The 144179-nt window shown below is 44.1% G+C and overlaps 1 long non-coding RNA gene across 1 annotated transcript; it reads right to left on the bottom strand.

Moving 5' to 3' along the window:
- Positions 1-18581: 18581 nt before the first annotated feature.
- LOC146344124 (uncharacterized) lies at positions 18582-41152 on the bottom strand. The gene is made up of 3 exons (XR_014792583.1): positions 41031-41152; positions 35168-35347; positions 18582-20534 (listed from the first exon to the last, which is right to left on the bottom strand). It is a non-coding gene; the product is annotated as an uncharacterized LOC146344124 (long non-coding RNA).
- Positions 41153-144179: the final 103027 nt, after the last annotated feature.

Consider the following 144179-nt stretch of genomic DNA (forward strand, 5'->3'; position numbering starts at 1 on the left):
TGGCAATTTCAGCAGCCCCTAGAAGAAATAACAACAACAACAACAACAACAACAATACCTCCATGCTACCTCCAGTATCCGAGGCAGTAAGCCTGTGTACACCAGTTGCTGTGGAACATGGGCGGGTGGGTGCTGTTGTAATCATGTCATGCTTGTGGGTTTCCTATGACCAGCTGGGCAGCCACTGTGTGAACAGAATGCTGGACTAGATGGACCCTTGGTCTGATCCAGCATGACTCTTCTTAATAATTATAATGCTGAACTAGATGGATCCTTGGTCTGATCCAGTATGGCTCTTCTTAATAATTATAATGCTGGACTAGATGGACCCTTGGTCGGATCCAGCATGGCTCTTCTTAATAATGATAATGCTGGACTAGATGGACCCTTGGTCGGATCCAGCATGGCTCTTCTTAATAATGATAATGCTGGACTAGATGGACCCTTGGTCGGATCCAGCATGGCTCTTCTTAATAATTATAATGCTGGACTAGATGGACCCTTGGTCGGATCAAGCATGACTCTTCTTAATAATTATAATGCTGGACTAGATGGACCCTTGGTCGGATCCAGCATGGCTCTTCTTAATAATGATAATGCTGGACTAGATGGACCCTTGGTCAGATCCAGCATGGCTCTTCTTAATAATTATAATGCTGGACTAGATGGACCCTTGGTCGGATCCAGCATGGCTCTTCTTAATAATGATAATGCTGGACTAGATGGACCCTTGGTCGGATCCAGCATGACTCTTCTTAATAATTATAATGATGATGATGATGATATGGAAAACATTTTAAATGGCATAAACCCTATTTTATTAAGATCCAGTTTGCACAAGAGCGTCCTTCCTTTCTTTAAGAAGACTTCACAATCTCATTCTGTATCTGTTAGGTCTGAATCCTTATTGTTCCCCTCTGGCACCACTAGGCAAACAACCCTCTGAGTACATATTGGTAATGTGAGGAGATAATTCAAGAAAGAAAGTAACTTCCGCCAATGATTTCCACTGTTGTTTCCAAGTATTCTGAAAACTGCCTTGTTAGTGTCTGAACTTTTAACATCACATTGAATCTTTTTATTGAGATATGACAAGAACAGTTTACATATATAATACTGTGAACATAGAAATGCTGCAAGTGTTTGAAAACAGAAGGCTTTATTCAGCATAGCCATCAACAAGCTTAACTGTCACTGTCTGGACTAAATCAGGAGGACTATACAGGAACCCAGAAAGGACAAACTAGAAAAATGCAGAGCAGAAGCTTCCTTAGTGGGTGGTTGTATAGCCTGCACTATGTTAGCAATTTGAATCTAATGAAGAGGTAATAAGGCACTTTGTAATTAAATAAGTCTTCACAGAGTTGCTTTCACTTATGGTTACTATGGAGGGAACACATAATTGGCTGACGATGAACAAAAAGAGCATATTTCTTGCAAAGATCACTGAAAAGGAATTGTCTCATTTTCTTGTCTAAGCTATATTCCTGAACCTTTTCCATTAAAGTGAACTTCAATTTGTATTCGTCTTTCCTATGAAAACCCTTTTTGTTTTCTACAAAAGCCTTTTGTTGTAAAGGCAGGGGATCACATAAAGACAATGTAATTCCAGAAGTACAACGGTGCACATTGATACAATTTTCCACAGTGCTAACAAGGACAATGCTCTCTCCCGCCATGAAAAATAATAATAATTGTAATCTCTCTATTAGGGCATCTCGCTTCCAAATTACAATATGTCACAAGGTTCTCACATGTTTTCAGCTGTTGCTCTGTAATTAAAGTTAGCAAAGAAACCAGTCAGAATGACAAAACATTCCAAGCAAGGGTAGAAAATATGATGCAAGGGTAGAAAATATGATGCAAGGGTCATATCCATTTTATTGAAGATTTTGCCACAACCTATGCTGTCCTATAGTGTCCACATGTGGATATTCAACATGAATCTGTCGCGTTAAGGAAAAATGCCTTTTCAACAGAAAATTCTTTGTGAGTAAAATGCAACCTATAGGAGTTATGCTCTTTACCCTGATGAAAGGCATTTACATTTAAGCATGCAACATTCAATCACTCTGCTTATTAGAAAAATTAATTACTCATATATGAGTGCACTGGGCACTAAAATGGGCCCAGGGAGGAGGAAAGAGCATACTAAGAAAATTCTCAAGGCATGCAATAAAATCTGAATTAGCTGGAAAAGACTCCTGGTTTCTCAACCCCTCCACCATCCAAAAATTTGGAGGGGTGTGTGTGTGAAGACTGCATATGTCTGCTACTCCCATTATATCTCTGCACAGTGGTGATGTCCCATTCTGTGGGCTCTTGCAGCTTGCAGGGGAAGCCAGTCGTGTCTGATGTAGTCAACTCAAGGCAGGACATGTCTGATCAAGGTAGGCAAAGTCAAGTGTTCAAGTCATGGCAGAGAAGATCAAATCATGATAGACAAAAGTCAAGTCACAGCAGGCAAAGTCAAGGAAAACAAAAGAAGTCAAGAAGTCAAGAAGACAAGAAGACAAAAACCAGACCTTGGACAGCTCCATCTGAGCCCTTCTAGTTGAAGTTCTCATCTACTAAGGAAGGTACAGGAAGATATTGTCTCAGCAAGGAGCAAAAAACATCTGAAGCCTTATGTAGGCTGACAATACCTGCCTTGGGGGTCAGCTGTGTCCCCTGGAAGAGCTGACTGGACTATTAAAGGTCTCTCGTCTCACCTGATTTTTCAGTCTTTGACTTCTTGTGAGGCTGAGATGAAGATTCTACCAGGGACTCATGCTCTGAATTGGAGGGTGGTGGCATAGCTCTGTCCTCCAGCTGTGAGAGTGATAAATAAGGTAATGATAGTCCTTCCTCTGAGGAAGTGGCCTGAACCTCGTAAAAGCCCTCTGATATGCACTTTAAGGTGCAAGGGCAACAGAGAGCAACATGCAGGTGGGCCTGGGAGTTAGGCTGAAGGGAAGCAAGCACCATCTCATCCCCCAAGTCTTCTTTAAACTGTGAAGGAAAGTGCTCCTTAGTTTAAAGGTTACACATTCATTCTCTGAGCCAAATTCTTCCTCTCCCCACCCATCTTACTTGCAATAGCTTCAGGGCCAAGGAGGAAAGAGAACTCACTTCCTCTAATCTTGAACCCTGATGCTATCACTCAGTATTGAGCACACTGAATTGAGGGGGCAAATATGTCTTGCCATGTTCATCCTCTCTGTCCAGCTTCCTGTGATGGCTTGTGGGCTGAAGGGGGTGAGGGGGGTGAGGGGGGGCAGGGAGAGAGAGAGAATAAGAGAGAGGAAGGGAGCTCATACCAACTTCTCCATCCCAGAAGCCAGGAACTTCTTATTCAAAGTGAAAGGTGGTGGTTCTGTGACAAAGCTGGTGCTGAGCCCAGAAGCCACTGGTCCTCTGTGAGGTATGAGATTGCTAGACATTCTGCATTTATCCTCAGTAGGGTTTTATTACCTGACTCTGTCATCTTAAATTATCTTGGGGAACACTAGCATAAATAAAGACATCACTGCAAATGTATCATTTCTTTAGGTGAACTCTACTATATAAATTACCCAGACCAGCTGTACCATATATAATCTTAAAATGAATACTTTAATTGCAGATCTGTCAGTGAGGATTGATATACTACTCCCAAATATTGTAAAAATATATGGTATCATACTGTTCAGATAACTAAATAACCCATATAAAACCAGACATCTCCCATTTGCTCCACATATTGTAGTGATGGCCAATTAATGGATATACAGAGGCAGGGGTGTATGGAATCCTCTAGCTCAGAAAATGGAGTGCAGCAGCCTGGAGTGCAGCCAAATACTGGAGTGCCGCCAAAAGGTCATAATGATAACAGAACAGAACTGGTCCTCTTCAGTTCTCCACGCTCATCATTTTACTTATTTATTACTACATTTATAGCCCACCTTTCTTCCATATTGGAACTTATTAAACAATTCACAATGTTAGTAATAACTTTAAAGATTTGGCATGGATCAAGTGAAGAAGATGTTATGCTAAACAGGCAGCTTTTGTGGTATAGTAGAGCTACACCAAGGCCTGCAGCACTGGGACTTTTTTATTAGCAGGGATGATGACATCAACTGCCACCTCTCCCTCAGGCTTCTCCAGTCCCTCTGAGCTTAGCTGCAATCCTCACAGAAGCTGGAGGGAAATGGGTTTTTCCAGCAACGATAGAGTGTTGTGAGCTTTCCCTGTTGTAATACTAGGGGCCTGTTCAGATGCGTGTGGGGAAGGAGGGTTTGTTAAAAAATCAGAGGGGGGTAGCGGAACCACTGTAAATGGTCCCATCTCATGATCATGGACATGTGGTTCTGCTAACTACTCCCCTCTATGATTATCTGCTGGGTTTTACAGCATTCCCCCCATCTCACATCCTGGTGTCTCCACAGATGAATCGGGCTCCTGGTGGCCACTCCATAGGTAAAAATGGGCACGCAACCATAGAAAATGTCAGTGGTGGCTAGAGCGTCAACCCATGGGGTGACTGCTCTAGCCTGTGGACACTATGGTTCTGGCCTGGGAATCCCCAAGGCCTATTTTTTCATCCATGGAGCCCACCACATGACACGGTAAGCCACATTGCGGCCCCTTAACTCTTTTGCAACCCGTGGTTCCCCAGGGTGGTTTAGAAACCAACAGAATCATGTAACCCCCGCCCCAATGGCACGCTAAGCAATGGTGGTTGGGGAAAAAGGCCCAGCCATTGTGGCTTAGCATGACATTTGAACAGGCCCAATGTATTTTGTGGTGGCTTGGTCTTGAATGGGTAATTAAGACCCATTAGCTTCACAAAAGGCATATATAATACACACAGAAAGATGGATCAACACAGGTGCCTGCATTTTGGGATTCTCATTGGGGGTGTGGCTACAGGGACTGTCATGATGAGCATCTGTACTTCAAAATTAACCCCTTCATCCCCAAACACCAGTGATGTAGCTAGCTCCCAGTCCCTAGCATCTAGTAGAATGAACATCCTGACATCACAGCAACCAACGTTTTCCTACCGCTGCAACACTTCATTGGCTGACGTGGGGATATATGGGACTTCAGGACATGGGTAATTTGTGGAGGGGAAGGGAAGAGCTGAGACACGACTACAGTTTTTGATGGTACCTGCATATTTAGCATAGTATCTACACTGGCCCTTTGACAGCCTCTCGTCCCATTATAATAACATCATAAGGCAAAAGGTATAGTGAAATACACTAGTAGATGCTGGATGATTTACAGTAGGCTGGCAAGGGTTTCTGACTCTCAATTGTTTCACACTAGCAACTGCAATACATTCATTTTTCCCTTTCAAAATTATGTTGTTAGAACCCCCAATCTCTAGTAACTCAGATGTAGATTTGTACTTGTATTTAACAGGTCATCCAAGCTCAATTGGCTCCACCCCTTGAGCCATTTTGCATCTCGCTTCATCCCCAGCCATTGTTTTAAACCTGGCTTTGATTAATAGTCCTTGGGTGTCTTCTACAAAAACAAAATAGACCCACAAACCTGAAGTCTGCCCATGTCTTCTGGTATAAGGTATACCAACATATATAGCTTTGTCTTAAATGACAAAAACAAAAAAGCAAAGGAAAAACAATAAACGGAGCTACAGGAAAAAAAAAATCAAGGTAACAAGCTGAATAGTCTGTCATATATTGGTATACTGCCTGGCAGCTGGATTCACAGACACTGCTCTACATTACTTGTTTCAATGGAAATATACAATGTTTTAAGATGTAGGCTATGATTTTGCCTCATCTATCTCCTTTTTACATACAGGTAGGACTGCCTAATACTATTTAGTCATGAATACTTTCCTATCTGATTTAAGGAAGGAAGAATACATATTTGTGAATACTCCTGGCTTTGCTACATCAGTCTTGTGGCATTCATGTTAGGCTGCCTAGATCTTGGCCCCTCTGCCCTTGTTTGTTTATATGTGCCTCCTTTTGTAGCCTAGGGTTAAACTCACACATTTGCACCCAATGGATTATGAAGGTGAAAGACAGTCTTAGGGTGCAAGAACTTGGAGGCGACCGCCTATCCAGTGCAGGGCAGGAGAAGCGTGGAGGGGATCATCCCCTCTGAACTTCAGCTGCCCTTCATTTATGGCTAGACAGCCATTTCAACTGTCTACCCATGGACCTCTGTATTGCCCCGGCCGTGGGCTGCTAAGGTTTGGAGGTGCCGAGATAATGATAAGCCAGATCCAGGTTTGCTTACAAGGAGCCTTTATTGAGAACTTACAGCACACAGGCATACCCAATGGTTGGATCAGACAACCATTCTGATGAACACAGAGCCATGGGGTAAAATGGGTTTTATACCATACATGTTAGCAGTGAGGCAGCATGACAGCAGCAAGTGTTATTTAGCATTCATTTGCAGCTTTCCTAGCATAGGCTAACTAGGGGTGGACAAAACTCAGTTACCTGTCCTCGAAGCATTTCGCGGTGGGGGGGAGGTGCTTCACTGCTCCCCCCGTGAAGTTCAGGCCGGGGGGGGAGGCTTCCCGCCTCGCCAGGCCGAAATTCAGGCTGGGGGGAGGCGCCTCGCCTCGCCCGGCCGCAAACTCAAAAGTTTTTTTTTTTTTTAAACGCCCCCGTGATAGGCTACGTGACGATTAACGTAGCCTATCACAGCTGACTTTGCAAATCTAGCCGTGATAGGCTATGTTAATCGTCACGTAGCCTATCACGGGGGCGTTTTTTCTTTTCTTTTCTTGGAATGGTGGCGGCGGCAGCCGGTCAAAAGACTGGCTGCTGCTCCCGCCCCACACAAACACCCACCGAACCGCCGGCCAGACCCGCTGCCGGGAGGGACATTCGGCAAAGGCAAGTCCCATCCCAGGGGGGGTGTGGGGTGCGGGTGTGTGTGGAGAATTTCTCTCCGAAATTTGTTCAGGGGGCTGAACACGTTGGCGCTCGGCCCCCCGAAGTTTCGGGGAGAAATTCTCCGCCATCCCTAAGGCTAACAGCACTTCATCAGAAGGGAAAATAATCAGAACTTTCCCAGCACAGCCACGTGTAACTCAGCATAAACATAGCTTCACTTCTCAGGCACATCCTAGGCCCCAATAAGATATTAGCCTTCGTTAGCATGGAATGCGCTGAGGCTGAGCTATCGACCTTTGAGCTATCTCACATGCTCAGAGGCCCACTAGCAAGGAAATTGCACTTATAATGAACCTAAAGAGAGCACTATGGATCTCTAGGCCCCTCTAAAACTACAGGTGACTTGGTTACACTCCTGGGGCCATTACACTCCACCCCCAGATGATCAAAGGACGATACCAGTCTGCGCGTCACAATCTCTTCTTACCCAGAGGGCTGGATCTTCTTTGCCCTGTTGTTTGCTCACCAGAGGATTGATAACTATTTTACTGTATGAACAAGCACACAAAGCTATAAAACGACTTATGATAGCTGCAGTTACTGCAGCCACTTGCTTCCACCCCCACCCCCCAATTCCTTGAAACCAGTCCAAAATTGGTCTGAAGAGGGAGTCCTCTTCTAGATGATGTATTTTCTCACTTTGTGCACACAAAGCCCTTACACTGTGATTTATCTCACTCCGCTTGTCAGGAATGTGCAAAATAGCAGGAATACCGTCCTGGGCCACTGTAATCATATCTAAAGCCAGGCGGTCCTGCAAAATAGCACTTCTCATGCTTGTCAGTTCTATTCTAATGGCTTCTAGTGCCTCAGAGGTGGTATTCAGTGCCATGTCCACTGCTCTTCCAAAAAATGTTCACTTTTTACATTATTGTGGCTACCCCACCCCCAGGTAGTAAGCTACAGGCATAATCAGCCTAACTGAAAATGTCTCGTTGCCATCTCACCTTTCAGGCCTCGTAATTCCCTACTGTAGGGCTCTCTAAGGTACCATATTCACAAACTTGTGGGAACCCCACAGCAGTCCCAGGGAGCACCTTCTAATCTACCCTGGCAGCAACCACGGCCATGCCTTTTCTCCACAGATAACTACCATTAGGGGCAGCCAAGTTAATGCCAGGATGCTCTTTCTAATTTGTGCATACTCATCTTCCCAACACACTACGGGCCATGGTGTGGCATAAACCTTTAATGGGGTAAGCCATCCTATCCCCTTATGTAATTGCTCAAATCCATCATTGATTCTCATGTTTGCCTTCTGTGTGTTAACTCTGAAGGCTCTGTCCCGGGTGGCACTAACATCAAACCATTGGGAACCACACTCAGTGTCATTCGGAGTTGTATCTGACATTCAAGGTGTTTGCAGGTATCACATAGTATTTAAGAAATCATAAAATGCACATAACAAACTTTCATTGAAATCTAACACCATGAGCAGAAAACCTCCTGCATGAGGTGAGGCATGATGGAGCAGATCCAGCAATCATACTGCTCCTCTAGGCTACATGGTCAGGGCCCATCAAGATCAAGGGAAGGGCATGCTCACACATGCAAAGAGTTCTAGGCCACCGCTTTCACATTGGCAACTCCATGCTGCATGAGTTCTGGCAGAGGGAAGTCCAAAAGTCGTAGATCACACTCAGCCTGCTGTACCTGAGCTGACTACAAGCATAGACACACAGTCCAACAACGAGAGTTCAAGTCTATGAAAAGCCTCACAGTACTTTCCCTGGCAAGTCTTTAACAATCCAGTCCATGTGCAGTCCATGTGCAGAGTGCCTCTTAAAGGCCCAGATGATGATGGATCCAAACAGAGAAGGTTTCGGGCAATAAAGATGAGATGTTCTTAGCAAAGGCTCCCTGACTCTGCCTCAGCAAAAAAGGGGAAGGTGTGACTGTACACCCCTTCCATATCTCCTTGTCAGACAAGGGCCTTTAGCCTTTCAGCAAGGCTTCTGTCTAAACAGAGCAACACTGCTCAGCTTTCTAGCAGTGACGCTTCAACCTGGGCAACCTTTCTGCAAATCCCACTCTGCCTCTGTCAAGTTCTCGCAGACATCTTTCAGCCTCCCTGCCTGCCAAGGCTAGACCAGCGGCGGACAGGGAGTTGGATGACTCCCCCTGGCTCCTCTCTGGGAACACTGACAGAGATAAACTTACACAGACTCTGACATTCTAAAAACTGAATAGGCCTAAAATCTTCTAGGCTACTACTTCTAACTAAATCTTGGCTATAACTTACAAGGCCTATTGCATTACTGAAGCATTACTTTACATCATTTTCGCTCTTATAACGCTTCTTCACTCTAAAAATTCATTCTCCTCCCCTCACACTTTCTCAGCTTGGTTGCTTGGAGATCGCTGAGGGGAAGTGACTGTCTAACTAGGGAGCTTGATATTGCCAGTGCTTCTGAGCTTTCAATGGGTCTAGTTGGAAATCTAAATCTAAGTTATTTCAAACACATTAAAAACAACAAAACCATCTCTTTTGCAAGGAGAAAAGGAGAGATAATCATTGGCTGTCATTCTTAAACCTGTTCACGTGGCTTTACACACTATAATTGGCTATGATCCCCTCCCCTTTGCAAAAGTAAACTTACAGTTAGAGGGCAGTTTTGAACTGCATGGCTCTTAACAGTGAGGGAACAACAACTGAACTTTTCAATGCTTCTCAAACAAGGACTAAGGAAACTGAGGCTTGCGTGTGTGTGTGTGTGGGGGGAACTCTTGGGGCTATCCATCACTAGGTAGGCTAGCCAAGGATTCACAACATGACCCCCCCTTCTTCTCCCTTACTTAGCACACAAACTTTTGGGTGAACAAAGTGCTGAAACTCAGGACGCTACAGGGAGATGGGGGTTGCTTTGTACTTGCATTCTGTACACAGCCATCAGTCTTCTTTGGGAGGTGGGTAGAGTGATTTGCAGGGCTTGAAAGTAAAGCTTCACAGTTTTTCTTTAAAAAAATGTAAATCCCAGGTTCGACACAAGACACGATGAGGTACAGGGCAACCAAATCTTTGCTTTGTCAGGGGCAACTAAGGACTCAGGTCAATCTTTTTCTGCTGGGGTTTCAAAAAGGAAAACAGTCTTAGTTTGCAGTTGTAACATAATTTACAGTGTCAGCTAGCCAGCTACACAGATCTCACTGTTTTTGAAGACAGCTACTTCGATATCTTCTTTTCTAAATCAGGTTGGATTACACAGATTGTTGCAGCTTGCAGGAGCATGGTAGTAGCATTTTTGGTTTGGCCAGGAACAAGTTGTCAGGTTTCTCAGTCTCTTCAGTGCACATGCTCAGGCAGTCCAACACTGGACACCCAAATCAGTGAGATTTCTTCATTGCAGGGAATCCCAAGGCAAAAGCTTATTGGTTACACTCTTCAGAAATCATATAGCTGATGGTCAGTAGCTATAGGCTGTATGAAATTCTAGAACAGTTCAAAGCTAAACACTATGACCATGACTGAGATCCTCAGCATGGTTGCTCTGCTTCATTCTGCTTTGGGACCATCCTCTGGCACGCTTTCTGCTCTAAGAGGTGTCTACCCCATGCCCTGGGTGCTGATTCTTCACCTTTACTCCATTCCTCATCTTCATCTTCTGGGTCTTCATCTTCAGTTTCCACTTCCTAGGGATTTCATCCCAATCAGGCGAGGTGATGATGTTATGCACCTCGGAACACTTTGGGCAATTCTTCTGAGTTCGGCGTATCAGTTTAACAGCTAATTCTTCAGCCTTATGCTTCCATGCCTCATTGGAGGCCAGGCTGTCTTGCAACATTTCTCTAATTAACAGCCTCAAATCTTGTTCTTTCTCCAGCATGTCCTTGAGCTTTTCCGCTGTCTCTCTCCATTCTAACTCCTTCTGCCTGACAGTTTCCAATGCTGTCAGCAAAAGCCGTGCCAGAGTTCCTGCACTCTGTGCCTCCTTAGCTGACCACTGTTCCAGCTGCAGAGATTCCAATGCAGTTTCCAGAGCCACTGGCATGCAGTCCTTCTTGGCCTCTGGGCATGTGCCCGGTCCACTGAGGACCGCCGATCGCTTTGTGACCGGACCCCACAGCTCCAACTGCAGACAGCCCGGGAGTCAGTTTTGCATGCTGACAGCCACATCCTCCTTCCCTTTGAATCTGAACATATCAGTTTCCTTGGCACCTGCTCACTGCACCAATTATATTGCCCTGGCCATGGGCTGCTAAGGTTTGGAGGTGTCGAGATAATGATAAGCCAGATCCAGGTTTGCTTACAAGGAGCCTTTATTGAGTACTTACAGCACACAGGCATACCCAATGGTTGGATCAGACAGCTTCTCTGAACACAGAGCCATGGGGTAAAATGGGTTTTATACCATACATGTTAGCAGTGAGGCAGCATGACAGCAGCAAGTGTTATTTAGCATTCATTTGCAGCTTTCCTAGCATAGGCTAACAGCACTTCATCAGAAGGGAAAACAATCAGAACTTTCCCAGCACAGCCACGTGTAACTTGATGTAAACATAGCCTCACTTCTCTGGCACATCGTAGGCCCTGATAAGATACTAGCCTTTGTTAGCATGGAATATGCTGAGGCTGCACTATCGAAATTGCACTTATAATGAACCTAAAGAGAGCACTATGGATCTCTAGGCCCCTCTAAAACTACAGGTGACTTGGTTCCACTCCTGGGGCCATTACGACCTCAGAGCATGGGAAGCTACAACTGGATGACAGATAGGATGGGTCATACCAGCATTTCTGACTTCCCCAGCACACCCCCAGGAATGCCCCATTTTTGCTGCTCCACACTCCTCTTCCAAGTGCGGAGTGCAGGGCCATTCCATGCTGCCCACAAGGCAGCACAGGAGGAGGTGGGGGTCAGTTCCCGGGAATTGACCTATCCTATGGCCTTCTAGCCATTGACTAGTGGCCATAGGATTGCACCCTAAATTGCCTTGTATGACTTTGGGGTTCATAACTAAAACAAGGTATTGGGTTTGTCCTGATATAAGCACAGTTTGTATAAAACTGTGTTGTATAAGTGATGCCTACAGGAGCTAAAGGATGAGAGTTTACAAGAAGAAAGCAGGACTGGTGAATGAAATGGGTGGAAGGACTCTGAAATAATGAAAGAAAACATGGCTAGCCAAAACCAGTACAAGATAGAAAAAATCCTGTTTGCTTTACTCTGTTTAAAATGGCTGACACGCCATGCTTTATCCCCCAGCATTTAATGCTAATCATGGATGATGGAAAAGACTCAAGTTTTCTCAACCATTTTTGATTTTTTAAAAATATTTGCTTTATCAATCTATTTATTAGAAGAACCTGTATCCCTCCTTCACATGACTGATATTCAAGGCAGCATGCACTGAAATCTCATTGATTTGGAACTACAAGTTATGGCTGACGTGAGACCAATACCAAAAGCACCTCCCCATTAAGTTAAAAAGAAAAAGAAAAGAAAAAGCATGGTATGATGTCATCATAATGGGACAGCCTTCCCCCACTGGTGTTGGACCAGAACTCTCAGCATCTCCCAGCCAGAGTTGTAGTCCAACACATCTGGAGGACACCAGGTTGAGAAAGGCTTCAATGGGATGTCTCCTGCGTCCACATGAGAATGAAATAGGGCGGAGGCGGGGAAAATTTGTATCACTTTGTCTAAATAAACCTTACAGGGAAGAGATAGAAGAGAAGCAGTGAGGCAGCCACACATCCATTGTAGTGTGTATTTCTGGCCTCAAGTCTGCATAAGTGTAATTCTGAAACCTGGCCTAGTGCAAGCAATAATTCATACATACAATATTTATCCTGCAGTCCCCCTCCCCAGGTAACCAGCTTTGAAATGGGACTTTTAAAAAGCATTTTTGAGAGTTCATTGAGGGGAGCTACAGATGAGGGATTGTGACCCAATTGTTTAAAAGAGTTTCTGGCTTTCAAAATCTAACAGTCACTTCAGTCTCTGAGTGTTTAGAGCAAAAGTAGAATAATAAGATGACAATGGATGTCTAAAAAAGGTAATGGGACACCTGCAGCAATCTGACAGCCATAGAGCATTGCTATCCAGTGGGGGCTACAATTTCAGTGGGGGCCGTAATTCCTTTCTGGGTTGTAATTAGAACCAGCAAGAAGTCTAAGGGAGCTATCCAAGGTGCTAGACTCATTTTGGGGATAAGGTTCAGCACCTTGGATAGCTCTTTTAGAGTTCTGGCTGGTTCTACCTCAAGCCCAGAATGAAATTACCACCCCACCGAAACTGGAGCTGCCAGCCTCCCCTGTCACTATCTGAATAGTTTCTGAGAACAGTAATGGGCTGGATGAGGATCAACAAACTGAAGCTTAATCCAGACAAGATGGAAATACTACTGATGGGGAATATCACTGATTCTGGGATGGTATACAACTTATGTGGGATGGTATTTCAGTTTTGCAGTTTGGATACAGTCCTGGATTCAGTCCTGCTCCTGGATGTCCAGGTGGTGGCAATGACCAGAAGTGCTTTTACCAGGTTAGGCTGGTTAGTCAGCTGCGCCCTTTCCTAGAAAGAAGATATGGCTCATGCTTTGGCAGGGGCTGGCCCTACCATTAGGTAAAGTGAGGTGGTTGCCCCAGGTAGTAGTTAGTCAGTGGTGTGGAGGGGTCAACAGCAGCCCCCTGGCCATTCCCCTCTAGGCAACCTGCCCTGCACTCCCTAAGCTAGCCTGCTGCCCTCAGGTGAAGTGAAAGATGTTGTCTCATCATTCACATTGAAGTAAGATTCAACTGCTGGTCTGGTCAGCTTCTGTAGATGGAATGGTGGTGGTGGTGGTGTGCCATGTTGTCTTTACCTCAGGCAGCAAAGTTTGGGCTGGCCATATGCTTTGGTCACATCCAGACTAGATTACCATGCCTTATTGGGGCTGCTTTTTGAAGAGTTCTCAGAAACTGTAACTGGTACACAATGCAGCCATCAGATTGTTGACTGGGCTGGGGCAAAAGCACTGGTTACCAATTCTGAAACAAAACTCCATGGGTTCCCAGTTGGTTTCCAGGCCCTATTAAAAGTTCTGGTGTGGGTATTGTTACAGCCAACTGTAATAGACCAGAATGGGGCATATTAGGGATGAGCAAAGGCTGGGACCTGAGTGTCTCCACTCACTGTGGAATTTTCGAGTGTGTACATGACCACCCTCACCCCCCCTCTCTGAAAAATGCAAGATGTACAAAGTTTTGAGAAGTAGTTTGCCTAATCAGTATGTTTCTACATGAGCCAGTTAGATAGGGAACTGTCTGCATGTCACCCAACAGTCTAGAAACCCATGGTTAAGCTAGAATTCCTTTTGAGGCTGAGCCAACATGTGAATGATCAAGCGGCTGTAATCAATTTCCTAATAAAAGCTAGCTGCACCTAGCATGCTGCAAGGCGTTTATTTTATTCTGCAGATGGTGAACTCCTTCAACTGCAGAGTTCTTTCTCTCTCTCAATAAAGGCCTGTTGTACCTGAAAGTGTCTTTGAGTGCTGGGGCCAGGACAGTGTTGAAAGCCCCAAATGATGGGAGTATGAAGTAACTAAAGGGCCATCTCCTCCCATATGAATCTAACTATACAGCGTGGTGTGTGTGTGTGTGTGTCTGTAACCATGCCTCCAGCAGCCAGACTCCAGTGGCTCACCTCCTGAGCCACTCAAGCTCTGGTCCCTTTAAAGATCAAGAGGGACCGTTTTATCATTTATGGTGGACTTGTAAAAAAGCTAAAACATTTTGGAAACAAATACAGTCTTTAGCTCAAAGAATATTAAAGACTACTACAGAATTAAAGCCAGAAACTTTTTTATTGGGACTAACAGATAAACACGTAAAAGAGAAGGGGGGAACCCTCTTTCTCTACATGACAACGGCTGCGAGGTTATTGTATGCACAAAAGTGGAAGAATGAAACAATACCAACTGTGAGTGAGTGGATCATGAAAATGATGGAGCTGGCAGAGATGGCAAAGCTTACTATTATAATTGAAGAAGGATCAACAACTAAATTTATGTTAGATTGGAAACCTTTTATAGAATGTGTACAAGAAATAGAGAAAAAATATATCTATGTATGTGGATTTTGAACTTTGAGATGGTTAATTCTCTTTTGTTGTGATTGTTGTTGTTGTTAAAATTAGGAGAGAAATGAGATAATGTCTGTGAACTCAATGTATGATATACAACTAAGATAAGAACTAGAGAATAATAATGAGCATTTGTTGTGTAAGGGGAGCCAAAGGTAGATATATTACAATCTTAAGAGATATTTTAGTGTATGTGTATTGTGTATTTATGTTGTTGTTGTGTTTTGTTTTTCTTTTTCTAAAATAAAAATAAAAATTATTATTAAAAAATAAAAACTCTGGTCCCTTTGCAGATCAGGCAAATCAGACTTTGGGGATCAATGGCTCCCTTGAAGCTGCAATTTCAGTCAGAGTACAGTGATCTGACCTCACACCTGTGTCACAGGTGACACAACATGTCAACTAGGAATCCCCTAGGACAGGGGTGTTGAACCTCTGTCAGCCTGAGGGCCAAATTTCATTTTGGAGATGCTCTTGGGGGCTGCATTCCAGTAGTGAGCCTAAAGGAATGGGGTCAAAGTCCCCCAAATGGTAGCCTATTTTAGCTTAAAGCTTTTACTGCCAGTAACGAAGCCTTAGAGGAGGGGCATTGCAACGTTTTAGAATGTTGAGATAAAAACTGCAAGGAAACCACCAAATGATTGGTGGCCAGGGGAAAGGGGTGGGACCATTTGGGGAACCCTAGGGAGCTGGATTTGGCCTGGGCTTGAGGTTCTGTACCCTTGTGGAATAAAAGAAAATAAGAAATATTTTAACAAATAAAGAAATGTATATATCTGGCCTGTTGATTTTAATTGTTTTTAAATCACTTGGTCTTGTCCACAAGAAGTGGCAAATTCTCAAATGACATGAACATTCAGGAAAGTCCTAAATTAAAGCCATGTATCCATTTAATATGTCAGTGAGCAAATAGTGCCTTCTTGATTGCCAGCACAAGATTCATGTTGACCATACCTGTTAGCAGTGGCTCTCGATTCAATCTGAATGTATCAATGTTTTCTAAATGCAATCATATTCCATGCTCTCATCCCCTAAGTGAAGACCCTGACAAATGCATTAAAACCACTTCACTTAGAGAGGGGAATAATAACTTCAAAGGTGGGAACAGGATAGGGGGAAAGGGTGAGATTCAATACAGCTGAAGGCTAATGGAAATAGTTCCATACTTTTTAGTACTTTTAAGTACTAAGTTTCTTAGGATTTCATTTGTCTCTCTCTGTGTGTTTTTTAAAGGTGCAATACTCTGTTTTATTTTAACATAGTGAAAAGCCTTTAAAAAAAAAGTAAAATAAAGGATGTAAACCCCAGTATATGCAAACCCAGAGTAATAGCCCCATTACTCTGTAGTAGCAAAAAGAACAAAGAGTCCTGTGGGATCTTAAAGACAAAAGGCAAAATCCTATGCGTGTTTAGACAGAAAAAAAGGCCTACAACTCCCAGCATGCCCCATGCTGGCTGGGGCCTGCTGGGAGTTGTAGGCCTTTTTTCTGTCTAAACATGCATAGGATTGTGTCCTAAAAGATGTATTGTGGCATAAGCTTTCATGGGTCTGAGACCACTGTCAGATGGTATTTGACAACAGTCTCACCATAGCTTTCAGAAGGAGCATCAATTCACACAGACCAAGAAACTTCTCCTTTGACTCCTGCTTGTACCTTGCCTCTTTTTGACACTCTCCTTATGCATCGATTGAGCCCATGGAAGGGAGGGAAGGAGATCAGACCTGCTGGCTCAGTCCCCAACTTCTGTGTGTTCAGCCAAAGGTCTGAAAGGGGCTTCTGTGTATGTACAGCTGTGTACAGCCCATAACAATGATCAACAGCAACTGTGCATGGTGGAGCACAGCTTCTGGAAAGGTGCTAATATCTTTTGCTGAAGAGTTGTTTGTGTATACAAAAATCTACAAGGTGTGTCGCCATAATGGTTAGGCTGGAATCCTATGTACATTTTTCTAAGAGTAAGCATCAATGAACACAGTGGGCCTTACTTCTGAATCAACATGTATTCAGGATCAAGCTGTTAATTTTTAATTTATTATCATTACATATATATCTGGCCTTTTTTCCTCTTGCAGGGAACCCAAGGTGGCTTACATATTCCTCTTCTCCATTTTATCCTCACAACAACCCTGTGAAGTAGGCTAGGCTGAGAGTCTGTGACTGGCCCAAAGTCACCCACTGAGCTTCATGGTCAAATGGGGACTAGAACTCAGATCTCTCGAGTCCCAGTCCAACACTCTAACCACTACACCACACTAGTTCTCCAGTGTCTAATTTTTATCAGGGAAACTCTTTCATCTACAGCCCTAAGAAGATTTAATCTGAAATCTCTTGGCCTGCTTGGTCTCTTGGACAAGCCTTAAGATGTTGCTTTAATTAGAATGTGTGGGAAAGGGGTTGATTATAATACTTAGGTATGCTCCAAAATTTCTATGTTAGTACTTACACATCTTGCATAATTTACTTTGGTAAATTGGCGCATGTACTCCCATGTTCCACTGGATGTGGGAAGAAATCTCTATTATTTAAATTATTCTTGAGCAGAGCTGAAGCCTTAGAAAAAGGAGCTCAGTGTGCACCGTGATAGTTCCCAAGAACTTTATCAAGAATATGGCAAAGAGACATATTGTTAGTTTGTAGGCCTCATTCCATCTGCATTTACATGCACTCAGGTGGCATGTAACTGCAGATGGAATACATCAGACCTTGAAACTACAATAAACCCCATAGGCTTGCACTTTTTATGAACTTGAGATCCATCACTATGTCCTCTACTATCAACTTCAGATGCCTTTTCTCCTCAAGCACTACAGGAACACAGCTTTGCCACACAGCAGAAATGTATTTAACTTGGCACCAGCATCTCTGTTTACATTGTTATCCTCAAAATGCTCAATATATAAATTCATATTCAGTCATTCCGTTCAGTGCAGCCACATAACATTATTACAGGAGGGTCTCTTTCAGGGTGGCAATGGTGAACGTGGGTCCACTCACATGCATGTGTGTGCACACACTACTTCACAAATTTTTATTTTGCTAAGAAGTAGGTTTTCTTTTCTCAGATTCATTGGTCTGGGTATACCAAGGGCCAAATCCCATTTTGGAGAAGCTCTTGGAGGCTGCATTCTAGTGATGGGTAGGGCTAAAGGAAAAGGGGTATGTCCAAAATACCAAAAGTACCAGCATATGAACATAAAGTTCTTGTTGCCAGTAACTAAACCTTTGGAGAGGCATTTTAACCTTTTAGAATGCGGGGGGGGGGGGGGTTCACATTTCACAAAAGAGCACCAAATGATTGGTGGTCAGTGTAAGCAGAGTGGGTTAAGGGAAAGGTTTTTTTTTTTTTTTTTAACCATTTGGGGAACTCTGGAGGGCTGGATTGAGACCCTATTAGGGCTGTATTTTGCCCCAGGCCTGAGGCTTTGCACTCCTGGTGTATACAGTTCAGAAGCAATCAAAAACTTATTTAAAAATAAAAGCTCAAACTCTAAACTGATCTGTTAGTATATTTCACACAGAGACATCCAAAACACAACAGTACAGTATACAGAAAACAGTTGCTTATACACTCAGTTGGAAGTGCAGGTCATTTTTTTTTTGAGCTCAGAGCTGATGCCAGTGTTCTGGGTGGGGTTGGGCAGGTAAAGAACAAATGTGAAATGAATTTTTTAAATCAATCAATCAATCAATCAATACTTTTAATCCACCCTTCCTACAAGGAGTTCAGGGTGATATACATGGCTCCTCAAATCTCCCTATTTGAGCCTTACAACAACCTTGTGAGGTATGTTAAGCTGAGGGAGTGACTTCCAAAGTCTTGGCCAAGACTAAATGGGAATTTGAACCTCCCTAACCACTATGCTACACTGCCTCTCACATTTGGCCTGTGAGAAGGGGATGTCTGCTAGATGAACATCTGTCCGCTTATAAACCACCAATGTAGAACTGAATTAACCTGAGACTGATAGCACATTACATCCATTTAACGTTAGGCTCAACAGTCACATAACTTTCCAACATGCTCCACATGGATCTTCATTTTTTAGGGATCTGAAATTATAGTTTCAATCAGAATAGAGTGTGGTATTATGTATTCCAAATGGAGTTTAATTGTGCAAGTGTTAATTTTTTAATTTATGAATCATGTTATTCACTCAGCACTCAAAACGATGCACAGTCTAAATAAAGATACTGAACCATTTCTTTTTCTTTCTTTTTTTCCTTGACTAAAGTTTCCTAAAGCACCTCTGAAATCACCTCTGGTTTTCTTCGTTCTTTCTTTTTCTTTTTTGCCTTGTTGCACAGAAATCAGAGTCTATACAAAAGATCATCTACAGTATGAGAGAACAAAAACAAACACTGCTGTAAAATCGTTGAGTAATCTTTAGCAAGAGTTCCCAGAGGTAGTCATACAATACCAGCAAAGGACTATGAGGCAGAGGTCATATGAAGGGAGTCAGGATTCAATATCAATCTCAGTCTGTTTCTAAATATGTTAATGTAGACATGCATACTTTTATGTTTCAGATCTGGAGGTTCAGTAATGTGGGAAATCAAAGAAAGTAAGGGTGAAAGTTTTGAAGTTGAGATGCTCTGAACAAAAGGTTGGCACTACTTGGAGATTCAGCAGAGTTCCAAAGAACATATCTGTCAAAGCTGAGTAGCATGAACAACATCTGAAATGAGTCCTGTAGAGGAAGACAAATTCCCCTTTTTTGTTCCATGAACAACAAGGACCCAAAGCCATAAGAATCAAAGCTTCATAGCAGATAACAGATCCTGAAAAGGCAATACATCTCGATCGTTGACAGTAAAAGAGGAGGAGTTAGGAATGAGAAATTTATATTTTTACATATTATAAATGTATTATATTTTAGTGTAATTACATTGGGTTGTATTCAATGTTAGTGTAACTTAAGTCCCATTCATTTCAATGGGTCTATTCTACATAGGACTAAAACTGAATACAACCCTGTTAGGTACACAGTTCCAACTGAAATCAATGGGACTTAAATAATGTCTAATTTGTCACACTGATTTCAGAGGGAACTAGGTGCAACTTAGTCTGGATTCAAGCTATAGTTGCTGACTTAAACAAATGATTGTGGCTTTGGATCCAGAAATGCACTGGGTTTTTTTCCCCAGGCAAAATACATGCTATGTATATACATGTAAATAGTGACATAATTTCATGACAGTCAATGGCAAGTATATTGACAAGAACCATTTGCTAAAACCACACCCTAGAGTTGATCACAATCTCCCAGCCAGCCACGATGTGGTACCAAGTGAAATTTGCAAAATTCGCCCTGGCCACCCCTACTAAAAGACATATTGGTTCCATAAATGTGAATTTAAGTACACACAGCAATTTTTCTAAAGACAGTCACATTGTACTGTAGAAAAGAGATATATTCAAATGTAGGTCACTAACTTTGATATCTCTCTTGCTGAAGCAATTCATAACCTCCTACTGTCTTGGCCTGGTGTGTCTTCAGTAATGGGGTAGTCTTTGACCGTGGCTGCTTTTGTGTTCTTTCAACGTGCACCTCCTTTGAAGTCAAAGAGTTCATTTTGTTGGAAGCATTTGACTTTGGGCACTGTGCAACTCAATTTCACAGTTTAGTTATTACACGTTCCTGCCAATCATATCTAGATTGCATATTACAGAGTTATGGATTCAAGAGGTTAAGCACATGCTCTTTAATACATTGCACAATTCTGCTATCACACTTCATTCTTTGATTCCTCCTTTTCGCCATCATCTAAGCTGAAGAAACCACTTGCCTTCTTGGGCTGAGAAAGCTTCCTTCGCATAAGGAGTGGAAAAGAAGCCATATAAAGCACCTGATAGTTGAACCATGTAATTTCTACATTAATGACTGTGTTTATGCATGTACTTACCTACTAGCATAATATTATGCCAGCTGATTAAAAATCTACTTCATTTGTATATAAACCACAAGTTATTAAGGCTGTCTTATCTGAAGTATGCTAGCAAGTGTAAAAGGTCTTCAAAGAAAACATCCTAGAAAAGAACTGCAAACTAAGAGCATGATCCATCCCTGTGTGGTGTGCCCAGGGCTGGCATCAAAGATAGGCATGGCTGGGCCCACTAACAACAGCCCCTTTATTTGTTCCTCCTCTTCACCATAGCAATCTGCTTGTTACCCTGCCTCTCATTCTGGCTCAGACAATGGTGGTGGTGAAAAGAAGGAGCAGTAGATACCACTGCCTGCTTGCTCCCTGGTTCTCTGCCTATCAAACAAGCAAGTTGTAGCAATGAAGAGAAAGAGGATGAGGAGCAGAAGCAGCTGGTGAGAATGATGGTGAGGAGGTAGACTCACTGAGGGAGGAGACCTATTGGGGGTGTCTTGCCCAAGGGCCCTCAAAAACCTGGAGCCACTCCTGGTGTGCTCACATGGGGAGTGTAGTGAGATCGCTTTAAGAAGCATTGTTAGATTTAAAGGAAAAACTCACATGCACAGGAAAGGTGGGGCTCCAAGCAAAGAAACAGAAGCCAGGAAGGTCTCTGGGCAAATGTAGCACAACTTCATAGAAACTCAGGACAGAGCACACAAGGTAGATATGCATGCTGTGAACATAACAAATAATCCTTTCACCTAGTAAAGACTCTGGCATCTGTCTTCACTGGTGAGTGAAAGAATATCATAGGGAGGGACTGGCACAGGGCACGATAGAACCCTTTCCACATTTTCCCCCTCCTCAACTGGTCATTAGTATGTAGGTAGGGGGCTTCAGCCACTGACAAACCAGGGCCCTGGAGAAAAGAATTACAAGAATAGATGAATATAAGGAAGACAGACACAGGCCTCCCAGTTTGTGCAATGGCCAGTACACCAGTGCACCCACCCATTTATTGAGGGCTGGCCGGGGAGTAATTTCATTTCATTGAGCCCTGGGCCAACCCTTTCATATAATGAACTGTGCCACACAGGAATGGATCATACCCCAACTTTCACCAGCACATGGACAAGCATTGATCTGACTAGGTAGGGGGTGTGCAAAATCCTCACAATGAGACAATAACTAGGAAAGGCAATTCATAGTGATATTTTCCTGTTTAAAATGATTGTGTAGATTCAGGATCAAGGCACTGAGTCCCAGTTTGGGACATTCCTGGTTTGAAGGCAAAGATGACTTGGGCTCTAGATTTTCATGCTTTAGTTTTCATACAATACCAGAAAGAAAGAAAGAAAGAAAGAAAGAAAGAAAGAAAGAAAGAAAGAAACTATACATGCTCACCCATGTGTGTGTGTGGTGGTGGGGAACCTCAAGTCTTGGACAACATGATGATGATGCATATAAGATTCATTAGGTATAATGCCAATATCAAAGTGAATGTCATCACTAGGCATCATTTCAAACATTACGAAGAAGCAACCCTGGGTTTCCTATAGCAAAGGGGTAGGAAGACTCCAGGCTTCTGGGATCATCAACTTCGTTGTTTACTAGAACTCTGAAATCTGCCAGCTGGGCCCTCATGAGAAATAAACACACTTAGAATTAAAGAATTCTGAGCCCAGTAATTTGTTCTGAGTAACAGAACTGAATGGAGCTCACAGTCCTTCCACACAGAAAAAAATCCACTCCTGGTTCCACCCCATCCCCTAGCTCTCTTCATTTCAGTAGAAGAATAATTTCAAATTGACATTATACTGCTAAATAATGAAATTATACTGCTGAATAATGTGGGAGTCATTCTGATGGTCCGTTATTAAACTCTGGGGAGTTAGAAATCCTTGCAGACCTACTGTAAATCAGTCAGCCTGTCTATAGATCTTGATCTGCCTTCTGCATAGGGATGTACGGATTTTGTTAAATCTGATCCGTCTGTGTTTTATAGATTGTCAGGTTGTCTTTCATTCCATCATCCATTCATTGATGGAACTGGATTGGGGGAGGGAGGGATGTACAAGAATTTTGTTCCTCTTTGGAAACATGCATTAGTGCTAACATGCACTTGCACAATCGTGCACTTGTGCAAATCCCCCCAAAGTTAAAAAAACAACAACCGTTCACAACTTGGAAAAAGCACATTCTACAGTGGTCTGGCAGGCTGTATTCATAGAATTCCAAACTCATTTGAATTCATTGTGGACTTCTCCAGCATCCCAGCTAAGGAGTGTATATTCAACAGGGATCAGTAGTCAGTCATGGCTCCCTGGGTGTACCTGTTTGATCCATATATTTTCAGACATGCTTGTCACATTTATGTGTGAAGCAAATTCAGTTGCAAGACAACTTTGGAAAGTGGCTGCCTCATAAAAACATCTCAAGATGCTAACATGTCAGAAACCATTGCCTATGTGTTACTACATTAATGTATTATTATGCAAGGAGTGAGACAATAGCATTGCCTGGAGAATTCTGCTCCTAGATTTCCTAGTCTTAGCAGTGATTGATTACCAGACATTTGGGGACCATGGAAAATCAACATGTCAGGAGTGGGAGGAGTATCATGTTCACTTTCTCTGCTCCTGACCTACACATTTTGATCCTAAATTATGAATATTGTCTCTGTGTGTATACACTGTATGTGCAGAGGCTCTATTCAGAAATTTGGATCTAGATGTGGAGGCTGGGAGTGGATGTAGCAGGGACTACCCTGCCTCCCTGCTTTGCTTTCATTGCCCATGGTTCCCGAGTGTCTCAATAGGGCTTCGATCAAGTACAGTACAGTTCCATCTTTACTAGGCAGGAAAACAGAGAGGGGCCAGCTTCCCTTCAACATGGTAAAATGGGCAGAATGCAGGGATGGCAAAGAATTCCACCACGGATTCCAATGAGCCTGGAATCCATGGCGGAATGGCCTCCTGCCTCCCTGCCCCCCGCGGAATCTCCCTGGGATGGCACTTACCTGGGGCGGATGTGGTGGATTTGGCGGCGGCGGTGGTTCCGGCGGCGGCAGTGGCAGCGGCAGCTGGTCTCCTGGCCGGCCGCGGCCGGGCCGCTGCTGCCGCCATTGCCATCCTTGCAGCCATGATAGGCTATGTAAGAATTTACATAGCCTATCACAGCTAACCCCACCCCCCCAAAACCCAGCGTACGCAAATGACGGCCATTTCCGAATCCGCCACCATTTGCGTACGCTGGGTTTTCTTTTTTGGGGGGGTAGCCATGATAGGCTATGTAAATTCTTACGTAGCCTATCATGGCTGCCTGGCTGGATGCAAATGGCGGCCGCTATGGCGGCTGCCATTTGCATCCGCAGCAGCCCATCTCCGGTCGGAAATCCGGCTGTGGATGGCCCTGGCCGGCTGCTCTGCGGCCTGGCCGCAGAGCAGAGCCAGCCGTCGAGGATTCCGGGGGGGAGGACCATATCGCCTCCCTCCCATCCCTCCCCCCGCAAAAGATTCCACAAAAAGGTGAGTTTCGTACATCCCTACTCAGGACACAGATGACGAGGAATTCTTTCCAAGACTTTATTCCTTTATTACTTTATGACTCTTTCAGATACTAATCACTAGCAACAAAGCAAGGAACAGCACTGGGGAAAGATAGCAGAGTAGCCTAAGCTCCAGGTAAGGCAGTTGGTCCCCATTTGAAGGAGAACCATGGGAAGACCCTGAACTTATGGGCTAGGGAGAGATCCTCCCTCTTTCCCTTGGGTCCTCGGGACGCGACCATTGTTTGCGCACCAAGCGAGCGCTACGCCTCCTTTCTACACCCTCCATCTGTCGTCACTCCCTGCATCTGCACCGAGTGTCCAGCAAGCCCCCCTCCAGCGCTCTCTCACTGCCAGGGTCACTATCTATCCCAGGAATGCTGGCAGGAGGAATCTCTGCCAGCTGCTGTGCTTGTGAGATATGAACGAGCTCCTCTCCCACGGATCGCTGTTCCTCCTCAGAATCAGAACTGCTCTGGGGCTCTATTGGCTCAGTTTCCACCCTGACAGATGGGAGGGTGGGGGGGTTGCAAAAGGCACCCACCTGGTGGGGAGCTGCCCCCCACATTGGAGACCCCAACAGGCTTGGGGAGCACCCTAGTCAGGCCTGGAGACAAGGAGGAGGAGGAGGAGGAGGAGGAGGAAGTAGAGGAGGAGGAGGCAATGGGGCTGCTGATCTGGCATGGCAGGTTTTGGCAAAATGTCCCAGTTTTCCGCACCGAAAACATTGGCACTCCGTGCACTGCCGCTCTAGTTCCTCCAGTGACAGCGGGGCTCGGGTAGCTCCCAGCTGCATCGGGGTCTCCTCCGCCCCCACCGCAGAGGCAGGGGGTGGGGAAGGGGGCAGGAAATGTGGGGGAATGGGAGGAAGGAAATCCCAGTGCCCTGCCGAGTCTGCCGGTGCCCCTCCAGCTGACTATCTGGAGGCAGGTCTGGATGAGGTCCTCCAAAGTAGGTGGGCTAGGCATGCGTGCCAACTCATCCAAGATCTCGTCGTTCAAACCATCCAAAAACTGAGCCACCAGCGCGGCATCATTCCACTGTAAATCCTGCATGAGCAAGTGAAAGGTGGTTGTGTTGCTGGAAACTGAGTCCTTGCCCTGCCTGAGGTGGCAAATCTCCCGAGAAGCCGTCTGCGTGTGCAGGGGGTCACCAAAAAATCTGGCCATCGCTGTCATGAAACTTTGATAGTCCCCGAGTAGGGGGTCATTAGTGAGAAGAAGCCCCGAATTTAGCTGCTATGCCTGAAAGTAGGTTAATGATAAAGCCCACATGAACCTGTTCCATCAGGAAATCCTCAGGTCGAAGGCACATGTGTAACTCCGATTGGGCATGGAAAATCTGAAAAAGTCCTTTCTCGCCAGAAAACTTCTCTGGCAGAGCCACCAGGCACTTGCAGTGGGAGGGAATCAGGGGCAGTGGGGGTTGAGCAGCAGCAGCTTGGAAAGTGTGCACGGCAGTCATCAGTTGGGCAACTTGATCACGAAGAGCCTGGTTCTCTTGCATGAGAGCTTGCACCGTCAGGTCCATGGCACCATCCAGAGGCAGTAGGAGCAGAGAGAGAGGAAAAAAAGAGGAATGGGGACCAAGCTGTCAGGAGCGCCCTAGCTGCCTCTTGCAGTCCCCACCAATAGCCAACTCAAAACACAGATGAAAAGGATTCTTTCCAAGGCTTTATTCCTTTATTACTTAATGACTCTTTCAGATGCTAATTACCAACGACTAAGCCAGAAACTGCACTGGGGAAAGATAGCAGAGTAGCCTAAGCTCCAGGTAAGGCTGGTCCCCGTTTGAAGGTGAACCGCGGGAAGACTCTGAACTTATGGGCTATGGAGAGATCCTCCCTCTTTCCCTTGGGTCCTCGGGATGTGACTGTTGTTTTAGCACCAAGCAGGCAAAGCGCCTCCTCTCGGCACCCTCCATCTGGCGCCACTCCCTGCATCTGCGCCGAGCATCCAGCAAGGCCCCATCCCCTGCTCTCTTCCTGCCAGGGTCACTATCTCTCTCAGGAATGCAGGCAGGAGGAATCCCTCCCTGCCGCTGTGCCTGTGAGAGAGGAGCGAGCTCCTCTCCCATGGGTTGTTGCTCTTCCTCAGAATCAGAACTGCTCTGGGGCTCTATGGGCTGAGTTTCCACCCTGACACAGTGGCTTTTGTGCACAGTGGCTTTTGTGCATGTGTAAAGTTTCCTTCTCTCGAAGTCTAAAATAAAACGTAAAAACTATCAAGCCACCCAGGGGATTAGGGATCCTAATCAGAAGTTGTTTAAGGTGACCATTAAGAGGTCACTATCCCAAATCTCTGGTGTAGGGTTTTTTTGAGGTGCAAAAAACACTCTCTCCCCCTACTTTTTTGCTCTTACATGCCCAGTGTTGGGAGCTTGCCTGCAATGAAATTTTGAAGAGGGAGAGAAAGAGCTCCATGTGAAATACTGGTATTTCACACAGCATCTGATTTTACTGGCCCAAACTGGAACCTTTGGATTCTGCAGAAGTTTAGTATCTTCAGTACAGCAAAGGATCCAATAAGCCTCCACAAACTTCTTTCTCCCCCTCCACTTTAATTTCTTCTAAATATCTGTAGGACTCAAATAATCCCAAAGAGAAGGTTAGGACTATGTGGCATCATGATCAAGAAACTGCTGGGGATTTTAAATAGCTTCTACAGTTTTAAAAAAGCTAGAAAAAACCTTCAGCCACCTCACCTCTCATAAAGTTCATTTTAGTACATGCAATCCTTACAAACCCTCCACAGCCTCCTAAATTCCTCTGAAGTATCACCTCTCTGAAAGGAGCCACTTCACTTAAGGAATTCTCTCTACCCGTCAACCCCATGCTCATTTCCAATTGCCATTCTTCTTCTCCCCTCCCCTCCCCTCCCCTCCCCTCCCCTCCCCTCCCCTCTCCTCTCCTCTCCCCTGTCCTTCCTTCCTTCCTTCCTTCCTTCCTTCCTTCCTTCCTTCCTTCCTTCCTCTTCTTTATTTCACCCAGAGCATATCTTGGGGAATTCTTAAAGAAACTTCTCAGTGGGCAAGAGAAGTTCTGAATTAAATCTGACTTTATACAAACAGACAAGGGGGTTGGTTTTTCTCCTCCTCACTCAAGTCTTTGAGAAGAGTGAGTTCACATGGTCACAGAGAAACAAATATGAGGCTGTTATTTTTTTTTTTTTTGTCAGTTCATAGAATAGTAGGGTTGGAAGGGGCCTTCAAGGCCATCGAGTCCAACAGCCAGTTGCCATTATCCAGCAATAGGAAGGGCTGTGGCTTAGTGGTGGAGCACATGCTTGGCATGCAGAAGGTCCCAGGTTCAATCCCCAGCACCTCCGGGTAGGGCTAGGAAAGAATCCTGCTTGAAACCCTGGAGAGCTGCTGCTGCCAGTCAGTGTCAACAATTCTGGGCTAGATGGGCCCAGGGTCTGACTCAGTATAAGACAGCTTCCTATGTTCCTATGAACAGAAAGCTTTAATTAAAAATATGAGTTTTTGGTTTGTTTTTTAAATGGAGGGGAGATAAATGCTGCTCATTTATACAATTCTATGTATGCCTACTCAGAAGCCCCATTATGTTTAATGAGAATTCCAGAAAAACGTCTATTTCTGCTTCATTGACTACACTAAAGCCTTTGATTGTGTGGATCACAACAAACTGGCAAATTCTTAAAGTGATGGGAGTACCAGACCACCTTACCTGTCTCCTGAGAAACCTGTATGAGGGTCAAGAAGCAACAGTAAGAACCAGACATGGAACAACCGAGTGGTTCAAAATTGGGAAAGGAGTACGATAAGGCTGCATATTGTCACCCTGCTTATTTAACTTATATGCAGAGTACATCATGGGAAATGCCGATTTGGATGAATCACAGGTCGGAATTAAGATTGCTGGGAGAATTATCAATAACCTCCGATATGCAGACGATACCACCCTAATGGCAGAAAGCGAAGAGGATCTCAAGAGCCTCTTGTTGAAGGTGAAAGAGGAGAGTGCAAAAGCTGGTTTGAAACTCAACATTAAAAAACCGAAGATCATGGCATCTGGCCCTATCACTTCCTGGCATATAGAAGGGGAAGAAATGGAAGCAGTGACAGATTTTACTTTCTTGGGCTCCAAGATCACCGCAGACGGTAACTATAGGCATGAAATTAAAAGATGCTTGCTCCTTGAGAGGAAAGCTATGGCAAACCTAGACAGCATAGTAAGAAGCAGAGACATCACCTTGTCGACAAAGGTCCGAATAATCAAAGCTATGGTTTTCCCAGTAGTAATGTATGGCTGTGAGAGCTGGACTATAAGGAAGGCTGAGCACCGAAGAATTGATGCTTTCGAACTGTGGTGCTGGAGAAGACTCTTATGAGTCCCCTGGACTGCAAGGAGGTCAAATCAGTCCATCCTAAAGGAAATCAAGCCTGAGTGCTCATTGGAAGGACAGATACTGAAGCTGAAGCTCAAATATTTTGGCCACCTAATGCGAAGAGAAAACTCCCTGGAAAAGACCCTGATGCTGGGAAAGACTGAAGGCAAAAGGAGAAGGGAACAGCAGAGGATGAGATGGCTAGATAGCATCACCGATGCAATGAATATGAACTTGAGCACGCTCTGGGAGAGAGCACAGGACAGGAAGGCCTGGCGTGCTATGGTCCATGGGGTCACGAAGAGTCGGACACGACTGAACGACTGAACAACAACCCTCAGGAAAGTGTGCATAGAATTCCAGCACAAGTTACTTTTTCAGGGAGGTTTGCACCTTGATGTTCTGCATGATTACTCAGAAATAAGTCCTGAGTTGTGAGCATGGTACTGTGAGCTTAACATAGTGCTGCTTACCCAATTCCATCTAATGAACTGACTACCCTTTCAGCTCAGTCTTATGCATGTTTTGTCATTTGTGTGTGTGTGTTTTATTTTGCATGAACTCTAGCTTCAGTGGTGAGGGAAAGGCACTTAGTCCATGCTCAGAGTTTCTCCATAACTTAGCCCTAGTTTTGGAAACAGACTCATTGGATGAATCCTGGTGAAGTCTTGGCACAAATGAAGTTAGGGCGAGGAAGATACAATGAGAGCTTGTGCATAAGAAGGAGGAGGTAGAGAGGAGTTGCATGAAACAAGACATCTGTTTTGATGAAGAGTTGCTGGAGGATGGTAGGACGAGGAGGGATGGTTGCATGGAGGGGAATAGAATTGGTAGGGGGAGAATCTAAGTGCCCAGTGGTGAAAGAAAAACATTCTGCACATGCTCAGAGGCACTCTATATTTAAGAACATAGGAAGAGCCATGCTGCATCAGACCAAGGTCCATCTAGTCCAGCATTCTGTTCACACAGTGGCCAACTAGATGCCCACGGGAAACTCACAAGCAGGACATGAGTGCTGTATCACCTTCCCACCCATGTTCCCCTGTTACTAACTTGGTGAAATGTAAATAAATTCTAGTCATTCTAAATTTGCATGCATGTATATCCTTCAGAAACTTTGCAGATTTCTTGCCTGGGGGAAACCTCTAATGACCTGTGCATTTTCTTACAAATTTACCCAAAGACTATTGGGGAAGAGGTGATTGGAAGGGAAAGCAAATCACTCCCTCCCCCAAATTGGAGAACTCCCCTTCCACATGAACTGCTGCACCTATTCTTTTGAAACTTTGCTGGTTTCTTATTTATGGACACGGCTAGGCTGTCCTTAATTCTCAGAACAATGGTCCACAAGAAACATAGGGAGATAAGTATGTCCTCTTTTGGAGGCCTCAAAATGTCAAGGCCACCCTTGCACAAAAACCCATGTGGCTATCATCCTGAAATTTGACAGACATGATCTTCTCTGATAGGGCAATGAATTTTTTCATTGCTGAAATTTTTATCCATTTCTTCCAAGGAATAAAAATGTTATTGGCAGCTCCCTTTAAAAGAAAATCAAAATATAAACCCTGCACCTAGGGATGTATGAAATCCCACTTAACTGGCTCTGCTGAGTTGCACAGGCAGGGGAGGCAATCCGGTCCTCACCCCGGAATCGTGCCCAGCTGGCTCCGCTCCGTGGCCAACCTGCAGAGCTGCCAGCCAGGCCAATCTGCAGCGGGGCCTCCATCCACTGCTGGGCTGCTGCGGATGCAAATGGTGCCCAGCGTAGGGGACGCCATTTGCATCCCTACGCTAGGCCATGATAGGCTACGTATATATATACATAGCCTATCACAGCTAAAGCAGGGACGCAAATGGTGGCGGCTATGACGGCCGCCATTTGCAGCCGCAGCAGCCTGGAAGACGATTCGGAGCCATTGCCGGAGCTGCCGCCAGGTAGGTCTGTTCCGGAGATCTCAGGGGGTGGCAGGGGGGTAGTCCATTCCGCCAAGGACTCTGGGGGTCCGGATTCTAAAGAATCTAGCCTCACTGGAGTCCGTGGCAGAATTCTCCAACATCCCTACCTGCACTTATTTTTCTGACATTGGGAAGGTGTAATCCCCTTCTAGGTGGCTACTATGCCTGAAATTATCATCCAGTTCTGACCAAGAAAAAAGAAATTATAGGTTTTTTTTTTCTAATTTCCCATTGGAAGGACAGATACTGAAGCTGAAGCTCCAATATTTTGGCCACCTAATGCGAAGAGAAAACTCCCTGGAAAAGACCCTGATGCTGGGAAAGACTGAAGGCAAAAGGAGACGGGGACGGCAGAGGATGAGATGGCTAGATAGCATCACCGATGCAATGAATATGAACTTGAGCACACTGTGGGAGAGAGCGGAGGACAGGAAGGCCTGGCGTGCTATGGTCCATGGGGTCACGAGGAGTCGGACACGACTGAATGACTGAACAACAACAGCAAGTCAACAGGAAGCATCAAGATTCATTTTTCCAAACGTTGACTCAGGTTTGGTGCGGAGCTGAAGTGGTCCTAATACAAATTGGCCAGAGCAGAAGTGGGATGTTTTCCAAAACACTGAATCAGGGTCTGAGTTGAAGTGGGGGGGGGGGTCAGTGCATACTTCTTATGTATGTACAGTATGTAATCTATACACACACACACAAGAACACCGCATGCACACACCACATACACATATATATTAGACGTGAGCTTAGACGTGTGTGTGTGTATGCACTATTTGTGTTATGGGCCTGTGTCCCAGATCTTTTAAGAACCTAGCAACTCCCCCAGTTGGAGCCCTGGTTCCGACCTCAGATCCCACAAAATGAAACATCCCATGGCCCTCTAGACAGTGTCTGGGGCCATAGGATTGCTCCCTAATGGGGCAATCCTATGCTCTCTGAGCAGAGTCACCAATCAAGCAGCTCCACTTCTTCCTATGCTCTGTCAGCAAGAATGGAGAGGACGGAAGTCAGGGGGAGGTGGGGCGCCTTGTATTTTTCCTCTGTCCATGGACGGAGAAACATTCAGACCTCTAGGAGCACAATCCTATGCATGTTTAGACAGAAATGAGTCCTACAACTCAGTTGTAGGACTCATTTCTGTCTAAACATGCATAGGATTGTGCCCTAGATGTCTAAATGTTTTCCTAGGTAGAAGGCAAGCTGAGAGGACTTGGGATCCTTTGGATTTCCACCATCTCCTCCCTGTCCACCCTCACATTTCCAACACATACCTGTATCTCCCTTCTTGAGGTCAGAGTTCTGCCCTTGGGAAATGGAGCCACTGCAGGGGTCCCTCCCCCCCCCCACTTGGATGAGGCCGATTCATTTCTGCTTTCATTTTTTTTAAGCAAGTCTCTAGTCTTTGTAGGACCTGAGATATAAGGCAGATCATTCAGTGATTATTCTGCCCATTTGTTTTGTAAGCAAAAATAGCCTGCTCCTGCCTTTGGTGTTTTTAGCCAATGACTGAAGCTGTAGTAACCCAAGGTTGCTTACATAATCCTTATTCTCTCCATTTTTTCCTCACAACAACCCTGTGAGGTAGGTTAGGCCGAGAGTCAGTGAGTGCCCCAAAGTCAGTCAGTGAGCCAAGTGAACACTTAGACCCAGATTGCCCGAATCCCAGTCTAATATTCTATGCACAACACCACACAGGCATGGAGTGCCACAGCCGCTGTCTGGAGAAGGAACTTTCTGTTTCATTTTTTTATCCTTTTGGGGTGTGTCCTGGCCCCAACTCTTGAAGACACTTTCAGATACAACGTGCCTTTATTGAGAAAGAGAAATGATGCTCCACTGGAAGGCGCTCACCTTCTGCAAGGTGCAAGAACTCCTCAAAGCATGCTAGACGCAGCTGGCTTTTCTTAGCAAATTGATCACACAGCAGAATGCTTGTTTACTCAGAAGGAAATCTAGCTTAACCACAGGTTCTTAGAGCATTGGATGGTTTGTCTAGGTGGATGGTGACATACAGGCAGTTTCCTGTCTGACTGGCTCATATAGAAACACTTGCTCATTAGGCAAACTGCTTCTCAGAACCTTGCAGGTCTTGTGTTTTTCAGAAAGAAAGAGGGTGGGGTGGTCATGTACACACTCAAAAATTCCACAGTGGAGACACCTCAGGCCCAGCCTTTGCTCGGTTCCAATATGGCCCCACTCTGGTCTATTATAGTTGGGCATAACAGGTGGGGTAGGGGGAGTTGTTTTCCCTGGTAGAAAGTGATTACTGTGGGTTTTTTTTTCTTAAACAACTCCCCCCCCCCCAGATTTTAATGCAGCTGAAATTGGAAGGGCAGATACATATGGGAGGGCATGTTCCATCAGGTTCCGAGGTCCCAAGACATATCAATAAAAATAAAGTTTATTTATGTAATGAATTTATTCAACACCGCATAAAACAAATTCTCTAGGCATTTTACTACTACTACAAAATAGCAACAACGACAACAATAATAATGGTAAAACTGCAATAAAAGCAACAATGTAAAATGAATATATGTGCCAACACAGCATAAAATGCAATATCAGATACAGGAGATAAAACCACATTGCAGGGATTAGGATAATAACATTCAAACAGACTAAATATTTCAAAAAGACTTTAAAAGCTTGGGGGAACAGGAAAGTCTTAGCCGGTCACCACCAAGTTAGTAGTGTGGATAGTGGACACCAGAGAAGCTTTCCTGGGAGAGCATTTCAGAGCTGGGGGCCATCACCAAAAAAGCCCTCTCTCTTGCTGCCACCTTTCAAGCCTCAGAATGAGGGGGCACTTGAATTCGGGCTTCTGTAGATGACCTTCAGTAAAGGCAGGCACATATGGGAGGAGGCATTCCATCAGGTACTGAGGCCCTAAGCTGTGTAGAGCTTTTTAAGTCAAAACTAGCACTTTGAACTGGGCCCAGAAAGAAACTGGGACACAGGGCAGCCGAGAGAGGACTGGTGTAATATGATCATAGCACCTGGTCCCAGTTAGAATTCTTGCAACCATATGTTGCATTAGCTGAAGTTTCTGGACCATCTTTAAAGACAGCCGCATTTACAGCACATTGCAATAGTCCAAACAAGAGGTTACCAGGGCACTGCAGCCTGGCTATACATCTCCAGATAGAGTCATAGGCATAGCTGGGATACCAGCCAAAGCTGGTAAAAGGCAGTCCATGCCACAGAGGCTGCTTCAGCCTCTAATGACAGTGATGGATTCATAAGTGCCCCCCAAACTACATACATTTTAGGGGGAGTGCACTTTCCACCCTTAAATATGGCCTGATCACTGATGGTTTCCTGGACTGGGAAGGAATTTTTCCTGGCTGTCACAGTTGGTTTAGGTTGTTTTGCCTTCCTTTTGCCTCTCTGGGCTTCTAAAACACATGGGGTGGGATGGGGATTATGTACTCATTGATTTTGCTCTTACTGCTCGCCTTTTGCCATGCTGTTCTATGTTTGTCACACAGCTTAGGCCTGGGTACAATGTGGGATGGGAAAAGAATGGAGGGCAGTTTTGAATTCAGATACCAAGGCAGGCTGAACCAGAACAGGTGGAACCATTCCTCTGAAGGACTGAAACGGTTCAATATGGGGAATGGATCCATTTTGTCTTTAGGAAAGTTCATGAAAAGTTTACAATTCCGCATTTGAGAACTGAGGATCATACACAGCTATCCTCTTAAGTCAGCGCAAATTCTAAAAAAAATGGATCCCCTGCACACGCAGTGGTACAGGGGACCACAGCTTCGGGCCTGGTCCTAAGATGCTGGTGATGCCGTCTGGAGAACTGGGGCAGAATTTGAGGGTTGGATACTTGTTATGGCTGTCTGACTCACTTACCTGCACTTAGTGAGCACTTAACTTTCTGGAAACACCCAAAATAAAGCAGCGGCCTGTTTAACGTCCAGTCAGTGTGTTCCATCTTCCTTTTGACCTTGTCTTACAAATTGCAGCTTTGGTATCATATTGACAAACACAGTGGTTCTAGATACAGTTTATGAGAGTACAGCGGGCTGCACATATTGTCTTTTGTATATGTCCAATAAAGTACTTAATAGATCTCACACTATTAGATCACAAGTAAAAGTATATTTTGGATCATATGGCCTGGCATGATCCATACAATATAAAGTAAATGTCCTTATTTATTTAAGGACATGCAATCCTATGCATGTTTAGGCAGAAAATGTCCTACAACTTCTAGCATTCCTCAGCCAGCAAGGGGGACTGGGGAATTCTGGGTGTTGTCAGACTTTTTTCCCATCTAAACATGCATAGGATTGTGCCTTATTTTTTTATTTATTTTACTGATATGTATAACAGAAACTTCTCAGGGCAGCTCACACAATAAAATGGGCTAGAAACAATGCATACAATAAAAAATTAAAAAAGCAATCCTGTACACACTTGTATGAGAGTAAGTCCCATTACTTACCTTTCAGTAGACATACCTCAGATGGCACTGTAAGTAGTACATCTTCCCCCTGCCTTGGCACTTTTCTTTCCAACAAGTATTCTTGTATTCGGCACTGACTTTTGTCCTGCACCTCCATCTTTCTCCATCTTTCCTCCCATATCCTTCACCAGGGGCATCCTTGGTAGAGGCTGACATTATCTATAGCAGGAAAACATAAATTTGAATGTCAGTGACAGAATGAACCAAGGTAGCAGCATAGAATAGAATCCAACAGCCCCAACAAAAGGCAGCCAGGGCAAATACTAGAAAATTTCATTTCATTAAAATGTAAAGGAGGGAAGGCAAGAAGAGTTACAGGAGAGAAGCCGAGGAGCTAGTAATTAATTATTAAAAATATAATATCTTTCTGAATGGGAATTTGCAATCTCATATCGTCTTTCGCATTTTGTCATACCATCGGCAGTTCTTGGCAGAGAACTTAAAAATAGCAAGACTGCAGTTTGATGCAGTCAGCAATATTTATAAAACTATTCTAAGCATCCTCTTAGAGATTTTAATACCTTGCATGCCTCCTGATAAGCGAGCAATCATATTGTTATTGGTAGGACTTTATGAAAGGCCAGAAGGTGATGATGATCCCACAACCTCAACCAATGTGTGTTAAGAAATGTTTATGAAAGACTTATCGACAGCAATCCATTGCTAGGCATTATTAATCCAGGGGGGAAAACATATTTTACCATGTGATCCAGAAGGTAGGCATACAGAAAACCATTGGGTGGGTGGGTGGGTGGGAGCAGGGAAAGGCTCTCACTGTTAATTTTTTTAAAAAGATAGAGAAATAGAGCATGATATAGCTCAGAATCCCTGATGTGCATATACAGCGATATTATTACGGGTGATGAGCAAAACAGTAGAAGACTTGATGAAAAGTAAGAGGCACAAATGAATGAAAAGAAATGTCAGCAACAGCAGTAGCTGCGGTTTCAGCTGAATGAGTAGAAGATAAAGCATGCTTTCTGCTGCTTTAAGGACACCGATCCTGTCAGTGCTCTATCCAGACAGAAATTTGAGCTAAAGTATAACACCCAAGTGTTTGCTGGACTGTTCACAATATAAGCAGAACATTCATTTCCTTTTAGATCCTATACTAATTTCTTGGAAATAGGAGCCGGGGACAAAATACAAACTCACTCGTTTGACACTAATGGCCTTTCTGGCTTCTGGTTCCTGGAAGCCCTGTGATGACAGATGACAATATGGCTGCAGGTTTTTAGCACTAATTCATAAGGAGGAAAGAGGCCTTGGAAGAAGAAGTGGGAAGAACAAAGCTGATCAGCCTTGCCCACAAGCCAGTTCAGCCAAAGTATTCATCTTATTTGACAATCTCTTTTCCTCTTGCAACCTTAGGAGAACAACAGGTGTCTTACCTCCTAATTACACTGTCAGGCACAAAGGCTACTGTAAGTACCTGGGACAGAGAGATAGGTGGTAGATAGGAGGGAGGTGATGCAGTCTGGAAGCAGAGATAGCCTGGTAACCTTCCTCAGAGACAAGTTGCCCATACTGAGAAAGTGCGGCAGCTCTAAGAGCTTTATAGCAGTCAGCGTCATGGGATTGGTTCTCTAATATCACCTGATTTCTAGGACAGGATGGAAGATTATGGGCTGGACTGATTGTTTCCTGGCTTAAACTGCCTGCAGTTTTCTCCTCCAACCAGCAGCCCTAGTGATGGAAGGGCGGGGAGGGGGAATTGCTTGATCCACAGGGGCAAGTCCTGCAGCACCTGACACATTTTGCTTTATGTCAAAGTAAGTCCCAACGATTTCACTTCAGTCCACTTCCAGACAGTCAGACCAAAGCAGATCTGAGAATGAAAAGTGTGTGAGATGGACCCACAGCAGTGACATTTGGATTGTAACACCTACTTTCAGTGACAATGTTTCAGCACTGTAAGATATGTTCTCTAAGTTTCATTGCCCAGAGCTAGAGAAATGAAAGCAATCTTCCCACAAAGCATGAGTCAGCACTTGAATCAAAGAAATAAAATCTTATAGAGGTTTATTTTTTTACTGTGCTTGTTATTCCAGTTTTAGGCTCACTGAATTTTTAGTTAGATAACTTTAGATGCATAAAGACATTTGGCTCATGTTCAAGGTCTTGACTCTCCCACCAGCTCAGAGGATGACCTGGACAAAGTATCTCCATCCCCTCTACATGGTCCTTCCAGACTAGAAGATATGACTCTACCTGACTCATCAGAGTCAGAGGATTCTTTCCCTAGTGCAGGCCCAACAGCCCCTTGTCTTAAGTCCAAAAGACCACTGAATAACACAATGGTCCTTTAAGATCCCAAGTTTGGGATGGGCCTACAGCATTATCAGGCAGGCCAAGCTTTATAATAGCCTTCCCCAACCTGGTGCCCTCCAGATGTTTTGGATCACAACACCCATCAGCCCAGACAGTATGGCCAATGATCAGAGATGATGGGAGTTGCAGTCCAAAACATCAGGAACGTACCAGGTTAAGAATATAAGAACATAAGGAGACCCAAGCTGGATCAGGCCAAGGGTTCATCTAGTCTAGTATTCTGTTCACACCATGGCCAGCCAACTGCCCGCAGGAAACACACAAGCAGGACATGAGTCCAGCACTCTATCACCCATGTTCTCCAGGAACTGGTGTACAAAGGCAAACTGCCTCTGATACTGGAGGTAGCATATAGCCAGCAGAACTAGTAACTATTGATAGGCTATAGCCTTCTCCTCCACGAATTTGTCTAACCCCCTTTTAAAGCCATCCAAATTGGTGGCATCACTACGTCTTGTGATAGCGAATTCCACTACTACGTCTTGTGGTTTAACTGTAGAAGTGCTTCCTTTAATCTGTCCTGAACCTCCCACCAATCAGCTTCATGGGATGACCCTGGGTTCTAGTATTATGAGAGAGGGAGAAAAATGTCTCACTATCCACATTGTCCACACCATGCATGATTTTGTACACCTCTGTCTTCTCTCCCCTTACTCGCCTTTTCTGCAAGCTAAACAATCCCAGCTGTCGTAAACTTCCTTCATAGGGGAAATACTCCAGCTCCTTGATCATTTTATGATCAATGCCCTTTTCTGCATTTTTCCCAACTGTACAATATCTTTATTTTAGGTGTGATGACCAGACCTAAACTGTACACAGTATTCCATGCTGGGCCATGCTGGGAGTTGTAGGACTTTTTTCTGTCTAAACATGCATAGGATTGCACTCTAATTTGATCTAGTGCATCCATTTGTATGTACTCTCTCTCCATTTTGTATTTTTTTCATATACATGTTATATATTCTAGTATGTTTGATTTTATTTTGAATTCAGACTTCACATAGAATATTTTGACTGTTCTGAATGTATTGAAATTGAATGATAGCTGGTTGCTAAAAATACAATAATCAAATGAATTGAAATCTGGAAAATACTTCTAATTTGTTTTATGTAAGATGTAATCCTGTGATCTCTGGGAGGGCACCCCAGAGGCCTAAGGATATGTTAGATCTCCTCCTTTGAAAGAGGTCCACCCCTGAAGGGGAAAATCCAACCTTAGAACCCCTCCCAGCCACTGCAGAAACCTCCATGGCTGATTCACTTCTGACTCAAACTACACATTACGTTAACTGCATAGGATGTAGCTGAAAAGCCAGTGAGGTGTAGTGGCTAGAGTGTTGGACTTGGAGTCAGGAGATCTGAGTTCCAGTCCCCACTCAGCCATGGAAGCTCAGGGGGTGACTTTGGGCCAGCCACAGACTCTCAGCCCATCCCACCTCACAGCATTGGTGTTGTGAGGATAAAATGGATGAGGAGGATTATGAATGCCACCTTGGGTTCCTTAAGGAGGAAAAAAGGTGGGATATAAACGTAATAAATAATAACATACATAAATAAATGATGATAATCTCTCTCTCTTTTTTACTCTAGAGCAAATGTGGTTTTCTTTGATTCAGACTGGGGCCACCACTTATCAGAAGGGGAGGATTAAATTGCCCCCACAATTTTTTTTCCTGGAACAGCCCTCCTCCCACAAGGTGGTTAAAAAAAGATGCCAATTGATACTTTCCCCCCCTTTTTTAAAAAAACAAAACCCTCCCATGTGTGTGGGAATTTTGGGGAAAATCATTGCAAAGGGGAGAAGGTTTAATGCTCCCCTCCTGGTGCATATTGGTCCTAGTCTGAATCAGGGCCACACATACTTACTCTAGAGTAGTAAAAAGAAAAATCCTCAGTGACACGCTATGCAAGTAATGGAATTTTGACCCTAGATCTCCAACATCATAGAAGGAGGAAAGGAGGTGTGCTGGGAGGCTGCTAGAAGGTCCCCAGACTCCACCCCACAAAGCAGTTGCAGAGCTACACCAGCCCTGGAACAGTCTTAGATGAATCCCCTCGCATTGAAACCATTGGGAAAGGATTCATAAAAAATAAACAAAACCCCTCTGATGGGGAGGGGAAACAGAAATACAAATGCTGTTCCTCCCTCACTTCTGAGCCCAGATAAAGCAGTTCCTCTGCCTTTATATCTTCCCACCCACTCACCTGCAGGATCGCTCATTTTGAGCTTCTTTTCCCCTTGTTGTATGGGATCAAATATTTAGTTTTGGAATTTTAAGTTCTGGGGATTATTAATAAACTCTGGGCTGATACATATCTATCCTTGCAGAACTCAAGGCATATCTTACTAGTATTTTTTCCTACCTGCATTCCTATAATCTCTCCCTAAAATCACAGTTACATGGAGCATTTTGTGTCTTATATAACCAAAAAGCAATAATGATTTGCCAGGGGAACGTATTTCTTGAGTTATGGTTCCCCTGCATGACTTTCACAGGCATAACTGGCAATGTAGTTGGGCATCAGCTGATACTTTTGTTTGTAGGTACATCAAAGAGAAAATAACCTATTCTGTTATCTCCAATTGTCTAATTCAGGCACATCTCTTCTGTTGGCTCCCTAATGCAAGAGACTGTAAAAAGTAAGAATAATTTTGTCCTTGGAAAAAGCTGGAAGTGATGATGAATGTAGAAAGGAAACAAATATTGAATGCAGAGGTGCTATTTTACACTCATATCTCTTCTGACTAGAAATGCATTAAGTACATTCTTCAAATGGCCTCTGTCTTTCTGGTTCTCATGATCTAACAAGTAGGCATTTAGAAAACCAATTGCTTATATTGTAGGCAGTCCAGAACAGAGTATCAGAATTACAGCTGTGTCAAAACTACTTTCCACATTTTGGTTGACTTTACCAGTCCAGAGCCAGCATAGATATTTGCATCCAGAATATACCAGGATTGCTTATACTTTTTTGGGTCCAAGACTACATGGGGTGTTGAGTGTCCTACCGGGAGCTCACATAGGAAAAAGGGGCATGGCCAGAGTCAAAATGGCAGTAACACATTATTCATTTTCGTAATAAGTAATGAGGAAAGGAATTAATTATTCCCTCTAGAATGTGTTGTTACATTGGTATCCAAAGTAAAAGAATTCATCATTCCTTCTAAAAATGTGCTTACACCGGTATCCTAAGTAAGCAATCTCATTTATTTTCCATGTTATGTTACTGATCTCACCTGATTTTGCTGTGCATAGCATTTCATCAAACCCCCTCCATTTTTATAATTAAAAATGCATCCCTCCACCATCCACCCCAATCAGGTGATATAATAGCATTTCCCCAGTTATTTGCTGTTCATTTCATCTGATTCCTCCTGTAGATAGCTTTTCCTAATACACCCCCACAGGTTTCATAATTAAAATACATCCCTCCATCCCAAGTTAATTGATGTTAACTAATGTTACCTCCCCAGACAACCCTCTGCTTCACTACTAAGTTCTGCTCTTACTTAAAACTGCACTTCTCTCTGTGTGTTCTGGCAGCACCAGCAGCAACATTCACTAGCGTACAGAATTAGCAGGCAGAGAGAAACTGGAATCTGCTCTCTGTGGACTCTATGGTTCCTGATATAGAGAGGCATGAGAGTGCCAGTCCTAGAAGGTCCTCCCAGAAGCAAGAAGATGCTGTAAAATGGTAGAGAGACTGGTGATGTTTTCAGCAGTGGGAGCTGTGTGAGGGTCTTGGGAGTGTGGATTGTGCACCCCTGATATATACTAACAGCAAACACATTCTCTGAGTGTAGAGTTTTATGTAGCCACAGTGGCATCAGCCACATATAAGAAGGAGGTATCAACAGGCTTGGGGGAATCCCAAAGTTTACATAAGTCAAAATATCTTTATGGGGGAAAGAAGGCACTAAATGAAGACTGAGCATGCTTGGTGGGTATGGGATGCTGACTGACTGTGGGGATGGACAGAAGGGGGAATGGGTGAGTGAAGGGGGAATTGAGTGGAGTATCTTGAAAAAAGGCTGGCTGGCTGGAGTCCTGAACCCAAGCAATCCACACTGCAACACTTTGTTGAAGGTCTCACCTGTTTTGAAAATATCCGCTGGTTTCAAAAGATAGTCATAGCCAATTGATTTGTATTCCACATCTTCCACAATACATTGTGCTCAAAGTGTTTCACAAAACAAATACAATCACCATAATTATAATACATTACAGTATAGTGTTAACTACTGTACAGTTCAGTTCATTTAAGACCTACCAAAATTTTAAAAAGCACAAGAAGCACAGGATGTACCACGTTGCTCTGGGATCCCTGCCATCACATGTCACAATTCATATCTTCATGTAAAACACATTGAATTTGGAGAGGGCATTTGGCAGTGATTTTAAGGGATGCCATGATTAGCTCTTGATGAGTGTAAACTGCATGTTCACTATTGAGGACAAGTGTCCTGAAGAGGCAGCAGATTTGAGATTATTATTGTGAGGACCACATTTTTTGAAAGGAACAATTTAACATACGTGCTGTTCCACAAATGAATTATTGCACATTTGCAGCTGTGATATATATCTGCATTATAATGCTTAGAGAAATGGCAGTGCGTTTGAATGGGAAACTTGATGCACTATTAGCCAAATGCAGACACTTATTTCTTTAAGTAAATTAATATCCTTCCTTTCCATCCAGGAATGTGCAGCCCAAGACATCATGCATCAATTGTTTCAATGTGCAACTATGTTTTGGACCAGCATTGGGAAAATCATATATCCGCTTTTGCCCATCAGTAAGTAACCCGAAAGTGGAAAAATCCATGGAAACAAATGGACAGGTTTCCACCCCTCTAGTATTTATGGATGTATAAGTCAAGGAGCTAGCAGCATCAGCAGCTATGAAGCCAAGTGAGAAAAGAATGTGTCAGGAACAGCATTTTTATGTGGCAAGCACTGGAACTAGCAGAAAAGTGGTTTGGCAGAAGTGAGGGATATAGTACCAAACCGGTATCGAAGAAGGTGCTTGTTCCTTGGGCTGTACCAGCTTCACATGTCATTATTACAGCTATGCAGCAAACACCAAGGAAACAAGTTGATATGTGAAAGTTGTCTAATCATGTCTAGTGATGTAAAGGTCATAGTCATGAATGGTTGCTTTGGAAGCTTCCCTTGAAATCAATGGAGCCTGGTGGCTTTGATGTCAGTGGGCCGTGAATCCACTCTGGGTTTCAGCAGAGCCAGCCAGAACTCCAATGGAGCTATCCAAGGTGCTGAACCCAATCTGCAAAATGGGGTCCAGCACCTTGGATAGCTCCTTTAGGGTTCTGACTGGTTCAGACTGAAATCCAGAGTGGATTCATGGCTGCACTGAAATCCAAGGCACCAGCCTACACAGCATGAAATGCAAATAGCAGTTTTGGGAGTGGCACTTTTTTCTTTGGAACATGACAGGGAGACAAAATGTTTAACTTCCCCTCCCCTCCATCCAGGCCCAAGGATGCTCCAGCTTCCCTAGGGCTTCTATTCCCATAGCAAAACAAAACACAACATTCACACAATTAACATCAGGTTTAGTTTGTCCTTCAGAGCCCCAGTTCAAGACACACAAATGGCCCACTCCATTAGGCTGTCCCTGCTTGGCTAGGAACCTTAGGAAGAAGCCTCCATTTTTAAAGTGTGGCACTCTGCCCCTCAACTACTGTAAAGTGTAGCAGAACTTACCCATGGCATTCTGCATTTTCATTTTCATTTCATTTCATTTCATTTCATTTCATTTCTTATATTTCCATACTGCCCCATAGCCAAAGCTCTCTGGGCAGTTCACAAAGATTTTAAACCATTAAAATATATTATATAAAGTATCAAACCATTTATGTAATGACACAGAACAAACATCTAAAACAATTTAAAATGAACAGCCAGGGACAATCAAAGAGACACTTTACATGCTGCCAAATGCCTGAGGGCAGTTTTAATCTGGTGCCAAAAAGATGACAATGTTGGTGCCAGGTGAGCTTTGTCAGGGAGCTTATTCCATAAATGGGGGGCCACCACCAAGAAGGCCCTCTCCCTTGTTGCTGCCCTCAGAGGAGGCTCCCTGAGGATGGCCTTAGATTTTCCCCACTCCTGCTAATAATCATTGCCTGATGATGGTGAAGGACAGGGAAACCCATAAGAACATAAGAAGAGCCATGCTGAATTAGATCAAGGGTCTATCTAGTCAAGCTTTCTGTTCACATAGTGGCCACCCAGCTGCCCATGGGAAACCCACAAGCAGGACACTAGTGCATCAGCACCCTCCTACCCATGTTCCCCAGCAACTGGTGTACTTAGGCATACTGCCTGTGGTACTGGAGGTAGTATATAGACATCAAGACTAGTAGCCATTGATAGCCTTCTCCTCCACGAATTTGTCTAATTCTCATTTAAAGCCATCCAAGTTGGTGGCCATCACTACATCTTGTGGTAGCGAATTCCATACACACTGTGTGAAGAAGTAATTGCCCTGAATCTCATAACTATTGAAACAGAGGTAACTCGCAATAGGTGCTGAGGGTTGGGAAAGCTCAACATGCAGCTTAAGCTGCTGCTTTTTGTGGCAGACACATGTTTAACATCACATTGTATGTGGCCCTAAGAGAGAAATGAGTTATGCGTCATTCCAGCAGGCAAAGGCATCCACTTGAAGGACTTAAATCCAAGTATCTTAATGAAATTGAATTCCAGATGGCAACTGTGCAGTAATACACATCTTCAAAATGGATTAATTGGTGTAGCTCAATTGAGTTTCTGTATTTCTTGAAGAGCTGACCTTCTGTGTCAGTTTTTCTCTCTAATGAGCCTTGTCTAAATTTACGTTATCTAAAAGTCGGTGTACTGAAAAAGGAGAGTTTGCTGAACCCCACACACTTTATTCTGTGTTTTGTCTTCAGAATACAATCAATTCAGCCAGATCAGAGAATACTCTGAGAGCATCTTAATGCTCAGATAATCAGAAATTCAGATAAAACCGAGTACTGTTGATACATGTTTGCAACTTCAGTAAGCTACAGGAGGATTGAACAATGTTCAGATAGCCATATTTTGAAAGAGGTATTACATTTGTATGGTATGTAGAAGGATGATATAAAATAACCCATATAAACTGTAAGCTTGTTTCCTTAGAATGAGCAAACAAGCCTTGTTGCCAAGATGGAAGCAAACACCTAAAAGTATCCTGACACTCTATTCAATGTTTAAAAGTCTCTTATTGCACATCTATTTCTGTACACTCCATCTATAAACTCCATCGGAGTCAACTACCGGCCACCCAATCAAGGAGAAGATGAGGATGAAACTTTTGAAAAGCCAATAGCCAATGTTTCAAGGAAGCATGATGTAGTAGTAATGGAGGACTTCAATTTCCCCAATATTTGGGAGGCAAATTCTGCAAAATATGGCCCCTCCAGGAAATTCCTGACTTGTGTGTTGGATAACTTCCTCCTACAGAACGTAGAGGAAGGAAGGAACTAGAGGATTGGCTATCCTTGACTTGATCCTAACCAACAGAGATGACTTAGTGGATAAAGTAGCAGTTACAGGAACTCTGGGGGAAAATAAGAAAAGGAGTCCAAGAGGGGTGGGAGCTTTTAAAAAAGGAAATTCTCAAGGCACAATTACAAACAATTCCAACAAGAAGAAAAGGTGGAAGACAACAGAAGAAGCCAATGTGGCTTCACAAAAAGCTTAGAGATGACCTGAAAACAAAAAAAGGACACATATAGGAAGTGGAAAGAAGGCCAAGCAACAAAGGAAGAGTACAAGCAGGTAGCACAGAATTGCAGGGATGGCATCAGGAAGGCTAAAGCTGAGAACAAGCAGAGGTTAGCAAGAGATGCTAAAAGCAACAAAAAGGCTTTCTTCAGCTATGTGCATAGTAAGAGACAGAAGAAAGAAATGGAGTTTCAGCAACTAAATAAGGATGGCAAAATGATAACAGATGACAAAGAAAAGGCAGAGGTGCTCAATTCCTACTTTGGCTCAGTCTTCTCCCAAAAGAGGGTCTATGACCCCCCTGGCAAAGGCAAACTACAGGCTGAAGGGGCAGGATTGCAGCTTGAGATCAATAGGAATATGGTCAAGGAACACCTGATTACTCTGAATGAGTTCAAATCTCCAGGGCCAGATGAACTGCATCCTAGAATAATAAAGGAACTGGCAGAAGAGCTCTCAGAACCACTGTCTATTATCTTTGACCAATCCTGGAGGACAGTAAAGTGCCAGATTACTGGAGGAGGACTAATGTTGTCCCTAACTTCAGAGGGGGCAAAAAGGAGGAACCTGGGAACTACAGACCAGTCAGTCTGACATCAATCCCTGGGAAAATTCTGGAGCAGATGATAAAGCAACCCACCTGTAAGCACTTTGAAAACAAACAATGCAGTGATTACTCGAAGCCAACATGGATTTGTCAAGAACAAATCCTGCCAGACGAATCTGATCTCATTCTTTGATCAAGTAACCTCCCTTGTGGACTGTGGGAATGCTGTAGATGTAATATACCTTGACTTCAGCAAAGCTTTTGACAAAGTGCCCCATGATATCCTGATGAGCAAACTAGCTCAAAGTGGGCTAGATGAAACAACGATCCAGTGGATCCACACCTGGCTACAGAATCGGACTCAAAGAGTGCTTATCAATGAGATCTTATCAAACTGGGGAGAGGTAACGAGCAGGGATACCACAGGGCTCAGTCCTGGGCCCAGCACTCTTCAACATTTTTATTAATGACTTGGAAGAGGAGGTGCAGGGAATGCTGATCAAATTTGCAGATGACACAACATTGGGTGGGATAGCTAATACTTCAGATGACAGAAACAAAATTCAAAGTGGTCTTGATAGACTGGAGCGCTGGGCAGAAAACAACAGAATGACATTTAATAGGGATAAATGCCAAGTTCTGCACCTAGGAAAAAGATACCAAATGCAGTTACAAGATGGGGGATATGTGGCTCAACAACACGACAAGTGAAAAGCTAGGGATGGTGGAGAATTTCTCCCTGAAACTTCAGGGGGCCGAGCGCCAACGTGTTCGGCCCCCTGAACAAGTTTCGGGGAGAAATCCTCCGAACCCCCCCCGCCCCCCCCAGGACGGGACTTACCTTCACCGAATGTCCCTCCCGGTGGCGGGTCCGGCCGGCGGTTCGGCGGGTGTTCGAGTGGGGCGGGAGCGGCAGCTGGTCTTTCGACCGGCTGCCGCCGCCGCCATTGCAATCGAAGAAAAAAAAAAGACCCCTGATAGGCTACGTGACGATTCACGTAGCCTATCACGGCTAGATTTGCAAAGTCAGCCGTGATAGGCTACGTCAATCGTCACGTAGCCTATCACGGGTGACTTAAAAAAAAAAAAAGCGCGTACAGATAATGGCGGCCCCCATAGGGAGCCGCCATTCCCGTTCCTTATTTGGTCGCTGTAGTCTATGTAAATGTTTACGTAGACTACGGCGAAAATAAGGGCAACGCTATGAGAGAGAAAAGATGAGAGAGAAAAGATGAATATACGTATATGAGCAATTATCTCTGGCCTAGCCTGGATCTTACAGACTAAACATAGCCAGTTGACGAACATGTTTATAAATTCCAGTTCATTGGGCTGAACAGAAATCTCACGTGATTAGCCTTTTTCTGGCTAATCAATTTTTCTGATTAGCCACGCCTCCGCCATTTCATGATTTACAAATGTCTTCATCTGACCTTCAGAAACAATGCAAAAAGTAGCAGGATATTTTAAATGATATTGTAAGTTCGTTTGTTTTGCTAGGTTTTTCGCCTTGGTAAATTGCCTTCTTTTATCAGCAATTTCTTTGGTGTAATCTGGAAATAACATGACTATTCTCATTTTGATCCCCAAACAAGATTTCCGCCCCCTCTTGCCAGACGCAGGATATACGTAGTTTTTGTGGCAATTCTTGCAAATTGGAATATAATTGTATAACCAGTCCCTTTGGCATTTGGCACACGGAATGCCTGCTCAAAATCAAGTAAATAATAAGATGACACAGGGAGTATCTCATGCAGAAGCTTATCTACAAAAGTAGACAAATTTACATCAGTAGGTAGATCTTTAATACCAATAATATGTACATTTGCCCTGCGCATGAGAGCAGATTCTGTTGGGAGATTCTGGCCAAAAAATTGTTGTTAAAAGCTTGTGACAAAAATTGTGAAATTTTGCTCATTCACTGCCACCCTATCTTGCAGCTTGTTAACCTTCACCTCCATTTTTGCCAAGAACTTTTAATTAAATCCACAGCCCCTTGCAGGGAGCTGATGGAATTTTGAATTGTATCCAGCATTTTAGCCTGTTCAGCAAATTGCAAGGGCAAGGTTTTTATCAGAGCAAGTAACTCCTCTGTATTTTCACTTCTCAGAGCTTTTGCACAGAAGGTATGGGCGGGGGGGGGGGAGATGGAAATCCTGCTCCTTTTTTCCTCCTTGATGTAGCAATCCTTCTCTTCAAACAGATCTTGCGGGTCCTCAAATATTGTTGGTTTTTCTTAATCCATAAACTATGTTGGAGCACGTCAGCCCTTATTTCTCCTAGTTAGATAGGAGTTTCAAAACAATTTTAAGTGATGATTAAGCTCTGGCACGCTAGCCTTGGAGCCCAGCCCCCCTGCTGCTTCACAAAGGGTGCTACTCTTCCAAGCTTCATCCAGATGCTGCTTTTGCCTCCTCTTTTCATTCCAGGGGAAGATGAAAAGGTTTTTCAACCTTTTAAAAGCTGTTTGAGATAGCATCCCGCTGAGGCTCCGCAGAATGCTGCCAGGGCGACATTGGCTCTGACCAGAAGTTTGGGAGTTGTAGGACTTTTTTCTGTCTAAACATGCATAGGATTGTACCCTAAGAAGGCCATGATAGAATTTTATAGATAGGCGTGGAGACAGTGAACAGAAAGAAAAGATTCTCTGTCTCTCAAGTATTGTCTAATGAAACTGATCCAGATTCAGGACAATGAAAAGGAAGTAGATAAATTTAATAATTACACACACACACACACACATTTTTTTATTTATTAAATTTACTGCCCAACTGACAAATGCCCTCAAGGTAGTTTGCAGTCATATATTTAAATATACAGTACTGTGCAAAAGTCTTAGGCCACCACCAGCTTTGTTGTTTTAGCAAAGTTTTAATGACCATCCATAATTATTTTTCGTTCTCTGTATTAAGATACAAACAGAAAATACAGGAAATATGTACAGGCAAAAGTCAGTATTTAGTGTTACCTCCCTTGGCTCTAAGCACACCTTGAACTCTTTTGAGGGGACTATCCTGAAGTTTTCTGAAGTAATGTTCTGGTATATTATAACAGGCTACTTTCAGCACTTCCCAGAGTTCTTCTTTAGATGTAGGTTGTCTTTTATTTATTTCTCTGTCCAGGTAATCCCATACTGCCTCTATAATATTCATGTCTGGACTCTGTGGAGGCCAGTCCATGACTGTCAGTGTTTTATCAGCTGTTTTCCTTGCTACATATGATTGGGATTGTTATCATGCTGAAAAATGAAACCATTCCCAATCAGGCGCTTTCCAGAAGGAATGGCATGATGAATTAAAACCTGTCTGTACTTCTTAGCATTCATGATCCCATCAATACGGGCAAGATCGCCAACACCACTGGCAGAAATGCAGCCCCAAACCAGGACAGACCCTCCATCATGTTTCACTGAAGGCTGCAAGCACTCATTCGTCCATCTCTCTCCAACTCTTCTTCTCACATATTGTCGATGATTGGAACCCAAAATTTCAAACTTGGATTTATCACTCCATAATACTCTTTTCCACTAATCCTCGTTCCAATCTTTGAGAGCTTCAGCATATCTTAGCCTTTTCACCCTGTTCCCATTCCGCAAAAGTGGTTTCTTGGCTGCTACCCTTCCACGAAGACCATTCCAGGTGCCTGCTTTTACTCTAGTGTAAGGGAAGGTCACACTAAATACTTGCCACTTTAGCCTATGGAAGCTGTTTTTTTCTGATTTTTTTTTTCTATTGTTGAATACTGCATACAAATTTCCTGTATTTTCTGGTTGTATTCTAATGAAGAGACTGAGAAATAATTATATATGGTCATTATACCATTGCTAAAACGACAAATCTAATGGTGGCCTAAGACTTTTGCACAGTACTGTACATCTGAATCATAAAGGGAGGGCTTTGACATGACAGGTGATATATGCATATTAAAACAAACGATGATAATTGTTTCTCTTTTAGGAATCAATTTTTTAGAAGTTCACAACAGGAAATAGATTTGATACAGAAATTTGCAGCTGGGGCAGCAAAGGTGAAACTGAAAATGGACTTCCATCTTCAGGTTCCAAATGTCTTTATGCAGAATAAATACAGACACACTCTTTGTGACTGATTCTTTTGTACTGGGCAATATTAAAAATGGAGCATGCTGGATCACCAGAGCATGGGGTCCTCTACTGTGGAGTCCATCAATATGGCATTATACCTCTAGAGGGCTGATACTCCTTGATGAACACTACAGACACATGCAGACAACGCTAGTCCTCCTTTACCAACAGCAATACATTTGTCAGACAGTCAATGCTGTTTTAATTCCTTCCCCACTTTGGGATGCCTTTTATCACTGGGACTGCTAACAACCACGCTGGACAGTTCTGAATTTCTGTACTTCCCAAGATTGATCTAGTTTACGTGAAGGACCTGGGACCCCGGATATGCTAGAAAACTCTCTTAGTCCACAACAGAAATGACTCGTCTGAAAACTGAGGCACTTTTTAAAACAAGAACAGCTAGAGTTGGTTGTACCTCTGGTGTCTCTAAGGGAGCACAAGTCCTCTAAATCCATCCTCTGCGCACCAGAACAGCAAGCTTCCATCGGACTTTTAAAACCCTGTCACCTTGTTTGGGGTTGAGCTGCTTCTGGCTAACATGCCATACTTAACAAATTATTTTCCTTTTCTTGTCCTCCCTGACGTTTCAGTGACTGCCACTGGTTTGGTTTCACATTCATAAATGCATGGATTGCTCAAATAATTTAGAACAAAACAAATCAAAACTAGAAAAGAGAGAATGCATGTGCATAGCCCCACTTCTGGGAAATCACTGGGGCTGCTGTAAGTATTGCACTGAACTGGAACATACATGCGCAGAGGGATCAAAGGTTGCATAGTGGTAACTAGTGAATGGCAGCAGCAGGCCTTATATTCTGGCCCACTAGAAGCTGCCTAACTAACACCAGTAGGGTTAACCTCGAAGATCAGATGGTTAAGAGTTTCATATTCATAAGGTACCAGGCCTTAGAGCATTTCCCTTGCAGTGTTAGGTACTTTGGTGCTTTCAGTTTCTTGCTTCAGGTTATGTAAGTGTCTGCTGTCAAGAAGGCTATTGCTCATTACCTGCCTACTCATGTTCTCCCTTAAAGAAGAAATCAACATTTTCTTAGCATATTTCAAGCTTATACAGGGTTGTGTATAATCTGTGCTTTAAAAATCATAATCCATTTTTTTAATTATTTTTTTGCATAAGTCAGAAACTGCATCAGGAAAACCTGGATTCTGGGACTAATTAAATTATTCCAATCAAATGCATGTGCTTCTGTTAGCAGGTGTCACAATGTTTAGTCTGATTCTGTTAGTCATGGGCAGGAGAATGGAGCTATGCAGAACACTGAACCCCTCTCCTCATACCAATTGAAACCCTGTTCAACTTGTGGGTTACTGAAACGTCCATAGATTCCACCTACATTTCAAGTCTGTCTTGAGGACTTGGAACTTGTCTTTGAAAAAAGAAAAATAGACACTGAATTCTGGTTAGATATGGAATGCTGCACAATGATCTTGTGCCATTTGACACCCCGCCCCCCAGTATGCAGAATATGTATAGCTCCAACTTTACATTACATGGATTATTTATTTTTTTTAAATTAAATCCTGCCCTTCAAAAATATTTTTACAGGGTGGCTTTCCAACACATACAAACAAAATACAATCCATAAAAATGCAACAATCTCAAAACTAACTATGATTTTAAAAGCATATACAAGCAGCAGAAAACCATTTTCACTAGAGGAAGCAATTTATAACAATGTCCTTATTTCTGGCCACGCACATATCAGCACAAGTGAAACCACAATAAAAAAGGGTTCCAGACGAGATGTTCAATTTCAAAGGATAACACAGGAGCAGAGTCAGGCCAGGTCAGAGTCATGGAAGAAGCACAAATCTAAGAGATGAAGTACTGAGTCCACAGCTGCTGCTGTTGATTTAGCAAAGACCTGGAAGCCACTGAAAACCATCTTTAAAGGACCAGAGATAGAAGACGTTGGCTCCAACGGACTGGGGGTGCTGTATTGGCTTGGTCCCTAATCAGCAGTGGGTGCACTTGGATGATCCAGGAGCTTCTGCTAAATTCCTGGGGGAACCCCCTATTGTTTGCAGGAGGTGGAGATCAGGCAGTTGGTGCTCAAAGAAAGGGATAAGGCATCCATAGAAGTGGTACAGAGAGTGTAAGCTGCATAATATTCACTTTTACCTCAGATGCTTTTAAGTCAGGCCAATGTTACTCCAATCCAACCTTCCCCAACCTGGTGCCCTCCAGATGTTTTGGCCTTCAATTCCCAGAATTCCTGACCATTAACTATGATGGCTGGGGCTGATGGAAGTTAGAGTCCAAAGCATCTGGAAGGCACCAAGTTGGGGAAGGCTGCTCTAATCCAGGGGTGGGCAGAAGGCAGGACCCCAGATGTTTTGGACTTCAACTCTCAGAAGCCCCCGCCAGCATGGCCAATGGTCAGGAATACTGGGAGTTGCAGTCCAAAACATCTGGAGATCTACTTTCTGCCCATTCCTGCTCTAATCTAACCATTCCTAGTCAGGAGGGGAGGCTTAGATGCAGTTATTTAGTGCATGCAAGGCTACATGGAACCCCTGAACATCATGTGGATAGGGGAATAATGGGTGATATTTGGATGTTTCACTAGTTCATATGGAGAGGGAAATACTTTCGGCATAATCAGTCAGACTATTCTCCTGCGCAAGTCCCAGTGACTTGAATGGGGAAGGCACCAAGGCATTCCTCATACATCTTCCTGTTAATTATCCTTTCTCAGTATTTCACTGCAGCCTAGTTCAGATCCCATCAGAAGTCCCTCTTTTTCTCCCATGGCAAATGCAATCCATTCCATTCCTGGAGTGGGGAACCTTAACATTTAGCTCATGCATTTTCCCAATCCAGTTGGCTATATTCATCTTCAAAACTAAAGTCTGAATGCTCTGTCCCAGAGAAAGTAAGATCAATTGAAATATGAGAGCACAACAGAATCTAGCTTTGGAGATTACAGGAACAGGGTCACATGTGGCTTATAGAATCATAGAATCATAGAATAGTAGGGTTGGAAGGGGCCTACAAGGCCATCGAGTCCAACCCCCTGCTCAATGCAGGAATCCAAGTCAGAGCATCCCTGACAAATGGCTGTCCAGCCTCATCTTAAAGGCCTCCAGTGTGGGAGAGCCCACCATCTCCCCAGGTAATTGGTTCCATTGTCGTATTGCTCTTACAGTCAGGAAGTTTTTCCTGATGTTCAGCCGGAATCTGGCTTCCTGTAACTTGAGCCCATTATTCCATGTCCTGCACTCTGGGATGATCAAGAAGAGATCCTGGCCTTCTTCTCTGTGAGAACCTTTCAAGTACTTGAAGAGTGCTATCATATCTCCCCTCAGTCTTCTCTTCTCAAGGCTAAACATGCCCAATTCTTTCAGTCTCTCTTCATAGGGCTTTGTTTCCAGTCCCCTGATCATCTTTGTTGCCCTCCTCTGAACCCTCTCCAGTTTGTCTGCATCCTTCTTAAAGTGTGGTGCCCAGAACTGGACACAGTACTCCAGATGAGGCCTAACCAGTGCTGAGTAGAGGGGAACTAGTACTTCCCGGGATTTGGAAGCTCTGCTTCTATGAATGCAGCCCCAAATAGCATTTGCCTTTTTTGCAGCCACATCCCATTGTTGGCTCATATTCAGCTTGTGATCGACAACAATTCCAAGATCATTCTCACTTGTAGTGTGGTTGAGCCACTTATCCCCCATCTTGTAACTGTGCATTTGGTTTCTTTTTCCTAGGTGCAGAACTTGGCATTTATCTCTATTAAATGTCATTCTGTTGTTTTCTGCCCAGCGCTCCAGTCTATCCAGATCACTTTGAATTTTGTTTCTGTCTTCCAAAGTATTAGTTATCCCACCCAATTTGGTGTCATCTGCAAATTTGATCAGCATTCCCTGCACCTCCTCCTCCAAGTCATTAATAAAAATGTTGAAGAGCACTGGGCCCAGGACTGAGCCCTGCGGTACCCCACTCGTTACCTCTCCCCAGTTTGAGAAGGTCCCATTGATAAGCACTCCTTGAGTCCGATTCTGTAGCCAACTGCTTGATCACAAATCAAATGAATATGTTTGCATCAGGAAGCTGTTCAAATTGTATTCACTTTAACTGATTTTGGGGATGACTGAATTGTTACTTTCAGGACCAGTCTGTGGGTTACATTTTTCCAGGCATGGAAAACCTTCCCATTATGCAGAATAACATAAAGCCTCTGCCAATAAGGTATTTGTAATCTGGGATATGTCATATTCTCTCTCTGGGTTGGATTCAAATTTAGGCACTTTGCAATTTTCTGACATGCCTCTTGTTTACCTCCATCCTTTCCCTGCCCCTGTTCCTTCATTTTACTTGTTTACTTTCTGATGAACTACAAACTTAGTATTTTTACTTTTGCTTTTCTTCTGTGTTTTTGTTACATAAGTCAAACAAATGCTTTCTTTTTATCCAAGTAACAAGAAAGATACACAAAACATTAATGCTCATAGTCCAAAACCTCATCTGCAAATAAGGGGTTTCTGCATCACATGCTTCCCTATTTACTTCAATGTGAGGTGCAACTCTATATGATGTCCTGTGGGCGCTTGAGCCTTGCAGGTACGGATGGGGGAGAATTCTGCCATGGACTCCAATGAGGCCAGATTCCAAAGAATCCGGCCCCCCGGAGTCCATAGCAGAATGGAAGACTTACCCCCACCTCCAGGAGGAATCCTCTTCAGCCGTATCCTCCAGCTCTGAATTGCCAGCGATACAGCTGCCATGCCGTATTGCTGGTTGAAGGGAAGTGACTGTGGATGCAAATGGCATCCAGGTCACCATTTGCAGCTGTAAAGGCCTTAGTTTAAGGTAAATGCAGCTGTAAATGGCTGCATTTACCTTAAACTAAGGCCTTTATGGCAGCAAATGGCATCCTGGATGCAATTTGCGTCCATGCTTTTCATTAACGTGATAGGCTACGCAAATATTTGCATAGCCTATCGTGTTAATAAAAAGCATGGCCTCAAATGGCGTCCTGGATGCCATTTGCATCCACAGTCAGTTCCCTCCCTTCAACCAGTGATACGGCATGGAGGTTGTATCGCTGGCACTTTGGAGCTGGCTGGCAGCTCCGCAGAATTGCTGTGGAGCAGAACCTGCTGAAGAAGATTCCAGGGGGGAGGAACGGATCGCCTCCCCCTGTGCAGACCCCCCCCCCCAGAATGGCAGGTAAGCCATCCCTACTTGCAGGGGAAGTCTGATGGAGTCAAGTCAAAGGAGGTAACATCCGGTTGAGGCAGGCAAGGTCTAATTATGGCAGGCAAGGACTGATCAGGCAGATAAAGACTGGCTGAGGTGAGGCAAGGTAAGTCATGGCAGGCAAAGTCAGAACATGCAGGTGAAGTCTGGTCAAGCTAGGCAAAGTTATGTCAAAAGCTCTCTGATGCAGAGGTGAGATGAAAACATGATTGTGGACAGCTCCAAGTGAGGCCTCCTGGGTGAAGTTCTCTCCTGCTAATATAGCTATGAGAAGATATTGTGTAGGCAGGGTGTTAAAGCCAATGGAAGCCCACTGTGGACTGATAGGATCTATTATGTAGTTGGCTCTGCCTCCCTGAAGGATATGGATGGGTTCTTAAAGGTCTTCACCTGATTTTGTGGTCTTTGACTTCTGCGAGGCTGGGGAGATGGAGATATGCAGGGGGCTCATCCTGTGAGTAGGAGGAGGATGGCAGGACTGTGTCATCAGGGTGCAAGGGCTCTAAATATAGTTTCAGTGGTTGGCCTCCCAAGGAAGCAGTCTGAGCCCCATCCTCATTAGATTGCACCATGCACTGTAAGGTCCAAGGGTCTGGGCTCATGCATGTACAGAGCTGTCTCTCTGTAGATATACAGAGAGACAGCTGTCTGCTCAAGTCAGTGGAGAAGATCTGTGAGCCAAGGAACTCTGGGTGAACTCTGATCAGGAATAAGAAGATCCTTACTGTATCAGACCAGAGATCATAGGACTGTAACAAGTTGCCTTATACCCTTGGTCCATCTAGCTCAGTTGTCCAGTCTCCAGGGTTTCAGACAGGAGGCTTCCCTACTTGGAGATTCCAGGGATTGAACCTGGGACTTCCTGTATGCAAAACATAGGATCTACCACTATGACACGTCCCTCTAGAATAACATCCTACTTTCCACAGTGGCCAATTTGATATCTCTGGGAAGCTCAGAAAGAGGGCTTGGAGACAAGAGTCTTCTTTTATTGTCAGTGACCAGGAACTGGTACTGACTGGCATACTGCCTCTGATTTGGCTCTCATGGCTAATAGCCATTGCTACACACATCATCCATGAAACTGTTTAATCCCCTTTCTAAGCCAATGGCCATTACCACATAGAAGTTCTCCTTCTTTTGTCCTGAATCTAAGCCCATCTGTTCCATTGGGTGACGTGACCCCACATTTTATTGTTATGGAAGGAGGATAAAGATTTCTTTCAACCCACTTTCCCCACACTGTGCATGATTTTATCAATTTCTGTTATGTCTTCCCTTACTCATCATCATGGGTCTAATTTATAAGTCTGTTGATGAGTCAAACCTGTAGTGATCCTTAGTTTAAATAAAATTTTGATGTGACATAACAATAATTAAAATACTAGACCTTCCTTGAGATGAGCAGCAGACTGCGCATTGGCAATGGAGCTAGGCTTTAATAAACTGTGTGTGTACTCGAAACCTTTAATTTCCTTGGGAAAAATAGTAATTTATTTCATGGTGTTTTCTTTTTTGCTGAACAAGTACCTGCATTTCCTCAGTGGTAAAATAAGCCAGCTGGGGTTTTAATGCTGGAAATAACTCAGCACTTCAAAATACCATGCATGCAAAGAGAGCTTTGCAGTTTAACTCAGAGGTCAAAAACATGGTTCTTCTAAATGATATTGGAGGATGATAATGCTTCTTTAATCACGAACAGGAGGGAAATAAAATTAAATGCAGCATTATAAAGCAAACATCGTTATGATAAAAAATGCAACAGATGTGGTAACAAATGTGTGTTACTTTATTACATGTCCTCATACATGCGTGTATCAACTCAAACTCATGTACCTGATCAATACATGTAAGGACCTTTAACCGACAGTCACTGTGTTCTATGGCAGGAACTGGGTTACATGGGCAGGGCTGCAGAGAGAATCAAGGAGACAAGAAGCCAAAGTTCAGAATCATTGAGTATTTGCTTTAATACAGAAATATAAAAAGTAAATACATTTGACATGGCCCATCTACATAACAATGATGTAAACCACTTAGTGATCTTATGACATCAAGGGGTATGTAAGTAGTTTAAATAAATAAATATACACCATTTTAGTGAGACCAGCAGCTATTTAGTAACACAGAGAGAGAGAGAGAGAGAGAGAGAGCTGAGGATGGAGGGAAAAGATCTCAAAAGACAGATCCTCTTGAAGGACCTGAGAAGTGTATTAAGCAAAGGATGGGTAGTACTAACCTGGCTCAGGTTTACCTGGATTTTGCCTGTATTGCTCTTGCTTTGAATAAGCCTGCGTGTTGTTGAACCCCATGGCGTCTTTCCAGTATTTGGGGAACCAGATAATATGGAGCCCTATGATGCTGAACTGTCCCCTGCAAGTCCAGACATTGCAAAAGACGTAGAGACCATAATGCAAATAACTTGGCCCACAGCAATTCAGGTAGTTGTATTAAATGTCACAAGATGAGAGAGAAAAGGCAGAGTCAGAAAGGGAAAGAGACTGGAATGTAACTGTTACCTATTCCAAAGTAAAGAGGCTGGAAGAAACTCTTTCTTGGTCTGCTGTGACCTAGGAGTTTCTCTTTCAGATCAGCACACTGGTCTGAATTTTTCAGACAGTGAATTTTTTCCTTGGGTTATTAATGGGTGAAATCACCCTAGCTGACACTAGACAAAGGCATAGAAATGAGAGTCCTCTTGTGCTGAGCAAGGGACAAACTTACTTAAAGGACAGTAGATAATCTAGGCAAATGATGAACCCACTTAAAAAAAAGCCATTATCTTTTACAAACCTTTGTTTTGAGGGAGGGTTTTTTCCCCCTAAGATCAAAAGAGGAGCAGAGGAGATTTAGGTGACAAGGGCAGGCTTTGGTTTACCAGCCATGGATGTCTAATGCCAAAGTGTAGGAGGAGGGTCAAACCGTCCAAAACGGTTCATAGAGTAGATGTAATAGATGCTCAGAGCCTCTAGCTACAGTACCACCAATAGCCATCTTAACAACAAGGAGCTCCTTCTTGCCACATTTCCGAAGGAGACAGATGGGACCTCCTTTGAATATTAATTAATATTAAACACTGTCCTGCTTCATCTGGGATTCCATCCTGCTCTGGGCAACAGCTCAGGTGAGGAAGCACAATATGCAATAGGCAACTGGATCAGGGGCAGTTTTAGCTTCACAGGCAGCATTAAAGATACCAGTGCAGGACTTGAAATTAATTTCAGGACCGTAGACAGCAACATAGATAGCAGCCCAAACAGATCACCCCAGCACTGTGAGGGAGCAATTGGCAGGGATTTATATTCAGGCCAGTAGAGTCTGGAAGCTCCACCCCCTCAGGTGCTATATCTGGCAGTTAAAGGACCAACAGCCTTTTTCTGCAGGTGTTGGCTTCTCCTGGGGACTGAAGGAGGAGCAGGATGGGAACTATTCCTCCCTGTTAAGCTAGAGGAATCAGAGGATAGTGGCATCTCTTGGGGTTTCCATGGATGGGATATGAGATCTAAGGTAGTGGGCCCCAGTTCAGAAGGACCAGGGACTAGTTCTAGTGCCTCCTCAGAGTCACTGTCACTGGAGGCCTTAGTTTCTGAGGGTTCCTGGCCCTGGGACATGTCACTTACCAACAGTGCTGTTTGCATTTTCTGTATTGCAGATACTCACCAGAGACTTGCTTGAAGGAGCATCTTTATTTTCTTGCAATGGAAAGTATTGGTGGGAGGGTTGGATGCATTTTTTCCCCAGCTTTCAACTAGGGCATGGTCCTTAAAAATGCGACCTTTGCACTAAAGAGGTGAAATGCATACATCATGCTCTCATAAAAATGACTCTAACTTGCAGTGAGATATAGTACATCTTATTTGCAAGACCCCTAGGATGGACATTTTTGTAGGCACAGTTTTGAGTTCCTTACAAATAGAAAAGATGAGATTTTACCATTTGAAACAATACATCTCGCTTCCCACTGTTTGTACAGGACACAGGCAAATTATCCCCATTTGTCAAAGAAATAGAAAGAGCCTGGAAGTCAAGAAGGGAATAAAAATAATAATGGGGGGGGGGAAATGCATTTCAGTAATCTTGTGTGTTTATAAATTCAGTGGATACACATGGCAGCTAGGCAGACTGGTTTTACTGTGAGTTCAATAAGGTCCTTTCCTTTAGAACTGAGGAAAGGAAAGAGTATATGCATTATAAAACTCCAGCAATGATGCCTCAATCAATAATTTCACAACAAAGCCCTGTTGATCTTGGTTGGGCCTTTTTAAGATATCTTTTAAGGTACCAGGGGTTCTCTTAATCTGAGAGTGCTAGTACTAGAACCCAGGCACCTCGACCGCAGCCTGACAATGGAGGAACAGCTGCCTTTTCCTCTGCTGTGTTGCAGCACCCCCACTGCAGATGGCCCAAGAGTGGAATGGCAACTACCAGCCCAGCAAGGATCAGGTGACACAGGGAGCCGATGGATTTCCACCTGGTACTGTGTAACACTGGGAACTCTGGCCTAGCTCTTCTGTCTGACCAACTCTTTGCTCAGGTGCAGGCTGAGGTGGCCTTGGACTAACTAGCTTTTTGTGTGCACTTGGTCATCTGCTTCCTTCAGACCTGATTTCTGAAGCTAAGGATCACTTCAGATGTCCACCCTACTGGTAATGACCCATCTACAGTGATATGTAGGGGTGGCTTTCAGCTTTGCACATATCCAACACTATGTGTTGAAGGTAACATGTGACTTGGGTATCTGTGTGTACAACTGTAAGTTAAATCTGCAAGATTTCTATGTGCCTTCCTGGAAAATGGAAATTTATTCAGTATTTATTTAGCTTGTACCCAGTTCTTTCCTGAAAGAAAGTGTGAGGGTTTCTCTCAGGGCCAAAACAGACATTACTTTAAATTTATAGAATAGAATCATAGAATAGTAGGGTTGGAAGGGGCCTACAAGGCCATCGAGTCCAACCCCCTGCTCAATGCAGGAATCCAAGTCAGAGCATCCCTGACAAATGGCTGTCCAGCCTCGTCTTGAAGGCCTCCAGTGTGGGAGAGCCCACCACCTCCCCAGGTAATTGGTTCCATTGCAGTATTGCTCTGACACTCAGGAAGTTTTTCCTGATGTTCAGTCGGAATCTGGCTTCCCGTAACTTGAGCCCATTATTCCGTGTCCTGCACTCTGGGATGATCAAGAAGAGATCCTGGCCTTCTTCTCTGTGACAACCTTTCAAGTACTTGAAGAGTGCTATCATATCTCCCCTCAGTCTTCTCTTCTCAAGGCTAAACATGCCCAGTTCTTTCAGTCTCTCTTCATAGGGCTTTGTTTCCAGTCCCCTGATCATCTTTGTTGCCCTCCTTTGAACCCTCTCCAGCTTGTCTGCATCCTTCTTAAAGTGTGGTGCCCAGAACTGGACACAGTACTCCAGATGAGGCCTAACCAGTGCTGAGTAGAGGGGAACTAGTACTCCCCGGGATTTGGAAGCGATGCTTCTATGAATGCAGCCCAAAATAGCATTTGCCTTTTTTGCAGCCACATCACATTGTTGGCTCATATTCAGCTTGTGATCGACGACAATTCCAAGATCCTTCTCGCTCGTAGTGTGGTTGAGCCACGTATCCCCCATCTTGTAACTGTGCATTTGGTTTCTTTTTCCTAGGTGCAGAACTTGGCATTTGTCCCTATTAAATGCCATTCTGTTGTTTTCTGCCCAGCACTCCAGTCTATCCAGATCACTTTGAATTTTGTTTCTGTCTTCCAAAGTATTAGCTATCCCTCCCAATTTTGTGTCATCTGCAAATTTGATCAGCATTCCCTGCACCTCCTCCTCCAAGTCATTAATAAAAATGTTGAAGAGCACTGGGCCCAGGACTGAGCCCTGCGGTACCCCACTCGTTACCTCTCCCCAGCTTGAGAAGGTCCCATTGATAAGCACTCTTTGAGTCCGATTCTGTAGCCAACTGTGGATCCACCGGATCGTTGTTTCATCTAGCCCACTTCGAGCTAGTTTGCTCATCAGGATATCATGGGGCACTTTGTCGAAAGCTTTGCTGAAGTCGAGGTATATGATGTCTACAGCATTCCCACGGTCTACAAGGGAGGTGACTTGATCAAAAAATGAGATCAGATTTGTCTGGCAGGACTTGTTTTTGACAAATCCATGTTGGCTTCGAGTAATCACGGCATTGTTGTCAAGGTGCTTCCAGATGGATTGCTTTATGATCTGCTCCAGAATTTTCCCAGGGATTGATGTCAGACTGACTGGTCTGTAGTTCCCAGGTTCCTCCTTTTTACCCTTTTTGAAGATAGGGACAACGTTAGCCCTCCTCCAGTCATCTGGCACTTCCCCGGTCCTCCATGATTTCTCAAAGAGAATAGACAGCGGTTCTGAGAGTTCTTCTGCCAGTTCCTTTATGACTCTAGGATGCAGTTCATCTGGCCCTGGAGATTTGAACTCATTCAAAGTAATGAGGTGTTCCTTGACCATATGCCTGTCGATCTCAAGCTGCAATCCTGCCCCTTCAGCCTGTACTTCGCCTTTGCCAGGGGGGTCATAGACCCTCTTTTGGGAGAAGACTGAGCCAAAAGTAGGAATTGAGCACCTCTGCCTTTTCTTTGTCCTCTGTTATCATTTTGCCATCCTTATTTAATAGCTGAACAACCATTTCTTTCCTCTGCCTTTTACTATGCACGTAGCTGAAGAAAGCCTTTTTGTTGTTTTTAGCATCCCTCGCTAACCTCACCTCGTTCTCCACTTTAGCCTTCCTGACGCCATCCCTGCAATTCTGTGCTACCTGCCTGTACTCTTCCTTTGTTACTTGGCCTTCTTTCCACTTCCTATATGTGTCCTTTTTTGTTTTCAGGTCATCCCTAAGCTTTTTGTGAAGCCACATTGGCTTCTTCTGTTGTCTTCCACCTTTTCTTCTTGTTGGAATTGTTTGTGATTGTGCATTGAGAATTTCCTTTTTTAAAAGTTCCCACCCATCTTGGACTCCTTTTCTCGCTAGCATTGCTTGCCATGGGACCTTACTGATCATTGTTCTGAGTTTATGAAAATCAGCTTTCCTAAAATCCAGGGTACGCGTTTGACTACACTCGGCTTTTGCTTCCCTTAGAACCAAGAACTCAAGTACAACATGGTCGCTTTCCCCCAGAGTTCCTGTAACTGCTACTTTATCCACTAAGTCATCTCTGTTGGTTAGGATCAAGTCAAGGATAGCCGATCCTCTAGTTCCTTCCTCTACTTTCTGTAGGAGGAAGTTATCCGCCACACAAGTCAGGAATTTCCTGGAGGGGCCATGTTTTGCAGAATTTGTCTCCCAACAAATATCGGGGAAATTGAAGTCCCCCATTACTACTACATCATGCTTCCTTAAAACATTGGCTATTTGCTTTTCAAAAGTTTCATCCTTGTCTTCTCCTTGATTGGGTGGCCGGTAGTAGACTCCGACCACCAGGTTCCTTTTATTCTTTGCTCCATTTATTTCAACCCAGATGCTCTCGATGGGGCTATCAAGCTCCTCCTCCTGTATTTCTGTGCAGAGATATGTATTTTTCACATACAGTGCAACCCCGCCTCCCTTTCTGTTCCTCCTGTTCTTTTTGAACAAGTTATATCCTTCAACTGCTGTATTCCAGTCATGAGAGTCATCCCACCAAGTCTCAGTTATACCTATCAAGTCATAATTTCCCTCCTGTATTAAGAGTTCAAGTTCGTTCTGTTTGTTTCCCATACTCTGGGCATTAGTATATAGACATCGAAGACCATGTGCTTCATAGTCTGGCTTTCTTCCTACCTGTGTCTGAAGACTATTATTGGACGCTATCAGAGCTGTTCTCTCCATTGCAGTGCATGCGCCTACGTCCATTGTTACCCCCAACATTACATCTCCCTTCCCCGTAGGATTCAGTTTAAAGCCCTCCTGATGAAGTTCTTCATGCTGTGGCCAAACACATTCTTCCCAGCCTTTGTGAGGTGCAACCCATCCCTAGCCAACAGCCCATCTTCCAGGAAGTATAGCCCGTGGTCCCAGAATCCAAATCTCTCTCGTCGGCACCACCTTCATAGCCAGTCATTCACCCGGAGTATTTTTCGTTCCCTTTCTATCCCTCTTCTAACTACTGGAAGGATGGATGAGAAAACTATCTGGGCCCCAAAGTTCTTGAGTTTCCTTCCCAAAGCTTCAAAGTCTGACGTGATCTCTTCGTAGCTCCGCTTGGCGGTATCATTTGTTCCCACATGGATGAGAAGAAAGGGATACCTGTCAGTGGGCTTTATGAGTGCAGGCAACCTTTCAGTCACGTCTCTAATCTGTCCTCCCGGGAGACAACATACCTGGCGAGTCCACGGGTCTTCGCGACATACTTGGGTCTCGATCCCACGCAGCAAGGAGTCTCCCACTACTACCACTCTTCTCTTCTTCTTCTTGTAGGCCTGGGTTTCATCGCCTCTGTTTGACTGACCTTTAGCCTCTTGCTCACTCTCATGCAGGTTCCCCTGTGATTCTTCCTCTGCAGGCTGTCCTCCAGTCTCATCTGCAAGTACCTGGAATCGGTTCCACAGCTCCACCGCTTCCACTGGTGCAGAGTGGCGTCTAGTTCTTCTTCTCCTAACTGTCACCGTTTTCCAAGGAGTATCCTCTACTCCATTTTTCTTCACCTCAGCATTTCCCACTGCCTCATCTTGCTGTTGCTCTTCAAGCTTCTGGTCTGCCCTTTGCTGCTGTAGTTCCCCCATTCTGTCCAAGAACTCTTCGTGTTCTCTTATTCCCCGGAGGGTTGACAGTCGCCGCTCCAGTCCACTTACTTTTTCCTCCAGCAGCGTGATCAACTTGCACTTGTTGCAGGTGTAGGCCATGTTGTTCTCAGGCAAGAAAACAAACATTGCACACACCTTGCAGGTCACCACCACTGGAGAGTCTTGTCCTTCCATAGCCTCTTTTCCCTTTTTGTGTCTAGCTTTGTGATTGTTCTAGACTAGCCTGTGCCTGCTCCTCTACTCAGTAGAGGTTAAAAGCAGAGTCCCACTGGTGTGGAAGTGTGTGTTACAAGACAAATAAATGAAAAAAAGTTAGTAAAAAAAAATAAAATAAAAAAAAATAAAAAAAATGTTAGGGGCCTCCCCCTTGACCTCCCCTGCCGAACTCCCCTGGCCAACTCCTGTTTGCTCCCTCTGTTCACTCACTCTGTTCGCTCGCTCTCTGGGAGCTTGCCTGCTTCTGTAGTCCCTGGACCAGCTGGAGCAGCTTGCTCTGCTCTGCTCTGCTCTGCTCTGCTCAGCTGGGAGGCGGGAAACAGACTGAAGCTTCCCGCCCAGTCAGCTGCTGGGAGTACTCAGGCCACACCCCTCCAATTCAGTTGGAGCTCTCAGAAGCTCCTGGTGAGCTCACAGCCAGTCAGAAGGATAAAGGGCAGCGCCCTGGGCTTCCTGCAACCCACTTACCTCTTAGCCTCTGTCTCCTTTGTCTCCTTTGTCTCTTCAACCACTGCAACTCCCCTGGCCAACTCCTGTTTGCTCCCCCTGTTCGCTCGCTCTGTTCGCTCGCTCTCTGGGAGCTTGCCTGCTTCTGTAGTCCCTGGACCAGCTGGAGCAGCTTGCTCTGCTCTGCTCTGCTCAGCTGGGAGGCGGGAAACAGACTGAAGCTTCCCGCCCAGTCAGCTGCTGGGAGTACTCAGGCCACACCCCTCCAATTCAGTTGGAGCTCTCAGAAGCTCCTGGTGAGCTCACAGCCAGTCAGAAGGATAAAGGGCAGCGCCCTGGGCTTCCTGCAACCCACTTACCTCTTAGCCTCTGTCTCCTTTGTCTCCTTTGTCTCTTCAACCACTGCAACTCCCCTGGCCAACTCCTGTTTGCTCCCTCTGTTCGCTCGCTCTGTTCGCTCGCTCTCTGGGAGCTTGCCTGCTTCTGTAGTCCCTGGACCAGCTGGAGCAGCTTGCTCTGCTCTGCTCTGCTCAGCTGGGAGGCGGGAAACAGACTGAAGCTTCCCGCCCAGTCAGCTGCTGGGAGTACTCAGGCCACACCCCTCCAATTCAGTTGGAGCTCTCAGAAGCTCCTGGTGAGCTCACAGCCAGTCAGAAGGATAAAGGGCAGCGCCCTGGGCTTCCTGCAACCCACTTACCTCTTAGCCTCTGTCTCCTTTGTCTCCTTTGTCTCTTCAACCACTGCAACTCCCCTGGCCAACTCCTGTTTGCTCCCCCTGTTCGCTCGCTCTGTTCGCTCGCTCTCTGGGAGCTTGCCTGCTTCTGTAGTCCCTGGACCAGCTGGAGCAGCTTGCTCTGCTCTCCTCTGCTCAGCTGGGAGGCGGGAAACAGACTGAAGCTTCCCGCCCAGTCAGCTGCTGGGAGTACTCAGGCCACACCCCTCCAATTCAGTTGGAGCTCTCAGAAGCTCCTGGTGAGCTCACAAATAGCTTTGTATCCAGATCTATAAAAGATCCAGATCTATATCCAGATCTACAAATATAAAATAGATTTGTATCCAGCAGCTATTTTTTTTTCATTTCTTTTCATTTTTACTTTAGAGTAAGTTCGGGGGTGGGGCAATTGAGATTTTGAAAGCCCCCTATCCTCACATCTGGGTCCCGATCTGGATCAGGACCCCTAAACCTTTTGTTGTTGTTTATTCATTCAGTCCCTTCTGACTTTTCATGACTTTATTGACCAGCCCATGCCAGAGCTTCCTGTCAGCCATCTCCACCCCCAGCTCCCCCAAGGTTGAGTCCGTCACCTCCAGAATATCAGTCATCCATTTTGCCCTTGGTCGGCCCCTCTTCCTTTTGCCTTCCACTTTCCCCAGCATCAGCATCTTCTCCAGGGTATCCTGTCTTCTCATGATGTGGCCAAGGTATTTCAGTTTTGCCTTTAATATCATTCCCTCAAATGAGCAGTCTGGCTTTATTTCCTGGTTTGATTTTCTTGCAGTCCAAGGCATTCTCAGAATTTTCCTCCAACACCACAGTTCAAAAGTATCTATCTTGCTTCGCTCAGCCTTCCTTATGGTCCAGCTCTCACAGCCATAGGTTACTACGGGGAATACCATTGCTTTAACTATGCGGACCTTTGTTGTCAGCATGATGTCTCTGTTCTTCACTATTTTATCAAGATTTGTCATTGCTCTCCTCCCAAGAAATAAATGTCTTCTGATTTCCTGGCTGCAGTCAGTGTCTGCAGTAATCTTTGCACCTACAAAGTCTGTCACTGCCTCCACGTTTCTTCCCTCTATTTGCCAGTTATCAAACAAGCTGGTTGCCCTAATCTTGTTTTTTTTTTTTTTTGAGGTTTAACTGAAACCCAGCTTTTGCACTTTCTTCTTTCACCTTTGTCATGAAATTCCTCAGCTCCTCCTCGCTTTTAGCCATCAAAGTGGTATCATCTGCATATCGGAGACTGTTAATGTTTCTTCCAACGATTTTAACTCCAGCCTTGTATTCATCAAGGCCAGCACGTCGCATGATGTGAGGGTAAAAATGAAAGTAAAAAAAGATGTAACTGCTCAATACAGATTTAAAATGATGTCTGTTTTGGCTCTCACTGTAGCAGAATGATATGACAGAGTATTTGCCCACCATGTGTTTCTTTCTGTATTGTACATATGGTGAGAAAACAGAGATGAGTCTCTATCCACCTCGTGCTACATATTAGATGTTCAAGCTGCTCTTACACTGGGTACTAGTTTGTTGCAAAGCCAGTTGTACTTCCCATTTTTTCCTCCCTTTTTAGCCACAATAGCTAAATGGAGCCTCCATCTTCAAAGGCAGCATACCTCTATGTGCCAGATGCTGGGAACAAATAAAAGGAGAAATTGCATTTTGAGAGCTTCCAGGATGGATTGAGCTGGCCACTTTGGGGAACAAAATGCTGGATCTGATCCAGCAGACCATTCCTATGTTCTTGCGACTGTTCGAGGATGAAGTGTCATTACATAGTCACTACTTTAAATGGCATGATTTGAAGGAAAACAGCTAAGGACAATTTTTACCCATTCACCTATGAGTAAGCTCCATTGAACTCTATGGAATTTACTCATGAGCAGAGATGGGATCATGCAAACCTTTCTACTTAGTTAATAGAGCAACACTTCATTCAGCTTGGGATATCCATTTTTACAAACATATCCAACAGCAACTGTGGCCCATGAATATGAAGCATAGCTGTATTCCAATTAGATAAGGATCCTCTCTCATTCTTCTGGTGTGTGTATCAGTTTGATCTTGATAAGGTCAGTGAATATTCAAAAGTCTGAAAATGTGGCCAGTATGTTGTACAGTGCAGTGCCCTTTAGCTTCTTCCACTCAGGACCCACCTTTAACCTCAACCTGCTACATGGATCTACTTTTATTTTTTTTTAATCTCCTCTCTCTCTCTCTCTCTCTCTCTCTCTCTTTCTCTCTCTCTCTCTCTCTCTCTCTCTGCCCCCCTTTACTCTGTCTTTCTTCCCCTCCCTCTGGGGCCAATTACATATTGCACACAAATGCATGTGATGTGTTATGAAGTCCTCTTTAAAGCAGGGCAAAAGTGAAAAACAGCTTCAGAAGGGGAGGCATTTGAATGGAGGAGATGCTGGGAGGGGAGTTAATCCTTTTTTTCCATTCCAAATTACCACTACCCTGCTTCTCCCCACAACACACAGAAATATGTGGTTCCAAGAACCTATTCATGAGAATAGAATTAATGAGGGTAAACTTGTACCTGGACTACTGTGTGTGGGGGGCAGGGGGGAGAAGGAATTTGGAGGGGATTTGAAGTGGAAAAAAAGCTGCTGAATATGAGCTAAACATCCTCCCACCACTGCTCCTTCTCTGAAAGTCACAAAGTCACCCCTTCTCAACACTGATCTTCATGAGAACAAAGACAGTTGAGATGTCATTACATGCATGCAAGTGATAGGCAGTTTGCTCCTCTGTTGCCAGTTGTCTTCCCCCTCACCACGTTGCTGCCACTGGTGTGACTCCCCTTAACTGAGGGCGCAAACTATGTGTGGGCCTTGATCTACTGGTTGAAGATGGCTTGTCACCTCGTTAATAAATTAGGAACATAAGAAGAGCAGTGCTGGATCACACCAAAGGCCCACTCAGTCCAGCACTCGTCGTTTCCCACAGTGGCCAAGCAGATGACCAGAAACAGGACAAGTGCACAATAACAGCCTTCCACTCAACAATTGGTATTATACTGGAGGCAATGTATATCCATCGTATATCCATTGCTTCCAAAAAGGAAGCAAATTATAAATGAAGTGAAGAAGTCCTTTGATCTGTCCTGAATATCCCACCATTCAACTTCATTGGATGACTCCATAGGATTATGAGACTTCCTTCTCCCTATTTGATTAGTCCACATCATGCATAATTTTATACACTTCTGTCATGTTCCCTCTTATTCACTCCCCGCCCCCTAAGCTAAGAAATGCCAAACATTTTAACCTTCCCTCACAGGAGAGTTGCTCCACCCACTCAATCATTTTGGTTGCCCTTTTCTGCACCTTCTTCAGCTCTATAATATTCTTTTTGAGAAACAGTGACTAGAACTATACACAGTATATTCCAAGGGTAGTTGCATCATAGATTTGTGTAACAGCATTATGATATTGGCACTTCCAGTTTTGATTGAATAAACTGTTTTCCTAATGATCCCCAAAAGGATTTTGCCTACCCACACACTTGGTCAATGTTAATCTATCTACCACCACCACCATCAGATGATTTTCCTGGCCAGTTATGTGAGTGCCAGTGTGGTGTAGAGGTTAGAGTATTGGACTAGGACTCAGGAGATCCAGGTGCTAGTCCCTGCTCTGCCATGAAGACCTCTAGGTGACTTTGAGCCAGTCACTGACTCTCAGCCAAGCCTACCTCACAGGGTTGTTGAGAAGATAAACAGAGAGGAGGAGGACAATGCAAGCTGCCTTGGGTTCCTTGCAAGAACAAAAAGGTGGATTCTCATCATAATATGGGGGTCCTGGGTGCCACTTTTAAGTCCAGGATTGCCTCCTCTCTGGTTGGTTCCATGACCAACTGTTCTAAGGCATAGTCATTTAGGGGATCTAGGAATTGTATGTATCCAGTCTATCTGAGGTGGTTGAAGTCACCCATAACTACAGCCATTCTTCTTTGGATGCCTCCTTGATTTCATTTCCCAGCTCAAAATCAGCCTGACTGTTTTGGTTAGAGGGGTGAAAGCATGTCCCCAGGACTAAAATCCTTTTGGGGCCTGGCATTTTGTCACCCACAGGAACAATACCAGGGCATACCATAGAGGATGTAAAGAGTGACACCACTCTCAGTTCTACCTTCCCTATCCTTCCTATAGAGCAGGGATCAGCAACATCTGCAGGTCTGGGGACCAGTTTCCCCCATGGAACCCCAGAGGGCTGCCCCCTGTGGGGCCACTGAATTTGCCATTGAAATTCAGGGGCCCAGCAGCAAAAAAGGGCTGATTCTTCTTTAAAACAAGGACAACCTGGCCTCTTGTGCTGCCACATTGTCATGCCACTGAATTTTGGTGGCAAATAGGTTCTTGTTTTCTGCAAAATAAGGGGAAATGAGATTTATTTATTTATTTATTGCTGCTGTGCTGCCACACTGCCAAATGTTGGTGGCAAACCACCACCATTTTGTTGGCCATAAAAGATCAGTGGGGGACACAAAAAAGGCCCCAGAGGCTATACGTGACTTGCAGGTAGGGATGTTGGAGAAATCTGCAATGGAATCAAATGGGTTTAGATTTTTATGAATCTGACCCATGGATTCCACAGCAGATCAGCTTTTCCCAGTTGGGTGGATTCCATAGACTTGAGGATTGTTTTTCTAACTATCTGGAATTTTGTGCAAATTTAGTAATAGAAAAATATTCAAAACTAAAAAAAAGCTAAAAAGGCACCCCCCATAAGCTAAAACATGAAAATGTGCATGGGGGGGGGGTTTGCACATTTTGGCAGGTTTTGCACATTTTTGCAAGCGCAAATTTGCACTTTGTGCAATTTGTGCAAATTCGGAAACTCAAAAAAATAAATAAATCCGATTCTGGTGATGAGCAGATCATGAAACAAAAGGCAGATGACAATCTGGGAAATTCAGATGGAACAGATTTCACACAATCTGTATGTCCCTACTTGCAGGCCATCTGTTGCCCAGCCCTGCTACAGAGTTTGTCTCTAGAGATGATCACATCCCACTGGTTCTCTATATTCCACCATGTCCCAGTGGTATAGAGTACTGGCTGGGGCTGAGAAACAGAGGCTATTCAGCTATGACAGTCATTGGTTGCTCATTAGGACACCAATGTCTTTCAGCCTAACTTGTAACAAGGTAGCTCCATTGAGAACCAAGATCAGAATGGCAATGGCTTTTGTCCACTACAATGTTGCCCATAAGCAACCGCCTGTCCATTTCAAAATTAACCCATGTATAAACAAATCATGAAAAAATAAGCAACTGTGCATGATCTCACTGTACATAGGAAGTGGAAGTAATTGTGGCATTTGTGGTAATGAAGTGACTCTGGGAAAAAGAAGTAATTGCTGGTTTCTGTAGAAATAACCGTCCCAGCAACTAGGTCAGTTCCTTTGGTAGTTGGGGAGGGGTGTACCCTAGGGAAGTGTGTCCACTCAAGTAATCCACTTTCTATCACTGTTCCCCCAATCAAAAGGATTTATTTGCACTCCATAATGTTATATCATTGAAGGTATTTTCCTCTCCTGCTTTCTCCCTCACTCTCTGCTCTGCATTTTCTCAAGGTAGCTTTCTCTTGAGCGAAATGCTAATGTAGCCTTTTGTTCAATCCCTCTACTGATCCATATGTGCAGGAATGGGAGATGTGGGGATATATTTTTGAAGCCATAACATTTCATACATAATAACTGACACAGGTGCCCTGTACTAGGCATGTAAATGTCACCTGAAATAGGTACGACTGCCTGTAGATAATCCCAACTGTAAGGGTTACTACATGCATTCTTATTCTGTCTGTTAAACTTGCTTGGGGAATAACTGGAGGTGGTAGAGAGTGGTGGCCTAAATGCATTTTGGATTAATTAATGTTCATCTCAACCAGATTGCTGTATATTTAAATGGTTTTAATAGAGTTTAGATGGAAGGGAAATATTAGCTCTTCATAACAGGCGGAATGCTGCATTCTAATCATCATGCATTTCAGTTTTCAAAGCACTTGATGTGCATTCTCTAGCATTGCTGTAAGGTGGGCAAACATCATTATATCCACGTATATTTCTGGTGAGAGTGCTGAATCTTAGAGAGATTGCTTCTCTAAGGCTGCAGTCCTACACACACTTGGAGTAAGCCCCATTGAATGCAGTGGGATTTACTTCTGAATACATGGATAGGATCTGGCTGCATGGACAACTCATGGATTCACAGCTCTGGTGAATTCTGAAGCAGGATCTTCCCAGCTCATGCTTGTAGGATGCAGTTAGACAAGTCAGTGGGAAATCGGTAATGGGATCTCCTGATGTTGTTTAAGTTTAGTAAGAACCACACCAGGTGGAGATGTGCATCACTGTGTGTGTGTGTGTGTGTGTGTGTGTAACATTTAACATCTTTCTCCCCATGCCATATTCTCAATTAAAATTCTCCCCCCCATATACATTACCCTGCTTGCAAAGATGCAATTTGCCCTGTTGATACATGGGTGTTTTGCCTTAACAGGGCAAGTAGCAGTTTGCGAGGGGAACGATTTCAACTGGAAAACTGATGGGTGGGGGGAGAAGGGTTAAACCCTCCTCCCTGAGCACTGCAGCCTTGGTCATTTTCAGCCTCCTCCTGTGGCTGTTATTAAACTTAAAGAACCAAGTGGGAGATCCAATCATGGGTGTCCTGCTTTTGCATTCAGTCTGGCCCTTTGTCACCCTGCTGAACCAATTCTCACTCCTCTATGGTAGTCAAGTTGTTGGTTCCAATCCCTGAACTAAGCAAGAAATGGATAATTGGGATGATATCATGTTCTCTGGCCTGCAAGGCTTGCTTTTCAATCAATATTATTATTCCCGTGTAGCTTGTGATGGCTATGGACACTTGAGTTTCTTTCTACATGTCTTCCTGCCATTTTCATGTACCCATCCCAAGTGGCTTGTCAAGGGAGTGTTTTGAGGAAAGTAGAAGAGAGGAGTGGAAGCCCCATCCCATGCATAGTGTTCAGGAGTCAGTGTCATTGAAGTCCTATGCAGATGTTTCTCCCACATGCAATTAGAAGAACATCAATGAGAACAGGGATGAGCCTCCATGCATTGGGAGGTAACTTCTGCACTGGGAGCAATCTCCACTCATGTAGGCTCCCTGAACAATTAAAAACCTCAATTATGCAATGTTCTACCTCACATGGGGATCCTACACATGAGTAGGCAAGGTTCCCTGCTGCCAACATTCATATTCTAATGTGTGGAGGACTGCAGAGATGGGCAACAAGGATGCCACCTGATGTGATTACAATCACATGGGAGGGAACATCTACATGGAGCTTGAGTTTGAAGCTCAACTCAAATAAGCGTACATAGGGTTGTTGCAGCCTGAGTTGAGGAACAGATAGGAGATTAGGGATGGCAATTGCCCTTAAGGTCAGTGAGGGGCTGCAGTTCAGGGCTGGCCCTACCATTTGGCAGACTGAAGCAGTTGTCTCAGGCAGCAGATGCTGGGAGGCAACAGCAAGGTGTTGGAGGAGAGAACTGTGTGTTGTGTGACCTGACCTGCTCTGCCCAACTCAAGTTGGTCCTGCCACCTTCAGGTGCAATAAAGGATGCTGCCCCATCATCCGTGTTGAAGACAGGTTCATCTGCCACTCCAGTCAGTTTTTGTACATGGAGTGGGAGGGACACTATCTTGTTCTTCAACATGGGCAGCAAAATATCTTGGGCCAGCCCTGCTACAGTTGGTTGTGTATAAGGGGAATGAGAAAGAATATAAATAGGCAGGAGGCAATAGTGATAAAGATCTTTATAAACACACTGGAAAATAATGCAGAAGGTGTAGAATTGGGGAAGTGGGAGGACTGCTTCATGATCCTCTAATTCTGATTTAGCTAGGTTGAAAACAGCAGAAGGCAGCATTCTCAGACTGGCTAGGATGGCATTGCTTGTGGACTCACATCTGCCTTGGTTGTTCCAGCTCTCCTGTGAAATCGGCGGCCAACATTCCAGGCCACTGCCTCCCACCCAGCCTCCAGCTGGCATTGTGCAAGTACCCTTGCCAGCATCAATTCTGGGGCTGGGTCCAGCTACTGGAAGGATACGGGTTGCAACATCCTGCCAGTAGAGAACCTTTTGCACCTGAGCCTGGCTACCAGACTGGAGAATTAGTTTATAGGATGAAGATATAAGAACATAATGCACTTATGTGAAATCAGAGTCACAAAAAGAAGAATCAAAATGCGAAGGAAACCTCATTATTCCTTCATTTTCATCCCTGACTCTGCTATGCAGCGAGATATGATAAGTTCATAGTTATCCCATTTTAAGGTATTAAGATAACAGCTTAAAAGAGCCTATTGATTGACGTTTTTACAATAAAGCTCTATCTGGTCAGGGGGGATCTGACAAAATTTTAATACATATTTCCTATGAAGGATATACAGACACTATTTTACATTTAACACTATCGCTTAATCAATATGCTTGGCCTTCCTGGGTAAGTTTTAAACCCCTAAAATAAAATGAAATGATCTTCAGAAGGCCCTGGCAAGCTATATTATTTGGCCATTTTTTATTGGCTGGGTATATACTGACACTGAGATAGCAATCTTGCATATTATAGGGGGAAAATTAGAGCCGATGTGGTACAAAATAATAAGAAAAAGAGTTTCACTGTGCATTTAATTTGTGAAATCTAGGCAGAATCGTGTGGCTATCTATTAAATTAGTTCACAGCTAAAAACAACTTGGAAAGCATAAAGTTCCTCTGACATAAAAAAGTGTGAAATCCTTTTCTTCATAAGAATTGTAATGTCTTCATTATAGTTCTTGGTCGCTGCCCCACAACTCTGGAAGAACTTTTTCCTGGGACCAAAGTCCAAGATGGATATGTTCAGAACACACTCCAAACATAAAAAACCCATCTGGGTTGTTGTTGTTTTTAACAGGCAAGTGTTTAGTAGATATAAGATCATTTATGTTGTGTTTTAGTGTCAATAGATACTTTGTGTTTATTTAAAGTATTTTATACTGATTATTCAAGTCATTGACAGCACAATCCTATACATGTCTACTCAAAAGCAAGTCCCATTGAGTTCAATGAAGCTTACTCCCAGAAAACAGGGTATAGGATTGCAGCTTTAAAGAGGATCACAACATAAAGAATACAATAATAAAAAGAAAATAAAGCTATCACAGCCACCCCTGAAAATCCATCCAACCTGTCAGATGAGAGAGTTTTTGAAACCCTTCCAAAAACTCCAGAGGGAACTTTTTTCTAATCTTTACAGGAAGCAGGTTTGGAGGCATGACTGAAAATGTCATTACTCTCCTAAAAGTAAAGACTCCATCAATTGCAGTTGGCAAGAACTCAGTAGGTGCATGGGCTCATACGGGGAGAGATGGGCTATAATTTCCACAAGGGTCCCAGGCCATGCAAGGTTCTCAAGTTTAAAACAAATGATGGTTAATCCATTATTTCTCATTTTTATGAACTGTGATTTGATATGTTTACCAGTCAAGACCATGGAATGGGGTATGTTAAGGATAATTGTTGCTGTGGAGTTTAATTATAACATTTTGAAAAGAAATAGCTAAAATATTAATTGTCAGGAGGAAGAGCTTAAAATATTTCAGTGTATCACTTGTGACTATCTGAGGCATAATCCCGTTTCCCAGCCATATCCCCTCCCACTTCCTTCAGCACAAAGGAGTTGTATGCCACCATGCCTTCCTTCATGTTGGCATTCTTCCCATAAGCAGATAGCTCTGCCTGTGGAATATCTAGAACACCTAATAAAATGCATAAGGGACTGCCTAGCTCAGATCCTAGGTCAGCCAACTTGGTACTTTCCAGATGTTTTGGACTTCAAGTAAGCTTGCCCAATGTTTAAGAATGCTGGAAGTTGTGGTCCAGGTTGGGAAAGGCTGCCCTGGAAACTGAAGAGTTGGGCTTCTAAGTTATTTCAATGGGGCAAATATTTCTGTCACCAGTATCTAGACCTTGGTGAGAAAAGCTGAAATCCACACTCAAAACTCTGCAAAATCCAAATCCATTTAAATTGTCTGAATTGTGAAAGAAAAGCAAACTTTGGAATAAAGTGGCAAACTCTTCCACATCCAATTCAAAGGGTATAAATGGAAGATATTTATTTAGTTATTTATTACATTTTTATACTGCCCAATAGCCAAAGCTCTCTGGGCAGTTTACAAAAGATTAAAACCTTAAAAACACAATATAAAACATAAACCCTTTTTACATCTAAAAACAATTTAAAACCATCAACAATAAAAATATTCCCTGTTTCAACTTTGTACTTTTTCTTTTGCATTTCTTCCATGCTCACATAAGATCAGCCATTCTAGAAAACTGTGGTCTAGCCAGCACTGCATTGTGAGGAAACATTGGGAAGAGGATCACATCTGAGAACAGGGCAAAATACGACTGTGTGCAAAAGGACTGGTAAGCCACACAGTTAAAATCAGCATGAAGAATATTGGATCAGTTAAGTCTGCTCCAGATACGAGATCATATAACAGCCTTCCCCTACTTGGTGCCCTCCAGATGTGCTGGGCTACAATTCCCAGCATCCCCCAGCCAGCCATGGAGAAGGCTATTGTATAGGATTTGGCCCAAGCAGGAAATGTGGCACTGTTTGTACAAGGTAAGGGGAGCCACTCCTGGAAGGAAGTACAGGGCAATGGTCAGGGGGACAGGTAGGCTGCCTAAAGCAGACTGTGTCGCCGCCATCGATTCCAGTCTGTCTTCTTCCTTTCCTCCTTAGGACATAAGGACATAAGAAGAGCCATGCTGGATTAGACCAAGGGTCTATCTAGTCCAGCATTTTGTTCAAACAGTGGCCAACCAGCTGTCGATCAGGAACCCACAAGCAGGGCATGAGTGCAACAGCACCCTCCCATCCATGTTACCCAGCAACTGGTGTACATAGGCTCACTGTCTCTGATACTGGAGGTAGCACATAGCCATCAAGACTAGTAGCCATTGATAGCCTTCTCCTCCAGGAATTTGTCCAACTCCTCTTAAAGCCATCCAAATTGGTGGCCATAATTACATCCCACCAATCAACTTCATGGTATGACCCCAGGTTCTAGTATTATGAGAGAGGGAGAAAAATGTCTCCCTATCCACATTCTCCACACCATCCATATTTTGTAAACCTCTATCATGTCTCCCCCCTTCATGGATCACTGCCTTGTTGTGGCAAAGGGGCTTGCGTAACTCAGTGAAGCCATAAGCTATGCCGTGCAGGGCCACCCAAGATGGACAGGTCATGGTGGAGAGTTCTGACAAAATGTGGTCCACTGGAGAAGGAAATGGCAACTCACTCCAGTATTCTTGCCAAGAAAACCCCATGGAACGTATCACAAGGCTAAAAGATATGACACCGGAAGATGAGCCCCTCAGGTCAGAAGGTGTCCTACTGGGAAAGAGCAGAGGGAATTTCCAAGTAGTGCCAGAAAGAGTGAAGTGGCTGGGCCAAAGCCAAAAGGACACTCAGCTGTTGATGTGTCTGATGGTGAAAAGAAAGTCTGATGCTGTAAAGAACAATATTGTTTAGGAACCTGGAATGTAAGATCTATGAAACAAGGTAAGCTGGGGGTGGACAAACAAGAGATGGCAAGATTGAACATCGACATCTTGGGAATCAGCGAACTAAAATGGACAGGCATGGGCAAATTTAATTCAGGTGACCATTATATCTACTACTGTGGGCAAGAATCCCTTAGAAAAAATGGAGTAGCACTCATAGTCAACAAAAGGGTGGGAAAAGCAGTACTGGGGTACAATCTCAAAAATGATAGAATGATCTCATGGCCTTGGTGTACAAAATGAAGCAGGACAAAGGCTAATAGAGTTTTGCCAAGAGAACACGCTGGTCATAGCAAACACTCTTTTCCAAGAGCACAAGAGGTGACTCTACACTTGGACATCACCAGATGGTCAATATCGAAATCAGATTGATTATGTACTTTGCAGAAGCTCTATACAGTCAGTCAAAACAAGACCTGGAGCTGACTGTGGCTCAGATCATGAGCTGCTTCTTGCAAAATTTCTGCTTAAATTGAAGAATGTAGGGAAAACCACTAAGCCATTCAGGAATGACCTAAATCACATCCCTGATGAATATACAGTGGAGGTGAGGAATGGATTTCAGGGATTAGACCTGATAGACAGAGTGCCTGAGGAACTATGGACGAAGGTCCATAACATTGTCCAGGAGGCAGCAACTCAATCCATCCCAAAGAAAAAGAAATGCAAGAAAGCCAAGTGGCTGTCTGATGAGGCTTTACAAGTAGCTGAGGAAAGAAGGGAAGTGAAAAGGAAGGGAGAAAAGGGAAGATATATCCAACTGAATGCAGAATTCCAGAGAACAGCAAGGCCTTCTTAAATGAACAATGCAAAGAAATCGAGGAAAACAATAGAATGGGAAAGACTAGAGATCTTTTCAAGAATATCGGAGATCTCAAGGGAACGTTTTGTGCAAAGACGGGCATGATAAAGGACAAAGAAAGCAGGGACCTACCAGAAGCAGATGAGATTAAGAAGAGGTGGAAAGAATATACAGAACAACTATACAGGAAAGATCTTAATGTCCCTGATAGCCATGATCGTGCGGTCACTGAACTTGAGCCGGGCATCCTCGAGAGTGAAGTCAAGTGGTCCTTAGGAAGCATTAGTAACAACAAAGCTAGCGGAGATGACAGTATTCCAGCTGAGCTATTTAAAATTCTAAAAGATGATGCTGTTAAAGTGCTGCACTCAATATGCCAACAAATTTGGAACACTCAGCAGTGGCCACAAGACTGGAAAAGGTCAGTTTACATTCCAGTTCCAAAGAAGGGCAATGCCAAAGAGTGTTCAAACTACCATACAATTGCACTCATTTCACATGCCAGCAAGGTGATGCTCAAAATCCTACAAGCTAGGCTTCAGCAGCATGTGAACTGAGAACTACCGGAACTACAAGCTGGGTTTCGAAGAGGCAGAGGAACTAGAGATCAAATTGCCAACATTCGCTGGATCATGGAGAAAACAAGAGAATTCCAGAAAAACGTCTATTTCTGCTTCATTGACTACGCTAAAGCCTTTGATTGTGTGGATCACAACAAACTGTGGCAAATTCTGAAAGAGATGGGAGTACCAGACCACCTTACCTGTCTCCTGAGAAACCTGTATGAGGGTCAAGAAACAGCAGTAAGAACTGGACATGGAACAACCGAGTGGTTCAAAATTTGGAAAGGAGTACGACAAGGCTGTATATTGTCACCCTGCTTATTTAATTTATATGCAGAGTACATCATGAGAAACGCCGGGTTGGATGAATCACAGCTTGGAATTAAGATTGCCAGGAGAATTATCAACAACCTCAGATACGCAGACAATAATGGCAGAAAGCGAAGAGGATCTAAAGAGCCTCTTGTTGAGGGTGAAAGAGGAGAGTGCAAAAGCTGGTTTGAAACTCCACATTAAAAAAACAAATATCATGGCATCTGGCCCCATCACTTCCTGACATATAGAAGGGGAAGAAATGGCAGCAGTGACAGATTTTACTTTCTTGGGCTCCAAGATCACCGCAGACAGTGAATGAAGCCATGAAATTAAAAGACGCTTGCTCCTTGGGAGGAAAGCTATGGCACACCTAGACAGCATAGTAAGAAGCAGAGACATCACCTTGCTGACAAAGGTTCGTATAATCAAAGCTATGGTTCTCCCAGTAGTAATGTATGGCTGTGAGAGCTGGACTGTAAGGAAGGCTGAGCACCGACGAATTGATGCTTTCGAACTGTGGTACTGGAGAAGACTCTTACAAGTCCTCTTGACTACAAGGAAGTCAAATCAGTCAATCCTAAAGGAAATCAACCCTGAGTGCTCATTGGAAGGACAGATACTAAAGCTGAAGCTCAAATATTTTGGCCACCTAATGCGAAGAGAAAACTCCCTGGAAAAGACCCTGATGCTGAGAAGGATGAAGGCAAAAGGAGAAGGGTACGGTAGAGGATGAGATGGCTAGATAGCATCACGGATGCAATGAATATGAACTTGAGCACACTGCAGGAGAGAGTGGAGGACAGGAAGGCCTGGCGTGCTATGGTCCATGGGGTCACGAAGAGTCGGACATGACTTAATGACTGAACAACCAACATCATGTCTCCCCTTACCATCCTTTTTTTCCAAGCTAAACAGTCCCAGCTGTTGTAACTTTCCCTCACAGGGAGATGCTCCAGCCCCTTTATCATTTTAGTTGATCAAAAGCTGCACCTTTTCCAGCTCTACAATATCTTTTTTCAGGTATGGTGACCAGAACTATACACAGTATTCTAAGTGCGGTTGCACCATAGACTTTTATAGGGTCAGTATGATGTTGGCAGTTGTATTCTCAATTCCTTTTCTAATTATGCCTAACATGGAGTCTGCCTCTTTTTTTTTTTTTTTTTTTACAGCAGATGCACACTAGGTTGAAAGTTTCATCGAGCTGTCCACCACAACCCCAAGATCTCTTTCTTGGTTGGTCACCGCTAGCTCAGATCCCATCAGGTTATACTTGAAGTTGGAATTTTATTTGCCCCAACTTGCAATCCCTGTTTGTTTTAACCACCATAAATAATTTGGTGTCATCAGAAAACATGGCCACTTCACTGCTCACTCCTAATTCCAGATCATTTAAGAACAGGTTGAAAAGCATTGGTGCTAAAATAGATCCCTATGGGACCCCACTATTTACTTCCCTCCTTTGGGAGAATTTACCATTTATTCCTACTCTCTGCTTTCCATTCTTTAACCAGTTGCTGATCCATAAGAGGACCTGTCCTCGTATTCCACGACTGCTAAATTTGCTCAGGAGTCTTTGGTGAAAGACTTTGTCAAAAGCCTTTTGGAAGTCCAAGGGTTTGGACTTAAATCCTTCCCACTTCAAAGGCTGCTGGGAAGTTACTCATTAGAGTAGACCACAGTGAATTATTCACAGTGGGCTATTCTAAGTCTAATTACTATTTGAAGTTCATTCTGGGTACAGCTATATTGTACCCTGAGCTAAATAATAGCATCCATGAGACCCTTATGCCAGAGCAATGGGCAGAAAGATGGGGTTCAAAGGGTTAGGGCTTTTCTTCTTTCTGTTCATAGTTACCAGCCAAATCTATATGCCTGAATATTTGCCAGTCAGGGAAATGTTTCCTTGCTCCCACACAGTTGGACAATAATCTTAAACACTTTTCTCTTCTCACATATGGAAAGAAAATAATACCTAGCACCCAGTGTGACACTATAGCCAATATATCCAATGTGATACTACTACTGGTGCAATGGGTTTTCCGGAAAACCCATTGCAACAAGAAGCTCTGTTTGTATTGTACTAGAGCCATTTATGCTAGTGCAATGTAATTTATGTTAGCAGTAGTGTTGTACTGGGTACTGCTCAATAGGCTGAAACTGGACATACAATGTTGCCTTAGACCAAGCAGGTCCATTGGTCCATCAAGCCCAGGACCATGGGTCCAGGGTGTCAGGTAGAGGTCTTTCCAAGCTGAGTGTCAAGGGCTCCTTGGAGGCCTCTCTCAGTCTAATCCAGTAGCTAAGTCCAGACACAGACAAAGGGGTTCCTTTCAAAGCTTTATTCTTCTTCTACAACTTAACAACTCTACTGTTTGCAACTAGATCTGAGCAGCACAGTACCTATGTCCTAAGTTGGAACAGTTGGTCCCCATTTGAAAGGGAATTACTGGCAGACCCCTGAACTTAAGGACTATGGAGAGTCCCTCCCCTTTTCCCTTGGATCCTCTGGGCGCAGCCGTTGTTTGCGCGCCAACCGGGCACTATGTCTCCTTTCTGCGCCCTCCATTTGGCACCGCTCTCTGCGTCGGTGTCGCGCATCCACCAAGTCCGCTATCTGTGCTCGGTCACTCCCTGGGCTGCTTTCTAATCTAGGAATGCTGGTGGGAGGAATCTCCATCAGCTGTTGGCCCTGGGAAAGAGGAGCGCGCTCCTCTCCCAGGAGCGACTGCTCTTCCTCAGAATCAGAACTACTCTGGGATTCTATGGGCTCAGTGTCCACCCTGAAACTGGAAAGCTCCAGGACTTAACCTGGGACCTTCTCCATACAAAGCACCTGGTCTTCCACTGGGCTGTTATCCCCCACCACTTTAAATAAAAATGGCAGCTTTGTCCAAACAAACAGTAGTCCCTTTAATGTTAGCAATTAATACACAAGTTTCCTAAAGTCAAGATAAAACTTCCCCAACCTGATGTCCTCCAGATGTTTTGGACTACAACTCCCAGCATCCTTGACCACTGGCCATGCTGACTTGGGCTGATTAAGCTGAAGTCCAAAATATCCTGAGGGTACTAGGCTGAGGAAGGCTGGCCTAGATGGCTGGAAGGATTCTTTTAAACAACAGTGTTCATTTGGTTTCTGTACTTTACTCACAGTTCCAGAGGGGCGTAGCTGACACTAAATGTTTCTGTCTTCTCTTCTGGGACTTTAACTCATAGCATTCTCTCTGCATCCCACCATTCAGTATCAAGAATAACTGGAAAATGCCAAAGTAATATTCTTTTATTACAAAAGCAGCTGAAAATGCTTCTGGCAAAAGCTTCACAATAGGACATTTTCAAATGGAACAGATCCAGCTTTCATGGTGTCACTACTTAGAGGGAAAATATGCGAAATTTTAGAAGAAAAGTACTTTTTGACTGAAATGATTTTTCCCAAAGCTCTTTGCTTTCCAGAAGCTGTGACTGGGGCATCAGTTTTAAGGTAACAGTGTATGGCACACAAATAGCTTCCCTCCAATGTCTTGTCATGCTGGATTGTACTACAGTAGGCAGAAATGATCCTCTTTTCAGGAAAGTTCAGTTCTGTAACTACAGAAGTTAACATGATTTAGTTGAGGTCATGCTAAATGTCAAAACCTTTTGAAGCTGGAAAGTAAAATGATTGCTTCTAATTAAATTACTGTTTATAAATTAATCTCTAAAGCATAGCCACTTTGAATATATACAACACCACACTGCCACCCTGTCATGTATATAGTAACTGTATTGCAACGGAAGCATAAGCATTTGGGGTGGGTTAGGGTATTTAAAAAAAAAAAATTATGGTAAAATTTTATTGTTTTAAATTGTTTTATGGTGGGTTGTACATCGCCCAGAGTGGCTGGGTGACCAGTCAGATGGGCGATTAATAAATAAATAAATAAATAAATAAGCCAGGGGTGGATCTCCAGATGTTTTGGCCCACAACTCCTATCACCCCTCACCCATTGGCTATGCTGGCAGGGCCTGATGGGAGTTGTAGGTCAAAACATCTGGAGGGCCTCAAGTTACCCACCTTTGTCATAAGCCCTGCACAAATGGTGACCCCCCAGCCATGGGTTGCTTGATAGTCCCAGATAGGCAACAAAACCTAAGCATTTTACACTGATTCCATCAAGCTGACATACATGGTTTGTGTGTGGTTTGGGGGATTGCAAGTTGTGTAGACCTGCTTTTTTTAGAGAATTGGAATGACTTTCGTCCCAGTATTGTTAGCTGTGGCATAAACCTAATCCAACAGTAGTGATGTGATAAGTTTACAAAAGTAACAAAGGAAGGAGGATCCTCCTCCTGTGGGGACAAATCTTGTTTATGTTCCTAATTGCTGCCAATCCCAGAAATGTCAATGGAATTGTGAAATTGAGTAGACCAGTTCACCAAAAGGTTCTAATCTAGTTAATTTCACTCATAAGAAAGGCTTATGAAAAATAGTCTTGGGCACTGAGGTAGAACAATGAAAACGTTGATGAGCTCAAACATACCTTGTTCTCCCATCCCTAGAAACATTTTACTTGCCATATGCATTGTCCAACATCACATCAAGAAGGTATACATATCTATTGCAACACTGCTGGTCATGTATGCCTACAAACTATCCAGTGGAGGCTGGTGGTTCCACTTTCAGTGGGGCTGTAGATTCACTTTAGGTTTCAGTCAGAGCCCGTCAGAACTCTAAAGGAGCTATCCAAGGTGCTGAACACATTTTGTGAATTCAGTTCAGCACCTTGGATAGCTCCATTAGAGTTCTGCCTGGTTCTGACTGAAACCCAGAGCAGATTTACAGCCCCACTTAAATCAGAGCCACCAGCCTCCACTGAAACGATGGATTTTCCAGGATAAAGCTGCGATAATAATTTGGAAATCTGAACCTGATCATAATCTAAGCAGGAGTACTCCACAAGACTTCATTGAAGATTGCACTTGTGATTGCATAATATTCTACTGTGCAATATTTGAAATCCATAGCTGACCTCTGGGCTTCTGACATTGCTCTGGATTTACACAGATATGAATGAGTACTGAATGTAGCCTTCCATAAGGAGCAAATGACCCATGTTGCCTTTCCCCTTGTTAAACAGATCATTGTGCCAATCATCTGGCTGAGATAGTTTGACTCTGGGAAGCTCGTCCACAAAACCTGCTCCTTCAGCAGTCGCACTCCTCAATTCCTGGTTCAGTGTTATTCATCTACAGCCAGCAGAAGCTGATTAAAGTGGACAGACAAACCAGGCATGGAAATGGCTCCAGTAGTTACAGGGCCAGGACCACTCCTGTGAAAATATATTCAACATCTAATTTGTGTTTTTGCTCTTTCTTGATCCAACTTTCTAATAAACTGATCAATGGTCAGTCAAGACCCCTCAACTTGGAATACATTCTGTATGCAGTTCAAATTCTCCAAGCAAGGACAATTTTGGTTTGCTACAAAATTCAAACCCCTTTATTGCTTGGAAGTAGGACCCATTGAATTCAATGGTACAAGGAACATGCTAAGGGATTTGGATGTATGTGAGTGTGTGTGTATGTGTGTGTATGTGCGTGGAGGGGGGAGGTTTAGGCTGAAAAAGTGGTTGTCTTCCCTTATACCTATTACAGGGACCTCGGTTGTGAGGTCCCAAAACCATGTGATGCAAATAACTGGGATGGATCAGAGTATAATGTGCATCACTTAGCCAAAATCCCATGGGTGCATATCCATAATAAATGTTTCAGGAATTATGGTTCTGTAGAGTGGTAAATAAAGTCTGGACTACTGTAAGGTGTTCTATGTGGGGCTGCCTCTGAAGAAGACAATTTGGAAGCTTCAGCTAGTACAGAATGGAACACATCCACACACATACATTAACAGGTTTGGACCAACATTCTCATGTGTCACTGTGAAGGGACAGAACTGACCTCTAGTTTTTGTATTTAGTTTGCCTTTAGGATATTATGGCTGTGCTCCTAAATTATGATTAAGTCCGTGCAATCATGATTAATTAAGTCCTGCTGGCATTTGATTTCTAGTGAAGTTTTACTTCGACTTTACTTTGTTGGGCCAACACCATAAACACAGGCATCTGTACTCCCTAAAGAAGAACACAGTGTTCTTTGATTGATCTCTCCAACTGTGATGCTCAGTTATTCTAGGAGTAGATCTCATCCTCACCTGTGAGTGTCCCTCCCTCTGAATTTGAAAAGGAGATGCAAGTGAGTATATTTAGGACTAGAATACACAACTGCATATTTGGCTCAGGCTTTTTCATTGGTTTAGGGGAAGGAGTAAAACAGCCTCTGTAGATTGCAATAAATATTCTGACAGTTTTTGGCACAGTAAGCTGGCTGACCACTTTTGACAAGGTGGTCATGGTTCGTTTTATTTTTAATACTATACAAATGCTTTGCCCACTGCTTCAGGTGGCAGCACAGCAGCCTGGTAGAGTTGCTTGTTATAGTTGTAGAGAATAACCCAATTTGAATGGTATGAATTAGGCCTGTGCACCAATTCAGATTTGGAAGTGGCAGCCATTTCCTGTACTATCCGCCATTTTGCTGTACAGTGCTAAGCCTGTGGGCTCCCCCTGCTGGTGATGAATGGAACTTCCCTGTAGTGCCCCTGATGGGAGACACTGCATGGGACTAAACTAGTTGCATGTCCTGCATGGCCATAAATAGCAACACAGTGCATTTCAATTGGATTCTTCACCTCTGCCTGTCATACTTTGAATACCCCACATCCACCCTGCCTCTATTAAAAAAGGGAGGGGTTGATGGGGGACTGGCTCTAGGGGAGGGCAGGATAAGAGGATTGAGCCCAGTACAATACTCTCCATACAAATGTCACCACATTATGTACCCTTCCTGACTCGTGGTTTCCATGTGGTCTTCCCATACGATATATACTCACTGTCAATGATCATCAGATTTCTTCTCAAAAGGAAAGGATTAAACCAACCAATTCAGTGCATGTGCAGAAATTCCACAGTTTAGATGCAGACTGCCCATGCTCTGAAGCTTGCAGTCTATTCCGAAACTTGTGATGAGCCAAGCTTACTATAGAGATGAACATTACAGATCCGCAGAATGAACTGACTAATTGTAACATTTGCTGGCATCACTAGTCAGCAGTGGTAAGCCTCTCTGTCCCCCTGGGAACTCAGATACTGATAAGCCCTCGGTCCATTGGCCAAACCCTCCAACTTTCACAAGGGATAGATGGCCTCACAAAAGGAGGGAATCCTTGGCACCTCTCTAATTGTGACAAACTCCTTTGAACTGAACTACAATATGCAGTTATTTAATTGTTATCAAGCACTGCTGGCACTGTGCCATTATGAACTGATCTGAAATGCAGTGTGTGAGTGTGTGTGTGTGTGTGTGTGAGAGAGAGAGAGAGAGAGAGGGGGAGGAGTTCAATTCATAATGGTAGGAGCATTTGGGGGGAGTTCCCTTCTAAGGCCCTACCCATTTCTGAAGTTCTCCACCATTGCTAATTACAAGGTGACCCACATCACTGAGATACTTGCAGGATTCACATTCTTCCACATATTTTGTTTGCCATCAAGACATCTTAGGGGTATTGCCTTAGTAGGCAATCAATGATGTTGACAAAAATACATCTCCTTTCCAATTCAGTTCAGCTGAGCTCACAAGCCTGGATATTGATGAAAAGCCATTGCACACTTTAGCACTTCTTATATCCGCACTGCATCGTCTTGTGATCAGATTGGGGTGTGGTTTTTTTTTCTTCTTCTAAAAGGCCTTAGAGCTACCTTGGAAATTCATTTGCATGTTGTTAACTGAAACTGACACCTGGTGCCACAGTCCTCTGGGGCTCCTGCATCTGTGCTTACCTCTTCTTCACATTCCACTAGGCAGAATGCATGGAAGATCCTTCTGCCTACTGTAACAGCAGAACTACAAAATCTAATAGATAATGGTAATGGATGGGTGTGCTGTAGATACACGCACAGCCCTACACATACACAAATATATGCTGTGTATTCAGAAGTAGCAACATACTTTGTTGATGACATCGCTATCGGTCATTTGTTACGCATTATATAGCAAGCAAAAATATAACTGAAGTAAAGGAAAGCGGTGTTATGGGAAATAATTTCAGGAAAGGAGTGGATGAGAACTCAGTGTTCAGGAGGCTGCTTTTAAGGTCCCCTGATAAGGGAGCTTTTCAAACGGGATGCTTTTAAAGAAGTGAGTCCTCACAGGAAAACAGAGGTGGGATGGTCACAGGAGAGGACTGTACCACTGCAGGGTCTTACATGTCAGAACTGGATCTCTCTTGCAATTTGATATTGAGTACTGAGATGAAGTTGATTTAAGTGGCAACTGACCTACAGCATCTGCACTGAGAACATCTGAGGTGTCTGTGTAGATATCACTCAACATTGTGTTTGTGGGCAGCAATCCTTCTAGACAAACGTTCCTTAAGAGAGTTCTCCCTGATGAAGAAAAATAACAGTGGAGGCTGGTGGCTCCTATGTCAGTGGGGCAGTGAATTCGCTCTGGGTTTCAGTCAGAACCAGACAGAACTCTTAAAAAATACTTTTTATTCTAATAACTAAGAACCAGACAGAACTCTAAAGGAGCTATCCAAAGTGCTGAACCCTATTTCTTGGGTCCCGAGCTTTTGTGCCATTTTTTCCCTATCCTAAAAGGTTGAGATGCATCTTCTAAGGCCTAGTTACTGACAGTAAGAATGTGGGGGTTGGGTGTGGGGGAATGGTGGCGGGAAATTTAATCCTCTCCTCTTGGTGTGCAGTAGTTCCAAACCTAATCAAGAGTAAATAAAAAGCCACAGGGGCCACATTCCCATGGTGGGCAGGGCTGAAGGCAAAAAGGGTGGGGACAAATGAAAAGCAAATAAAAAGCTAAACCTCAGCTATGTGCTAGTGCTATGCAATGAGTGTAATGTGCAGCTAGGCTCTCAGTGTTACGCTGCTGCTGTGGTGGGTGAAAAGTCAGACCCAGCAACTTTAGCAGGAGCAGTGTGTTGAATGGGGACTTGGGCTCCCCTTGCATTCTGGTAGAGTTGTCAATGAAATTTTGCCTTAAGTGAAATTCAAAGCATATTCCAGTGAAAGACTGGAGGCATTCCCAGGAAAGCCAGAAGGGTTTTTGATAAGATTGTCAGAATTTCTCTGGGGGTTTCACACATCACTACCCAGAAGAGAGAACTGTGTGTGTGTGTGTGTGTGGTGGTGGTGAAGGTGGTAGTGATGGCAACAGCTCCTCTTAGCATAATAGTAATTTTGTGGCTGAATAATACCCCCCCCACACACACACACACACCCTCTTGGAAAATCTGCTCAAGATGTTTCTGGAACATGACAAACATGATTAAAAGTTGCTGGAAGAAATATTCTATGTGTGTGTGTATGTATATGTATGTGTGTATGTATATATGTGTGAGAATATGTGTGTGTGTATACAGTATATATATATATATATATATATATATATATATATATATATATATGAACAAGCACAGTCCCACTTTGGGTCAGTGCTGAAATTGTAGATTACAAGTGCTGGCCAGCCACTGGAGATGCTTCTTCAATCCCCTACAGCTGGGGAGAAAAGGATGGCAGTGAACTCATGCACAGCAGAACTTCACTCACTGTTACCTAAGGGATCAACATTTATGTGCTGAGACAAAGATCTATGAAGATGCCAAAAGGAAATAAAAGTGGGAAAGGGAGAGAGATGAAAAGAGGGGCTTGGATATCTTATGAAAGAGTTACGTGATTTCCCCCAAACATGTTGAACTGGACTCCAAATATTGGCACATGTTGGATGAAGGAGCAATTATGACCTCTAATCCAGTTTTAGCTGGGAGCAACAAGTCATGCAGCAACTCATTACCTCAGATGGAGCTGTCCTTCCACATTTACATGGAAAGATGCATCCAGCTAATTCAATAAAGCAATACAAGATGCACATTAGATGCACATTAGATGCAAGCACAGCAACCTACTTCTGAATGTGAATCTCCCTTCCTGGAGTGGGGTCATAGTGTATCTTTATTTATCAGAGCAATTGAATAGTATCCAATGGCGTTCCAGTGCCAATGACATTGTGCTAACAGAAACCAACTCATATACAACATAACTAGCACAATGGGGAAAAGTGAATGGCAGCAAAAAGGGATGATTTTTCTTTAAAACAAGATGTGCTGGGAGCTGCTTTTCCCCATTGCACTAGTTACAATGCACAAGTCTTGGTTTACTCTAGTGCAACTTCAGTAGTGCTAGTGCTGGGATACTGTTGGATACTATCCACTGATTCTGAAGCCAACTCCTAAATCTGAAAGAGACAGAGACAAAATAAATTGCATAATGGTTAAGAACATGAACTGGAAGTCCCCAGTTTAAATCTCAGAATGGCTATAAGGGAAGCCAACCACTATTTCAGCCTCAACTTCTTTTATCACCCCAAATACAGCCAAATTCCTTGGCATCTTTTTTGTACCATTAAATTCAATGGATCGTACTTCTAAGCAATAAAGGTATTTGAACTTTGAAACAAAATAAAATTGCCCTTGCTCAGAGAATTTGAATTACATACAGAATGTATTCCAGGTTGGAGTGGTCTTGGATTTTCTCTTGCTACACTTCTTCAAATATGGGTTAGAGGTAGCGATGTATGGATTTTATTAAATCCATTCCATCTGTGTTTCACAGATTGTCAGGCATCTTTCACTCTGTCATCCACTCATTGACGAATTCAGTTTTTTACCCCCCTTCAGAAAAGTACACAAAATATCTGCCACAATTTACGGAACTTTTAGTGGCATATAACATTTTGCATATTTTTCTTAGCTCAGCATACAATCAATGAACAGAGCATACACACACAAAAGATTGCTACACAGCAGAGGACACAGGCTCAAGAGAGGTCAGAGATGTATAAAATGGTGCACGTGTGTGTTTTAAATGGCTTATATATTAGCGTATTTTCCAGCAACGTTCATACAACTAAATTTGCGTACCATTCCAGGAAGTAAAAAGTTAGTCCACAAGTCTGTGGAATCCGTGCACCTTGGGAAAAGCCTGCCCATTGTGGAATATGCAGGTCAGGTTCACAGAAATCCAAACTAATTTCAATTTATTGTGGATTTCTCCAAGATCCCTAGTTAGGGGTCATGTTTTCCAAACCTGACATTCTTCTGATGATCAATTTCTGCAAAAGAAAGCTGCTGACATCATTAATATCAGTAGCTGGCTACATCTTCCTTATCTCTCACAGTAGCCTCATAGTGACATACAGATGGGGGAAACTACACTTGCATTTACATGGAAAATGAAGATAGTCATCTCATGCATACAAATATATGGCTTATTCATGACTGTTCTGGTTCCTTTGCTTATTAGAATCCTTGTTATTTATTTGTTGGAAGAGGATCCCATCAAAGTGAAAATACTATTCACTTCAAACAAGAAATAAGCTAGTGATATGTCAACAATCCCTTCTAACATGTGACAGGAGGAAAAACAGCTCTCTCTCCTACTCTTCTCTAAGATATGATGACAGAAACACAGTGCAGTCTATACCACATATGCTTACTACCATCAGTTATGTCTTATATGTAATATGTTATGCTAGACGAAAATGGATAGCATAAATTGAATGACTGTAGGACCAGTTCACACACGTGTGTGTTTTAGTTTTTAATCAGTTTTATTATTTATAATGGATTTTTAATGGCAGATCTGTTTTGTGAGCCACCCAGAGAACTTCTGTTACAGGCAGGCTAAATACAATTAATAATAATAACAACAGAATACATGATGCATACGCATTACTCAATTTCTGTCCACTTGTCCACTGTACATTTCATGGCTGGCAGCATGTTATTCTCTCCACATGTCATATAGGATGATAAAGAGTTTGACCTAATGCATCCAGGGAAAGAGAAGCGTTCCCCCCCCCCCCCTTGGTCAATTTCACCATTAGGATTTCTCTCAATGTTGTTGTGACAAGAAAGTCCCCCATTTTTATACTGCAGTTTTTGCCACATGGAGGATACAGTGCCTTTCAAGGCATACAGCAGCACAAGCAGTACCTAATGTGCAGAGGTATTCATATTGCATCCCCATAACTACTGAAAGTGGCTTTATAGTCACTGGAGATTATTGGTGCACTCAAAATATATAGAGATGGAAAAGCACTGTCATTTTTCCATCTGTTATAACAGGTGGCTGCATAATGGAGCCCTATTAACAGGGAAGAAGACTTGCCTGATTGACAATTTATTGGATGTTTACAGGTGACCATGGCCAACAGGTGACAGTTCTAAACATTCCAAGTGTGAACTGTATTTAAATAACATGAAATGCATCCCCTGTAGGCCATTGGGTGAGACCCATTATTGTGTTGTCTCATTCCACCATCTGGGAACTATTTTCATTCAGTTAATTTCAGCAGTCAATAGATCCACTGACTTTGGGCTAAAAGTTCTCCAAAATTTGTTGCAGGTTTTTTTCTCCTTTTTTTGGTCACATACAAAAATATGCAGATCCCAGACAGATTTTTGTAAAGTGGGGCCAAATACCCTTCCATCCTGCCCACCCCTTTTTTCATGGCCATTCACGTTGCTGAAAACGGGGCACATTTTGGTGACTTTCAAGAGGCATCAGAAAGTTTTGTCCTTGCATCCAGCCCCGGATAGTGGGGGAGTGAGGGGGCATACAGTGTTGTGTGTGTGTGCACATTAGATATGCGGGAGAAATTCATTCACTTTGCATTTTAATGCAAAGTTACCAGTTGTTGCACCTAGGGATGTATGGATTGTGTTAAATCCATTCCATCTATGTTTCATGGATTGTCAGGAATTCCATTGTCCACTCATTGATGGAATTGGAGTTTTTGTACAAGTATTTCATATGTTTGCAAAAGTGCACTGTCTTGAACTAACGCAAGTGAATTTGGTGGACTTGTGGACCAGTTGTTGCTTTTTTAAATAAACTTGGGGGGATTTGTACAATTTTGTTTGTTTGCAAATGCATATTTGCACTAATGTGCACTTATGCTAATGTGCATTGGCGCAAATGCATACTTGCAAATGCACATTCACACAAGTGCACATTTACAAATAAATGAAATTGCATGAATCCACCCCACAAAGTAAAAAAAAAAAAAAAAACTGGCCCGCAAGTGCACAGAATCTGCATGACTTGAAAAAAGGTGATCCTCTGCAGAATCTACAAGTCAGATTCATAGATATCCAAACCCATTTGAATCTGTTGCGGATTCCTCCAACATCCCTACTTTTGAACCACTGTGCAAACTAGGGATGGCAGAGAATTCTGCCACGGATCTCGGTGAGGCCGAATGCCAGTGCATTCGGCCCCCCGAAATCTGTGGTGCAACGGCCTGCCCGCCGCCCCCCCGCAGATCCCCCCCTGGGATGAGACTTACCTGGGGCGGATCTTCTGGGCGGCCGCAGCTCCAGTGGCGGCTTCAGTGGTGGCGGCGGCTGGTCTTCCGACTGGCTGCCGCCGCTGCCATTTGCAGTTTTTTTTTTTTTTTTTACAGAGACGTGATAGGCTTCATACATTTTTACATAGCCTAAAACATCTGGGTAAAAAAAAAAGGCATATATGTAGCCTAAAACGTCTGGGTAAAAAAAAAAAAAAAAGGCGTACGCAAATGGCGGCGGCTATGGCCGCCGCCATTTGCATTCCTTATTTTTGCCATCTTAATCTACGTAAATATTTATGTAGACTAAGATGGCGAAAATAAGGGGAATGCAAATAGCGTCCGCTACGCTATTTGCGTTCCCCTTATTTTCGCCTTCTTAGTCTACGTAAATATTTACGTAGATTAAGACGGCAAAAATAAGGAACGCAAATGGCGGCAGCCATAGCTGCCGCCATTTGCGTACATGGTTTCCCCCCCCCCCCGAGCCCTCTGCGGCCGGAAATCTGGCTGCTGATGGCTCTGGCCTGGCTGGGCCTGGCCGGCTGCTCTGAGGAGCTGCCACGGAGCACAGCCGACCTCGGAGGATTCCGGGGGGGGGAGGAACAGATCGCCTCCCCCTCTTCGAGGATTCTGGGGGGAGGGACGGAACGCCTCCCCCCCAACCATCAACATAATCCACGAAAGGTAAGTGACTTTCGTACATCCCTAGCTGCAAACCAAATCTCAGTTATGCTTTGAAAAAAAATGCACTTCTCCAAATTTTACTCAAGGATGTCTTCCTCAGCACCTGAAAAGGTGTGATCAGATTGCAAGGGGACAGAGGCAGCATACTGTCTCCCATTCAGTGATGGGTCAGTCTTGCCCTAGGTTAATGCAGGGATAGTCAGGTAGCATCTGTATTATTATAGCATCCATCACAGTCAGAAATTACATTACATTAGTAAAGTTGAGGCCATAGTTAACCCAATGACAAGTGTCTTGTCTCTTTATTCAGAGGTGTGAAACAGGCTTACTGGTTATTTTGATGTTTTAGTGAAGGTTTATTTTAAATTCTAATAAAAGAACAGGAATAAACATGGGGGTGGGGAGGAACATTTACCCGAGGTGATCACCATGACATCCTATCCATTTATATAACTGATGGTTAGCAGTTACTAGGCTCAGAGGAAAACATCCTGCTCAAAGTCAGTTTCATCAGAATTAAAGGATTAGTTATGTTTGTTGTCAATGTTCTCTCCCCCTTCTCACATTGAAATGAGTCTGTACAGGAGAGTCTAACAGGATTTTCTTGCAGCTCCAGCACAATGGATTCAGTTATGGACATGCAGTTATCCAGAAGATGTCAAACACATTTTCTGTAAAGGCTAGCCATGGCCAACAGGGGAAAAGACACTCACCTTGATAACTAGAGACTGCTCCATTATATCAGGTACAAAGAAATCTACTTTTGCATCATTAAGTGGTGGAATGATCTTCTCAGGAAATGGAAGGCAGTGCTAAATAGTAGTACTGTGCAGAAAATGTATCCCACATTTTTTTCAATCATTCAATTTGATAGAAGAGGAACTGATTTTGAAGAGAAATTCAATGGTGAAGAAATTTCGGAGAAATTCTCATGGGCTGGGTTTGGGTTTCTTGGGCTTTCCTCACTTAGGAGATGACTGAGGACTGAGCACAAGTGTCCTGTTTTTCATTGTGTACTCATCTCTCTGGAAGTCTGTAGCTGCCTCAGCTTCCTACACTTCGATTAAAGCCCAGTTTAAGGCACCATGAGGTAATTCCTCCCATACGGCTTTTTCAGATCAGGACATGCAGGCAACCTGGGAGGCTAGCTCAGGAAATTGGAGGACAGATTTTGGCAGAGCACTAACTCCACCTCATCCCTGGAGCTGGGCACAACACTGCCCTCACCTGCACTGCGGTGGATGCAAACTGGGGGCCAGCCTGCCAAGACAGTTGATGCTGTTGCAGCACGAAAAGCCCAGACTCCCTTATGAAAAAAAGAAAGAAGCTGCACTACAAACCCTGACATGGGGAGACCTACCTGGAAGAAATTGTTGAGAATTTCTCCTCTCCCTGGAGAAATTTGGTGAAATTGTCTCTCAAATTTCACTGCCCACAAGTAAGGTGGAAAATTGCAAGAGGCCATCTGTGCACAGCTCTGCTAAATAGAACAGTATATCTCAGGCATGACTGATATCTTTTGATGGTTTCCCATATAGGTGGTACACAGATTTCCCATGTTGGAGCAATATTGACTCTACTAATATTAAATACTTTCCAAGATTGGCAGAATCATCAAAGAACTCTTCCCTTTCAGATACCATAGTAAATGCCCTGTAACTGTCTTATTGCAGGCATATTAAGTTTTCAAAATGTATAACATAGTTGGTGTTGCTCTGTCTATATCATAGAGGCACAAAGAACAAGAAAATACTTAAGTGCAAGGAATGCATGACAACTGATGTTCGGTTCAAAATCCCTCAGTCCAAATTAGGGATGTACAGATTGTGTAAAATCAGTTCTGTCTGTGGTTCACAGATTGACAGGCACCTTTCATCCTGCAGTCCACCCATCAATGGAACTGGATTTTTTTTAGTTCCCAAATTTGCAGAAATGCACATTTGCGCAAATTTGCTTGTGTGAAAATTCCTCCGAAATGTACAAAATCCACCCAAATGTGCATTTTCACACTTTAGCCTATGGGGAAATGTTCATTTTTGGCCACTTTTTTTTTAAGTGTATTTTTTGATGATGAATTTCCACAAACATGGGAAAGTTAGAAAAATAGTCCACAAGTCAGCAAAATCTGCCTGACAGGTGAAAAGCTGGTCCACTGCAGAATCTGATGGTTGGATTCATCAAACTCCAAACTCAGTTGGTTCCATTGCAGATTTCTCCAACAACCCTAGTCCAAGTCTCGTTTGTGCTTTCATCCAAAATGCTGTGCTCTGGGTTGGCAGCCTATTCTGAGTGTGAGAGTTCTGATGCACCACAGGGCTAGCTTGCCTGTAATAGTGGCCCCTTACTAATTATATGTAGAGAGCGGGTCCATATGCCTTGTAGACCTGTGCCATCCACTGAATGCACTCCCTCCACCTATAGATTGATTCTTATGAACATCTGAATGAGCACAGATTCTTGGATCAGAATGAATAATTTAATGTAAGTGTTGTTAGCCAGTTAATGCAAGCTACATGGTCAAGCACCTGCATTTTAGCAGATGGTTAAATTAATCAATTAAATAAAGGTGCCATAAACTTTTTTAGAAGGCAACTTACAATTCAACATACAAAAAAGGTAAAGGTGTCCCCAACCAGTAGTGTCTGACTCTAGGGTGTGGTGCTCATCTCCATTTCTAAGCCGAAGAGCCAGCGCTGTCTGAAGACGCTTCTGTGGTCATGTGGCTGGCATGACTGAACATGGAGGTGCACGGAACGCTGTTACCTTTCCCACTGAAGCAGTACCTGTTTATCTACTTGCAATTTCTTGCTTTCGAACTGCTAGGTTGGCAGAATAAACACACAAAAGCTATCACTAATTGTTAGAAGGAAAGGCCAACTTCCATAGGTTCTTTTCCCGCCCTATGATATTATCAGATGAGCATCAAAAATAGCCTTTAACGAAGTATTCCCTTAACTCACACCCAACTATTTAAAATTTACCTTCACCACTTAATCAGCTAAAGCTGTTGATTAATCTACAAATCATACTGATTAAAGTGTGCAGCCCTCCTTGACATTTCTCTAGGTAACCCAACAGCACAATAGAGACAAAATCCAAGGTCAATAGCACACCAGACCAAAGGCTGGGGCAATAGACCTGGTCATATTTCCTCCAGCCATGAGGCTGTACTAACCTGATGATATTATTCTATGTGCATGCATGTGTGTGTTTTCGTTTGTTTGCTTTGTTTTTAAACTGCTTCAAGATTTGTTTCAAATGGGAAGCACTGTATAAATATTGCTAATAAATAAATAAATAGTCAGAGGGAAAGGTCCAGTGGTGTCCTGCCACTAGTGCTGTTTACATTGCACTAGTGGAAACCAACACTTGTGCAACACCAATAGCATTTGCTAGTGCAATTTGTTTCTTGGGAAACTTGTCATGCTAGCAAGCGCTATTGACCTTGCACAAGCTTTGGTTTCCGCTAGCACAGTGTGAATAGTGCTAGTGGCCAAACACCGTTGAATCCTTCCCAGATAATGGAGTACAAAATGTAAGATGAGAAACAGTCGATTACAGTGAATCATGCTTTCATGTCCCTCTGCATCACCATCCTCATGGAGCTTGATCAAATGACTTCTTAACTCTGAAAGATGTCAGCAGCCTCAGCATGAGTGAATTCTCATCTGGTCTTCTCAAAAAGCTGATGAATGAATCTCACAGTCAAGACTGAGGCACTATCCAGTCACTGCCACCTTACAGCACATTACAGAAGTATGACTTGGGACTTAAGTACTTGAGGATTGGCAACTTGTATTTTGCTACTGGATCAATGGATGGCCACTTGCATTCAAGATGGCAGTACTCAGGCTTTCTAAAAGTCACCATCACTATGCAATTTATGGAGAATCCAATGCAGGCAAAGCATCTGTACAATGCTGAGCAAAGCGAAAGAATTTCAGTAAGGGGTACAGCATTTCCCACAGGATTGTCAACTTGTCACACAGCTTGAAACTGCAGAGGAATTTTGCCTCAGGTGAAATGCCAGGCAAATCTGGGGGGTCCTGCTTGGCAGAACGCCCATGGGAATCCGGAGGGAAGTTACGATATTTTAATATGACTTGCAAAAATTCTGCAGGGTGCTTTTGTACATCTCAGTCCTCCAATTCCATTATTTAAGACTGAAATTTACTTACTCAGAATTTAAACACACATTGCTTAATGTTTAAGATGTCAGGGGAGTTTGTGACAATGAGCGTCGCATGTCCCTCCTCCTTTGAGAACCAACAGGCTGTGAGACACTCTTTGTCTGTCTTACTCCCAGGGATCACTGACAACTAGAGATGTACAGATTTCATAAAATCCATTCCATCTGTGTTTCGTGGATTGTCAGGTGCCTTTCGTTCCATTGTCCGTTCACTGGCAGAATTGGATTTTTTCCCATTTCCCAAATTTGCACAAATTAGCACTGGCAAAAATGCACAAATCCCCACCAAAATGTGCATTATCACACTTTAGCCCATGTGGAAATGCCCATTTTTAGCTGCTGGTTGTTTTTTTTTTAAACTTATTTTTCTATGACTAAATTTGCATAACATTCCAGAAAGTAAAAAGAAGTCTCCAGAAAGTAAAAAGAAGTCCATGCAACTCAGGAAAAGCCACTCCACTGCAGAATCCATGGGTTGGATTCATATAAATCTGAACTCATTTGTTTCTGTTGCAGATTTTTCTGAGCTCCCTACTGAAAACACCCTCATTTTAATATCTGAGGTCTAAAACAGACATTACTTTAAATGTGTGTCTAGTACAGGGATGTTGGAGAATTCTGCCACAGACTCCAGTAAGGCTGGATTCTAAAGAATTCAGCCCCTTGGAATCCGTGGTGGAACAGCCTCGCTCCCCCTGCAATCGCCCCCTGAAATGGACCTATGTGGCGGTGGCGGTGGCGGCGGCAGCTCTGGCAGCAGCTCCAGGTCATCTTCCAGGCTACTGCGGCTGCAAATGGCGGCCATCATGGTGGCCGCCATTTGCGTCCCTGCTGTAGCTGTGATAGGCTATGTAAATATTTACATAGCCTATCATGGCTAAAGTGGGGATGCAAATGGTGGCTGCTATGCCATTTGCATCTCTGTCTTTTGCCATGATAGGCTACATAGATACTTTTGCGTCCCCACTTTAGCCATGAGAGGCTACGTAAATATATATGTAGCTTATCATGGCCTAGCGTAGGGACACTAATGGCATCCCCTACGCAGGATGTCATTTGCGTCCGCAGCAGCCCGGCACCAGATGGCCCCCCTGCTGTGGATTGGCCCGGCCGGTGGCTCTGCGGACTGGCCACAGAGCAGAGCTGGCTGAGCAGGATTCCAGGGGGGAGGACTGGATCGCCTCCCCCCCCCCCGTGGAACCCAGCGGAGCCAAGTAAGTGGGGTTTCATACAACTCTATGCTCTGTCTTCTTTTCATGTTAAGTTTAGAGCAGGTGGAGGAGGCCTGATCTGGACCTTTAAGGCCTCCATACCTTTGATCTGGATCTAGGCCCTGCATTTAGTCTAGAGCAAGAATGAAAAAAGGAAGGATGTAGCTGCTAGACACATGTTTTGGCCTGTTTTGGCCCTTAGTTTATGAATAATTTGGACTTATGATCTGCAGTTATGGAGAAGGTCAGGTCTGGTTTACAGGCTTCCTTTAAAGTCCATAAAATCTCCTGGCATGTGCAAAGTGGCCAGAGGTTGTGGGTAAGACCAGTGAGTAAGACTTCAGTCTGGAGTAGCTATGGAAGAGAATGTAATCAACTCCAGGGCTCCATTGAGGGCACAATCCTAACTAGATAGGTGGCCGCCTCTGATCTTGGAGGTGACCGCCTATTCAAAGAAAGGCAGGAGTGGCACAGGGAGATCGTTCCCTCTGCACCTCTCTTGCCCTGCTATTTTTCCCTAGACAGCCATTTGGGGCTGTCTAGCAGTTGGGTGGGGGGGACCGGGAGAGGAAGCTGCCGTACGACACATGGGATGTGTCATACATGCAGCTCCACTCTCCCCACCCCAGAATGCCCCTCAGCCCCATCCCTTTTCAGCTGCTCCATGCTCCTCTTGCAAGTGTGGAGGATGGGGCTTCCCTGTGCTGCCTCCAGGGCAGCACGGATGAGGGTGGGCAGTCAGTTTTCCAGGAACCAACCTTGAAGCATTGGCTCTGAGGTCAGTTCCCGGAAGTGAGCATATCCTATGGCCCGCTAGACAGTGTCTAGCAGCCATAGGATTGCTCTCTGAGAGTATATTCTTGAAGTAAATAGAGAGAGCACTATTCATAAATGAGATTTTCTTTTTAAAGAAAGTAAAACACTAAGATCTAGGATCTGCCTTCTGTGGGAGAAAGGGTTCTTCTGCGAGAAGAAAGGTTTTGCTCACATAATGTCCCACTGCCCATTTTTTTGTCATCTCGCCTTCCCCCCCACATACTACAGCTCACCCCATTCCACTGGCTCTCCTGACTCTCTATGTAGCATTTTCAGGGCTGCTAGATGGGCTGCTATGGAGGGAAGTCCACTTTTGCCAGCAGAGTTAATTCAGTGTAAATCTCAATCCAGCCCAAAATTACTAGCTAGCACTTACTTAACAAGAAACCTAAAATCCTTGTAAAAACTCACATCTCAGAGCAGCTTACAGGCAGTGCCTGGATTTCATAGGTGGGAGAGAGGTGACATGTCCCTTTGAAGGATCAAAGATGGAGACAAGATAGAGTAGCTTACAGGTGGGGGCCTGGATTCCACAGGTGGGAGAGGGCAAGCAGTGACTCTTTGAGCCAGCAAAACAGAGACCAGGAACACTGAAAACCTTAGACCCCTATTTATGAAGATTCGAGAAGTGGGGTGGGGGGGATGGGGTGGGGGTGGGGGACCCAGCTGATCATGTGGAGAGTAAACATTCCTTGAGACACCTGAGATTCCTCACACACACAAAGGAATGTGTCAACCCAGCATCCTCCAAGACAAGACAAGATAACAAGACTTTGTTTGGGTAGAGAATCTGAGCCATTCCTTGCTGTGATTTAGGACTATTTCTTTTACCTTTACCCTGCTCTTCCTCCGAAGAGCTCTGAGCAGCCTACATATGGCTCCCAGTCAGACTCCCATATGCTGAGCTTTGGCAATAGAGCTGCATCATGTGCCTTCCAATCACTCTCTGGTTGATAAACATTTGCAGTCCCATCCACACTAAAGTTGCTCAATGGCTCTCCTGATGGTTGCCTGCTGAGAGAAACAGTGTGGCTTATGGAAGAAAGTGGGAGGAGGGAGAAGAAGGTTTTGAGGCGACACCAGAGGCAGGATGCTGTGGCGGTGGCAACGGCAGCAGCAACAAAAGACCTTCTTCAAAGTAAGCAGGTAGTGAGAAGACGGGCCTTATTTTAAAAGCACTGGACTGTGGGAGTATATTCCAAATGGATAAACAAGGCAGCAGGTGTCCTCCCACACAGCCAGCAAGCACACAGGGTGGCAGGAGGAGATCACGGCTTGCTGCAGCACTTGAGATTAATGACACCTGTTTTACAAACAAAAATACTATGCCAGAGGAATCTTGAAACTCCTTTTGAGATTTGCACAGCGGGATGTTAAAATGAATTGGTGATTCATTACCCTGACAGCCTATCCATGCATTGTTCCAGCTGTCCTCTTTACAGGATAAATAGGCCCCAGGAAAAGCTGGTATGGTTCCTCCCCCCCTCTCCAAATTGAGCCATGCTAGGGGATGATCAACTCCCATTTATGGCCAACATCCATGAAATCAATGAAACCTAAGGGTGCTTAAAAGGAACATATGAAATTTCCTTGTACTGAGGCAGACCTTGGTCCAACTAGCCTGGGATTGTTTACTCAGATCATAATTAATGTCCCTTGCACTGGAGTACAAATGTTATCTTTCTTAGGCCTGCTACTTGAGATCCTTTAACTTGAGACCTTGTGCAGACAAAACATGTGCTCATCCATGGGTTAACTTCATTTGGCAGGATGGTGCTCAAACTGATCAAATGATTACCCACAATGCGCGCGTGCGCGTGCGTGCACGGCACGCGCACACACACACACACACACACACACACACACGGTGTCTTGTTCTAATGTCATATCTCCCCACATTGGCCCGTCTTTCTCTCCCCCTGCCCCACCCCCAACTACAGCTCAGACAAATAGTCACAGATTGCTTTGTACTCCGTTAGTATAATGAAAGCCCTCTTGGAAGCTGAACAGTTCTAAAATGGAAATCTGAATGACCTATTATAATTAATCATCAACACCGAATTTGCTCAAGGTTTCGACTCCATAGTTGCTCCTTTTAAGAGACCAACAACAACAAACCTTGAGAGGACACAAATTAAAATAGTATGAACCAAGTGTCAGAAAAGTAAACAAGTAGTTGATTTGGTTTATACAGCATCATATAAAATTATGAAACTTAAAAGGAGTTTAATAATACATCACATGCTGCAGGGCATATTACTCTATTGGATATGTGACAGTCCTGGGCTTTTCCCTTTTGTTTCCTGAGGGGAAATTACATAAATTAAATTAAAACAGAGCACATAGATTTAAAGCCAATTAAATTATTATGAATCTGATGCCAAGTTCTCCAAGGCTGGGAATTCAATTTGAGATTTCATTAGATAAAACCAAGACTCCAAATTGTTTTGTAATTCTTCTCTCCTTTTTTTTTAATGCTCTAACTTGTATCGCCCACCCACACCATCTCTCTCTCTCTCTCTCTCTCTCTCTCTCTCTCCCTCTCCCTCTCCCTCTCCCTCTAGTAGTAGGATTTTCATTTTTAAATTAGTGGCTAATCCTTAACTGGCAGAATCATTCCAAGAATGTGAGGTGAGGTCAGCCAAAAAGAAGAGAGAGTGATGGAGGATGTACACAGATGTAGCTGTGATGCATTGACATGAAGTCAGGAAAGTCATCTATTGGGCCACAGTCCATAAAAACAAAACAAAACAAAACAACCACCTACAGCAGTCTGAATCTTGTTGTTGTTGTTCAGTCGTTCAGTTGTGTCCGACTCTTCATGACTCCATGGACCATAACATGCCAGGCCTTCCTGTCCTGCGCTCTCTCCCGGAGCATGCTCAAGTTCATATCCATTGCGTCGGTGATGCTATCTAGCCATATCATCCTCTGCCATTCCCTTCTCCTTTTGCCTTCAGTCTTTCCCAGCATCAGGGTCTTTTCCAGGGAGTTTTCTCTTCGCATTAGGTGGCCAAAAGATTTGAGCTTCAGCTTCAGTATCTGTCCTTCCAATGAGCACTCAGGCTTGATTTCCTTTAGGATTGACTGATTGGACCTCCTTGCAGTCCAGGGGACTCGTAAGAGTCTTCTCCAGCACCACAGTTCGAAGGCATCAATTCTTTGGCACTCAGCCTTCCTTATAGTCCAGCTCTCACAGCCATACATTACTACTGGGAAAACCATAGCTTTGATTAGACGGACCTTTGTCGGCAAGGTGATGTCTCTGCTTCTTACTCTGCTCTCTAGGTTGGCCATAGCTTTCCTCCCAAGGAGCAAGTGTCTTTTAATTTCATGGCCACAGTCACCGTCTGTAGTGAACTTGGAGCCCAAGAAAGTAAAATCTGTCACAGCTTCCATTTCTTCCCCTTCTATATGCCAGGAGGTGATGGGGCCAGATGCCATGATCTTTGTTTTTTGAATGTTGAGTTTCAAACCAGCTTTTGCACTCTCCTCTTTCACCCTCAACAGGAGGCTCTTTAGATCCTCATCGCTTTCTGCCATTAGGGTGGTATCATCTGCATATCAGAGGTTGTTGATAATTCTCCCAGCAATCTTAATTCTGACCTGTGATTCATCCAACCCAGGGTTTCTCATGATGTATTCTGCATATAAGTTAAATAAGCAGGGCGACAATATGCAGCCTTGTCATACTCCTTTCCCAATTTTGAACCACTCGGTTGTTCCATGTCTGGTTCTTACTGTTGCTTCTTGACCCTTGTACAGGTTTCTCAGGAGACAGGTAAGGTAGTCTGGTACTCCCATCACTTTAAGAATTTGCCAGAGTTTGTTGTGATCCACACAATCAAAGGCTTTAGCGTAGTCAATGAAGCAGAAATAGATGTTTTTCTGGAATTCTCTTGCTTTCTCCATGATCCGGCGAATGTTGGCGATTTGGTGCAGCACTTTAACAGCATCATCTTTTAGAATTTTAAATAGCTCAGCTGGAATACTGTCATCTCCGCTAGCTTTGTTGTTACTAATGCTTCCTAAGGCCCACTTGACTTCACTCTCGAGGATGTCCGGCTCAAGTTCAGTGACCTAGGGATGGAGGAGAATTTCTCCCCGAAACTTCGGGGGGCCAAGCGCCAATGTGTTCGGCCCCCCGAACAAGTTTCGGGGAGAAATTCTCCGCACCCCCCTGCCCCCCGCACCCCCCCGGGACGGGACTTACCTTTGCCGAATGTCCCTCCCGGCGGCGGGTCCGGCCGGCAGTTCGGCGGGTGTTCGTGCGGGGCGGGAGCGGCAGCCGGTCTTTCGACCGGCTGCCGCCGCCGCCATTCCAAGAAAAGAAAAAAATATAAAGATTTACGTAGACTACAGCGACCAAATAAGGAACGCGAATGGCGGCTCCCTATGGGGGCCGCCATTAGCGTACGTGCTTTTTTTTTTTTAAGTCACCCGTGATAGGCTACGTGACGATTAACGTAGCCTATCACGGCTGACTTTGCAGATCTAGCCGTGATAGGCTACGTTAATCATCACGTAGCCTATCACGGGGGCGTTTTTTTTTTTTTTTTTAAACTTTGGAGTTGGCGGCCGGGTGAGGCGAGGCGCCTCCCCCCTGGCCTGAATTTCAGCCGGGCGAGGCGGGAAGCCTCCCCCCCGGCCTGAATTTCGGCCGGGCGAGGCGGGAAGCCTCCCCCCCGGCCTGAACTTCGTGGGGGGAGCAGCGAAGCGCCTCCCCCCCCACCGCGAACAAGCTTCGAGGACAGGTAAGTGACTTTCGTCCACCCCTACAGTCACCGCACTGTCATGGCTATCAGGGACATTCAGATTTTTCCTGTATAGTTCTTCTGTGTATTCTTTCCACCTCTTCTTAATCTCATCTGCTTCTGTTAGGTCCCTGCCTTCTTTGTCCTTTATCATGCCCGTCTTTGCACAAAATGTTCCTTTGATATCTCCAATTTTCTTGAAGAGATCTCTAGTCTTTCCCATTCTGTTGTTTTCCTCGATTTCTTTGCATTGTTCATTTAAGAAGGCCTTCTTGTCTCTCCTTGCTATTCTCTGGAACTCTGCATTCAGTTGGATATATCTTCCCCTTTCTCCCTTGCTTTTTGCTTCCCTTCTTTCGTGAGCTACTTGTAAAGCCTCATCAGACAGCCACTTGGCTTTCTTGCATTTCTTTTTCTTTGGGACAGCTGAGTCTGAATCTAGGAGATTCCAAATATGTACAATCCAGGTTACTTGTGGATCAGCTAAAGGCAATATGATTTTGACTGTTACCTCTAAAAAGTTAATATTTACAGCACCCCAAATTGAACAGGGATCAATTAAATAGAAAATTATCCATTTTCCAAGAAGTAAAAGCACCCATGCTCTGACTCAAACATGTATATTCATGAACTTGTCTTAATTTTATTCATGTATTTGTGCTTACTCATCTTCTCACCGGCTAGTTTTAAGCAGAGTTAGAAAAAAACCTGGAATTTGTCATACAAAATCAAACAATTATTTGAGGGTGATTGGGAAAAGGGATATCTTTTAGAATGCCTGTGGAACACAATTTGCCTGACATGTATGAGAAATAAACAAAGAAATCATGTTTTCCATTATCTGGTTAAAAACAAACCAGGAGTTCAAATGACACATGTAACTGGCTTTTAATAATAGTGGTATAGATCAGGGGTGAGCAGAAGGTAGATATACAGATTTTTTGGATTACAACTCCCAGAAGTCCCACCCAACATGGCCAGTGGTCAAGAAAGCTGGGAGCCAAGATCTGGAGATTTGCTTTCTGAACACCCCTGGTATACATTTTAGAATATGGATTGACAGATAAATGAAGAATTTAGTTTCTTTCACCCCCCCTTCCTCTTGATGTAGTTTGTTTTTCAGGCAGGAAGCACATGTTACACTAAACACATAGTTGATGCCAAAAATGTGTGGGCGGCTGCCATTTTTATCAGCAGATGCATATTTAACATAATGTATTGTTCCTAACTCCACTGTATATGAAGAAACCTGTGTTAGAGGAAATTTGTGTTGAATCTCATAATGTGTACACACACAGAGACTTCCATCTCTAACTTAACCTGAAAGAATGGAGAACACATATTGTTTATTAGCCATTGGGAAGACAGATGTAGCAAGTTGCCCTTTTCCTTTTGCCCAGGTGCTACAAGTGAAATGATGAAAAACATTGCTAAGAATGATTTCAGGACAGAGTGATACTTATTTTCAAATGAGTTACATTTCACTCACTGGAAAACTCAACAGTTAACATATTCCCCCAGTTTGGCAATATCATTATCAAACTGGCAACATGCCCTGGCAGAAACTATTTCCAGAAGTTCTTGAGCTGAAGAATGCATAATATGAAAAATGACCTTTTTTGCAAATACTGACAAAATGCTAAGTATCGGAATGCATTAAGCATGAAGTTAGATTTCCTTCTCTTATTGCTGTATAGGAGAAATTCACCCTGGAAACACTTTGGTAGAATTTTTAACAGGTTCAATCATTATGAAATACGATCTTGTTGCTGAAAAAGACATATATCTATATTATTGCAGAATAGATGCTGTTGAGGTTAATTTTGTTTGTTTGACATGGGGCATAAGTGTAGTAGAATGTAAACTACACATGTATTATCTGAAAGCCAGAGTCTATTGAATATTGCAAAAGCAATTGGGGGGGGGGGATATCAATGTATCTATTTTCATTATGGTTAGGGAGTAGTAAGGAAATTATTATATGTGGCCTACTTATAATTTCATCCATCATACTTTGATTTAGCCAGTTGTATTCATAGCCTTTTTGGTTGGATAGTTTGGGGAATGACTTTTTTTGCTCATGGAAATTTCCTCCCAAGTAAAAAAGAGCATATTTATACAAATTTATACAAACAGAGTTATTCTATGTCAGGGTTCTTATTGCAGTTCATATTATAACAGGGAACAGGTCTGTGTGATGATATTTTGGGGTAAATCCCAGTGTTCCCAAAAGAATAGCTTTTGCTTCACCTAGATTAAAGAATGGGATGCTCTCATACTTGGCTTCAGTTCTTCTTGCTGTTGTTTTGATACATTTTATTGGACTAGCTAATGTCTAAGATGCTGGAAATACAACCTTTTGAATTACACAGAGATCTTCAGTTATAGGGTATATAGGGGGGCATAATGCCAAAGGATTTTAAAGGAATTTATTTATTTATCTATTTCTTTATCATTAATTCTTATACATCACTTAATATAATAATCCCAAAGTGGTGATGTGACATACCCATTGTCAAGGTTCCAAGCCCTCCCACTGAGTAGAGAGGTAATGAGACTTGCTGTGCAATCCACAAAGTCTTTATTCAGTTTAAACACGTCTTCACACCTGTAGCATCTGTGAAAGCTAAGAGCTGTCCTCTAAGCCTAATTAGCTAAACAAAGCCAGGCTGTCTACTGTCCACTAAATGAATGGTTTCCTGCCAGGCCTGCCAGGCTTTTAGAGAGTTCCTCCTTCAGGGAGGGTCCTCTTGACCCAGCTTCTGATGTGCAGCCAAGTGGGTGGACTGCCTCCCACCTCCCCTCAACTCCACCCGTTTAACCCTGTGGCAGACTCTGGGATCTGTCAATGCTGGTGCTCCCTCACCCTCCGACAAAGGCCGAGTTCTCACAGGGGTGGGGTGGTCTCTGAACCTAGGCCTCTTGTTCAATAAACTTCTGGGAAGATTCCCTGACTCCTGGAGAGTCTTGGGGAATGTCGTGTCCCACTCTCTGTCTTGACTGGGCTTCTTCTAACTCTGCCTCTGAGTCTGCCTCAGAATCTGAAACCAAACCAGGGAGCCTGGGTTCCATCCTGACACCCAGGCTGTTTTTAATCTAGTAGGATGGACTTATTTACAAATTGCCTAAAACAAAGATGAGGGCAATTTGTTGTTCAGGAGAAGATTAGCTCACACATTACTGGTGTATATCTTTGTTTATATGCAACTTTAATCATGCCTATTATATTTGTATGTTCATATGTTCCCAGTTAAGTGATATAAGCTTAGCAATGTGACACTACTTTCATAACCCAGCATGTTTTTGACAGTGCGATTGTCTACGTCCACCCAGAAGCAAGTCCCACCGAATCCACTGGGGCCTAATCTAGGGATGTACGAAAGTCACTTACCTTTTTGACGTGGTGATTCGCGGTGAGGGGAGGCGCTCCGCACCTTACCCTGAAATCCTAATCCGGCCGCCATGGTGGCCGCCATTTGCGTGGTTGCCTTTGCCGTGATAGACTATGTAAATACTTACTTAGCCTATCATGGTAGCCTGGCCGGACGCAAATGGCGGCCGCTACGGTGGCCGCCGTTTGAGTTGGCAGCAGCTGGCTGAGAGACCAGCTGCTGCTGCCGCCAGAACATCCAGCCCCGGTAAGATTTGTCCTAGGGGGGATTCTGCGGGGGGCGGGGGGTGGGAGGCCGTTCCACCACGGGTTTCGGGGGGCCGAATGCCAGTGCATTCGGCCTCACTGAAATCCGTGGCAGAATTCTCTGCCATCCCTAGCCTAATCCCAAGAAGGTATAGGATTGCAGCCTTAGTTAGCATCTACCTGAGAATAAGTCCAACTGAAACCAATAGGGCCCACCCCTGAGTAGACATGCACTTGCCTTAATAATAAAGATTGGCAGAAGAAAAACCAAGAAACCAACCATCATCTGGTAGCCCTGGATTAACTTGAGGACAGAATACCTAGCATCTATAAACATTGGGGTGGCAACTCGTGGCTCTCCAGATGTTTTGGCCTACAGTTCCCATCAACCCTCACTATTGGCTACGCTGGCTAGGACTGATAGGAGTTGTAGGCCAAAACATCTGGAGGGCTACAGGTTGCCCAACCCTGATCCACATCATCATAACGTAGACCTATCAAACCAGAGATGTTGGAAGAAATGAACTACGTGATAAGGAAGTACAATTGTGAAAGTCTGAAAGCTACAAGAATGTCAATGAATGGAGCCTAGGTGGAGAATTAAGGAACATAACAGACAGGAGGATCTTCCTAGGCAAAGGGTCAAATACTAGGAAATCCTATAGCTGAAAGACAGATAATGTAGGTGTTTTTGTGGTCTTTGCACAATTTGAATTGGGTTTTTAAAAGGCTTTCTGTAGAGAAGCAAATGCATATAGAATTCTGTACTGGGTGTTTGCTCTTGAAGGACTGATCAATGTACACTGATTTTTGAAGATTCTACCTTCAAATCTTGTCTGAACAAATAAATTGAAAGGGCATACTTTCTTTGTTGGAAAACATTTTAACTTTGGTCTACATTACAATCGTTTAAGCTTTCCCTTGCTTGATTTAGTTGCTAATATTGAAATCTGAGTCCCCTGCTTCAGTATAATTTCTCTATTATTCGTTATCCATTGTGCTTCTCATTTTCTTGGAAAATCTGTTGACAGTGTAATCTTAGACATATTTACTTGGAAGTAAGTCTCATTCTGTTCAATGGAGCTTACTTCTAGTTAAGGGCCTATAGGATTGCCTAAGGGCTCTCTTCTTCACCTCCATGCTCCAGCCACCCTGCATTTCCACTAGACAGGTGATTTCACTCATCTAGCAATGGTGCCTCAGTGTGGGGCAAGGAAGGAGGCTGGAGGGGGGCATAGGAAATGGCGTACCACAGCCACCCTGGTCTCCTCCCCTTCCTTCCCCTGGGAACATCCCCTTTTCCCCATCTCCACACTCAGTTTTCCAAGCACAGAGACGTAGCTGGCATGGTTCTCTCCATACCAACTACGAGGCAGAGGGGGTTGGGGTGGGGGTGCAGTTGCCTGGCTCCTACCTCACTGTTTGGGGGGCACTGGATTGCTTCCTAAATGTATTATATCCTAACTTTTAAGTAAACAGTGTTAAAATCTTTCCTAGAAGTTGTTCATGATTGGAGTCACCTAGGCATACTTGGAAAGTGAAGCAATCTAAGTCTTCTGTCTCAACACCCCCATCATTTGCTGTTTATGAAAGAAAGCATAACTGAATTCAAATCAATGTACTTTTTCATAGTTCACTATGTAATAATAATGTTTGACATGCTGAGATAATGAGTTTTAGTGCTGACCCCTTGTTGTTAAGTAGCTTTCATCTGCTTAGTTCCTTCTCCTTTTACAGTATAGTTCATTTTCAAAAAAAATATTTTGCAGTTTGAAACTGCTGAGAGTCACTCTGAGCACCATAGCTATGGTGGGAGGGTGGAATATCAATTATCTTAACTAAATAAATATGTATATGCTGCATTTCAAGTATTCAAACATTATCTCCATCATCCTTACAACAACCCTGTAAGGTGGGCCAGAATGATTAGCCTCGTCATATATGCAGATGTAGGGAAATTGTACCCCTTCATGGATCACTGCCTTGTTGTGGCGAAGGGGCTTGCGTAACTCAGTGAAGCCATAAGCTATGCCATGCAGGGCCACCCAAGACGGACAGGTCATGGCAGAGAGTTCTGACAAAATGTGGTCCACTGGAGAAGGAAATGGCAACCCACTCCAGTATTCTTGCCAAGAAAACCCCATGGAACGTATCACAAGGCTAAAAGATATGACGCCGGAAGATGAGCCCTCAGGTCGGAAGGTGTCCAATATGCTACTGGGGAAGAGCAGAGGGTATTTCCAAGTAGTGCCAGAAAGAGTGAAGCGGCTGGGCCAAAGCCGAAAGGACACTCAGCTGTGGATGTGTCTGGTGGTGAAAAGAAAATCCGATGCTGTAAAGAACAATATTGTTTAGGAACCTGGAATGTCAGATCAATGAATCAAGGTAAGCTGCAGGTGGTCAAACATGAGATGGCAAGATTGAACATCGACATCTTGGGAATCAGTGAACTAAAATGGACAGGCATGGGCGAATTTAATTCAGGTGACCATCATATCTACTATTGTGGGCAAGAATCCCTTAGAAGAAATGGAGTAGCACTCATAGTCAACAAAAGGGTGGGAAAAGCAGTACTGGGATACAATCTTAAAAATGATAGAATGATCTCAGTACGAATCCAAGGCAAACCATTCAACATCACAGTAATTCAAGTCTATGCCCCAACCACTGAGGCCGAAGAAGCTGAGGTTGATGGGTTCTATGAAGACCTACAACACCTTCTAGAACTAACACCAAAAAAAGATGTCCTCTTCATCATAGGGGACTGGAATGCTAAAGTAGGAAGTCAAGAAATCACCGGGATAACAGGCAGGCATGGCCTTGGTGTACAAAATGAAGCAGGACAAAAGCTAATAGAGTTTTGCCAAGAGAACATGCTGATCATAGCAAACACTCTTTTCCAACAGCACAAGAGGCGACTCTACACATGGACGTCACCAGATGGTCAATATCGAAATCAGATGGATTATGTCCTTTGCAGCCAAAGATGGAGAAGCTTCATACAGTCAGTAAAAACAAGACCTGCAGCTGACTGTGGCTCAGATCATGAGCTGCTTCTTGCAAAATTTCGGCTTAAATTGAAGAACGTTGGGAAAACCACTAAACCGTTCAGGTATGACCTAAATCATATCCCTTATCAATATACAGTGGAGGTGAGGAATAGATTTCAGGGATTAGACCTGATAGACAGAGTGCCTGAGGAACTATGGACAGAGGTCCGTAACATTGTTCAGGAGGCAGCAATGAAATCCATCCCAAAGAAAAAGAAATGCAAGAAAGCAAAGTGGCTGTCTGATGAGGCTTTACAAGTAGCTCATGAAAGAAGGGAAGCGAAAAGCAAGGGAGAAAGGGGAAGATATACCCAACTGAACGCAGAGTTCCAGAGAATAGCAAGGAGAGACAAGAAGGCCTTCTTAAATGAACAATGCAAAGAAATCGAGGAAAACAACAGAATGGGAAAGACTAGAGATCTCTTCAAGAAAATTGGAGATCTCAAGGGAACGTTTTGTGCAAAGACGGGCATGATAAAGGACAAAGAAGGCAGGGACCTCACAGAAGCAGATGAGATTAAGAAGAGGTGGCAAGAATACACAGAAGAACTATACAGGAAAGATCTGAATGTCCCTGATAGCCATGATAGTGCGGTCACTGAACTTGAGCCGGACATCCTAGAGAGTGAAGTCAAGTGGTCCTTAGGAAGCATTAGTAACAACAAAGCTAGCGGAGATGACAGTATTCCAGCCGAGCTATTTAAAATCGTAAAAGATGATGCTGTTAAAGTGCTGCATTCAATATGTCAACAAATCTGGAACACTCAACAGTGGCCACAAGACTGGAAAAGGTCAGTTTACATTCCAATTCCAAAGAAGGGCAACGCCAAAGAGTGTTCAAACTACCGCACAATTGCGCTCATTTCACATGCCAGCAAGGTTATGCTCAAAATCCTACAAGCTAGGCTTCAGCAGTATGCGAACCGACAACTACCGGAAGTACAAGCTGGGTTTAGAAGAGGCAGAGGAACTAGAGATCAAATCGCCAACATTCGCTGCATCATGGAGAAAGCAAGAGAATTCCAGAAAAACGTCTATTTCTGCTTCATTGACTACGCTAAAGCCTTTGATTGTGTGGATCACAACAAACTGTGGCAAATTCTTAAAGTGATGGGAGTACCAGACCACCTTACCTGTCTCCTGAGAAACCTGTACGAGGGTCAAGAAGCAACAGTAAGAACCAGACATGGAACAACCGATTGGTTCAAAATTGGGAAAGGAGTACAACAAGGCTGCATATTGTCACCCTGCTTATTTAACTTATATGCAGAGTACATCATGAGAAATGCCGGGTTGGATGAATCAGGTCGGAATTAAGATTGCTGGGAGAATTATCAACAACCTCCGATATGCAGATGATACCACCCTAATGGCAGAAAGCAAAGAGGATCTAAAGAGCCTCTTGTTGAGGGTGAAAGAGGAGAGTGCAAAAGCTGGTTTGAAACTCAACATTCAAAAAACGAAGATCATGGCATCTGGCTCCATCACTTCCTGGCATATAGAAGGGGAAGAAATGGAAGCAGTGACAGATTTTACTTTCTTGGGCTCCAAGATCACCGCAGACAGTGACTGTAGCCATGAAATTAAAAGACGCTTGCTCCTTGGGAGGAAAGCTATGGCCAACCTAGACAGCATAGTAAGAAGCAGAGACATCACCTTGCCGACAAAGGTTCGTATAATCAAAGCTATGGTTTTCCCAGTAGTAATGTATGGCTGTGAGAGCTGGACTATAAGGAACGCTGAGCGCCGAAGAACTGATGCTTTCGAACTGTGGTGCTGGAGAAGACTCTTACGAGTCCCCTGGACTGCAAGGAGGTCAAATCAGTCCATCCTAAAGGAAATCAACCCTGACTGCTCATTGGAAAGACAGATAATGAAGCTGAAGCTCCAATATTCTGGCCACCTAATGTGAAGAGAAAACTCCCTGGAAAAGACCCTGATGCTGGGAAAGACTGAAGGCAAAAGGAGAAGGGGACGGCAGAGGATGAGATGGCTAGATAGCATCACTGATGCAATGAATATGAACTTGAGCACGCTCCGGGAGAGAGCGCAGGACAGGAAGGCCTGGCGTGCTATGGTCCATGGGGTCATGAAGAGTCGGACACGACTGAACGACTGAACAACAACAACAAGGGAAATTGTGGATGCAATAGGCTGGGAGTACTGTTAATAACAGTATCTGGGAGTACTGTTAATAACAGTATTATTTCAATTCCATTCTTCATAATCCCGCTCCACCATTATTTATCCAATAATAAGGCAGAAATATTGTCTATTTTGAAGGCCAATTCCATAAAACCTTTAGATTGGATTTAGTCAACTGCAATCTTCAATTAAAAATACAAGAATTGGGAATGTTGTGTCATTGAACGCGCTGCTGGAGGGCAAAACTGCTCAGTAATGACTTCAAATGGCACACAGTAAATTAACTTGCCCATTTAATCAAAAAGCACAAATGTTCTAGAGTGTGCAGGCCAACAGATACTATAAAAGTATAAAGCAGCATCAGTTACATCAACCTGACTTGAAAGTAATTCGTACTTTAGCAGAAATATCCCCATACACAAGATACATTGTATTATATATTACAGAAAATGGAACAATAAAGATGCTCTATCACATTTTTATTGTTTATAATGTTTTTTTTTTTCCCACACATCCTCCAAGGTGCTCCAGGACCTTAACCTGATCCCTCCCCTCCATTTTATCCTCACAGCAACCCTGTGGTATGTTAGGCTGAGGACACTGCCTAGGATCATCAAGTGAGCAGCTGAACTGGGATTTTAACTTAAGTTTCCTTGGTCTAACTTCAACACTCCATCTACCACTCTGCATATTAGAGCTTCCATACCAAGACCAGGTTGGATGTCTCAATATGGCAGCCTTCCCCAAACTGGTGCCCTCCAGATGCGTTGGACTACAATACTCATAATTCCCAGCCAACATAGCCAATGCCCATGTGGTGTAGTGGGTAGAGTGTTGGACTAGGAAGATCCAGGCTCTGGTCCTCACTTGGCCATGGAGCTCACTGGGTGACTTTGGGCCAGCCCAACCTTCCTCACAGGGTTGCTGTGAGGATAATTGGAGAGGAGGAGGAGGATCGTGTATGCCACCAAATGCTGGATATAAAAAGGTAAAGGTGTCCCCAACAAGTCGTGTCCGACTCTAGGGTGCGGTGCTCATCCCCGTTTCTAAGCCGAAGAGCCAGCGCAGTCTGAAGATGCTTCCGTGGTCATGTGGCCGGCATGACTGAACACCGAGGTGCACGGAATGCTGTTACCTTTCCCGCCGAGGCGGTACCTATTTATCTACTTGCAATTTCTTGCTTTTGAACTGCTAGGTTGGCAGGAGGTGGGACTGAAGACGGGAGCTCACTCCATCACGCAGCACTCGGGTCTCGAACTGCTGTCCTGCTGACCTTCCAGTCTGCAGTTCAGCATCTTAACCACTAAGCCACCATGGCCCCGGCTGGATATACATCTAACTAATAAATAAACAAATAGTCCAACACACCTGGAAGACGCACGATTAGACAAGGCTGCAATATGGTGATGATGGGTAATACTTTACGGTGAAGCTAATGTTTATCATCTTAGCATGAGATTGTGATGGGGTCTTTGTTGACCCCATCACAATCCTTTTATAGGGAAGTTTGTGGGAGCATGAACAAAGCTGGCAGGTCCAAAACAACACAAAGGATCACCATATGGTGGGTCTCAGCCAGCATCTGGACTTATTTAAAGAAGCCTCTACTTTGTGGCCACAATTCAATGGTCCTTATCTAAAGACAGATCCACACATGTTATTTTCAAGCATTAGGTATTTTTCAGGCATTCAATGCTACGTGTTAACAAGACGTATCACCCTTAAGCATAATTCTGTCTTCTCCATCATTCATATCATGCAACTTGGCTATGGAGTTCATTTAATACAAGGAACTGCAGAGCCTATGCAAGGGATCTTATTGACTGGAATTGCATGAGGTACATAATCCCCTGAGCATTTAAGGCTATGATATAATGTTCTGTGATATTTGTTTTTGTAATGACCTGTAGTTCAAACAAATAAATGGAACAGAACTAACCTGAACTAAACTGAACTCCTGCTTACGGATTGCTTTCAGCAGAATCATATGCTGACTATCAGAAATGAGGAGGCACAGAAGAGCTCCTTTGCTCTCACTGTACCAAAGACCAATGGGGATGAGGAAGCTCTCTGATTCCCACTGCTGCTTGCCAGTTCCAAAAGCTTTATGGAACCAATCATAACATTTTCAGCCACTGATGAAGACTGGGTGCCATGCAGCCATGAGCTTTGGTTTGGAAGCTGAATCTTGCGAGTGTTACCATTAAGGATGGGTGAATCTGTCATTTTTGCTTTCTCTCACATCTGAATTTTTCACGATCTCAAATTCTTTCTTTCCTGAATAGGAAGAACTTTGTGAATTCTGGCCAATTCTAATTAAAAAAAAACAGTCAAAATGAAATTCTCATCCATCTGCATCAGCCAAATTCAATAGGTAGAGCTGTTCCAAGCATGGAGTGGACCATGATGTACCTGCCTGCCATATTGCTGTTAAAGATGAAGAGCCTGGCAGGAAAAGCCAAAGGGCTCTTGGCCTTTAGTGCTTAGCCTTTAGCTCTGAGCCTGGGGCATAGCTGAAGAGAGCAGGCTGGGCAACGAGAACATTGCTGGCAGAGGGCCATTTTCCATCTTTTGCCTCCTGACCCTTATCTGACTGCTTGAGGAAAGACACAGATTCCAGCAGATCTGGGCACTTCACAACTGTTCAGGCCAATACACCCCAGCAACCAGCTAGAGACATCAGAGGAATCCATTTGGGAGGTGGAGCTTGGTGAGTTTTTGCCCACTTGCTCCCCCGCCCCAGTCTCTGGCTTGTTCATCCACGAGCTGGCCCAACTTGATGTGTGACAAGAGGGGCCAGCTCATGAATTGGGGGGGGGGGATTTGCACAAACCATGTTTTGCATGAAATCGTGGCCGTAAGTAGTGCAGTTGTGCAAATCACACCATTTACACCTGCAATTTTGCACAAATTGTGCTATTTACACCTGTGATTTGTGTGTGTGTGTTTTTTTTTAAACCCAACACCTGATAAAGTTCCCAGGTTTCAGAACTAACCTATGGTTTGGCTTGCAAATGTAACCTGAGTTGGGGGGTGCCATGGGGAACTGTCGGGCCCCCAAAGGGCCAGATTTCTCCACAATGGACAGCCCTAGCAGCTGGAGCCACAGATTGTGGAGCAATTGCAGACATTCAAATAATCTAGCACCTACTCCATGTTAGCTGCTGCACTAAGGGTCAGGGCTCTTGATTTTATTCTGTGGTTTTAACATGTGCCTTGGAAATCCATTGGATAATCTAGGAGGGAAGGGAGTGTCCCTATTAGTGTGGTCTCGGGGAGGTATGGCAATAGGGGATTGACAGGACAGCTGATGAAAAGAGAGGCTACACAACTTATCCCTATCTCCTATTCTGGTTCTTCCTCCATCCAGATCATTCCTGGCTCCCTTGCCAGCTTGCCCTTGGGTCCAGTGGTGCTGTTCCTGAATGCCAGGTTCAAAACAAAATCTCCCTAATTTGTGCTTTAATTGTGCATTTAAAGACTGACCTAGCATGCATTATTGAGACCTGTTTGGGGAAAGTGGGAAGGATTAGTGTCTCCCAGCTGTGCCCTCGGTGCAGCACCAACATCAACTTGGGGGTCAGGGGGGTGTTACTGTGGTCCATAGGAATTTAATCTCTTTCTCTAGGCTTCCTATCCATTCAAGTGCCAGTCTTGAGTCTTTGTACCTTGTGTTGAGTACTTGGACAGATTAGGGATTCTGCTGGTGTACCGCCCACCCCACTGCCCTTTAGTCTGACTGCTTGAGCTGACAGAGGTGGTCATGGATTTGGTGTTGCGGACCCCTAGAATGATGCTTTGATGTGGAGGATTTCAATGTCCATGCCATGCTGCCAGATCCAGGACAGCTCAGGACTTCATGGTGGCCATGATAACCATGGGGCTGTCTCAACATGTCATCAGCCCAACACATGTGAGAGGACACACACACACTTGATTTGGGTTTTCTCAACTGGGTAGGAGGATAGGGATCTGAAAGTGGAGGAACTAATCCCATTTTCATGGTCGGATCATTTCCTATTGAAGTTTAGATTCTCAGTGGCCTTTCCACTCTGCAAGGGTGGAGGACCTATTAAAATGGTCTGCCCATGGAGGCTAATAGATTCCAAAGGATTCCAGAGGGCTCTGGGCAATTTTCCTGCTGGTATGGCTTATGCTACTGTCAAAGCCTAGATCACTCTGTGGAATGCAGAGATGACTTGGACAGCTGACATGATCATGCATCCTCTCCCTCTGAGCAGAGTCTGGCCAACTCCTTGCTATACACCTGAGCTTAGGGCAATCAAGCAAGAGGGAAGATGGCTAGAATGCAGGTGAACGAAAACTCATTCTGAGTCTGACTGAATACAGGTTAGAGCTCATTGTCGAGCCTACTCTGTGGCAGTGATGGTGGCAAAAAGGGAGTTCTTTCCCGCTATCATTACATCTTCTCAATGTCATCCAGCAGAGCTTTTCCAAACGGTTCATGGCCTGCTACAACCTAGGTCAGGAAGAGAGATGATGGAATCCTTGGTAGCATGCTGTGACAAGTTTATGTGGCCTTTGGAAGATAAAGTCACTCAAATCTGGCACGAATTGGACACTGCAGTTAATGCAGTTTCATTAGTAGAAGTGCCCAGAGCACCAACTGGTTCAGTTTTATTGGATAAGCTTTCGTTGCTGAGGCCCAAGGATGTGGACAAGGTGCTTGGCCAAGTCCGGGCAACCACTTGTGTGCTTGACTCTTGTCATTCATGGCAATGAATTCATGGTGATGGGGATGTCGGGCTGGGTCCAAGAAGCTGTACATTTCTCCTTGAGAGAGGAGGTGGTACTGACCTCTTTAAAGGTGGTGGTAATTAGACAACTCCTGAAAAAGCCAAACCTGGACCAGGGTGATGCTAACTACTATAAGCCAGTAGCCAACATCTCCTTCTTGGGCAAGGTGCCTGAGTGGGTGGTTTCTGGTCAACTCGAGGCACTCTCAAACGAAATTGATTATCTAGACCCATTTCCATCAGACTTCAGACTTGGTTTTGGAATGAAAACAGCTTTACTAGCCTTGTGGGATGACTTTTGCCAAGAAAGGGACAGGGGAGTGTGACCCTGTTAATTCTCTTGGACCTCTCAGTGGTTTTCGGTACCATTGTCCATGGTATCCTTCTGGATAGGTTGTCTAGCTTGGGAGTTGGAGGCACTGCATTGCAGTGGTTTCACTTCTACTTGTATAGCCAGGTCCAGACGGTGGTGCTGGGGGATTATTGCTCTGTGTGCCTTAGCAGCTATGCTATGAGGTTTCAAAGGTCTCTGTTCTATCTCCCATGCTGTTCAACATCTATATGGAAGTGCTGGGGGAGGTTCTCTGGAAGTGTGGGATAAGGTGTCATCAATATGCAGATGACACCCACTTTTATTCTCCTTTTCATCAAACTCAGGTGAGGCAGTGGCTATTCTAAATCAGTGCCTGGGCATGATAATGGACTGGATTGGGGCCAATAAACTGAGACTCAATCCAGGCAAGACAGAGGCACTGTTAGTGGGTGCTTTGTCTGCTCAGCTAAGTGATGTTCAACCTGTTTGGGAAGGTGTTGCACTCCCCCTAAAGGCTCAGGTTCATAGTTTGGGGGTGCTGTTGGACCCAGCATTGTTATTGGAGGCACAGGTGGACTTGGTGGCACAAGGCACCTTTTATCAGCTTAGGCTGATATACCAGTTACGTGCGTCCTTATGTGGGCAGAGAGCGCCTAGCTACAGTTATCCTCTCTGTAGGATAACTCTGTACAGCTCTTGCATCCTCTCATCTGGATTGCATCAATGTGTTATATGCGGGGCTGCCTTTGAAAATGGTCCAGAAACTTCAGCTAGTTCAAAAGAGGGCAGCAAGATTGTTAACAGGGACTAGAGATGTTGCAGGAGTCCGAGAGGGGGGTAGAGTCTGGCGGACTCACCGCCTCCACACACTGAGCCTCCCAGCCTCTAGTCTGTGGACTGCTGCCACTGACTCACCCCTGTTTACCCCCCTGGACAACCCACCAGGCAGTCTGCAGGTGAGCAGCAGGCAGCCGCCCAACTCCTCAGCAAGTCGCCATTTTACATAAAAGGCCTCATATGCAAATGGCTGCCATAAAGCCTCCATTTACCCAAGTGAGGTTGGTGGCTACTAAGAAGAGGGCCTTTTGTGTTGTGGCACCAGAAAGAGAGGCTTGCCTGTGCTTATGATGTAGCACCAAATAGAGCATGTGAAGACCTTATTTTCCCAGGCAATTTAGTCTTTCAGTTTCTGTTGTTTTAATCCTATTACTGTATTTGAAGTCTTTGTACTGCTGCTAGGTTTTATTTTTGTTTTTATTTCTTCTTTTATACTGTAGTTTTAAACTTTTATGTTGTATTTTATTGTGTGGTGTTTTCTGGTTTTAATTGTTCTGAATCCCCCTGGGCAGCTTTGGCTATTGGGTGGTATAGGAATGTAATAAATAAAAAAGTAAAAAATGGTGGCAAGCCTAATTAAGTACTGACATTGTTGGATACATCAAGATTCAAACCCAGACATTTAAGAACAAAGCACTCAAAGCCCTGCATATGGATGGATGGCTCTGTCAGGTTGGGGTTCTCCCACATTTGACTCTTTTCAATTTCAAGTTCTTTTTATCCAGAATATGGAGAACTTTGTGAATATTTATTTATTTATTACATTTACATCCCACCTTTTTTCCTCCTTAAGGTACCCAAGGCAGTGTATGTAATCCTCCCCCTCCTCCATCTTATCCTCACAACAACAACCCTGTGAGGTGGGTTGGGCTGAGAGTCTGTGACTGGCCCAAAGTCACCCAGTGAGCTTCCATGGCCGAGTGGGGACTAGAACCTGGATCTCCCAGCTCCCAGTCCAACACTCTAGCCACTACACTGGCTCTCTGAATGTACCAAGAGTTTTGGGTACCTTCTTATCAAAATCAAGCCGAAATGAAGTTCTCAACCATCCCTAGTTACCATCTCTGTAATATACTGATACAAGCATCACAACGGTCAGGGAAACAGATGGACTGCGGATCAACAGGCTCCCGATAACTCAAATATAGCATGTTGGGAGCTATTTCTAATCAAAAGAGGAAGAGCTACTGCTAAGTCGCTCAATAGTCTAAAGGCACAAAGTACTCCTGGAACACCCACCCTATCTACAATGTGCCTCGGAAACACAGTATGCTTCAGTAGCTCTCCTCAAACTCTGCTTTGGTTTCCACGCTGCCTCAGAGGAAATGTCCTGCTGCCAGGTAATTAGGGGCATGTACATACTTGTTGACATCCCATTGTATACCTAGCAGTCCTCGCCAATGGATTGTGTCCCTACTTGCAATGCACAGTGACACCACACTGATGCTGTTAAGATTAACGGCCTCCTGATTAATACCAGAGAGCACATTTGCAATCCAATGGTCTATATCAATGAAGCATGTGGAGAACATTTTGTACATGAGTTCAACAGTTCATGGAGCAGCACCATTCCTGGAATAGAAACTGCCAGTTATTCACCTCATGATCACTTGCACAGTGTTTCAGGAGAGCTTAATCATATAAAGCAGTGCTTCTGGAGTCTTTAAAATAAATGCATTTTAAAATGTGGGTTGGAGCCTGCGACTGGCAGCCAGCCTTGACGGCACTTGAATACCAAATGCAAGGCAATATGCTCGCGGTTCTATGACTGCAAGCAGAAAACCACAGATAAAGGTCAGTAGACATCTTGCCCATTATTCAGATGAAGACATGGATGCAGAAAGAAGCATCTGCTATGCCACTCTCTTGGAAAGGAAAGTCAGAGTCAGCAGCCCAGATCGAACAGACTTCTTACTAGCAGTGCCATTCAGGAAGCTGCCTTATGCCAAGTCAGATCACCGGACCATCCAGCTCGATGTTGTCTGCAGCACCAGGGATGGGGGGCCTCTGGTCCAGGGGCCATATTTGGCCCATGTGGACTGTGGGGCCTTGGGCAAATCCCATCTCCAAGCCCCTCTACCTCCCCAAGACCCGCCCTCCTGAAAGTAAGCAGGGAGGGGAATCCCACTGTTATCCCCCGTCAGCGAAAGTCCAACCACAGCAAAACCTGTGCTCTGGCATCGCCCTGTCCCATGATGTCATCTGGAGCTCGGTGAGGTTACAGATGCTGGAGAAATCCAAGGTGGCCTAAAATGAGTTTGGATTTCTAAGACTCTGACCTGTGGAATCCGTGCGGAGTCCATGGACTTTGGGTATAAAATTGCCAGAACACACTGAGGCTTTACTCAGAGGTTTAGCTATGAAAAGGAAAGAGAGGTGGAGGGGTTGGTGGTTTAATTCCAATTCTTGCCTTAATGTCATCATTCCCATCCATTCACAAGCCAGCCCAAAACACTTTCATTTTCCAATAAATTTCACAGTTCCATTCATGAAGTTATTAAATGGGCTTATTAATGGGGGAGATTAATTAGCAGGAAACCTTTGCTATTATGTCTTCCACTATAACTCAACATAAGACTGTTAAAAGACTGCCTGTAGCTCTGTAGCATTTCACTGATGACTGTCTGCAGATTTAAAGGATAATTTATTAGCCCAAGAATAAATAACTTGTGAATATAGTACAGATCCAGCAGTAATCAGCTCCATCTCAGTGACTGGTTTGAACTTTGTGTTGAGTCCAACAATAGCACTGAATGGGTTATGCTGGAGTATGTGCTGGTATAAGGCAGGGGTGGAGAACCTGTAGCCGTCCAGGTGTTGTTGGACTACAACTCCCATCCTCACTGGCTATTGGCCCATGGTGGCTGGGACTGATGGGAATTGGAGTCCCACAACATTTCAAGGGTCAAAGGTTCCCCCTTCTTGATATAAGGCTTCCTATCATGTCTTCACATTTAGTGCACTATTATATTTAAGCTCGAAGGGGGCACTATCCTTGACCCCAAATGCCTATCTCTACAGACACAACCTGGTAGGAGGAGGAAGGAGGCTTATTACTTTGAAAGCCTTGTAGCGAATGTAACATGGAGGTTTCAGCAATACTGCCACCTTCTTGCCTCTAGGGATGTACGAAATCCCCCTTACCTGGCTCCTCCGGGTTCCGCTGGGGGGGGGAGGTGCTCTGTCCCTCCCCCTGGAATCCTTGCTGGGGGGGGAGGCGTTCCATGCCTCCCCCCCGGAATCCTGGCTGGCCGGCTCCGCTCCGCGGGGATTCCGCAGAGCTGCTGGCTGGCTCTGCCAGCAGCCGGACATCCGGCCCTGGCTTTCAGGGACACAAATGGCGGCAGCCATAGCTGCTGCCGTTTGCGTCCCTGTAGTCAGCCGTGATAGGCTATGTAAAGACTTACGTAGCCTATCACGTCTGGCTTAAAAAAAAAAAAATGCGTACACAAATGGCGGCTATGGCCACTGCCATTTTTCGCCATCTTAGTCTACGTAAATATTTACATAGATTAAGATGGCCAAAAATAAGAAACGTTAATGGTGGCGGCCATAGCCGCCACCATTTGCGTACACTTTTTTTTTTTTTTAAGCCAGACGTGATAGGCTACATAAGTCTTTACATAGCCTATCATGAATGGGGAAAAGAAAAAAAAACAGACTGCAAATGGCAGCAGCAGCCATTCGGAAGACCAGCCGCTGCCGCTGCCGCTGAAGCCGCTGCCGTCCAGAACATCCGCCCCAGGTAAGTCTCGTCCTGAGGGGGATCCGTGGGGGGGTGGCGGGCCGTTCCGCCACGGAGTTCGGGGGGCCGAATGCACTGGCATTCGGCCTCCCCGAGACCCGTGGCAGAATTCTCTGACATCCCTACTTGCCTCCCTTCCCTTTAGTGCATAGGGACTAGAGGCTTTGGGCAGTGGGAGATATCACAGCCCACCTTTACAGCCACCAACTCTAATTTTGTAAGAGGACGATTAGTCTGAAGGAGATTTTTTCTCACTCCATTTGTTTTCTCAGGAGCAATGCCCTAGTTGTAGACTAATAATTTATCTAAAAGTCACTTAAATTGATTAATGCCCCTTTAATAATTGACAACCATACTCATTTTCTATCTGCTGGACTTCCAAAGCACTTAATAGATTTTCAGCTGCAAGACAGAAACAGTTTAGTCTTGCACGATATTATCCTATGCATCCCAAAATGGGTTTTAGGGCTGGTGGCCTAGAGGAGGTGAAGCAAGGCAGGCAGATGAGCTTGGCAAAAGGCAAACTGGCAAGTGTTTAGGCTAACAAATACCAGTAACCAGATAAACTGAGAAGCTGTTTGATGCCGGCTTCATCTTCCTTACCCCCCACCCCCAAAGAAGCCCAGACAGACTCAGAAACTTAGCAGCACAGGTGGGCAACTTGTGGCTTTCCAGATGTCTTGGCCTAGAACTCCCATTAGCCCTAGTCAGCATAGCCAATGGTGAGGGGTAATGGGAGTTGTAGGCTAAAACATCTGGAGGGCCACAAGTTGTCCACCCCTCCACAGGGCCAGCTGGATCCTCATTAGAACCTCGTGTCATTTCCTCCTAAGCTTGTGGCTGAGTGAGATCCTGCCCTCTGGGGTGGCATCTGAGCACAGGCCAGCAGTTCCTACTTCTTGCAAGGTGCCACAGTGGCACAGTGAGCAACTCAAATGGCTGGATTGATGAGAGGAAGTCTAATATTTACATCCTACCTTTCAGTCAATCAACTTTCTCAGGGTGGCTTACAAAAGAGTAAGAACATAAGAAGAGCCCTGCTGGATCAGAGCAAGGTCCATATAGTCCAGCATTCTGTTCACATGATAGTGGCCAAACAGCTGCCCATGGGAAACCCACAAGCAGGGCATGAGCGCAACAGCATCGTCCCACCCATGTTCACCAGCAAGTGGTGTACATAGGCATGCTGCCTCTGATACTGGAGGTAGCATATAGCGAGCAGGACTAGTAGCCATTGATCTTTCAGGAATTTGCCTAACCCCATCCAAATTGAGGGCCATCACTACATCCTGTTGTAGTGAATTCCATAGTTCAACAATGTGCTGTGTGAAGTACTTCCTTTTACCTTTCCTGAATATCCCACCAGTCAGTTCCATGGGATTACCCCAGGTTCTAGTATTATGAAAGGAGAAAAATGCCTCCCGAATCACTTTCTCCACATGATGCATAATTTTGTACAGCTCTATCCTGTCTCCCCTTACTTGCCTTTTCTCCAAGCTAAACAATCCCAGCTGTTGTAACCTTTCCTCATAGGGGAGTTGCTCCAGCCCCTTGATAATTCCAGTTGCCCTTAAAAATATTACAAAACAAAACAAAGAAACAGTATAAAACAGGAAAAAAAACTGTTATCAATAAAAATTCAGCAGAGTCTAAAAGAAGGATCAACTTTAAAAGTTTGTTGTAGTTCAGTCGTTAAGTTGTCTTCGTGACCCCATGACCATAGCACACCAGGCCTTCCTGTCCTCCACTCTCTCCCGGAGTGTGCTCAAGTTCATATTCATTGCATCGGTGATGCTATCTAGCCATCTCATCCTCTGCCATCCCCTTCTCCTTTTGCCTTCAGTCTTTCCCAGCATCAGGGTCTTTTCCAGAGAGTTTTCTCTTCGCATTAGGTGGCCAAAATATTGGAGCTTCAGCGTCAGTATCTGTCCTTCCAATGAGCACTCAGGGTTGATTTCCTTTAGGATTGACTGATTGGACCTCCTTGCAGTCCAGGGGACTCGTAAGAGTCTTCTCCAGCACCACAGTTTGAAAGCATCGATTCTTCGGCGCTCAGCCTTCCTTATAGTCCAACTCTCACAGCCATACGTTACTACTGGGAAAACCATAGCTTTGATTAGATGGACCTTTGTTGGCAAGGTGATGTCTCTGCTTCTTACTCTGCTGTCTAGGTTGGCCATAGCTTTCCTCCCAAGGAGCAAGCGTCTTTTAATTTCATGGCTACAGTCACCATCTGCGGTGATCTTGGAGCCCAAGAAAATAAAATATGTCACTGCTGCCATTTCTTCCCCTTCTATATGCCTGGAAGTGATGGGGCCAGATGCCATGATCTTCATTTTTTTAATGTTGAGTTTCAAACCAGCTTTTTGCACTCTCCACTTTCACCCTCAACAAGAGGCTCTTTAGATCCTCTTCGCTTTCTGCCATTAGGGTGGTATCGTCTGCGTATCTGAGGTTGTTGATAATTCTCCCGGCAATCTTAATTCCGACCTGTGATTCATCCAACCCGGCATTTCTCATGTGTTTAAAAAACCTGGGTAAATAAAAAGTCCTTTCCTGGCATAGAATTGATTCATTTTTCATTTGTTTTAGTTCTATACTGCCCAATAACCAAAGCTGTCTGGGTGATTCACAAAAATGATAGCAAAGTAGGTGTCAGGCGAGCCTGCTTGGGGAGGACATTCTCAAGGTGGAGTGCCACCACCAAAAAGGCTCATTTTCTGACTGCTACCTGACTTATTTCTAATTAGAGAGGTACAGTGGTTTCTCATGAAGCATAAGCCATAATAGTCCCTGAATTCATCCAAGGAATCCACTTTTGTAAAAAAAAGATTGGTTTTCCTAATTTGATACAAAAGCAGTTGGACAAGTGGATTAGAAAGCGAACTGAGCCATAAGGCTAAATTTTGGAATATTTGTATCAGGGATGGCGGAGAATTTCTCCCCGAATCTCCAGGAGGCCGAATGCCAATGCATTCGGCCCCCCAAAATTGGTGGTGAAATTCTCCGCCGGCCCCCCGCCCCCCCCGGGATGGGACTTACCTCGTGTGAAGGTCCCTCTCGGCGGCGGGTCCCAGCGGCGTTTCGGCGGCGTTTCGGCGGGGGTGGCAGCGGCGGCCGGTCTTCTGACTGGCTGCGGCCGCCGCCATTGCAAAATAAAAAGTAAAGTAAAAAAAAACAAAAAACACCCGTGATAGGGTACGTAACGATTTACGTAGCCTATCACGGCTAGATTTCCAAAGTCAGCCATGATAGGCTACGTAAATCGTCATGTAGCCTATCACGGGTGACTTTGAAAAAAAAAAAGCGCGTATGCAAATGGCGGCGCCCATGGGGCGCCGCCATTTGCGTTCCTTAGTTTGGCACGTCTAGTCTACGTAAAGATTTACGTAGACTACGTCGAAAATAAGGGCAACGCAAATAGCGTTCCCTTATTTTTGCTGTAGTCTATGTAAATGTTTACGTAGACTAGACGTGCCAAACTAAGGAACGCAAATGGCGGTGCCCCATGGGTGCCGCCATTTGCGTATGCGCTTTTTTTTTTCCCCAAAGTCACCCGTGATAGGCTACATGACGATTTACATAGCCTATCACGGCTGACTTTGGAAATCTAGCCGTGATAGGCTACGTTAATCGTTACGTAGCCTATCGCGTTTTTTTTTCACTTTTTCTTTCACGGCCGGGGAGACGGGGCACTTCTCCCCGGCCTGAATTTCGGCCAGGCGAGGCGGGACACCTCCCCCCCCTTGCCTGAACTTCAGGGGGAGAACTGAAGTGCCTCCCCCCCACCGCGAAGCAAGCTGCGGGACAAGGTAAGTCCTTTTCGTCCATCCCTAATTTGTATAACACCAACATTCAGGTCTGCTCTATTGATCCTGTAAATTATCAGATCTTTGTCTTGAGAAGAGTGAGTGTTGGTTCACACCAGTTCATTGACTTGGTCTGAATATAATGCTAACCCATGGTTAACCCAGGGTTTGTTGCCCTACCAAGGGTTTGTCTGGCAGATGAGCAAACACATCACAGCTTGTTTTCTCAATCCCTGGATTGTTTGTTTCTCTTGTTCTTGCCTGCTCCCTCCCTGTATCTGGTGTGGAAATACTGGCATATAAAGCAGGTGTTTGTTTGTTTACCACTATTGCCTGTTGCCTCTGTAGCCTGACAAAACAACCCATGAATAACCCACAGTTCTTGGTTCACATGTAGTAACAGCCCACATTTTAAACAACCCACAGTTCATAACCCAACAACAAACAACGGGTTCCTTTTCTGGTTTGTTCATGGTTAACAAACTATGGTTTGTTAGCACAGCTGGGTTTGGACAACATGGCAATCCAGAATTCAACAACCCATACCATGGGTTAGTGTTATGTGTGAACCCAGCCATCAACTTCTAGTTGAAAGTGTGAAGCGATTCCACTGAAAACTATAGCATCTGAGGTGATGTGCAACATACCCTCAGTCTAGGTTGACCCCCTGTCAGGAGCTGCTGGAGCTACAACCAGGAAGTTCAAACCCTTTGGTCCTGTATGCAGCTGCCCCCCATGTGGTGAGCGATCAGAATTGCAGCTTAGTGGAACTTCCCTAGCCGTGTAAAACTCTAGGGATGTACAAAACTCACTTACCTTTTCGCGGATTGATTGGCGGTGGGGGGGAGGGCGCTCCGTCCCTCCCCCCAGAATCTTCGATGAGGGGGGAGGCGATCTGATCCTCCCCCCTGGAATCCTGCCTGGCCAGATCCGCTCCGCCGCAGCTCCGCAGAGCAGCCGGCCAGGGCCGTCTGCAGCCGGATTTCTGGCTGCAGACGGGCTGCTGCGAATGCAAATGGCGGCCGCCATAGTGGCTGCCATTTGTGTCCAGCCAGGCTCACCCCCCAAAAACCAAAAAAAAATATGGTGTATGCAAATGGCGGCAGCTATGCTATTTGCGTTCCCCCTTTTTTCACCGTAATAGCCTATGTAAATATTTAAGTAGGCTAGGGCGGTGAAAAATAGGGAATGCAAATGGCGGCCGCCATAGCCACCGCCATTTGCATATGCTGGTTTTTTGGGGGAGGGGGGTTAGCTGTGATAGGCTACGTAAATACTTACATAGCCTATCACAGCTGCAAGGTCGCCAATGGCAGCCGCAGCAGCCCGGCCGCAGCCAGCCAGGAGGCCAGCCGCCGGAGCTGCTGCCAGAGCCACCGGAGCTGCTGCCGGAGCTGCTGTTCCATCCGGGGGGGATTCCGCGGGGGGGGGGGGCGGGGGGGCAGGAGGCCTTTCTGCCACAGATTCTTTAGAATCCGGCCTCACTGGAATCCATGGCGGAATTCTCTGCCATCCCTATAAAACTCTTGAGCTGTATACTGGCTTTGCCCATCCAAATGGGGCTTTCATGGACAGGAGGGGCTATAAAAGGCTTCCTGTCTGGACTGAGACCTTGCTTGAGGAAAAGGTCTTTCTGGCTCTGGTGTGATTCTGCATGGTCCTGGCTCTGACTCAGGTCCTGGCTCACCACTGCCTACACAGCTCAGTCCTAGAGATGTCAGAGAAATCTGAAGAATTCAAATGACTTTGAACTTCTATGAATTTGACCCACAGGTTCTATAGCATACCAGTATCACCTGAGTCATGCAGTTGCCACAGACTTGTGAATTGGGTTTTGTTTTGCTTTTACTTCTCAGAATTGTATTCAAATTTAGTCGTATGAAAATACAAATGTCACTGAAAAATATGCTAATACATATGCCTTTTTTTTTTTAAAGAGACTCAACATTTTATACATCTCTGATCTCAGCCTTCCCCATGTAGCATTCTTTTCTGTGTGCTTTATGCATTGATTGTATGCAGAGTTAATATGCAGAAAGTTCCATGCCAGGCAGCAAAAGTTATGTAAATTGTGGTGGACTTCTTCTTCTTCTTTTTTTAGCATAGCAGGGAGAAATCTGACCCTGTTAATGAGTGGGTGATGGAATGAAAGAAACTAGACAATCCTCAGAGCACACTCAGAATGGATTAAACAAAATCCATGTATCCCTATTCAATCCTGACACCCAGAAGTCTTTTCCCATTGTTTTGATGACACAGCATCCCCACTCTGCCCTTCGGAGGACCTACAGTGGCATAGCTTGGTAGGAATGCACATGGTTTTATGTGCATGTGTTCTTCAGCTGAGCAGAGCTGTATATATCAACTGATGGCCAATCATTTCCTTAAGATTTTGCTAAAAATACTTAACTATAAATGGGTCTCTCTCTTCCCCCCCACCCCATCATTTCCCCTAAGCATTTGTAATAAGCCATAAGCTGAGGTATCTGTGTTAATGTCTGTCCATATCCATTGTATTCTTGACCCAGAATCCCCCCTCCTTTTGTAGCTCCATCTGCCCTGAAGCCACACATTTCAAATAGTCCTTCCTCATGCATCCTGATTCACAGTGCAGATATGACAGAGTTAATCATGCTGATTGATTGACACAGTTTCTCACTAGCTTATAAGAGAGGAGAGAGAGATAAGCTGGGCATACATCTCCGTCTTCTCCCAGGGTATTCAAAATACTAGTTCTCCATCTCCAGATGAATTGGCCAACTCACCACCACATGGAATAATGACAGAGACCTCAGTTCCACTAACTTAATGACAGGAAAACCCCCACACATGGTACGATGTGTCTCCTGATGACAATAAGCAAAGAGCTCGTTTGGAAGAGCCAAGCCTCTGGCCTTTATGAGAACGGCCTAATGAAAGTGGCTTGCCTTGACTATATTTCAGTGAAGAGTGTAATTCCTTGAGACCCAGTGAGGCATAGTGTCTAAGAAATTGGGCAGTGGCCCAAGCTGTCTGCTCCCTTCAAATTTCACTTCAGCCATTGAACTCACTAGAGGCACGATCCTATGCAGGTTTAGACAGAAAAAAGGTCCTACAACTCTGACTGGGGAATACTGGGAGTTCTAGGACTTTTTTCTGTCTAAACCTGCGTAGGATCATGCTCTTGGTGGTGTTAAGTGAGGCACTACATTCCAACTGCAGCTCCCCTCAATGATATGGGGATGATAATAAGAGAGAGCTCCTTTAGAAGTGTTCTGTGAGGATTACTGAGATATAGTACAAGCCTATGCATGCCTGCTCAAAAGTAAGCCCCATTGAGTTCAATGGGATTTTTTGCCAATCCCAGGTATAGGATAGGAGCCTTAAGTGCTGCACAAATACAAATTATGATTATTGGTCATGCCCTGACTGAAATCAAGCTCCCACTTTTTAAAAATGGTTTTCATTATGATTTTTGTTATAATTTAGTCTGTGTATCCATTTGTTTTTAAAACATGTGAGCTGCCCTTTTGGATAAGAAAGCCCTGCAGGTGATATATGGAGGCGATAAATCATTGGTAAAGAAAATGCTGAAATGAATTTAATGAAACTAATACATAGTTGCAGGTGGGGGGGGGATGAATAAAGCCACATCTGGAACCTGAGGCTGAAAGTGTCCATTTGCAATTCCTTCCTTATCTCTTCTATCCCTCCCCTACTCATAGGATCCAAAATACACCTTGCCTGGTCTTTCTGCAGGAAGGGTAGGGATGTGCAAATCAACAGAGCCTGAGCTCAGCGAGGTTTGCTGAAATCCACACTGAAGTTCCTTTCGACTTGTGTCTGTATCAGACTGTGACCTTGGTTTTCCCCCGCTTTTGCATGAACATTTGTGTGTGGTTTTGTGCACATTTTCCTAAATGCACACATCGATTGTGTGCATGTTTGAAATGTATGCCCCCCCCCATGGACGGGTGTGTATTTGTGCACATTTCCCCAAATGCACGCATTGATTATGTGCATGTTTGAAATGTATGCTCCCCATGGACAGGTGTGTGTTTGTGCACATTTCCCCAAATGCACGCATTGTGTGCATGTTTGAAATGTATGCTTTCTCCTCCATGGACGGGTGTGTGTTTGTGCACATTTTTCAGCAGTGCACATTTTTCAAATGTATGCATTTTCGAACACAATTTTGCTTGTTTGTTCAGTGAATCACATTTGCAAGAGTGAAAATGTGTGGATTTAGACTGCAGAATATGTTCAGGTCTGCATTTGGTTCCAGGAGAGGTGCACTGCAGAAATTCTGGTCAAAAACAAATGGAAACATTGTCAGGGTGGAAACTGAGCCGATAGAACCCCAGAGCAGTTCTGATCTTTTCGTCTGTGTCTTGAGTTAGCTATTGGAGTGTACTGAAAGAGGCCGCTAGGGCGCTCCTGACAAACATATTGCTCATACATCCCTAAGCAAAAGTAGCATGTTTTAAAAACCAATGATAGACCTTTAATGCTATGAGAATCAAGTCAGTCCTCCTTCTTCCTAGCACACCTGCTCTCTGCCATTAGTCAACTTCCTTTGTCTGTACAACTATGTACCTGCTCTGTAGGATGTTGGAGAAATCCATTCTGGGGTGGGGATGGAGTTTGATGAATTTTTCTAGATTCAGACCCCCAGATTTTGTTTTGGTTCCAGCAGCAGTGCCTGGCTTGATCTGCAGCAAGTTGGGCCAGTTCATGGATTTTCCAGGGATTTTGCATGGGGGTGGGGGAGGTTCTCCAATTTGTGCAAATTTCTGAGGAATTTGCAAAATTATGGCAAAATGTGCACAAATCATGGACAAATCAGTACAAATCACAGCCAATTCACAGCTGAATTTGTGTAATTTGTGCAAATTTGGCCATAATTCATGCAAATTTGGATCTAATTTGTGCAAATTGCTCAGAAACAGAAATTGGCAAAAAAAGTTCCCAGAGTTCGGGGAACAGCCTGCAGCTCAATTTGCAGATGCAAAGCGAGTCGTCCATGCTGCAGAACTCCATCAAGCCAAAAAAGAACTGGATTTCCCTCCTGCTCTGCCTGGCCAGGCAGATGGAGATGCCCCCACCTCCATTTATCTGGGTCTTCACAACTGCACTTATTCCCAGAAAGATCCCAGTGCCCTCCTTTAAGATTCCTTGCATGGTTTCTCTTCCTGCAGCTGGGACTCACCCTGGACCACAACTATGGGAATTTACAGGACCATGTAAAGTAGACCACAATTACTTATCCCCATTTTACAGACAGTGGGCTGAGCAATAGCAATTTGTCTTAGGTTACCCACTAAGTTCCCCAACAAGCTGAAAGCTGAATCAGGAGCTCATTGAATCAGGAACTCATCTGCCATCTGTAAGACATGCTCTTACCCACTATGGTACTCCATACTTCTTAGATTTTTTTTAAACTAATGTCTGCTAAAACTTTGAACCCTCTGTGACAGATAATTGTACTTTCATTATAGAACACGTGAAATTGCCATAGCAATGTTTACTTTTCTGCAGTGCAAAAGACAAATGATTTTGTCTTATCTTCGGAATGTTCTACAGCACAGAGATTATTAAAGACATAGTTTTAAGGAAAATTTCAATATCAGCTATTGGGGTGGGGGAGAGAGAAGCGTAATGCAGATGAACTGAATACAAATAGATAAGCGACAATTATGCCATCTATGGTGCAAAACCAGAAATATAAGCTGTGAATCACCATTGCTTTGTCAACACCTCAAAGGTTTAAAAACTGTATGTATAAAATCTGAAGCAAAATCTGACTAATGAAGGATGCATTTACAGTAATCACTAGAGGTCTGCAGAGAAATAAGGGTCAGCTCAATAAATAATGGTCCTTGTTTTGGCTCTTTTCAGTAAGGAAATGGAATGCAACAGGAGAGAAAATGCATTAAGTATAGAAGAGGGGAATCAAGGCTCAACTAGCAAGCCTAAAGGGGTACGTACAACACAGAGCCTAACAGCTTGTGAGCCAATCGCTCTCTCTTCCTATCCAGCAAATGCATTCCATTTTACATGGTTAACTGCAAAATCCTCCATCTTATATGACCTTAGTTCTCTAAAGCCACATCTGAGGCATGAAGCCTTGCTGGTGTCAGCTCCTTTAAAATATGAAATGGAGATTCATATTAGTCCAGTGGTAGGGGACAGCACACAGGCTATTGAGATCTAAATAGGGGCACTGGAATTTAACAGCACACTCCTATATGTGTCTTCTCAGTTGTAAGCACACTGACTTCATTGGGTCTGTAGTAAGAAGCTGTCATTCCTGCCCAAAATTGGCTTCTTCCCCTTGAAGAGGGCCTGGCCTGTGGGGTGGGGGCAAAAGACCCCCTCCTTACTATCTTCTGGCTTTGGCAATCAGGCACAGATATGGGTGTGGGTACATGCAAGCTAGAGCAGTGTGTCCTGCTATAGCTGAATCAGACTGACCGTTAGAGAAAATTTTGAGGCAATCCAAAACGCAAGGCAACAAAGCAGGCAAATGTCATGCACAAAAGTTCCAGTCCAGCACGGGATCAGGTAAAGGTAGGAGAGGTCCCAGTACAAGCAAAGGTCAATGCACAGGTAAGGAGTAAGTTACCATACTTAGTCCAGAAGCAGAGTCAAACAAAAGTCCAAGGGTCAGTATCAGAGAAGGTCAGTCACAAGGGAAGGTCCAGAAAGGAAGGTGCAAGGCACAGGAACTGATAAATGATGTTATGCCAGCCCTGGCTAGGCTAAAACTGAAGGCTTATATGGCCAGAGCTTTCTGAGCCCCACCCAGGGCTCAGCTACAGTGTGTTCCTCTGGCAGAAGTCCTCCTCAGGAGGACAGCCTTGCTCCCACAGAGTCCTCCTTTGTAATCAAGCACTCCTTCTCAGAGGAGCCCTATTGGCCTGCCTCTTGAGGCAGTGATGCTCTCAGGGGCTAGAGGGTTGCCCAGCCTCTGAGGTGGAATTCCTCTCCTCCTGCTGGGATGAACTGTCTAGTGGTGATCTACTCTGAGGGCCCAGCTCTCCTGACATAGGTGGCTCCTTGGCATTGTCTGGCTCTGGGAGCTCTAGCTCCTCCTCAGAGGAGGATTCCTCCAGCAGTGACATGACACAGAGTTGCCTTGCCATCTACCACTTAAAAGGAGGGTCTGAAAGCCCATGTTGACAGACTGGGGAGGGTGGGTCTATTGAGAGCCAAGTCAATGCCATCCTGGACCAGGAATGGACCCTGAAGACAGAGTATATGGTTAGGTAGAAGTGGATAGCTTATAGGTTTACTTTCTTGTTTCTGTGTATTGTGTGTTCACTCCCTTGCCATATGTATTTTGTTGATTAATAAAGCTTGTTTTGTACTAATTGGTCCTGGCTGTATAATTTGAGGTGTCTGACCGGATTCCAGGGAAGGAACCCCCTACATGGCCTGTAGGGCCATGTAGGTAGCATTCCCAAGTATGTTGGGAAGTAGCATCCCAAGTAGCATTCCCAAGTATTATGTTCAGGTAGCATTCCCAAGTAGCACTTGGGAATGCTACCTGAAAATAAGATCTAATATATAAATGGGTGGTGGAGGGGAATATCATAGAATCATAGGGTTGGAAGAGGCCTACAAGACCATCGAGTCCAACCCCCTGTCCCTTTGAGAGGAGAAACTTCACAGGGTCTTGCTCCTAGGAAAGTGTATATAGGATTGTAGCCTGTGCAATTCTATGCATGTTTACTCAAAAGTAAGTCCCACTGAGTTTAATGAGGCTTACTCCCAAGTAAGGGCACATCAGAGTGCCATGTAAATGTAATTGCCCTGGTTCATGTATATTCACCTGGGCTGGACTGAAATAGCTTAGAGGAGGTCTGAGCCTCTCCCCAACATGCAGATAATCTCAATGTGAACAGAGGCCTTGTGAATGCCTGATTGTTCCAAGGACTGCTTCAAATTATTGTTTATTATATCAGGGACTGAGGGAGGTATCATGCAACTGGGCCTCTCTCCAATGAGAAATTTACAAGAGATCCAGTTCTGTTTTGCTGTCTTGCTCTAGGTTATGCCAGAGATGGACTGTTGGGAACTGATAAATGGACAGATGATAGATAGATTTTATGGTCCAGTAAGAAATAATGTCATTATGAGATCTGAGAAAATACCAGTAATGGGAAAAACCTCTATTACTGGCCCTGCAAATGAGGATTTTATTTCTTAGCATCTACTGCACTACTTCTTTATTAGGAGAACTCAAGCCCATCAGTTCTCCCACAGAATGCAGGTCGCTGATGACTTGTTAATATATATCTATATCTATATCTATATCTATATCTATATCTATATCTATATCTATATCTTTATCTATATCTATATCTTTATCTATATCTATATCATTCCCAACTGTTACTTGAGATACTGAATATCAACTTCTATTGTTACATTTGTCTTATTTAGTTCAATTCTTTTGTGGTCAGATCAGCCTGACATTCTGTGTATCTCTAACAATTCTTGTTCTGAACTATTATTTTCTACTTGTGTTCTATTCATTTATTCTATATTTAGTCATTTCTTCAGTTTACTCAGTCTTTTTTGTTCTCCTCATAGTTTTAGGTCTGCATTTTAAGCAAAATTTTGCAATTTCCGGAACTTGCGTTCACATTCAAAAGTATGTACTTGCACATATGCGTGGATGTGTAAACCCCCCCCCCCAAATCTACATGTTCACACTTTAGCCTGTGGAGGGGGGAATTCATATATGCATATTTTCTTCAATTGGGAAAAATGCATATCTTTTCCAGATCAGGTTGTTCGTTGTTGTTGTTGTTGGTGAAACACTCACATCTGGGAATGTGAATGAGGTGAAATGAGCTCAAGAAAGAATTTGGGGAACCTCGACAAGCTCAGACATTGCATGTTTGCTCATCCCCACCTCATGGTTATGCTGATCCAGGACTCTTAGCTACAGTTCTGTTTCCTCCCCTTCCACACACCCATGCTCATTCCAACCCTTTTCATATGCTTCCCCTCCTTCCCCTCCAAATGTTGCCCATACACAAAACAAAATTAATCCATAATGCTAACAGTTAAACAATAATATCTTATATGGAACTCTTCAGATTTGGTCCAAAATGAAGGAAAGCAATACAAGCAGAAATGGCAACTGCCTAGCTTTTGAGTAAGAACCTATCCCAGCAAAGTGCTTCTGCTTTCCTACCTGAGGCAGGATTTTATGTACCCTTCTCTTTGCCTTACTGTAGTCAGCTTCTTCTGATTTTCTCTTCCTTTCAGCAGCCATGTTGACCTCAAGGGCAGCTGCCCAATCCTGACACAAACTCAGAAAATAATCTGTTGATGATACTAATAATTAATCTATCAGTTACTAAGCCACACCATATGTGCTTATTGTAGTTAAAAGGCCAGTTGTAACATGGGCATAACCTAATTTACCAGGCATTCACCATTGCATAACAGGTCAACTTATGATCTGAAGCACAAGGGTAGAGAGTTTCATTAAACCAAGATCATTTCAGAAAATAGGAAAGAAGACCCATATTCCTTCAATAATGGTATTAGCCTGTCATTTCATTTCCTGGGAACACCAATGTAAATTTTAAATTTTCTTGTGTATTTCTTGTGTTTTTCTTTTGCCACTAGAAGTTCTATTTGCCACAAAATCAAAAGAATGTTTACTCAGAACTTGCTCCAATAGAAGAGTGCATAAGACTGCAAACCTGATCCAAAGTAGAGGTGGTATTATTCACAAGCTTAGCTCTGGGTGTGAGAATTTAAATAAATAAATGAATAAATAGTGCTGGGGGGGGGAGATTAGAATTGTGGTGTGTCTGTGTTTTAAGTCTTTGTTCCTGCTATGGTCCCCATCTGAACAGGTGTATGTGTTCCTGCTATTTACATTAGGAAGAAAGTTCCCTCTGGTGTCAATAGAAACTTTCCTCCTTTTGTGGATAGGAGATTCAGATTGGGACCATGGTGGGAGCAAAGGGTGAAATCCCTCTTTTCCTACACCACAGCACCAATCTGGCTCAGCCTCTGCCCTGTACAAGCTATTTTTGTTTTTTAAAGAACAGCCATACAAGGGCTAAATGCATGAATAACATCCCATCTATTTTGACCTCTAGTGTCTGAAGAATCAAAATGGGTGATGAAGGTCTTGAACATTAAAAATGAGCATGGATAAGGATGGTGTCCAGAAATTGTGCTCAGATTCATCTTGTATATATGTAATTGGTATGTCTTCTGTAAGAACACCTCCCCTTCCCTCCCCATGCTTCTTCTAACACTGTATTTACTGCAGAAAAAAAACCCTGCAGTTTCCCTGGAAACAAAATTGCATGCCATTCAAGGCACAAAAGTTAAAATAGATTCTTGTTCTGCCTGGAACCTGATGTAAGAAGTTCATGATCAGGAAAGCATAAAGATAAAAATGTTTAAATGGAAGTAATATATGCTATAGACTTCTCTGATGGGGATAATGAGAAGGACGTTTCTGATTGTTAAGAAAAATTGTTAAGAAAAAGTATGAAATTGTTCATTTTTTAAAAAAATTGCAGAGTTTCAAATAGCTTTACCTCTGAAATTTGTGCTACTTTAGAACGCAAGTGCAGGTTTGAGAATTTGCGAACAATTTCCAATCACGTGTCCTCCTACTTGTGCCGGCGATCTTGGTTGCTTAGGGGGCATGCTTGCCTGTTTGTGAGCGCAAACTAAATTTTTGTACATCCCTAGTGAGAAGGTTGGGATCTTGCCTTTGTTCAGATAATCTCCAGCGTGGCCCTGAGAGAATCTCTGTTGTCATGGGTTTGGGGCAAAACAAATACATGAATGGGAATCCGACTGACATCTCATGAAGGAAGGTTCTGTGTGAGGGTGACATTTTGCTAAACCTGAGAGAAATTTGAATTGCTGTGTAATAACATTTTGTAATAAAAATGTTAAATGTATGTTTATCTAGAACTACAATAAACTTAGCAGAAACCAGTATGCTGTACTACTATCACTGATTAAAAAAAAAACACACACAGAAAAAAACACAAACTTGGTTTATACATAGTTGGAAAAAAACAAAAACACATCAAGGAAGCAAAGTAAACCAGCTCTAGTGTCATAAAAATAAATATTTTGCTTACAAGAGATGTCTGGAATGAGATTAGTAAAATATTTTTTTAACTAGATATTACTTACATTTTTAGATTTTTTTTCATTTTAGAAATCAGTCTTTTGAGGTTTGACTTAATTTTTACTGGAATACAAATCAAGCCTTAAAAGATATTGCTAATGGGGGTTTAGTTGGAGCCAGGATTTATTCCCCAAATTTTGTTTTCAGTCATAAGAATCAGATCTGGAATAAGTGAGGAAACTGGAAAAAGATGCTTTCAGGCGTGTGCGAAATTTAGGGATGCATGGCTCTGTCAGTCTTCGTCTCACTGACATTGTCAGGTTTTTCAGGTCAAACTTTTTCTGTCCCATTTCCACACAAGCTTACAATTTTAAAAAAAATCCATAGAGAAATTTGTGCACCGTTTTCGTAATGTACCCATTAACATACACATTCATGTGTGCAGTTTGTGCATAATCAGAAGAAGCCTGGATGTATTCAGGAACCATTTACCTGCTCAGCCTTTTGATTGTGCTTCAAGAAATTGTGCTTCAAGGAATACAGCCTACCAAAATGTAAATGCCTTGGTCCCAGTTTCTAAACAGGACCGGGTATGAATCATTTTCTTAAGAAGGACTTCCTTTACTAAACTGATGGTTTCAAAGTAAGCACTTCATTTTGCTGGGGGTGGGGTGGGGGATAAACTGCCATCCCATCACTTCCCTGTAAAATTAGTGGCTTCCCTTGATGGTGTGTGACTAAGGAAGGATTTGTCACAGCAGGAGACTATGAAAACTGGATTCAGTCCAGGCATGAGCTAAATTAACACCACCAACTCTGAATGTATTTGTGGCACAGGGAGGTGTTCATGTGGGGGTCGGGGGGGGCATGGAGCTGCTGGCAAGCCTGCTCCTGAATCTCCTTGTTTCCTCCAAGGTGGGCAAATGAAGACAATTTTAACATACATTCTCATAATTTAGTATCCCACCCTTTTATCAAGGATCTCTGAGTAGATGTAGATGGGGGTTTTCCTTACAACCCTGCAAGGTCTGTTATGATGGGCAGACATTCTTCACCCCATGCAATCTAAAATGGTGCCATTCACATTGAATTGTTTTGAATGGTCCCAACTGGATAGCCTAAGTGGATTCTGTTTAAAATTAGCCACAATCTGGTCCTGCCATCAGGAATGTGAGAGAGCTTACAGCCTGTCTACCACCTGCCCAGCCTTGAGCTTTGACAGTCCCTCTCCCCTTTCCCACACTCACCAAGTTGTGGGGTGGCAGCAGCAGGGAGGTCATGTGGCATTAGTAGTAGTAGTAAAATCTCAACCTGTAGGCCCTCGTTCGTAGCACCCAGAACTACCAGGATGCATAGTTCATGATACCCACAAATATATGCTTCTGTCAATATCTAGGGCCTGAGGCCCAGCTTCTACTAATGACCCTGGAGCACTGCCTGCCCCTCAGTAGCTGGAAGAAAGGGAAGGAGGTGGTAGGAGAGCTTTCTAGGGTGGCACTGAAAAATAGATCAGGCTGAATTCTAGAAGGCAGCAAGGAGTCCAGACTCCACTGCCATCACCAATGCTGACAGATGGTGACTGGTTCAAAGTCATTCAGTGAGTTTCATGGCTGAGTGTGGCTTCAAAACCAGGTCTTCCTGGTTCAGATCAGATATACAGTTTTATCACAATAAATGAAGTTAAACACTGCTAAAAGAGCCTTTTAGCCTCACTGGAAAAATGGCTATTCATTTTTTTATAGTTTGGGATCCAATGTTTCAATGCCTCCCTCCCAGCCATGGTGCTTAGAACCTTCCCAAAGAATTTTACAGTCCCACCAAGTGATCTGAAGGCACATGAGGCAGCCACCTTGCTGAAGCTAAGCAGCTCTGGGTCTGGCCAGTGCTTGGAGGGGAGACCACCTGGGAACCACATGTAGCTGCCTTGTGTTCCATGATGGAAGAAAGGTGGGATATAAATGTAATAAAAAACAAACAAACAAACCTCACTACATTCGATTTACATTGTTCCGCAATGCAAGATTCTGTGGGTGTATTTACAACCCGCACACTTAAATGCCATTATGGTTCAACTTGAAACTGTGCTACAGTCTGTGAAGCTGCAGTGTGGTACAGTCCTGCATATTAGTTCACTGTGTCAGAACCATGCAAAAGTTCCAGTCATTCACATTTTCAGCATAGGAGGGGGAAATAAGGAAATAAGTAATGTACCTAAAGCACCTATTAAAATCCCAAATTCTGAGTACAGTTCTGCTGTCAACAAACAGCAGTGAAAGCCACTGGCTGCAGATGCGATATTCCCTCTAAGAACATAAGATCCCTGCTGGATCAGACCAGGGTCTACCTAGTCCAGCATTCTGTTCACACAGTGGCCAGACAGATGCCCATGAGAAACCCACAAACAGGGCATGAATGCAACAACACCCTACTGCCCATGAACTGGTGTACACAGGGATACTGCCCCTGATACTGGAGGTAGCGTATATATATAGCCATTAGGACTAGCAGCAAGTCCACGTAGGCAACCTGTTACCGTCTTTTATGGATGTTGCAGGAATCCATTCAGGGGATAGAGATCACTGAGCTTTCATCAGCTCGGCCTCCCACGCTTCGGCTCACTCCCCTGCAAGCTGGCCTCACTCAATCTGCATTGGGTTAGGCCAGCTTGCAGATTTGCAGGTTTTTGTGTTCTTTTAATAAATAGAAAGTTGCACAAATTGCAATTTGCGCATCTTTCTATTTATGGGGGAACCTCCCCCCACCCCCAAAGTTCCCAGATTTCGGGGGGAAACTGCGGCTGTGCTTGTTAATGCAAGCCGAGCTGGTCAGGCAGCGTGGATCCATCAGGCCCCCAAAGGGCCAGGTTTTCAAACGGTGAACATCCCTACTGTCTAGGCTGCCCAGATAAAGTGACAGAAATCTCTTCTAGAGAACTAAACTGATGAGCCACGGAATCTGCATGCTGTTCCTGAGGCGGTGTTTGTTTTGTTTTAAATTAAGACATGGTTCTAAGCCAGCTTAGGTTTAAGTTAAGTTCCATGGCAATGGAACATGCTTCCACGTTCTATGTCAATTAGGGCCATAAAATCTGTTATAATTTTTAAAACAAAAACAGTGATCACTACTTTTACAGGCATGCAAAAAGATATTGAACGCACCTCAAGATCTCTCCATCTAAAATTACGGCTAGGCCACCTTTAAGGGTGGAACCCCCTCAAGATGGGGTGCAAAAAAACATAAAAACACATGTCAATAAAATCCATAAAACAGATTGCCAATTCAGATCTATGGAAACAAAATTTACCAATAAAAATGAAGAGTCTAGACTTAAGGAAAGGCCAGCAGAAGCAGGTGGGTCTTCAGAGCTTTCCTAAAGTCCTGCAAATAAGGCACCTGATGAACTCCTGATGGAAATTGATTCTAGAGGTGTGGGGTCACCACTGAGAAGTAGGGATATACGAAATCACTTACCTTTTCGTGGAATCTTTCGCAGTGGGGGGGATGGGGGGGAGGCGATCCGGTCCTCCCCCCTGGAATCCTCGATGGCTGGCTCAGGGCCGCCCGCAGCCGGATTTCTGGCCGCAGACGGGCTGCTGCAGATGCAAATGGCGGCCGTGGTAGGCTATGTAAGAATTTACAGCCAGGCAGCCGTGGTAGGCTATGTAAGAATTTACGTAGCCTATCATGGCTAACCCGCCCCCCAAACCAAGCGTACGCAAATGGTGGCGGCTACGGCGGCCGCCATTTGCGTTCCCTATTTTTTGCTGATTTATCTTACGTAAATATTTACGTAAGATAAAACGGCGAAAAAAAGGGGAACACAAATAGTGCATTCCTTTATTTTTCGCCGTTCTAGCCTACGTAAATATTTACGTAGGCTAGAATGGTGAAAAATAAAGGGACACAAATAGCGCCCACTACGCTATTTGCATTTCCCCTTTTTTTGCTGTTTTATCTTACGTAAATATTTATGTAAGATAAATTGGCGAAAAATAGGGAACGCAAATGGTGGCAGCTATAGCTGCCGCCATTTGCATATGCTGGGTTTTTTTTGGGGGGGGGGTTAGCCGTTATAGGCTACGTAAATTCTTATGTAGCCTATCACAGCTGCAGGGATGGCATAGTATAGACATAGTATAGACTGCCGCCGCTGCATCTGCCTCATCCGCCCCAGGTAAGTGCCATCCTGGGGGGAAACTGTGGGGGGGGGTGGGCCGTTCCACCACAGATTTCGGGGGGCCGAATGCCAGTGCATTCAGCCTCACTGAAATCCATGGCGGAATTATCTGCCATCCCTACTGAGAAGGCCTTCTCCCTTATACGCAGCAGCCTAACCACCCTTGGCAGTGGGCAGATGAGAAGAGCCATGGGAATGTCATCTAAAGCAAAATATGAAGGGAAGGTCCAGGTTCCTCCTCTGGCAAAACACCTGAGGAGTTTTGAGGGAAGCCAAAATGCGTTTTGATAAGATTATTGACATTTCATAGGGAGGGATCTGCATAACTTCATAGTATAGACAGACATTTGCATTACATTTCCATGTGCTGATTCATATGTACAGATGCAAATTTAGAAATAATTATTATAATTTAAACAGAGATGCAATAGATCTCACCATAGTAGGGAAAACTGACCAGGTTCAATCTGCTGTCCAGATACTTTCTATTGATGATTTAAAGGCCCTTGCTTTCTCTTCTTATGCGCTTTATCTTTAAATCAGGCTTGGACTGGACAGCCCTTCAAATAGAGGATGGTCCTCTGACAGCCCTTCCAGTAAAAGACTGTCCTCTGTAAAGAAGGACTCATGGCCATCCTATGGAGGAAGACAGAAGGACACTAGCAAAGGGTGAGCTCTCATCACAGCAGGTCCCTAACTGGACTGGAGTTCAGCCCTTACTACCCTCTTCCCTCTTCTCCATTGAAGAAGGAAATGTAACATAAGCTACCTGCCTAAAGTGGAGTTGTCGGGCAGCCTGTGCAATCTCCCCAGCCAGACCAGGGAGTACACTCCACTGTCTAGTGCTGACTCCACACTTGGGAAGCTTACTCATGAGTAGAGTTCCCAAAAGGGAAACCGCAGGGGGAATACTCTGGTGGAAGACTCTGACTTCCTGTTCATTTGCTCTAAGGCTCATCCAGCACTCAGATGAATAGCTGGAAACTGATTAAGTTAGAGCCATAGCTTTGCACTCTTCCCAAAACACAAAGGAACATACATTTGATTAATCTGTGTACTAGACTTTACATGAACTTCAGTTTGACATACGAATACCCTTCCACTGAAGGGATGGAAATTGTGCTTGGCCCCAAGATGCCCAGATAAATGAAGCCATGCCATCAATATCTTTATGGAGAAATAAAAATAACAGCTGCTTAATTATGAAAGAAAATGAAATGGGATCTTGTTTCCATCTGCAGGTGATGGCTTCCACCGAAGCAACTGTGAACACTCAGGCTCCAAATTAATTCCCATATGGAGGTAACCTTATTTGCAATAGAAGCAATATGCTGCTTTGTAAAAGAGCAATCTGGAATCAGTCCGCATTCTCAAGTATTATTTTAAAGCAGTGCTAAACTATAACCTTCTTATTAAGAAAGAAGCATGAGCTGAAGTTCATTTTTATTGGGAAATATTGTTTTGCAGTATACAGATGTAAATGCTGGATGTTTAATGGCATATGGGTCAATTCGAATGCCTAGCATTAAAAAGTAATGAGGATGTAGTAGGTATATAAGAAACCTTGGTAGAACGATGGAAGTCATCCTGTCATCCCCATGGGTAAAACCTATGGGAAAGCCAGAGCAGGTTGAGCTGGAGCCAATGGTGTTCTATAAGCCCAAGCATAAAATTGCATAAGACAAAAATCTAAAGGGAACAAACCACACCACAGAATCAGCATGCCAATAAAGGAGTATAGAATTGGAAATGTACTATTGACCATGGAAAAATATGCTGATCTTGACATGCTGACCATACCCCACCCCCCACCTCAAATCAGACAAGCAACAAAAGGAAATATATGGGAATAACAAGCAAGGGGGAGTTCAATTACTTTGGATTAACTGGTTAAATGTCCATGGACAACCTGTGGTCCATTGGCTGAATGCAGCCCTTAGCTGTTTTCTGACTTGGTTTGCATGATCACTGCAGCCCACCGTGGCTTATTAGCCATGGTGGGTTGTGGCACCCATGGGTCCCAAGACAGCAATCCAAGCCCCTGCCACCATGGCTTCTCATTACATGTGAACCTGTTGAGGTGGGTTGTTGGGGTAGTTGACAAGCCATCCAGAACCCGTGGGCTGTTTCAGAGTTGCATGTGGCTTGTCAACCACCCTAACAACCATGCCCGGCCCTAACATGAGGGAGTGAGGGATGCTGGGAGGTGGCAGCAAGGTGTTCCAGCTGTGGGCCATGCAGTCTGCCCAGTTCCCTATAGTCTGCTACCTTGAGATGTGGTGGAGAATGCTGTCCTATTGTCAGTCTTGAATTAATATTCAACTGCCAGCCTAGCTGGCTTTTGCATGTGGACTAGGATGGGGCACCATCTTGTCCTTCACCTCAGGCAGCAAAAGGTCTTGGGCTGGCCCTCCCAACAACCCATCCTCTCTAGGTTCTCATGGAATGACAAGCTGAAATGTGCCACCACTGTGCCCCAAATATTCAAAATGGTAGCCACTGTTACGATGAGAAGCCCCACAAGGAAATCCACCCACGGTGGCTTCTTGTTACATGCAAACCAGGCCGCTATGTGGCCCACCAGAGGCCAGGATGCCTTGCCCACTGTTCCCCACCTCCAAGCTGAACAGCCTTCAGTTGGGGAACAGAGAATAGCTTGCTGTTTCCTGCTAACAGGAGCAGTGAAACAGCAATCTGTCTCAGGAAAGCTGGGAAGGGGGAGGCTTCAACCTCACCCCCTCCCGGTGATTCCCAGGCTGAGATTACTCTTTTTGCACAGCTAATAGTAATGAGGAAACAGAGATCTGGCTCAAGAAAACTGGGGGAGAGGACTTAACATCCCCCCACCAAAAACATCTTGATGCATAGATTGCTCTTTCCTACTAATAGCTATAATAATAGTGATTTTAATATATTTTTAAGCCATTCTGGTGTAGCTGGGCAA

The sequence above is a fragment of the Heloderma suspectum genome, chromosome 5 (genome assembly GCF_057233095.1).
Source record: "Heloderma suspectum isolate Gila_16-S chromosome 5, 16-S_ref, whole genome shotgun sequence".
Classification (NCBI taxonomy): Eukaryota; Metazoa; Chordata; class Lepidosauria; order Squamata; family Helodermatidae; genus Heloderma; species Heloderma suspectum.